This window comes from Panthera onca, chromosome A1, assembly GCF_046562875.1.
Source record: "Panthera onca isolate mPanOnc1 chromosome A1, mPanOnc1 haplotype 2, whole genome shotgun sequence".
Classification (NCBI taxonomy): Eukaryota; Metazoa; Chordata; class Mammalia; order Carnivora; family Felidae; genus Panthera; species Panthera onca.
In genome coordinates this window covers 229,661,811-229,805,989 of record NC_138339.1, presented here as the reverse complement: position 1 = coordinate 229,805,989, position 144,179 = coordinate 229,661,811, and the positions used below count along the sequence as shown (strand labels likewise).

The 144,179-nt window shown below is 40.4% G+C and overlaps 2 protein-coding genes across 5 annotated transcripts in view; both read left to right on the top strand.

Annotated features, from left to right (window-relative positions):
* The first annotated feature begins 39,953 nt into the window (after positions 1-39,953).
* On the top strand, positions 39,954-102,514 carry RXFP2 (relaxin family peptide receptor 2). Of its 3 annotated transcripts, XM_060637424.2 has the most exons (17): positions 39,954-40,132; positions 58,212-58,358; positions 61,079-61,156; positions 63,972-64,077; positions 64,921-64,992; positions 72,992-73,063; positions 73,644-73,715; positions 75,279-75,350; positions 76,391-76,462; positions 82,019-82,090; positions 85,412-85,483; positions 85,595-85,666; positions 87,579-87,650; positions 90,250-90,479; positions 91,108-91,518; positions 94,525-94,743; positions 99,179-102,514. In XM_060637424.2, the coding sequence occupies exons 1-17, from the start codon at positions 40,090-40,092 to the stop codon at positions 99,436-99,438; spliced, it is 2,142 nt and encodes a 713-aa protein (XP_060493407.2). In that variant the 5' UTR covers positions 39,954-40,089; the 3' UTR covers positions 99,439-102,514. The 3 variants fall into 3 exon arrangements, with proteins under 3 accessions (XP_060493407.2, XP_060493405.2, XP_060493404.2); XM_060637422.2 differs by lacking the exon at positions 61,079-61,156 and having other exon boundaries at positions 39,986-40,132; XM_060637421.2 differs by lacking the exon at positions 82,019-82,090 and having other exon boundaries at positions 39,986-40,132.
* A 36,665-nt stretch (positions 102,515-139,179) lies between these two features.
* Positions 139,180-144,179, top strand: part of FRY (FRY microtubule binding protein) — a 443,455-nt gene continuing 438,455 nt past the window's right edge. The window contains exon 1 of one of the 2 annotated variants that reach the window (XM_060637419.3): positions 139,180-139,397. The gene's annotated coding sequence lies outside the window, so the exon portion shown is untranslated. The remainder of the gene's footprint in view (positions 139,398-144,179) is intronic. The other variant, XM_060637417.3, reaches the window with a different exon arrangement.

Below are 144,179 nucleotides of genomic sequence, written 5' to 3'. Positions count from 1 at the left end.
GTTGTTTTCTTGCAAATTGAAGGTTTGTTGCAACCGTGCACTGAGCCAGTCTATCCGCGCCATTTTCTAACACATATGCTCGCTTCTTGTCTGTGTGTTATGTTTTGTTGCTTGTCACAATATTTCAACCTTTTTCATTATTACTGGATTTGTGATGATCTGTGATCAGTGATCTTTGATGTTACTATCGCGATTGTTTTGGGTGCCACAAACCGCACCCGTGTAACATGGTAAACTTGACTGATCAACGTTGTGTGTGTTCAGACTGCTACATCCGCCAGCCATTCCCCGTCCCTCTGCCTCTCCTCGGGCCTCCCTGTTCCCAAAGACACGATAATATTGAAATTAGGCCAATTAGTCAGTGGCCTACAGTGGCCTCTAAGTGTTAAAGCGAAAGGAAGAGTCACATATGTTTCACTCTAAATGAAAAACTAGAAATGAGCAAGCCTAGCGAAGAAAGCATGTCAAAAGTGAAGCTAGGCCGAAAGCTAGGCCTCTCGTGCCAAGGAGCCAAGTTGTGAATGCGAAAGAAAAGTTCTTCAGGGCAATTAAAAGCGCTACTCCGGGGAACACATCAATGATAAGAAAGAGAAACAGCCTTACTGGCAATTCACGGAAAGCTTGAGAGGCCTGGACAGAAGATCAAACCCGCCAGGACATTCCCTTAAGCCAAAGCCTAATCCAGAGCGAAGCCTTAACTCTCCCCAATTCTGTGAAGGCTGGGAGAGGTAAGGAAGCTGCAGAAGAAAAGTTTGAAGCTGGCACAGGTAGGTTCATGAGGTTTAAGGAAAGAAGCCGTCTCCATAACATACAGGTACAAGGTCAAGCAGCAGGTGTTAAGCAGGAGCTGCGGCAAGTTCTCTAGAAGGTCTCACTGACATAACTCATGAACAGATTTTCAGTGTAAATGAAATAGCCTTCTATTGGAAGAAGATGCCCCTGAGGACTTCCATAGCTAGGGAGGAGCGAGTATAGGTAAAACACTTATAACGATGCCTGGCGAATAAGAACCGGTCATTTTTATCATTGTCACTGTTTTTCTCCCTTTTCTCTCACTAGTTTCCTCTTACTCTTTCCCTGTGCCTCCTGCTTGGTACAGTACTTGATACACAGATGATAAATAATGTCTCGTTACATGAAAATGTGGAAGTATTTCAGAAGAGAAAAAGGCCATGAGACTGGGGGAAGGTCCAGGAAGTTTTATGGAGGAGGTGGGGCTTGTTTTGGCTTTATAGTCAGATAAAACCTAAATATGTAATAGAAAACACATTAGTATTTTTATAGGTGAAAAAAGAGAGATTATGTATTATACATATACTCCTGGGTTATACATTATAGATTTATTCTTAGATTTAACAAATCCTACATTACTATAATTTCTTCCATTTCCAGATAATTAGTGGCAAAAATCTGTTCAAAATACATTACAAAATGTAGCTTTATCTCGCACTTGTATCTCTTATGTGTGCCGTAAATTCCAATTTACATAATCCAAAATCAAACTGAATTCGTGTTCGTTACGAGACATGGAGAAAAATCAAACCGAATGGCCTTAGGGATACTGTTCAGCTGTGTTATAAAAAATGACCCACAATAATGTCACAGAGAACTTTTATTTATCTAAATTTTATTTTTGCTAAGTGAGTCCAATTACAACTCTGTTTCTCTTTGTAGCTTGGGACTTTCTTCTTTAGGGGCTCCAGGCAAAACCTCTGTTTGATCTGCCGGGAGTGAAACTCCTTCCCCAGCTGTCAAAGATACACTTGACTTATTAGTATATTTTTCACTTATCTTCACTCCCAGCCCTAGAGTATCTTGATTTCTTTGTTTTCCGAATGACTGCCATTGCCAGTGGGGCTACTTGAAGCATATTGGAGCATAATTAACATTGAATGTTCTTCAGAAAGTAAAGAGAGTATTTGTTTCTTTTTTTAACTCTGCAGTTGTAACCCTTCCCACAGTACGTTACAACATCCAAAGGAAAGCCAAAAAGTACAGGCGCTGGCTGAACATTTGACACCCTTATGATGCTGGTGTCCAGACCCTCCAGCCGTTTCAACACATCACCTGAAATTCACACCATCACACGTGACCCCTTGCTTTTCTTTGTCGTTGTCCTCTGAGGAACCCACCCCACTCCCCCTATTTCAGGAAGGGATGACTTTATCAACTAAGCTTTCTTTACTTCCCCACCACTACTCCTGTCCTCATTCTTAACAACTTCAGCATCCATGTAGACAACTGATTCAGCACCCTGATCTCTCAAATCCTTGGGCTCTCTGCTTCCAAAGGTCTGTTACTTCCTCCAACTCAGCAGCTATTCTGGAATCTTTAAAACACGCTCTCCCTGAGAACTACACCTCTTCCTTCCAGCTCACCTACCCCTAGTGCTACTCCGGAAATCCCGACCTACCGAAGCGTCCACCTGACCATTTCCTACTACCACTCTTCCCGTTGTGCTTGTGTCCCTTCTTGCTCAGCATAAATTCCACAGCCCACGATTCTAAACTTAACCCCCTCATTCCTCCCTTTCTCATTTAATTGGCCTTGGAAAGCTGAAACTCTATGCCAGCCCTGTTGCCCACCTGCAAGCCCCACTAACCACCTGCTCCCTGCCTGCACTCAAGAAGCTCCACGATGCCACAGCAAATACACAATCAAGCCGACGCACTTCTCCTCAAGATCAAAGTGACAATCTCAAATGAGCACATTTTTAATGTGTGCTTGTCCACTCTCCAAAAAGGTAATTTGCTATCTGCTTTCTGTTCAACTCTGCCCAACATACACACACACACACACACACACACACACCAGTCTCTCTTCTGATCTCTCTTCTGAAAGCAAAGCAGTCTTTCACCAGTGATCTGGTTTCATATGTTACTAAAAGAAACAGACACAATCAGATAGGTACAGAATTTGATTCACTTTACCTGGACTAACCTAGGTTAAGAACTTTGCTGTTGGGTATAACGACGGATCAAGACAGATATGTGTTGTTGTTGTTGTTTTTAAGTATAATTACATTTTTGTTCAGTTGAGTTTGTGGATTGAGAACATTTTATCTTCAATAAAAGCAGGTCACTTCACTTGTTGTGATGAGCACTGGGTGTGCTATGTAACTGATCAATCACTAAATTCTACACCTGAAGCTAATATTACACCGTATGTTAACCAACTGGAATTTATTATGGTTTTTCTTCATAGATATTTGTCTTTACTTTTTTGTTATACCTTTTCAAAACAGAGCCATTCAACAGTAGTTAGAATGGCCATCTCCCAACATTTAAAAAAAAAAAACCCTGCACCTCCCAATGGGTGAACAAAGTAGAGTAGTAACCTCGAGTTGAGCTGAGTAAGCCGCTGTGGAGCCTTAAGTGGTGAGGTTTTCCAATTTCAGAGTGATGTGTCTTCAACTTGTATCATCATGTTAGTGGAAAGAACATAATTTAATTTTGGTGAAATGAGATTCATCTTCCCACAGGATTAACGGCATTCACTGAATGCCATATTCTTCTTTTGGGAACCGTGAAGGAAATGAATGGTAGCTAGAAGATCAACGGTATTCCAACTCCAGCTGCAGATGGAATGAAGATATTCCAGGACAAAAACATCTACATTTTGATTTAAAAAGCTAACAGCAGTTTTAAGTCGGCAACTTAATCACAGACCAACCACACCACAAACTTTTCAAACGGCAAACATGCAAAAAACTTAAGTGTTAACAAACATATTTAACTGAAATTTAAATTAAAATTTGGAGGAAAAAAAAGCAGGCCACTTAAGAGAATCTTTTAAATCTTCATCAAAACATATTTTCGAGGGGCATCTGGGTGACTCAGTCATTTAGGCATCCGACTCTTGATTTCGGTCGTCTCAGATCACGATCTCACGGTTCCTGAGTTTGAGCCCCACCCTGGCTCCATGCTGACCATGCAGAACCTGCTTGGGATTCTCTCTCCCTCTCTCTGTCTCTCCCCTGCTTGTGCACACACTCTCTCGTTCTCTCTCTCTCAAAATAAATACACTTTAAAAAATGTATAAAGAAATTTTTAATAAGACATATGTTAATTACAGAAAACGGATAGTAAACAGGAAAACAGTAGCAAAGAGGAAAATAAAAGATGCCCCCCAAAAGTGCTATTGACATTATGGACTGTTTACCTACCACCATGTTTGTGCTGAAATCAATGACACATTTAAATCTTCAATATTTCTCAATAGTATTGAAGACTCTTGGTACCCGTAAATTTCAGTGGCTACACAATATTTCTTTCATGAATGTACTATAATTTGTTTAACTCTTCCCGTGTTGTTGAATGGTTTGTTTCCAATCTTTGTTATTATGAATTATGTCATGCTGAGTATGTGCTAAAGCTTTTCCTGCATTTCTGCATTTTTCCATGTGAAATATTCTTAGAAATTGACTAAGAAAAGATAGGATTTTAAAGACTCCCAATACATAGTACCAAATTGGTTTCTGAAAATATTAGACCAATACTCCCATCTGCAGTTGATTAAAGTTCATTTTTCATAGCACCCTAACCAGAATTGCATATCTTTTATAATCCTTTCTGCTTATTTAATTAATTTTCCGGGTCTTGTTTTTGTATTTTAACTTCTTTATTAGTTCAGTTGAACATTTTTTAAATATGTTTCCTGGCCATTTATAATTCTTCTCTTACGAGCTAAGTTAGAATCCACCAGCATCACAGTGCAGAACTGAATGTTAGTAAAATAATAGGAAGATGCACACAGTTCACTCATTTATCAGTTTGAGCTATTGCAATAACTCTTATATAAGATTATTTGTCAAATTCGGGTTTTAAAAAACAAAACCAAAACCGAAACATATAAGGAAGAGCTATACTTACTCAACATTAATTGATAAGCCTTTATGTGCCATTACTGGGCTATAAATGATATACAAAGATAAATTAAACCTATATTTTGCCCTCAAGATGCTTATAAGTTCAATCACGAGTGGTATGAAACAGAGTGTTATCTGCTAGAGAGCTGGAAACTCAGTTTACTGTGCACTCATAGGAAATGATCTGACTTCTTCCCATGAAGCAGAGAAGTCTAAGAAGGGCAAGAGATTTTTGAGAGGCATCTTAAGGATGGGAAGGAGTCCAGCAGGCAGAAAAGGGACAGGAGTGCCAGATAAAGAGGTCTCGTTCAGCAAGATTCCAGTTATTAAGAGACCCGTCTTACTATGAAAAGGTGAGATTCTTGGTGGGATTGGAGAGATAAGGCGTATCAGGAAATTGTGAGAAGGGCACCTGGGTGGCTCAGGCGGTTAAGCGTCCAGCTTCAGCTCAGGTCATGATCTCACGGTTCCTGAGTTCGAGCCCTGCATCGGGCTCTCTGCTGTCAGCGCAGAGCCTGCTTTGGATCCTCTGACTCCCTCTCTCTCTGCCCCTCACCCATTCGCATGTTCTCTCTCTCCCTCTCTCAAAAATAAATAAATGTTAAAAAAAAAAAATTGTGAGAGCCGGGAGTGGTTAGTCTGAGGCCAAACTATGAAGAAATTTATATGTATTAAAGAAGAATTTGAATGCCTTCTATTTTTGGTGTGAAGTCAGCATTTTTTTAAAGCGGTACTACTAACCTCATTTTCAGATGCAGAATTGGAGGTGGGGAGATGTGTGGTGATTTGCCACATCATGCTGTTAGGAAGTGACAGATTTTTGAACCCATTTCATGTGACTCCTGAAACAGGGCTTTTCCACACAAGGCTGTTCTGCTTCCCAAGACTCTGCTCATCCTCACCATATCCACACAGAGTATGCCCTGCGAACCGTGTTGAGTAATAAAGGGAGGAGCCAGTTCTGCTCTGCCTGCCCCTATCACACACCCGTGCCTAATACACATACACCCCCACCTCACCCCACCCCCATACACCCCTTTCATCCCATGCCCCCCAAGACAAAAAAAGGTACTGGTCTACCTGGCGAAGGAGAGCACTGTGGAGGGTGATGCAGTGGGCACTGGCATCTCAACATACTTTGTTTTAGGCTCAGAACCAAGGGGTATATCCAGTGCCAATAAAAATGTCAACCACACCGCTCTTCACCTTCCCACAGGCTAGTGCGGCCTCAGAAAGCAAGGGTTACCGAAGTATTTTTTTTCTTCACACTCACCTTGGTAAAAGCACATTCCTGATCAGATAATTAGGCTCTGTAAAAGTGAATGCGAGAAAGAAAAATGGTTTTTTTTTCCTTGGTCTTCAGGGGAACAGTTCTGTCCCTCATTAAAGATCCACTGTTAAAAAAAAAAAAAAAAAAAAAAAAAAAGACCCAGGATCTAGAAAGCCAAATCCCGTCTTCTGACACCATCCACGTAAACAAGTTTTCACTTCTGTCTTACTGATCTCTTCTTCCCTTTTAATGTCCCTGGTCTCCAAAATTAAAGAAAACCTAAACATACCAGCTTGTTCTTAAGACCTATTGTTCTCTTCCCTGCACTTCAAAGTTACTGGAGACATTTTGCAGATTCTTTCAGTTTCTATGAATTGTTACCATATGAATCAGTAGAAGCAAAGAGCTGAAAAGCTTGATGTGGAAGAAGTTTGCTGTATTTTGGCAGATGCTCTGCTGGATAGCAGCTAATAAAGTGCAAAGCCAGCTGGTAAGCCCTCCGCCTAGATGCTTCCCGATGGGTGGGAGGTGACCTCTCCAGAATACACTGGAATTCGTTAACCACCATTTGGAGATGGTGTTAAGAATCCTCCCATGATCTGGTGCACATGAAACCTTCTTATTTTTCTGCAGCCTACTTATCCCTCCATGGATGCACATTTAACCCTTTGACAGAAATCCAACGCCGGTCGTAGAGATCAATGGCATAGAATTTCTTCACTTTCACCACGCTCTTGACCTGACAAACCCCTTTATTTTGAATTGATTTATTTTATATTTATAAAATACAATTAAATATTTGTATTTATTTTATTTTTATTTGTTTTGACTCCCCGTTTACTCTTTATAACCTGTCTTTGTATGTCATTCTTGAGTCATGTTTTGCTACAGAGAGGATTTCCCCCTTTCCTCCAACAGTCGCTACTGCATGCATAAGGAGGAGACGTGAGAAATGCTGGCAGATGTCTGGATATTTATTATTAATTTGTATTAGCTACGTGGCTGCTCAGGTTTTTTAAGGAAATACAAAGCATACAACTTTGAATGCATATACTGAAAATCTACCCATTTTCATCTGAAATATATTAACCAGCAAGATAAAGTAACTTCCTCAAAGACACAGGTAAGGATTTGAGTTTGGTCGAATATGTTTCTAGAACCAGATGATTCTCAGATTACTCCGAATAAGAGTCAAAACTAATGAACACCTGTCTAATATTTTAAGCAGATGTTTGTTTTATCTAGAATTCAGAAGTTGACTATCTATGGTATTTTTTATGGGTGAAGATGAGATATTGATTACCAAGATAAACCAGAGATAAATAAACACAATTATGCAAAATTTCTTCTGATATAAATAAAATGAGATTTGAGTTTCTGCTTTGTAGCCCGAAGCCATATATGTAATAACCTTTTGAAAGATTTATTGATCCTTCTGGGAAAAAGTAATTTTCCCCAGAAACTAAGAAATAGTATCTTTTGTTTATTGTGGAGAGAGCATCTGTTAATTACGATTTTTCTCTTAATTCAGAAATCTTTAAATGAACAAAAAGAGGGCATTTACCAATAAGAGAAACATTAAGGCAGTAGATAAATGAGCAAAGAACCTGACCAGAAAACACGTAAAGGAGAAAATATGGCCAGAGAAATGGAAAGGAAAAAATAATGGTTGAAAGTTATTGACATAATTATTCAAGGAGAAAACTGCATTTTTTTTTTTAGCAAAACACTGATGGGCCACTTTGGGTTGTGAAAGACAGTTGTAGGCCAATGCCAAGTGGAATCGAGAGGGGGCTAGAGGCAACAAAGAAACACAGGACTGAGAGCACAGGGCTGGAAGGAGAGAAGGGGGTTTGATGAGGTGTGGTCTGGAAGAGGTTGCCTGAAAGACGCAGGAAGCTGGCATCTGGAAGGAAAGGCATCGGTGAGCTTCCAGAAACAGGAACAGCTGTGTCCTTTTACAAATAGAGATGTCCACTATTCAATTGTCAGGGCTTTGCCATGCTAAGAGGTTTCATTTACTTGCAAACTCGACCCCTCCTTTGCTGTCCCCAGTATGAGGAGCCTTGGAAATGAAGAAGGGACGGTGTGATCATGGAAGGTAAGAAATGGGGGGCAGGGGAGACTGACAATTCTGTCCATTCAGGAAATTGACACAAGAAGTGCCTGGAAGAAAAATAAGACCCTCAGATCTCCAGACCTGTCCCAGCAGACAGTGGGTTTCTACCACCGAAGGGAATTGAAACTATTTTATTTTAAAAATAATGAGAACCAAGGTGAAACTAGCAAACAGGAGAACTTGCTAACACTCCTGCAGCTAATGTGACCCCTTCTTTCTCAAAAGAATAAAAGACACACAAATTAAAATAAGCAGCAGGTACTGTTTTAGCTACCAAATTAGGGAGGAAGAATGGTAATGATGAGCTCGTCTTGCCATTTTGTACCTTCATTTATCATTGATAGCACTGTAAATTGGATTGACCCTTCAGAAAGGCAAGTTAGCAATTATACATCAAGAGACTTCAATATGTCGATATGCGTGGGCCAGTAATCACATTGCGGGACCAGATTTTAAGATTATCCAAATACAAAAATGGCATCATTGTTTTAAACAAGTTAATCATCGGAAATGATATATTTTAAGGTAACTGTTGGATCCACCTGACCTGCCTGCTTCTCTGCCAAGTCCCACTAAAATTGCCAAAGGGGCGTTTTATTTCCTCAAAGAGAAAACCCTGTGTCAGTTCTGAAAACTAGGAACATTATTATAAGGTGGGAAATAATGCTGAATAATTTCCAGACCGTAGAGTGGTAGCCAGAACGGACTGCTCGCATTTGGACATAAGCAAAGGAGGAAACCCACCTAGGAAATGAGTGGACAAGGGTCCCTCACAGAACCTCAAAGGCCAGGGAAGCCCAGGCCATCAGTTACCCGGTGAAGTGCGGAGGTGACAGAAGGATACAGTGAAGACCAGCCCAACTGCACCAGTTTCCTGCCCCCGAGTCCTGGTACCACCTCTGCCCCGTTCTTCACAGATACAGTCAGCAGCAGCATCCTGATGGTGGCATCGCTTAACGAGAGGAAATGAGGGTCCTACCCAACTCACGTGGGGTCTGCTCTACCCCCGTGGGGGCGTGGTGTCAACCCGCCCCCGTGCCCCGCAGGGACATTCTGCCCCAGGGCAGCTTCGATACCCCCTCCCCTCTGCTCCTCTTCCCGCTCCACGCACACCTTCTGCAGGCCAGCAGGTCAAGTCAGACCCCATTCCTGGACCTGACAGCCCCCCAGGCCGGGAGCGGCCCTTTCACAGCTGTGCCTGCCAACGACCTATCCGTCCAGGACAACACTTCAGCCGGTCAATGGTTTCCTGTAGCTCATTTTACAGTAAGGTGTAAAAAAGAGGGGAATGGCGAGGAGGAACCCAAAGTGCAGGTGTAATCAGGAGTGTGGGGTGAATCGGCCAGTAGACAAAAAATGGGCCCATTGCACAGAGGAGCAGGGGAGAGGGGAGCACGTGCACAGGGGAGCACGTGCACAGGGGAGCACGACCCTCTAGGACTTAACTTCTATCTCTCCCGAGTTGTGAAATTGCCGAGCCAATCAAGTGCACAGGTCCCCGCAAAGTTGAACAACCTGTGAGTCTTCTAGACCAGGAATCTGAGAAGGTGTTTTGCAAAATATTTCTGCAGATATTTTGAGGGTCAGAAGGTCTCTCTCTCAACAACTCAGCTCTTCCCAGGCGTGTGACGACCGGGGCAGCTCCCCCAGGGCTCCCTGCTCAGAAGGACCCTGTGCTTGGGATTTGATGCTCTGAGCTCCCAGTCTCGACATTTTTCACGATTTTGTCTTTGAGTTTGTGTTTCATAAATGAAGTCCTAGGGGACATCGGAGCACGTGCTGAGGACGTGGGACTTGCTCGTGTGAAATATCGCCTCTTGCAGGCTCCCAGCCTCCTGTTCCTTTCAGGCCAAATAAGGAAAATGGCATAGGATTCCAAGCTGGAAATCGACCGTGTTTCTAGCCATTTCCTCCCCCTCCACTCCATTTGCTTATACTTATTTTCCTTTCCTGGCAGCAGACTATAATTCTCATCTTAATCCCATCCGACCTATGTTCTATCTGCTGTAATTTTTTTCAAGTTTGGTTTTCAACTTTGATTTGTACATGTGCTGCGTGTATATACACGAGCGTTTGTAACAACATCGACGTAAATTTTTAGAGGATTACTTTCATAGATGTTTTCCTTGTGTCTTATGTCATCACTTTTAACTAAGAAGATCATCCCAGGCTTTCTAGTCTGTTCTACATGCAATCCCCCTCTTCTCTCACCAGCAGCAAATGGGTTTCGAGCCCATGGGACACGGGTGAAGAGAGGCTCCAAGTAATCGGGCCAACCTGGCCTCACAGTGGATTGGCTGTCGGGTCTTCAACGAGTTAGTATTTAACCCCTTGAATTCTGTCACCTTTGTAAAATATGGATGATAATCGTGCCTATTTCATAGCATTATTGTGAAGATGAGATATACAATGTACAGAAACTGGTTGGCATAATGCTGAACACATCCCAAGTGCTCAGCAAGGGTTAGAGCAGCAGCAGCATCCTTAGCCTTCTTTAAAATGGATTTCAAGGGGCGCCTGGGTGGCTCAGTCGGTTAAGCGTCCGGCTTTGGCTCAGGTCATGATCTCATGGTCCGTGAGTTTGAGCCCCGCATCAGGCTCTGTGCTGACAGCTCAGAGCCTGGAGCCTGTTTCAGATTCTGTGTCTCCCTCTCTCTCTGCCCCTCCCCCGCTCATGCTCTGTCTCTCTCTGTCTCAAAAATAAACATTTAAAAAAAAATTTTAAATGGATTTCAAAACTTGGTAGTTCGCTTCATAATTCATCTTTTGCAAGTAACTTTTGCTACTTATTTTTTCAATAATTCACAATCCATTTGTAAAGTTCCAAACATTTATTGGGATTTTTTTTTATCATAAATGTGTTTACCCTCTGAGATAATAGGATCATCATCCTTAAATAAATCAGTATTTCTACCTGAGGACACTACAGGTCTCTCCATTTATTCAATTTCTTCCATCTGTTGGGAAAGTTTTGTCATTTTCTTTATATTGGGTCCTAGACTGTATGCAGGATGGACATTTATCAAGGAGAAGCCCATTGTCCATGTGAGGGGCAAGATTTAGCATCATGCCAGGTTCAGAGGAAAGACGTCACCATGAGGACCCATTTAGAGGGTCCGGGGTATGCGAACTCTGAGAAATGTTCATAACTACAGACTAAATGTTTGTGTGCCTCTGACATGTGACAATACAAGAAGATGGCCATCTGAAAACCAGGTGGCAGGCTCTCATCAGACACCTTGATCTTGAACTTCCCAGCTTCCCGAACTGTGAGGAATAAATGCTGTTGTTTAAGCCACCCAGTTTGTGGTGTTCTGTTATGGCAGCGCAAGCAGGCTAAGACACTTGTCTTGCTTCTTTTAGAAGTTTCCCTGTTCTCCCAGCCTTCTGTGCATTCCTGTCAGACGTTAGCTGGGTCCGCAATTGTGCCTGAGCCCGTGTGGGGGCAGCACAGCCCTGCCCAGCCTGGGGAAGCCTCCTGAGGAGGCTGTGGAAGACTGTTGCTGGGCAGGCCCAGACACAGGCCATCGATTGGGTGCCTTTCAGGATGGATTTCTGGAAATGTAAATACAGAAGCCTTTACCCTCCTACCCTGCCTCTCAATTCAGTTGCGGATGTCATAGACAGGAGTAGAAACCCTGACAGATACCAGAGACATTTTAAGTTAAAGGCAACACTTTTGGCCATGGGTTCTGTCCTTCCCTTTGCTTCTCTCCCTTTATGAATGGCCCGAGGCATGGAAGGTGTCCCACTGGTTTCATTCGGGAGATCTGAGGGTTGGGTAGTACCCCATAAGAGAGAAAAATTGAAACTGGCTATTTGCTTGCTCTGAGCCCAAGGGGGAGCAGAAGGAATGAGACAGAGAATCTGTTTCCATTCTGTATTGTAGAGGCTATCTGGGGAGAAAAATGAGGATCCCCAGTGCAGGCACTCAATTGACTTTTTGACAAATTGAGACGAAGCAATCTTGTCATGGTTTAGAAATGGCTCACTCCTGCGTGCTTCAGGATGAGGAGAACACTGGCGCTGGGGCCTCCTCTCAGGCCAGGACCAAGGTTTAAGTTGGTGAAGCTTCTTCCCCTTCTCTGACTTCCTGACTATCCCTTTGAGATCTGGAGGGCTCAGATTTTATCCAATTCTCAACAGGACTCGTGGAGACACTTTTAAGGCTAAGCCAGGTCTATGCCACTCGTCACCTCGGATTTACAGTCAAGTGGAGGTTGTGGTTCACATATTTGAGTCAAGAGCTCTCCCCCTGGGGATGTTGCCACACACACCCCATTGTGAATTTTGTACACATCCACTCACTGCTCTGCTCTCCTGCCCTCACAGTGGGAACTGCTGCCTTGGCAAGGAGAAGTCCCAGGTAGCTCCCTGTCCAAGGCCAGCTTGCCGTTCCCCACCATGTGTCTCCTCATGGGCAAGCAATGTGCTGAAGGGCAGAATCTACAGCTCACTTGCTGCAGTGGGTACTAGGTGCCCTCCCCAGCCATCCAATAGGCCAGCAAGGGGGGATTCCCAATCTGATATCTGCTGGTTCTTTCCTCTATATCCTCCCAAGTGTGGGCCTGTGCATAAACTTAGGATCTGTAGCTAAACGTAGAAGCATCAAGGAATATCAAGCACCAAAGAGTGGAAGATGTAATCCAGGGTAGGGAGAAGGCGTCCCCTTGTCTAACAAACTGAAGCCCGATTTCTAGGGCTTTCTTATCATGAAATGACTACCTGAATATATCCTTCTAAAACAAATATCCACATTAATACAGAACCTGGGAAAAGGATCTTCTTCCACATTCTTTAGGGCCCCCTGGTACTATTGCAGGCCTTATGGCCCTGTTCTGAATGGCTAACGTGACTTCACACTGCTAATTAATGTAGTCAATGCAGAGCCTGCTGCAATTCTTGGGGAATGTGAACTGCAAGGTCTGACATAGATTGTTGGCCAGGCCAATGCCCTAGAGTCTAGTTGATGTCCAAGGACGTGAAAAGGGCATGTCTCCCTTAACCACTCTTCTGGCCAAGGGAAACCCTTTTTGGGTGTTTGGGTGAACACCTTTTTGGGTGTCTCCCAGACAGCAGAGCTCCCCTTGGCAAAAGTGAAATCACTCTTGTGAAGGGGGACAGAGCAGAGTAAGTGCTCACTGAACCAGGCCCCACACATATACCACAAATGTTGACGCTGCAAAGGGGAAGGGTGGCTGTTTCAAAAAATGGTACCAAGTCAAATGAACATTATACAGACAAATAAATGAATTTTAACCTTTGCCTCCTACCACACTCAAAAATCAATTCCAAATTGATTGCATATCTCAGTGTAAAAGATTTTAAGAAAATACGGGAGTATGTCTTCATGACCTTGGAGTAGGCATAGATTTCATAAATAGTATGCAGAAATTGCTAGCCATAAAAGAAAGAAAAATAAACTACACTGAAGTTAAGAACTCCAATGTGTCTAAGAATATCATTGTGGGAGCAGGGAGGTCGGGCCACAGACTGCTAGAGGATGTATAAAGTGCTTAGTCTAGAAAGGAGACTATTCGGAGAATATTAAAAGTACCTGCAGATAGCGAGAAGTCTATCCGTTTCTTACTATCACTGTGACAAATTGCTATACTTAGCGGCTTAACACAAATGTATATATTATCTTATAATTCTGGAGGTTAGAAGTCCTAAGTCAGTTTTTCTGGGTTAAACTCAAGGTGTTAGCAGGCCTGTGTTCCTTTGGAGGATCTAGAGGAGAATTCATTTCCTTACTTTTTCCAGCTTCCAGAGGCAACCTGCATTCCTTGGCTCGTGGGCCCATTCCTCCATCTGCAAAACCAGCAGGATAGCCTCTAACCTCTGCTTCTACTGTTAGATCTTCTTTTTCTAACTTTGATCCTCCTGCCTCGCCTTATCGGCACTCATGTGATTGTATTGGGCCCAACTGGATAACCCAGGATAATCTCCCCATCTCAAGAACTTTAACTTAATCACATCTGCAAAGTCTCTTTCCCGATGAAAGGTAGCATGCTCACAGCTTCTGGGGATTAAGGCATGGGCATCTCTAGGAGCCATTAGTCAGTTTACCATAAGAGAATATACACCCAGAGGAGAGGTCAACAGGAGAGCTGGGTGGGTTATAGGAGAGGATATCCAAATGGCTATTAAGCAAAGGAAGAAGTTATCAAGGAGGTACAGATTGAAGAGGTCACCAGGCAGCAAGACTGCCCCACAACCAGAACAGCTAAAATCAAACAGAGAGACGACATTAGGTGTTGGTGAGAACGTAGAGCAGCTAGAGCAGTGGCACTGTTGGGAGTCAAAGGATCGGAACCATCAATAAGGAGAACCCTTTGTCACCATCTACTGGATTCGGACGGGCACATAACCTGTGGCTCAGTAATTCCGCTCCTAAGTATATACACAACTAACTGTATACATATGCTCTCTAAAAGACACATCCACAGGTGTTCATGGAACCACTATTTGCAATGGCCACAGAGATGTCCATCTGTGACGGGTGATGGATGGCTTTTGATAGTGTCTTATGGTGAAAAACAATGAAGAATAAAGTTTACTTGCATTCCTCAGCACGGATAAATTTTAGAGATGTGATGTTGAGTGAGGAAAGCTGTTCCCAAGGAAATATGTCCATCATTCCATGTGTATGGAAGAAAAGAAGAGGCAAAACTAATGCATGGTTTCGGAAGCCAGGATGGTGGTTGCCCTAAGTGGCGAACCATGATAGGAGGGAGACGCAGGACAGGGAGGTCTCTGGTGCAGTGTTCTGTTTCATAATCTGTGCACAGATCACATGAGTGTATCCACTATAAGAAAATATATTCAGCTGTGCGATTATAATTTGCATACTTTTTTACATGTTATACTTTAATAATAATATTTACAAAAATAAAATAAAATAAAACCAACTTTGGGAGAGTTTTTCTTTCCTGCTTCTCCACTGCAACATGCATAGTTACAAGCTCTTGCCCTCTGACTACAAAGGTCTGGAGGAGTTGAACAGCTGTCTTCTGTCTTCCCAACTTCCAATCAAAGATTCCCAAGCACTCAGGGCTTCCAAATTATTGTATCTGGCTTTTACTTAATCAATAAATTAGTGGGAGGGGAAGCCAAAGCTCTAAATGGTGCATTAGACCTGAGATAATGACTGGTCCAATCCAGGAAAATCTGCAGCTGCTTCTCTGTTTTCAGACTCCCCCATTTGTAAACAGATTCAATTCTGTCCCTAAGGAGTGATATTGTGACCTATCATATACCTCAGGCAATCCAAATTACATGCCTGGGTTTCATCATTAGCCTGGACTTCCATAGTTCCAAGTCATCCAGATGTTTTCCCATATTTTGGATTAAAAATTGTAATATTGTCTACATACATAATCATAAAGGATTCCATTTCCAGCAAAAAATTATGGACCAGCCCCTGCAAGGTGGTTAGAGCTTTGCTTATCCAGAAAGGCAAATGCCTTAAAGTCATAAAATCCCTCTGGATCAAACAAATCATCTTGGCCCTGTTTTCTGGACTTACTTCTACTTTCCAGAATCCTTTCTTCAAATCTACACCTTTGATCACCTTACCGGACCCTGATGGTCCTTCCAGATAATAAGTTCTAAATATGGAGAAGCCATATGGTTTATTAACAGCATATATTCCCTGTTGTTGTCACTTACACGTTGGCTGCTTTGAGCACCCAAGCCACTAGCAAAGTGCACAAACTCTCCAACTAGAGATGTCATTATCAAATACCAGCATGCCAACTTTTTCTCTTAATATTCTACAGAGTTCTTCATTTGCTCATGACATGACTTAGTCCCTCCACAAGTAATTTCTTGAGAGTCTACTGTACCCCAGCATGTTGTAGGCCCCAGGGACAGGTAATGAGGTAAATAGTCACAGCCTTGGCCTTGTGACAGAGAGAGGAGACAGACAAGAAAAGATAAATACATGATATGATTGCAGGTGGAGGCAAGGCTAGGAAGAGGTAAAGCAGAGTGAGGGGAGGTGGCAGGGTGGAGTTTGATATTTTGGGCAACCTAGTCAGAAGGGCCTCTCTGAGCATGGACCTGAGTGAGGAGCTTCAGTATCCAGTATCTGGGGAAGGAGCATTCAGGTAGAGGAAGAGGTGGAAAGTCTAAGGAAGGAGGAAGTTTGACATACCCAGATTTGCCTCCCGGTATCTGGCCTATCGGTCACCAGTGGGTTCCAAGTTTTACCCTCTAAAATAACATATAGCTACATGCCCTTTATCCTCTTCTTGGCAATTTGCTCTCCAAAGTGGGTTTTTTCTTTTAACCTGAAGTTACCATTTCCAGAACCAGGTCATCTGAGGAGTATGGCCGGAAATGCCAGCAAAGATCCCTTCATCGGTGCCTACCGAGCCTTCTTTTGATGGCAGGATTTAACCCTCAGCACATGGGGTTGTATAAATCCATTCTTTGGAGAGCCACTAATAATAACAAGCTCTTTCTGGATTGCGGCTTTGGGCGCCTAATGCCCATGCCTCAAAAGCCAGGAACATGTAACAGGATGGAACAGAGACCCCAGCCTGAAATTGGATTCTGGTCTACCTATGTCAAACGACTTGACCTCTTTTTGCCTTCGTTTCTTTATTTAGAAAAAGGGAATAGTGATAGAAACCCCCTCTTAGGATTGTTTTAATTAATGCAAATGCTTAAAATTATGCCTGGCACAAAAGAAGAGCTTCATAAGTGTTAGTTTTTGTTGTAACTATCACTCCCTGTCCTAACCATATTCTGCAATGCTTCTAGACACATCTTTTCAAAATAAGCTGTATGATTATCAAGCTCATTATAAAAAGTGGGAAAATACAGAAACGTGTAATAGAAGAAAATTAAAATAGTCGATAATTTCATCACCCTTTGGTATTATAATTTCAGTTCTTTCCAGTTTTTTTCTTCCTTGTACATATCCATGCTGTCATTTTATTTTAAAAAATTTAGATCATACTGCCTAAATGTATTTACCTTTCTTGTTCCACTTACCATGAACCATGAGTATTTTCTAGACCCTTAAGTATTCTTTTTTGACATAATTTTTAATAGTTGCGTAACATCCCTTCCTACATATTCATAATAGTATTTACTTCATGGGGTTGTTGTGAGGATTAATGATACATACAAACAAGAGTAGTAAAATGTGGTTAGAACAGCACCATTTTCTCAGAAAAAGAGCTAAAATAAATATTAGCTAAAAATAATAATGGTAATGATGCTGAAACCACATTTGGGGGTGAATTAACGTATTTCTGGTTATAACCAGACATTTTCTGCTTGAGCAGGACAGACAACACCCCTCGTCACTTGCTGTCTATTTGCACACAGCATTTTGGTTGTGTGAGTGGACAGCAGGGAGACGCTTAGTTTGAGCAGGAATTTGAGGGGAGGAAGGTGTAAGGGGAGGAAGGGTGGCAAGGTGTCTATTGCTATAGAGCCTCATGAACTGAGTTTGAGCCTCTGAAATCAGAAGAAAGAGCTGCATAACCATTTCCATGAGAGATGGCATGGGGGTCCCAGCAGTGTGAAGCCACCAGCTGATTGTATGTTTTCCACTGTAAGAGGCTCTGAGGACAGACACAGTTACTTGGAAAATAGGTGTCCACGTGTGGCACATGGTTCTGGGGAGTTGTCTTCTCCTGACCTCCCTGTGGAGCTCAGCTCTGCTCAGATTCCCTAATGTTCATGACATCTGGAGCCTCCTCAGAGGGCAGCCTCCCTAGCAAACCATTGGTGTCCTCACATTGGCTTCTTAGCTGCGGCTACCTTGAGAATTCCAAATGACTTCTCAGGTAATTGAAGTTAAAAGCAGGGGAGCCAGAGGAAAAGGAAGCAAGGATATATTACTTCTGGAACAAATGTAGGGCACTCAGGAGAAGAAGACCATCTAGAACCATTTTAAATATTGCCTAAGAGGACAGCCAGGAAGAATGAGCCATCCAATTCTCAGCAGCCAGTGGAGAAACCCCAAGTGGTCAGTCAGAGGAGACTGCACAGTTATTATGGCCAAGTGTTGCTGATGGGGACCTCTGAAAGTCACCAAGGAGTCACCTTTGCTCACTTGCCACCCACCACACCCAGAGAATCAGTTTTAAAATCTACCAAAGAGAGAGACAAATCTTAATTGAATGAATACAAATCAAGTAAGAGCTTTCCTACTTCTCACCTTTCTTCCATGGGCTCCACTTAGACCCTGGATGGAGTAGAGAGAACACCAAGGACCAGGCAACTGTGCAAAGAGAGACATTCTAGATAATGGAAAAGAGGTTAATGATGTCCGTGATGTTGAATACAAAAGTGTCATGGCATTCTCTCTTTGCAATTGTTATGGGCTGAATTGTTTCCCCTGTTCCAAAAACATTCACATATTGAAGTCCTAGCCCCCTAGTGCCTCATAATGAGGCAGTTCTTGGAGACAGGGTCTACAAAGAGATAATTAAGATTAAATGAAATCATTAGAATGGGCCCTAATCCAATATGACCGGTGTTCTTTTAAGAAGAGGAAATCTGGGGGCGCCTGGGTGGCGCAGTCGGTTGGGCGTCCGACTTCAGCCAGGTCACGATCTCGCGGTCCGTGAGTTCGAGCCCCGCGTCGGGCTCTGGGCTGATGGCTCGGAGCCTGGAGCCCGTTTCCGATTCTGTGTCTCCCTCTCTCACTGCCCCTCCCCTGTTCACGCTCTGTCTCTCTCTGTCCCAAAAATAAATGAAAAACGTTGAAAAAAAAAAATTTAAAAAAAAAAAAATAAAAATAAAAAAAAAATTAAAAAAAAATAAAAAAAAAAAAAAGAAGAGGAAATCTGGACATAGATATGTACAGAGGGAAGATCATGTGAGGCCACAGGGAAAAGATGGCCATCGATAAGCCAAGAAAGAAGTCTCAGAAGAAACCAACCCTGTTGACACCTTGATCTCAGACTTCCACGTTCCAGAATTGTGAGAAAATAAATTTCTGGTTCTTAAGCCACCCAGTCTGTGGTGTTTTTTATGGCAGCCTTAGCAAACTGATTCAGCTGCCCAGGATCACTTAGATTTGGGAAAATGATTTATGCCTTTGAAGAAATACTTTGTAAACCTATCTTAATATCCTACAATGTTCTGGAACTTAATTTTTAAATAAGTCTTCTAATGGTGGCTGCATCCCCCCCCCCCCCCGCCACGACATCAATCGAAAAATCTTCAATCAAAGGGTTTTAACAAATGAAGTGCCAAAAATACCAGCTTTTGGAGATTCTAGTGAATTGCATTTATTGAAAACAAACTTTCTGGATTTTCCTTTATCAAAGCCAACTAAAAGTGAACATATTAAAGAAGAGCCTCGATCATGCACAAGATTTAATTTTGAAAGTTTATAACCCAGTTTTGGAACCTCTTGACTTATGGGCAGAATCTTTTAATGGAGCTCTTTTATATTTTAATTGGATAATATTTATGTACTATATCAGGATTAAATGAAATTGAGGAGGAGTATAATTTTTCTGCCCTAAAAACAATTAGCAAAACAATAAGAATCCTAGAGACAATTTGCTTAATAAGCTTTGTCTTGTAAAAATATATGATAAAGAAATATAGCTCAATGGACACCAAAGAATAATACCTATGAGAACATTTGGGCTGAACTATACATTGCAACATTAAAAATAATAAGTCTGAATCGAATATACCCTTCATTTGGCAAAATTTTCTCTGAGCTTGCCGCTTAGCGTGTTTCCTTTGTCCTCCCTTCCCCTACTCCTACCCTTAGGTTGTTACCAACAAATTCACCAATTTTAAAGCCTGAAACCAAGTTTGGGATCCTGCTTCTAAATGAGCTATTTGGTTTCCCAGAAAGGTGTATAAGGGTAACTGTGAAAAACACACAGCGTTTTCCTTCACTCTCAAACTCACAATACTCCTGATACCAGATGTGTTTTTCTCCCCATATCTACCAATTCTCCCACACCAACTGGGTATTATACAATTCAATTTAAAAAAATCATTTCTGACTCTAACTGGAGTTAACCTAGATCCCACAAGTGAAGGGCTTAATCCCACCAGACTGATCCCTACCTCAGATGCCAATCACCAGTACTAGGTCCCTAGGTTACTCACAATTTCTGTTCAACTTGGCTACAGATGAGAGCATCCCATGACCCTCTCCTCAGGTTCAATAATTTGCTAAAGCAGCTCATAGAACGCAGGAAAACAGTTCACTTGTTATTGCCAACTTACTACAAAGGCTATTTTAGCAGATAAAATTGAACAGTCAGATGGAAGGGATACGTAGGGTGAGGTCTGGAACTGTTCCAAACACAGGAGCTTCTGTTCTGGTAGAATTGGAGTATGCCACGCTCCCAGCACGTGAATGTTTTCACCAACAGGGAAGTCTCTCTGAACCCTACACTTTAGGGACTTTTACAAAACCGTCATCATGTAGGAATGATCAATTATTAACTCAATTTCCAGCCCCTCTTCCTTCCCCAGAGAACAGAAGGACAGACCAAAAAGTCCAAGCTTCTAATCATAGCTTGGTCTGTTTAGTGACCAACCCCCTCCAGGACCCACTGAAAACCACTTTATTAGAACAAAAGACACTCCTACCAACTGGGGAAATTACAAGTTTGGGGAGCTCTGTGTCAAGAACCAGAGGCAGAGACCAACATATATTTATTTCTTGTTATTTCACAAAAGGTTTGTCCCAATCTCATTTTCACTAGTGCCTGCCTGTTATAAGCTGCATATGTCTCCAAAATTCATATGGTAAAGTCCTAACCCTCAGTACCCCAGGATAGTATAGTATTTGAAGGTAGGGTCTTGAAAGAGGTAGTGAAGTTAAAATGAGGACATTCTAGTAGGCCTTAATACAATATGATTGGTGTCCTTAAAAAGAGGCTATGAGAACATAGACACACAGAGGGAAGACCAGGTGAAGACACAGGGAGAAGACATCCATGTACAAGCTAAGGAGAGAAGACTCAGAAGTAACCAACGCTGCCCACACCTTGATGTCATATTTCTAAACTCCAGAACTGTGAGAAAATAAATGTCTGTGGTTTAAGTCGCCCTGTCTGTGGCACTTTGTTATGGCCGCCCTGACGAACTAACACACTACCATTGTGTCTCAAATAGTTTTGTTACCTGCCGCTGGCTTTAAACCCAAAGTCTGTGACTCTATAGGCATTTAGTTAGTAGGATATTTTATTATATTGTGCTTGGGACCAAGTCGAGCAGGTACAAAGAACTTCCCTGAAAGCTACATGTGGTGTCCTTCCTCTAACAAGAGATGTCTGCCTTCTGCTCACACCCAGATCAGCTGATTGCTCTCGAGCTGATGTCCTTACTAAGAACATTGCACCAAGCTCCTAGGTGTTGTTGGTGTTTTTATATAGCTTGTTTAGTTACCTGGAAGATGAAACCAAAGACCCTCTCTCTTTCCTCACAAGCACATAACACTCCGCTTGGAAGTGTCTTCATTGTTGCCTCTTTAAATTTTTCTTGCTCCCTGTATGTGTCCTGTGGGGGTAAAAATCCTGTTTGTTTATTTGTTTGTTTATTTTTATGGTGAGCTATGATTTAAAGAAGGATCCTCTACCTCTGCTTCCCCTGTCTGTCTGGAAACTCCCAAAGGTTTTCTCCTGGCTATTCTCCTAGCTGCCCAGTCCTCAAATGTCACACTGGGCCAGACTGGGCCCCATTCCTCCTTTCAGGACCAGCACATCCCCTTGGCCCTCACACTGGTCTGGGCCTGGTTCTGCCCCTTGTCCTGGGCTCTGGATTTCGCCTGTGTCCCACAGTGTTTCCTCTGTTCCCCACACTGGAGCTGTTGCTTCTGCAAGGTTTCCTGAGAAGCCCATTGCTCTGTGCCCCACCAGTGAATCTCAGACAAGGGGATCACTGGCAAGTGAGGGAGAGAGTCTTCTCTTGACTTTGCTTCTCTAGTTATTTGGAGGTCTACTGGCACCCCCGGCTTGCTAATGCTTCTCTGCTCTTCATTTGGGCACTGCTGATCTCCACATGTTCACTGAGTATGTGAGCAGGTGGTTTTTTGCCTCTCTGCCCATCAGATGTTGAGAACAGGAAGGCTCCCTGACCTCCACACACCTCTGCCTCTTAAACCAGTCTCCAGGCCATTTTTTCCTTATCACAGACCCCAGGGATTTGTTCCAATTGCTTCTTTCCAGACATCCTGATTTTCACTCTTTATCCCTCCTCAGGACCAACCTATAAGGTAGAATTCATATTTCGTGATTCCTCCTTCTCACGTTGTTCCTTTATATGCTTTTCCCATTCATCCTCCCATTTCAAAGAACTCTTGTTTCACACTTATTTTACAACTAATCACACAGGAAAATGAAGACTTTGGGAAAGAATGCAATTAATTACAAGAAATGCCACAATATACATAAGATTTCTTGCCCTTGTGTGTCCCTCCCCAAGAACCCCATGTTGAGTGGTATTAGGGAAGATCTATATGGCCTCTGTCCCAGTGAGCCTATCAGGAATCTTCGGTACATTCCTGCTGTAGAATGAAGATGGGGGTAATCACATCTGTTCCACATGACACTGAGGGATGCTAGATGAATCAAAGGAGAATATGTATTTGAAATTGATTTGTAAACTATAACCATAAAAAGTTCTATTCGGATATTTTGGATATTTGGTCTCCAAAACAGGGCTTACCCAAGGGGAGAAAAATGTGTTGACATTCCTTGTCCACATGATTTTGGCAGTCATTTTCCTCATTAAGAATGATGAAGTTGGCTTTCTGCCTCAACTTGAATTGCAGTGGGTTTGGGAAGCGTTGTTCTGTTTCCCAGGGCATGTGTGGTCTAGGTCGTTTCAACCACAGAAGTGTTAGGTTTCATTTTGGCCAAGCTGGCAGACCAAACAGAAGTCATTAGTCCTTTCCCACTGCAACAGGGAAATAATCATAAAATGTGTATCTTTAAAATGGGTCAAGTGCATTGGACAAGGAACTGAGAATGGGCAGTGGTGAAATGACCTTGAACAAGCCATCTGAACTCTATCAGCCCTAATTTCTCGCCCATAAAAAACTCAGTGAATCATACCAACCCTGCCTATTTCAGAGTTGTAATAAAGATTAAACGAAGGCTGCAAAAACACTTTGCAAACTATGAAGTGACCTGTGGAAGTGAAGTGTTATCAGTTATTAAATTTATGATGATAAAACTGAATTACTGATTAGGATATAATCAAATTCAAACCTAGTTGAAAAGGCAGGTTTAAAGGCACTCTCTCATTTACTACTCATAATAACAAGTTCCCAAGATCAGGGAAAGGTCTCCAACTTTTATTTGTCAAACTTGAAATCAGCTATGATCTTTAATATTACAATGAGCACATAATTACAGAGGAATAACTAGTCAAGTCACTAAATTCACTGTAAACATTGAAGTCTCTGCCATTGGTAGCTTAGAATTTAGGAGAAGAATGCGAACATATAGGCAAAGGAACAGATAACATCAGAAAATTATATAGACAGCAATGAGTTATATATTACAGACAAAAATTACCATAAGAGGAGGGAGAAATCTATGTGAGCTGGGAAATCTGGAAAAGGTTCAATGAGAAGGTAGCAGGATGTTTACTAGATCTTCCAGGACACATCACATGTACGTGGACAAACATAGATTCTTGGGCAGCCACTGCAGGCAAGGAGAAGGGTATGTGAGCAACAGCCTGTAGGTGAAAGATCATGGGTATATTTGAAATACATTAGGGTAGACTGATTGGCAGGAGTGAAGGAAGCATGAAGTGGCCAGTGGTAAATAGGGTTGGAAAGAAAGATTTTAAAAGCCAAAATAAAGGTATCAGATTTAATTATGACAGCAATGGGGAATGATGGAAAGTTTTGACTCAGTGTGTCAAATGCTATTTCAGGGTGGATAATGTAAGAGTGAGAGAGGCTGCATTAGAGAGGAGTGATGCAGCTTAGTTAGGAACCCTTTCTAGTATGTAGATGTGACAGTATATGAGCTTGAATGAAAGGAAGATATTGGAAAAGGAAACAAGTAAATGATGGCAAGATCATCAGTCAAAGACAAAGCTGGCACTCAAACTGAGTCAAGGCTGGAAATCCAGATTTGGAAGGGATGATGGCTGAATCTATGAAAATAAGTAAGATTTACTAGACAAAAGCCTAGAGATGGGAAGACTGAGGGTAAAGGTAAACCTACAGGAGCTGGAAAAAGAACAGCAAATAAAGCCCCAAACCAGCAGAAGAAGGGAAATAATAAAGATTAGAGCAGAAATCAATGATATTTAAATTAAAAAAATAAAAAATAAAAAATAAACAGAACAGATCAACGAAGCCAAGAGCTGGTTCTTTGAAAGAATTAACAAATTGATAAACCCCTAGCCAGTTTGATCAAAAAAAAAGGAAAGAACCCAAATAAATAATGTCACAAATGAAAGAGGAGAGATCACAACCAACACCGCAGGAAAAAAAAAAACAATAATAAGAATATTATGAGCAATTATATGTCAACAAATTGGCCAATCTGGAAGAAATGGACAAATTCCTAGAAACATATAAATTACAAAAACGGAAACAAAAAAAATACAAAACTTGAAAAGACTCATAACCAATAAAGAAACTGAATCAGTAATCAAAAATCTCCCAACAAACAGGAGTTCAGGGCTGATGACTTCCCAGGGGAATTCTACCAAATATTTAAAGAAGAGTTAATACCGATTCTTTTGAAGCTGTTCCAAAAAATAGAAATGGAAGGAGAATTCCCAAACCCATTCTATGAGGACAGCATTACCATCAATTCCTAGATGAATTGTTTCCAAAACCAGATAAAGACCCCACTAAAAAGGAGAACTATAGACCAATTTCCCTGATGAACATGGATGCAAAAATTCTCAACAAGTTACTAGCAAACCGAATCCAATAATACATTAAAAGAATTATTGACCACGATGAAGTGGGATTTATTCCTGAGCTGTAGGGGTGATTCGATATCTGAAAATCAATCAGTGTGATACGTCACATTAATAAAAGAAAGGATAAGAACCACATGATCCTCTCAATAGATGCAGAAAAGGCATTTGACAAAATACAGCATCCTTTCTTGATAAAAACCCTCAAGAAAGTAGGGATAAAGGATCATACTTCAAGATCATAAAGGTCAAATACAAAAAACCCACAGCTAGTATCATCCTCAATGGGGAAAAACTGAGAGCTTTCCCCCTAAGGCCAGGAACAGAACAGGGATGCCCACTCTTACAACTGTTGTTCAACATAGTGTTGGAAGTCTTAGCCTCAGCAATCAGATAACACAAAGAAATAAAAGGCATCCAAATCAACAAGGAAGAAGTAAAATTTTCACTTGTTACAGATGACATGATACTCTATGTGGAAAACCCAAAAGACTCTACCAAAAAACTGCTAGAACTGATACATGAATTCAGCAAAATTGCAGGATATAAAATCAACGTTCAGAAATTGGTGGCATTTCTATACACCAGTAATGAAGCAGCAGAGAGAGAAACCAAGGAATCAATACCATTTACAATTGCACTGAAAACCATAAAATACCTAGGAATAAACCTAACTAAAGAGGTAAAAGATGTGTATACTGAAAACTATAGAAAGCCTATGAAAGAAATTGAAGAAGTCACAAAGAAATGGAAAAACATCCCATGCTCGTGAATTGAAGAACAGATATTGTTCAAATGTCGATACTACCCAAAGTAATCTACACATTCAATGCAATTCCTATCAAAACAACACCAGCATTCTTCACAGAGCTAGAATAAACAATTCTAAAATTTGTACAGCACCAGAAAAAAAAACCCTGAATAGACAAAGCCATGTTGAAAAAGAAAACCAAAGTGGGAGGCATCATAATTCTGGACTTCAAGTTGTATTACAAAGCTGTAATCATCAAGACAGTATGGTACCGGCACAAAAACAGATGCATAGATCAATGGAACAGAATAGAGAACCCAGAAATGGACCCACAAATATATGGCCAATTAATCTTCGACCATGCAGGAAAGAATATCCAATGGTAAAAAGTCTCTTTAGCAAATGGTGTTGGGAAAACTGGACAGCAACATGCAGAAGAATGAATCTGGACTATGCTCTTACCCCATACACAGAAATAAACTCAAAATAAATGAAAGACTTAAATGTAAGACAGGAAACCATTAAAATACTAGAGAAGAAAATAGGCAACAACCTCTTTGACCTCGATCATGGCAACTTCTTATTAGACATGTCGCTGGAGGCAAGGGAAACAAAAGCAAAAATGAACTTCTGGGACCTCATCAAGATAAAAAGCTCATTCTCAGTAAAGGAAATAATCAACAAAACTGAAAGGCAACTGACTGAATGGGAGAAGGTATTTGTAAATGACATATTGGATAAAATGTTAATATCCAAAATTATAAAGAACCTACCAAACTCAATAAACAAAAAAACCCAAATAATTCAGTGAAGAAATGAGCAAAAGACATGAATAGACACTTTTCCAAAAAGACATCAAAATGACTAACAGACACAAAAAATATGCTCAACATAACTCATCATCAGGGAAGTACAAATCAAAACCACAATGAGATCCTACCTCACACCCGTCAGAATGGCTGAAATTAACAGCTCAGGAAACAACAGATGTTGGCGAGGGGGCAGAGAAAAGGGAACACTTTTGCACTGTTTGTGGGAATGCAAACTGGTGCAGCCACTCTGGAAAACAGTACGGAGGTTCCTCAAAAAGTTAAAAATAGGGGCACCTGGGTGGCTCAGTGGGTTAAGCATCCAACTTGGGCTCGGGTCACGATCTCGCAGTTCATGGGTTCAAGCCCCACGTCAGGCTCTGTGCTGACAGCTCAGAGCCTGAAGTCTGCTTTGGATTCTGTGTCTCCCTCTCTTTCTGTTCCTCCCCTGCTTGCACTCTGTGTCTCAAAAGTAAATAAAAGATTAAAAAATTTAAGGAAAAAACTTAAAAATAGAGCCACCCTATGACCTAGCAATTACACTATAGGTATATATGCAAAGGATTCAAAAATGCTGAATCAAAGGGGCATATGCACCCCAATATTTATAGTAGCACTATCAACAATAGCCAAATTACAGAAAGAGCCCTAATGTCCATCAACTGATGATTGGATAAAGAAGATATGGTATATGGGGTGCCTGGGTGGCTCTGTCGGTTAAGCATCTGACTCTTGACTTTGGCTCAGGTCATGATCTCATGGTTTGTGTGTTTGAGCCCCGCATTGGGTTCTACGCTGACAGCGTGGAATCCGCTTGGGATTCTCTCTCTCTCCACCCCCCCTCTCTCTGCGCCTCCCCCACTGGCTTGCTCGCTCTCTCTCTCCCTCTCTCTCAAAATGGATAAATAAATAAATAAATAAAAATTTTTAAAAGAATTGGTATATACATACAATGGAATATTACTCAGTGATCAAAAAGAATGAAATCTTTTCATTTGCAACAATGTGGATGGAACTAGAGAGTATTATCCTAAGTAAAATAAGTCAGTCAGAGAAAGTCAAATATCATATGATTTCACTCATATATGGAATTTAAGAAACAAAACAGATGGACACAGGGGAAGGGAAGGAAAAATTAGATAAAAACAGGGAGGGAGGCACACCATAAGAGACTCTTACATATAGAGAACAAAGTGAGGGTTCCTGGAGGGGAGGTGGGTGGGGGATGGGCTAAATGGGTGATGGGCATTAAGAAGGGCACTTGTTGGGATGAGCACTGAGTGTTACATGTAAGTGATGAATCACTAAATTCTCCTCCTGAACCCATTATTACACTAGATGTTAACTAACTTGGATTTAAATAAAATTTTTAAAAAGAGAAAACTGTTCATTAATTATGTAATATTAGGTGTTCAGCAGTGTACCGAACAGTGTGGGGTACAAGATGATCAGATATGAATGGTCCTTTAGGAGGTTTCCTGTCTGGATGCTGAAGCGATCTAATTCCCCACAACAAACCAAGGTTGTCACCACACAAAACAGTTTCTGAGTGAGGGCAAGGTTACCTGTGATGATCTTCATTGCCAGCAGAATTCATGGATTAAGTCTGTCAATTTCAGCCACCTGAAATTCAGCTCCTAGTCTTTCCTCTGCTAGTGAAACACATCCCTTTAAGACAAAACTATATTCAGATCCTGTTAGTAAGCCTTTGCCGCATCTTCCACCATTCCCCACATCCTTCAGTGTAGTTGTGAACTTGTTGTCACAGATACTCAACCCTGACACCATCCTCCCCTGTTATATTAACATTATTCATAGGGACAAACGGAAGCTGTGTGCCTCTACACGTGATACCCCAAGAACACATCCCCTTTGCCGTATTCCAGTCTATAAAGCATAACCCAAATCTAAACATAAGTAAACATTAGACAAACCCATAATGAGAACCGTTGTATTTTTTTAAAACTGAAGTGCAGGGAATGTATACTTCAAAAATATCAGTGTCATAAAAGATTACAAAAGGCTGTAGAAATATTCCAGATTGAAAGAGAATAAAGAAACACAACAACCAAATGCAATACCTAACCCTAACCTAGACCTTGTACTCGAGGGATAAAATGCCAAAAAGAACATCATCTGATCAATTAACATAATTGGAATATGGATGATAGGTTAAGGTGTTGCATCAATGTTAAATTTACTCATGTTGAAAGTATATTACAGTTACCTAAGAGAATATTCCTCTTCTTAGGAAATATACATTGAAGTATTTAAAGGGCCATCAAGTATGCAACTGGACTTCTAATGATCCAGAAAAAAATTCATATGAGATTAGATAAATGGATAGATAGATAGAACAAGTGACAAAGGAAATAGGGTAAAACATTAACAAAAGTTGAATTTGGTTAGAGAGTATACAGATATTATTTGTGCTAATAGTATGTTTGCTACTTTTATATAGGTTTGAAATTACTACCAAAAGTTAAAGATTTTTTAACCTGAAAGCATTCTCTAAATAGGGCATTAGAAACACAACAAAAGAACTAATTGAAAATGACTTAGTTACACTATAGAATTCACTCTGCCGCAGTGACTGAGTTATGGATAAGCAAACCACCAATGCATTGCCTATCCTTATGTTAACATCTAATCCTTCCTTGCTCAGAAATTGACTGAAGAAAATGCCTCTATGCTGTTCTCACCAGATTCTTTTCTTCTTCTATATCCTGGTTTTTACAACATTATTCTGTATTCTATTGAAACTGAGCTAGAAACTGAGCTATTTCTCCCTTTCCATGTCTGTAAAGAATCAGTGATCTGATTTTAAGTATATTTACCTTATTTGTCTGCCATATTTCTCTAGCTCTAGTGCTTTCTTTCTTTTTTTTTTTTTAAGTTTATTTATTTTGAGAGAAAGCAAGCCAGCAGGGAGAGGAAGAGAGAGAGAGGGAGAGAGAGAATCCCAAGCAGTCTCCGCGCTGTCAGCACAGGGCCTGATGTGGGGCTCAATCCCACAAACTGTGAGATCATGACCTGAGCTGAAATCAGAGTCAGACGCTTAACTGGCTGAGTTACCCAGACACTCCCAGCTCAAGTTGTTTCTATTCCAAATTTGCTCCTGCACAACCCCACGTAACTATTGAAAAGCAACACTCTCCTCCAATTCAGGTTTTGCCCAGTGCAGGCTTCCATTTCTTCAGGAACATCTTTCCTGTGTTTATAGCCAATTTCTCCAAGAGGAAGTGGAATCCAGGATTGTTGCAGCTACTCTGACATTTGGTAAGAGAACAGTTTCCAAGGGCCTGGAAAGTTCTTCTCAACTCTTCAGAAGTCCTGGGTTCTTGGATTCCTTGTGTGATCTGATTCAGACATCACCACACAAGCTCTGGATGTTTCGCTTCCAGATTTTGATGTTTAACTATTTTATGGTCACGTCTTTGTGGGCCGCACAGGGATTTGATGACTCAGAAATGGACTCTGCAGGCCTTTCCAGATCTGCTTTTTCCTCTATCAATAATTAGCTTCAGGGATCCCTCCATCCCCCACTTCAAACCTGGCTGAATCACCAGTCTTACCTCATTTGCAATGACACCCCAAGGGAACACCAATGCATGCACCACCTCAAGTTAGGAAAGAACCTCAAAGGAGGAAAATTCTAAGAGAATACTTTCATTAGAGCACTTTTCCTCATCATAATTAAGTATCCTTTAGTTAGGCCATATCTGGTCTTGATCTATATAATATGGTTATGCTTAGAATCAGGATGCTATTTTTCTTAAAGTATTGTTCTCTTTGAAAGTTAAAAAACATGACTAACTACCCTGGGTATTTAAAATAAACCTCTAATGGGGTGCTTGGGTGACTCAGTTGGTCACGATCTCACAGTTGTGGGTTCAATCTCCCAGTCGGGCTCTGTGCTGACAGTGCAGGGCCTGCTTGGGATTCTCTCTCCCCCCCCCTCTGCCTCTCTCGGACTTGTTCTCTTTCTCTCTCTAAGTAAGTGAGTAAATAAATAAATAAATAAATAAATAAATGTAAAACAAATTTTGAATTAAAACAAAACCTTAAGTCACGTAATATTGTGTAACACAACACTTAGCAAGAGTTTTGCCTACTTCAATGCTGGTACCTTAAAAATCATTTCAGTATTTTTATAATAATGGTATTTGGTTCATCAAGTAATCATGAAGAATAAAACAAAAATTTTTCCATCAGGAACTTGTAATATTAAGCAGAGAAATCAATCAAAGTTTAAAAACAATCTTCTCTTTTTTCTTTTCTGTGAGCTATAACACAGTAAACTTACTAATTCCACTCATGGATTACATGAATCCTAAAATTCTTTTCAGTAGAGAAGTTTTAATTCTTTTATTGAACTAAAATCATTTCTTTTCTTTTTTTTTAATTTTTTAAAAAAATTTACATCCAAATTAGTTAGCATATAGTGCAACAATGATTTCAGGAGTAGATTCCTTAATGCACCTTACTCATTTAGTCCATTCCCCCTCCCACAACCCTTCCAGTAACCCTCTGTTCGTTCTCCATATTTAAGAGTCTCTTATGTTTTGTCCCCCCACCCTGTTTTTGTATTATTTTTGCTTCCCTTCCCTTATGTTCATCTATTCTGTGTCTTAAAGTCCTCATATGAGTGAAGTTATATGATATTTGTTTTTCTCTGACTGACCAATTTCGCTTAGCATAATACCCTCTAGTTCCATCCACATAATTGCAAATGGCAAGATTTCATTCTTTTTGATTGCTGAGTAATATTCCATTGTATATATGTACCACATCTTATTTATCCATTCATCCATCGATGGACATTTGGGCTCTTTCCATACTTTGGCTCTTGTTGATAGTGCTTCTATAAACGTGGGGGTGCATGTGTCCCTTCGAAACAGCCTACCTATATCCCTTGGATAAATACCTAGTAGTGCAGTCACTGGGTCATAGGGTATGAACTAAAATCATTTTAATTGAAATATATTTGAGTACCACATTGAGTTCATTAAAATGAGGGAAATGGCAAGAGAGAAAGAAAATGAAATAGAAAGGTAACAGGAGATTGAGAGAAACACAAAGCAATGAGAAAGATTGGTGAAGGAAACATCACCCTTTTACCCCATTTGCAGATATTTCCTGAGGGTCTCCTGTGTGCCTGGAACAGTGCTAAAAGGTGGAAGGGGAGGAAGAAGGGAGGAGTAAAAGCAAGGGAGAAGCCCTCTTGTTTCCAAACAAGAGGAAGTCCAGAGTTAACTGCTGTCTCCCACACTGTGCCATTGGAGGGACAGTCACCTGAGGCCCATCCTGCTGCCCGTTGACATTTTGAAGTGCAGTTCACGTAGGGAATATTTGCCAAGATTCAGATGAGTTAGAGTCGGGGGCCAAATTTGGCCCGTGGGCAGGAGGTTTGCCAAATACAAAGAAATCCAATATGTTTTTGCAACAACTATTCTGCAGTAGGTGGTCCTGTCCTGAGTTCAGAGTTTCATGTAGTGAAAAATTGTCATTAACGGTTGCTTTTTAATTGAATGCCAATCTATTTATACTCCTAAAAGAGACATTAAATGAGAAGCATTCAAGTGTAGATAAAATATGTCATTTGTATCTGTTATAAATTTCAAGAAAGACAGTTTTCAAACCATAAAACTAGTTCACCATATGCCAACTAAAGACATACTAGGCCCTGTGTTTGGCCCCAGCTATTTGGGCTCATTGACTTGATCATGAAGTTATCCGCTAAATCATATCTCATGAAAAGAAAATTCCATGCATTAAGGAGTTTAGTGGCTACTCCTATTCATTTGCTAGCCTTGTGTGCCTTCACTCTCCATTCTGAAATCCAATAGCATTATGTTGAATAGGATCTAGATAACTGTCTACATATGTGCTTGGATATGCACAGGTGCACATAATCACTTACATAACCTCATCACCTATGCTATTATAATAATTTTTCTTTTCTTAGCTCTTTTCCTTTGGTTTACCAAAATGGAGCTCATATATGCTAGTCCTAGAATGAATGCTCAGTAGATAGTAATCTGATATTAGCTACATGTAGCACCGGTTCCTTGAGTGCCTTGGAATCTTAATGACTTTTAAATAAAGCTTCTAATGACTATCTTCTTATATATAGCAACTGAATGAGTTAAAAGTTTTGATTCTAGCATTTTAATCCCTTTATTGTAAAGTATTTTCGGTAACTATTTTCACAAGTAAGACTCCTTGCTTCCCACACCATACCTCTTTCCTGAATCCTAACTTCTATTTCCACCTGTTAACTAGGCATTGCTATCTAGATGTCCCTCGGTCCCCTCAAATTCAGCACATGGAAATAGTCACTCAGTGTTGTGTCTGACCAGACACTCCTCCTAGCTCTAATACCAAATGGCTTAGTCTGAAGATTAGAGAGTCACCTGAGGCTTCCCTCTATTCTTTGTCTCATTGGTCATCATATCCCCTCAATTCTACTTCTTAAATGTATCTTGCATTTGTTCCCTCTTCTCCATTTCCTCCACCACAGCCTTGGCTCATGCCTCCCTGTGGGCTATTGTGGTAGAGCTGATGGGTCCTCCAGCCTTCAGGAACCATCCTCCCCACTTCACCTTCCACAGTAGCCACGCCAACTTCTCTCCCCTTCTATTTGATTAAAGCTTCTCAACACTTTCTCCCTTCTAGCCACAAGAAGTCTACCTTTCTTCCCACAGTTTAAAAAACACTTCAGAGGCTCATTCCAATTCCACACAAGCTCTTGGCTTCCCCCCAGAGCCCCCTTCACTCTGGGCCTCCATACAGGACATACTCCCTCACTCTTCAGCTTAAACCACATTTAAATTCAGTAACTGTTTGTTGAATGAACATGTCAACAAATGAAATAAAAACACACGTCATGAGTTGTCACAGGGTTGCCCAAAGACGAGCAGTTAACTCTGCTGTCCAAGATGATCCAATCTATTGGTTGTGTGGGGCCTTGCTTTTGCTCATTCTCCCATCTGAAGCCAACAGATTGGGTGCCTTTCTGAATATTTCATCAAGCTGTCAAAATGTGAAGTAATACTCTGAAGAAACACTGATCAGTGTTCTTACTCAAGCAAAGGGAAAAGCGTGAGAAGAAGATGAGAGCAATGGCCGTTGTGAGCATTCCAGCTGCTTTGAGGGCTTAAGGGAGCTCTGCCAGGCTTCTGGTTGTGTAATTCTATAAAATGAAGGGCTGACTAAATGACTTCAAAAAGAATCTAGATAAAAATGATTTGTTACTTTTCACTTTAAATCAAAGATAATTACCCAGCAATATACATGATTGTACTTTATAAATAAAAGTACCTTCATTCAGGGTAAACTCAATACACAGACTTGAAAATGAAAGCAGTCATCAAATAGTGTTCTAATTTATTCTATGTTACCTCAAGCTTTAAAAGGTAGGCACTTAGAGCTCATAATATGTAGGCACTAGAAAATAGCATCTATTTCCTAAGTACATACTGAAATTCAATCATATTACAGAGAATTTCAGAAAAATCAAAGAATATAGTTCATGTTTAGGAATCATTTTGTGTATAATGCAGGAATGTCTTCTCTGGAAGTAATCCTTGCATAATTTACTCTAAGAAACTTCGGAATACTATATAATAAAGAGGGTATTCCAAAAGAAGAAAATTTCTGCAAAGAAAAATGGGATTCGTGCATAAACTTACTCATCCTACATAGCACGTAACTCTAGGCCAATGCCTTCAGTTTTTGTCCTGAATAACGAACCGCAGGACTCATGACTTCCATATCTATCCGTTTAAGTTTTGCTGTGGCAATCAAAACAGCAACAATAAAGTCAAATTTTTAGTGGCTTGTAACCATAAACATCTATGCGTTGCTCATAGGTCTGCGGTCATCTGTGGCTCTTCTGGGCTTAGCTCGGCTCAGGTTCAAGCATGCGGCGTGCCACTCTCACTCGGGTTAAGAAGTCACACCATACAAGGTCAAGCCACACCACAACAAGGACTTCTAAGCCTCTGCTGGAACCTGGCACATGATACATCTGGCCACATTGAACTGGTCAAAACCAGTCTCATGGCCAAAGGAAAATAGACCAGAGCCACCTATAAGAAGTATTGCCAATCACATGGCAAAAAAAAACCAAAAAAAGTGGGTGTGTATAGTCCTTTCCCAGGGAGGGGAAGAATTAGGAGCAATGCTGTATCATAATACCTCTGATACACTCTGAATATCTTTCCTGTTGTTGTCCTGGCCATGTATGTGTGGGCAGGATTCTCTCGGTTTTACACAAATACAAGAATCTGCTTCGCTTTCTTCTCCCTTCAGCCTTACTTGAGCGCATCTTATTATCACTGTGAGAAGAGTTGATGTTACTTCCTAATATCGCAATCCATTATCCAAGATGGGCAGGGTTCAAGTTTCACCTAATTGTCTCTGCAACTCAAGCAGAATGTTCCCTTCCCTGAAATGCCATTGAACTCCTTATCTGCATTTTCATTTTGGTTCCTATTTAACTCTCTAGCATATCTTGTGCTTGACTTTATTTTATACTCCCTTTAAAAGATAGCTTTCCTTGGTGCACAATTTTTAGTTGCCAGCTCTTTTCTTTCAGAACTTTGAGTGCTGTGTTATTTATTCTGGCCTCCATCTCTGTTGTTAAGAAGTCTAGGAGCACCTGGGTGGCTCAGTCGGTTAAGAGTCCGACCTCGGCTCAGGTCACGATATCACGGTTCGTGGGTTCCAGCCCCGAGTCCGGCTCTGTGCTGACAGCTCAGAGCCTGGAGCCTGCTTCAGATTCTGTGTCTCCCTCTCTCTCTGCCCCTCCCCTCTCATGCCCTCTCTCTCTCTTTCTCAAAAAATAAATAAACATTAAAAAATTTTTAAAAAAAAGTCTAGCATTCAAGTATTCCCTTTGTTGGTGATCTGTCTTTCCCCTCTGGTTTCTTTTAAGGCCTTCTCTGTACATCTGATATTATGCAATTTCAATGCTGAAAGTCTAGAAGTGGATTTGTTACTTGTACTGCCTGATAGATATTGTTATTCCCATATTTGTAAATTTTATACGTTATCATTTCTAGAAAATTCTCAGTCATGATCTCCTCAGGTATTACGTCTTCTTCATTCTCACCATTCTCTTGTTCTGGGACTCTAATTATCTGTATGTGGAAACTTTTCACGCTTTCCTTCAAATCTCTTAATTTCCTTAATTTTTTTCATTTCCTATACTACCTTCTGGATAATTTCCTCACCTCCTTATTCCAATGTACAACTTTTTTCTTCAACTTACGTCTTAACAACTATTTTACCCACCCATTGAGTTCTTAAGTTCTACAAGACTTGTTCTTTTCTAAAAGTTCTCTTTGGTTTTTTTGAATGGTTTCTTATTTCTTAGTCATGTTTGTGATTTCATATATCTCTTTCTTTAAACATTTTATATTCCATAACTGATCATTTTAATATTTGAAAAGGCTAGGGTTTTAAATCTGCTTTTATTTCTGCCGACTCTCACCCAAGTGTGCTCGCTTGATCTTGGATAATGAGCCAATGTGTGGTTGATGTTAGTCTGGGTAAACCCTAAGAATCTAAATTGAGGATGTTTCCTACAAGGTTCATATTTGTTTTGAATGGTGCTAAGAGGCACTGCCTTTAACAGTGCTCAGCCGAATCCTCTAAGGAGGCTAACATCAAGCCTCAGAACTTGCCACGACCCAAGGCTTGGTCTAAAAGTTGCAGTGCTGTGGGGCACCTGGGTGACTCAGTCAGTTAAGCTTCCGACTTCACCTCAGGTGTCGATCTTGCGGCTCATGAGTTTGAGCCCCACTGTGGACCCTGCACTGACAGTGTGGAGTCTGCTTGAGATTCTCTCTCCCTCTCTCTCTGCCCCTGCCCCACTTGTGCACACACTCTCTCTCTCCCCCTCAAAATAAATAAACTTAAATAAAAGGTGCAGCACTGATACCCACATTCGTTTGCGGGAGCACCTTGCCTTTTCTATTTGGTTACCGCTATTCATCGCCATTTCAGCATTTTGGTTTGGTTTATCTTGTGTTTTCCTCTTACACTTAATTCCCCTCATTTCAGAGACTTCAGAAATGCAGTAAAACTTGTTTTATGCAGGAGCTATTATTTTCAAGCAAGAAGGCCTTTCAGAGCTTCTACTCTACCACACTGCCAGGAGTGGCTGCCTTGGTGATATTTTTTACTCTGGGTTTATAGCTATGCTCCTAAAAGCGGAGCTTGCCAAGAGTTGAGATTCCCAGATAAATGGAGCATGGCTTAAATTATTTTAAACGTTGAACATCAGAGTTAGAAAGCTTAACTTAGACTTTCTTGCTCAAAATGGGCCCTATTTCAGGACTGGTTTGCGTAACTGACTGACAGCTTATGCTAATGACATCACATGATTCAGTTCTGTTTGCTCACTGCCAACAGGGTGCATATAAACCTGTTACCCCTACTGAAAAGGTTACTCAAAATATCACTCATTGAAGGATGAATTAGTGACATAATCTCGTGAAGAAAGGTTAACAATAACTATCACCACAAATACTTAGCTAACATAGCGGAATTACTAAGGTTTTACTATAACTTTATTTATGGTATAGTGACGACTCAAGCGAATGTTGCCATTGTTGGGCCGCCATCATGAGCTTGGAATTCTGATATTTTTTTATTGTATAACTTATCTTTTTGAGGAAAATATTATCTATTAACATAACTCATTCATTGAATATCACTATATCCTTTTCCCTCCAAACAGAAAATGATAGCAAACAGCTAATGGATCAGGTTTGGGGAATAAAAACCAAGGTAATGTGTAGAAGGGAGCGGTGTTTTCAAGCCTATATTGGCATTAAGTACAGTGAATGGTTAGCAAATATCCTGATTGAAAACATTAGTTTGGCAAGATAATGAATTATAGCCTACATAAAAAATGATCACATCATTCTAAATATGTGTCAAAATCAGGGTTTTCTGGCTATATTTAAATAAATTATGTTCCGGATTTCAGAGCTTTACGTGTAACAATCATGTCTAAGACATGAGTAAGAGTTACAGTGGAAACTAAGAAAATGCCCCTACCCACCCACCCCCACAGAACTAGGTAATCAGTACTTACAGTAAATAAACTCCTTCGAATTATCCAGAATTATGTTGAATCATGCTCTACAGTGAATGCTATATTTACGTGAGCTTTTACTACTATTGCTGAGAGCATGGGTAGTAACACAGGAGACTGGAATGGAGGAATAAGTTGATTTAGGTAAGGATCAATAAAGCACAATTGTGCAAATTTGACGTTAGTATCCGGGGATGAATTGGCTTGCCTAGTGTCTTCCCAGCTCTGCGTGAAGCGCTCTCTGGAACTTCCTCCCCAGCGGTGTCTCCAAGGAAAGAGGAAATTCATCCACCCTCATTTAAACACATACATCATACCTTGTGCACGTATCAGCCATTTCAGTTTCTGTTCAAAATCAAAGTTAAAACATACTAACTGAAACATGTTTTAATCCTTACACTTTCTGCCTTTAGAAATCAATAATGAATCAAAGATATTCTTAACTATTATTTATAGTTACTGGGTTCTGAACTGTGTGTGTTGAACGCTAATATTTCAAAGATTAACTCTGAAAAGCCTAACACAAAGGGATGATGATTCAACTCTTTAGCAATTAAACTCTATTTCTTTCATGAGTAAGTCTGGTAATTTCTTTGAAATCTTGACAATTCTTGCTCTAAAAATTGTATTTTCATGGACTATATATTTAAATTTCCAATAGATTTGTGACGGGCAATTCATGGCATTTACTTGCACTTACAAATTCATGCCCAAAGTTTCAATACCAGAAACTATCAACCATCCTCTTGATGGCAGAACACAAATTAGAAGAAAAAGTGATCCCCCTGATTTTTTTAAGTGAAGTAAGGCAATTTTTATTTAAAAAGTCCTCGAGGTTAGTGAAGAAAAAAAGGTGCCTGAAATGTAAGGAAAGATTTTGAAATTTTTCTTCTCATCTAGTACTTGATTCTCTTTGTTGCTTTCTTGGTTTGAAAAATAAGAGGAGAACAAACACATCTAAACGTATCTGGAGAATTGAGCTGACTTCTTAAAAGAGAAAGAACTAACACGTCATGTGATTGATAAAATATTTTCCCTTTCAAATCCCTTTTGAATCCTTATTCTATCAAAGCCTGGAAAGAAAGAAGGAAAGAAAGAAGGAAAGAAAGAAAGAAGAAAGAAAGAAAGAAAGAAAGAAAGAAAGAAAGAAAGAAAGAAAGAACAATGACAACTCTGTCTCTTATGATGAGTGACCACAATGGCCAGCCATCACTGGACAGTTTTTCAAACAGCGTTGTTAATGACACGATTAATAACGACATGTAAGAGAATCCCTATCATTCACTTACAAAATCCTCCATTCAAATTAGGACTGCAAGCTGTTTTATATATGTCTACATAGGCATTTCCTAGTCAGTGAAACTCTGACAACAGAATTCTACACTGAAGTTTTGTAGAAATCTTTCTGATTATGCGAGGATCAACCAAAAGTCCCTTCCTATACTTGAATTTGCACTAACTGTGCTGTCTTAGAAGCCACTTTCAGGATGTAAGAACTAAACTGTAATTAATGTTTTCTGATAGGCATGCAACACAGCATTGAAAGCAAAATTATCCACTTTAAAATTATCCACTAAAATTATCCACTTTAAAAAAGGAATATGGTTACAGAGTAAGTAAATGCTTAAAACATTGTGTAAATGTTTTACAGTAACTATTAAACCCAAGGCCATATATTTTCATTATTACTATCTTTCTGTATGTTATTTGAAAACATTGAAAAGCGTTTGAATACGTGTTCTTCATGTATTTGTCAGTAAGTAGCTTTTTGTCACTTGCTTCTTGCATTAAAAATATGCTTGTAAAGAGTTTCATCACCTTTTCACTGTAAATCTATATCCCTTCATATGCAAGAACTGTGTATGTTTAGATTTTAAGTAAGAGCAAATTGCACTACATGCTTTGAGGGGAAACAAATTTTAAGTGATTTAAAACAATGTTTCTTATCTAATAATGCCCAAGTCTTATTTATGTCTCTCTGTCCATACTATAAGGAAATAACGACCAAGAATACAACCGCAGATTTAAACTAATATGAAACAAAAAAGAAAGAGCAAAAAAGATAGGCTGCAGAGTGACAAGACCTTCTCCCCTCAATGCCAGTAAGGTTCTAGCTCTGAGCATGCTCAGACACATGGGAGGCACCGAAGTTACTATGTCAGAACTCCTTCAGAGGTATAAGGAGGATACATCTAACACTTCAATTGCTGAAAACCTATTGTTATTTTTCTGGTATTAAACATCTCTTCAGCCTCAGACTGATTGCAATGTTCCTTCTACTTCATTTCATCATCCTGATAGATGTCAAAGGTAAGTCTGCTACTTTCTCGCTTAAATGAGTGCAATTCCAAAAGAATAGAAAATAGACTATTTCTATTTAGTTCTAGCATATTTATAATAGACTCATTGCAGCGTTTGAGAAACAGACACCCAGTTTACATTGTCATTGTCATCACCACTAATTGCTTGTAGTCCCATCCTAGCAATTTCTAGCAGCAACAAATTTTTCATGGGAACTTGCTTTTATACGTTATTAAAATTGTAAGTAAAACATTTTTTTAAAACCAGTGTGTAATATATCAATTATAATGGCGAAAATAGTTCTTAGTATTTGTAAAACAAAAAAAAAAACAAGCATGACAAATTAAAAAATTAAAATTTTGCCTTATGAAATTTCAACCTGTTGAAATATCTTCATAAAATGTATGTAATTGTTAGTTGCTATGTTTCGTTGTTAACATAGCTGAACTGGGAACTGCCCCCCCCCACCAAAAAAAAAAAAAAAAAAAAAAAAAAACAAAGAAAGAAAGAAGGAAAAGAAAAAGCCACAAATCTAAAAATCAGAATCTCTCCCTTAGAGCAAACCTATGTAAAATAAAATCATTACAAATGTACAAAAGGACTCTCCTTACTGGTTTTGATTTTTAAACATTTTTATTTCATCCATATTTATAACTTGGCATTTTTCTTAGGAAAAAAATTAATATTCACCTGGTTTTAAAGAAAAATATACCCTTGTTTTATTGTGAGCTTGTACACTTGTATCTATTTATTATATCCAAAGCATGTTGGGTTTATTATTATTCAAAATGTGTCTAAGTTCTTAGTCTTTCTTAAAGAATTTTGATAAACTTCTGAGAATAAGAGTTAGAATTTGAAATTATTTTTGTTTTCTGAGAAATTGGTTTTAGGTTTCTAAAATACTCAGTTTTCATTAAATGAACTCAATTGAGTATTTTTAATCCTGAAATAAAATGCAGTTATTTATGAACAATTATTTACAAACTTCTAACAAATAGAAGATTTTTAAAGTATTTCAATTTCAGTTTGAATTTGAAATACTAAAATTTTCTTCAGATTATTTTAAAGTATTATCCTAATACAGTTAGCATGATTTTTATTTTGCATTTTAATCTCCTTTACATAAAAATTTAAGTTATCATCTAAGTGTTGCTTTATGTGTTTCTTAAAGACAAGGAATATATGAACTCACTTGACATGAAATACGTTTGTGGAGAGCAGTCTATTTCTTTGATTTAGGGTCTTCCTTCAATTTATATCCTATGCATATCTGTAATATTAAATTTTATATGATTTTTAAGAATAAAAGTTAAAAAGAAGGTTCTTGGATCCAATACACTTTGTAGAGGTAATCTGTACCCTTAATTCTTTACTGTACAGGAATTGCAATATAGTTAACCAGTTTTAGTAAAATATATGGCATAAAATATATATGGTATAAAGGATATGTATAAAACATAAAGGATAGTATTGCTTGTGGTAATACATTTAATTAACTTTGTGAACAAAATTTTTATGAGATGAAAAACATCTATTACTGAAATAATGTTTTAAGATTTACCATAATGTAATGGTGTTCTTTAAACTAAGAAAGAAAGGAAAGAAATTTTAAACAGATGATTTGGGTTTATTTCTAAGCAAAGGCCATGTTTCAGATCCACAGTCCAACCTGATAAATATTTTCATTGTAATTCCTTGGAAATTTTTATTTTCCAATTTACCTTTCATTTCAATTGCTAATTTAACCCTTTCTTTTTAACATTATTTTCAAAGCTAGACATGTTAATCCTTTGATATCTTATTCCTATTTATAAAGATAATAATTATTTGCTATATAATGAGTGGAAGTTTTTCACAATAAAATTATAGACAGTTAAAGTAGTTTGGCTATAATAAAGAAAAGTCATCCGGAATTATGTAAGAGCACAGATTGCTTCTTAAATTTACATAAATATTTGTCATAATTTTTTAGGTCAGACCTAAACAAAAGGAAAAGGCAGACATTATGTTTTACCTTTTCTCTTCTGGCCATCATCACCCTTGAGTGTCTAAGGGATTAGTGATATTGGCTAACAAGCTACAGACATTAACAGACGAGTAAAGATAACATATCTTATGATAACTTCGTACATGTATTTTATCATCAATTTATTCACTGGGTATCCTTGTTAATCAGACTGAAGCCACCTTCTCCCCAACAAGTTTTTTGTGGATTAATTACGGATAATATTACAAACTGAAAACATGGGCTTATATGGGAAATTAAAAGCATAAAGTGCCCACAATGCTACTGGGTAACTCTAGGTTGCTAGCTACTCCAAAAATTTGCTAACCTTCAAAAAATGAAGTCATTGAAAACAGGGGCCTAACATTTTGAAGTGAGCAGTATTTGACTGCCCCCTAATGGACAAGTTCAAAGCTCGCGTTGGATGCTCCTTTTTCTAAGAAATGTCGCTTCTAATTGGTTGCTGTCACTTGAGAAAAGGTTTTCCAACTAAATTTTAATTTCACACAATTACATCATGCTGCTGGTAGCTGTGAAAATCTATTACATTGCAGGCCAGCCATACAGAGAGGCTACACGGGCACCACTAATGAAAAAGAAACTTACCTGAATGGAGCCCTCTGTGAGGAAGACAGAAAATATCAGAAAACCAGAAGCGAAAGCTATTTGAGATGTGTTCTCTCTAAAGGCACTAACCAAATACATCTTGCAACAGATGTTTATTCATTTGTTTATCTTATGGTAAATAAATATGACCAGGTATATCAAGAGTTTTAAGGACTCTTACTTGAACTAACAAAATTGGCTGTCTCCTGAATTTTAGAGACAAAATTGGTTTGCCTTCAAATCAGTTAGTTTTGAAAAATGGCACACTTTTGTCCTAGAAAACTGTAGCCTGAATAAAATTCAACTAATTAGAATAGTTTTTGTGTCCATAATTATATAATGATAAACACACAGCATTTTTAGGAACGTATGTATATCTTAAATATATACGTTTAAGAACCTATTACTTGTTTGGTAAACATATAACTTAACATTTATCAGAAAAAATTAATGTGCTTGTTTTACATGAGAAATAGTAGGGAATTATCTGGAAACAAAAAATACACCTGTCTTCTCTGCTTTATTCACACACATCAATTTCTCACCCCACACTTCCAATCATTGAGTACATCTGGATGAAAACTATGTCTGCTGGGTGCCTGGGTTGCTCAGTCACTTAAGCATCTGACTTGGGCTTAGGTCATGATCTCATGGTTCGTGAGTTCAGGCCCCAAGCTGACAGCTGAACTTGCTTCGGATCCTCTGTTCCCCTCTCTCTCTGCCCCTCCCTGTCTTGTGCGCTCTCTCTCTCTCCCTCTCTCAAAAATAAATAAACATGTAAAAATCCTTTTAAAATTAAGCTCAACTGTGTTAAATACCTCGGAACGTGCTCCCAAATCAAAATGTAATGGTTGCTTTAATGCTCGCGTGGTTCGATAAACTTTTGAATGTTGTAAGATTAAAAAGGAATTGCAGTAGAAGAATTAACTTTATTACCAAGTAAAAAGCCTTTAAATAAATTCAGTGAGGTTGATACAATGATAGACCACTTGTCTTAGGTTACTCTTCCTTTGCACTCTTCTGGCTTCCATCCTTACCTCTTTTCCTCTTTAGGCCTCTCTCTTCCCCCTGAGTCCCCCACCCACCCACCCCCACCGGTGCTCCTTTCTTAGATTCATCTCCTGACACACTTAACTCCTTCTTCTCCTCCCCTTTGCACACATCTGTCTCAGACGCCCTCCCGGCCTCTCTGGCTGCTGTTTCTCCCTCTTACCTCCTCCCTGTGGTCTTTTCCAGGTTTCCTGGCCTCTGAGACCTGTCTTGTCTTCTGTCTTGTCTTCCTGCCTCCACTTTTCAACTCTCTTACTCTTTGAGTGCTTACCTTCTCCAGCTCAAGCTTCATGCTTTTCCCATTTCATGCTCCCTAATTCCCATTTCTGCTCCACTTTGACCGTCAGCATCCGCCTCGTCATTTCCCCTTGGAATCCAACTGCCCCTCGGTTTCCTCCTTTCCCAGGTATTCCTCACCTTTGATGGCCTCTTGTCATTCTTGAGCTTCCTCTCCAGGTCTTCTTGTATCTGTCTTGTTCCTCTTGAGACCCTGGTCCCCTTTCTGTTATTTGTGTCTAGCCCCAGCGTCTCCCGGCCTGGCCAGCAGTCATCATTTCTGTTGCTCAGATTGCTAGAACATGTGTTCAAACACAAGCAAACATGTACTATATCTTGTTATAACTTCAACCCCACCTTGCACTCGTTTTGGAGGTCCATGGTGATTTCTCCACAATTCTGAAATGCAGAGAGCTCCAAAAACTGAGAGTTTGAACTCTTTTGCCAAAAAAAATGTGGTTAGAATTTACCAGAAACTATTTAAGGTCTTCACTTATAAATTTACTGCAAAATGTCATACGCTGTGATATATACATAGATATTAATGTGTTCGCTCATGTGATTTTGCCCTAGACCCAGCAGAGAATGTTATGTCATTTATAGCCTAAGTATCATTTAACTTTCTAAACCAAAACGAATGATAAATTCTGGAATACATTTCTCCAAACGGTTTCTGTTAAGGCGTTATAGATCTATACTAGCCATCACCCTATTCAGATTACCAGCTGTCTGTCCAACATTTTTCTCACCAGTGGTATATGACTATTTTCTTTGCTCAGGGAAGTTCTGTATTACCAAAATAAGTGTTCGATGAGAGAGAAAGAGAGAGATTATTTTAACGAATTCTCCCTTTCTGTGGTTCTGGTTCATTTTTTATTCAATTCGTTCAGATATTTTTAAAATGTCGGTGACTATATTTTCCATTCCAATAATTCCAACTGTATTTAAATCTGTCTGTTCTGGTTTTATAAACTTCCCTTCTTACTTCACGAAATTATTCTTCCCATTATTTCTTTGGAAAATAAATACAGATTTAAACCGCTTTTTAAAGCACTATCATCTAATTCCCCAGGTATGAATTCTCCCTTTTTTTTGGAGCCCTGCACCCTTTCATAAAGTCAGAGGGATTTTTTCCCCTGCACACCTCTGCCTTTGAGGGATCTCAGAATTGCTGCAATGTAGCCCATGGAAGTGTTCAGGTCTGAGCTGGAGTTTATGTTCAGGTTTCAGCGATTTTTACCTCGTGGGTGACCCAGTTCCAAATCTCATGTCTGGTTTGCAAGGCACCGCTGCCGCTTCCACTGCTGACATGGGCAGGGTGATATCCAGTCCACAACCTTGGGGGGTCAGACGGAGCCATTTACATTCATCGCCTGGGGCTCAGTCCCAGCACACGCGTCTGCAGGTTCACACAGCTGCTGGCTGGGCTTTCACAGATGGGCTTGGTGCCCAATCCTCGTGCTCAACCAGTCCCAGCTCCCTGCCCACCTTGGGGGGCTAGCTCCTCTCACTCCAGTGACTTTTTCTCTCTTCACGTACTGTGGAGAGTTCTCTCTGCTATGAGCTTGACGTTTTCATGAAGAAACACGATACCCATCTTTTTTGTGTCTATGGAAAAGAGTGTGTTGTGGGGAGCGTATTCGGAACTTGCTCACAACGGATCACCTTGATGCAGAAGCTCAGAAAAGAAGGTAGTTTCATTCTTTAGATTTCGCTTTATCAGACATCGGACCCTAGTGGCCACACACCGGAGATTTGGAGTCGCGAAGGGAAGTGCCATACAGGTGTAAGGGATTCGGGGAGGGGAGGCAGCAGAGTGTGGCAAGGATGCTAGATTTAGGATCAGCGGAACTGTGTTCAAGTCACTGCCTTATCCTCACTGGCCTTTGGCCCTCAACATACCAAATAACCCCTTAGCCTCAGCCGTATTGGTGTGATTGTTGGTTTCGAAGAACCATTTGTGATGACGTTAAAGAAATAGATTCTAGGATGCCACCCCCAGTAGATTCAACAGACCTAGGCTGGGCCACAGGGCTCTGCGCAGTATAGAAGCAACCCAGGTGTTCTGATAAACCTGCCCTATGGATCGCATCTCTGGAAACACTGATATTACATTAGCACATCAAAATATAAGTAGGCTTGTTTCCTATAAGATATGCTCATTCCTTGCTAATTTTTTGTTCATATCAGGATGTTCATTGGGCTTACCTGCATTATTTTACATATTAATTCAACGTGAATTTTTTTTTCATTTTGAGGATAAGAACCAATTAAATATTTGGCAAGGGAATAGCTGAACATATGTTGTCTATCAATACAGAGCCTCTTAATGGATAGTATGATTCAAGAAAGTATAATTAATATGCAAGTATAGCTGTAAAGTAGTCAATGTTACCACTCCTTTTTTTTTTTTTTTTTTTTTTGAAAGAAATCCTAAACCTATGATACAAGTGGCTAGGGAGACATCTCTTCTGATTTAGAGTAAGATCCTCTTTTTCATTCGTCACCTGGCTTTCATTATCCACGACCACGTGGATACCCACGTCCACGTTTCATTATCCACGTCCAGCCAGTGGACACTGGGCTAGTCATTTGCCTGTAGGAGGACAAGAGTGCTATTTTAGGGACCTCTCCTCACTCCCTTCCTCCCCTCGTTTCACCCACCTCTCCGGGGTTTTTTTTTTAAAATGTTTATTTATTTTTGAAAGAGAGAGCGCGCACAAGCAGGGGCGGGGCAGAGAAAGGGAGACAGAAGATCTGAAGCGGGTTCCACACTGACAGCAGCGAGCCTGATGTGGGGCTCGAACTCCTGAACTGTAAGATCATGACCTGAGCTGAAGATGCACGCTCAACTGACTGAGCCACCGAGGCGGCCTTCTGTCTCTTAGTCACACGTTTGCCTGAGATTTTCTTTCTCAACCAGATAGGCTAAAAATAGTATATCTATTATTGTAGATATTTGTACTCTTAATTTTCTTTCATGTAAATTCATGAAATATAAGAAATTCAAAAGATATGGATTCACTTCCATTCTTGAGGGCCACTGCAAAGATATTCCCTCAAAAGTCTTAACTTCTGTGTGGGAGTGAGATGAGCGAGTCTTTAGGTAAACTTACTTATAGTTAAGAAAAGGATAATCCAGGCTGAGTGTTAGTGAAAAACTCTGTTTCCTCATTCAGAAACCATTCCTTTATGGCTGTTTCCCATTCCCCACTTACAAATGCCGCTCTTACTCTAATGCTAAAATTATCTGCTTGGAAAAGTAAGTTGCCTTCACTAAGAGCACAGGGTTTTGCAAATGCAGCGTGATTTTTGTCCATTGTCTGAGTGAATTGCAAGAGTTTTGTAAAGAACAAAGCATGAGGAAATTACTTGTACTATAACCTGATTCCCAGACGTAGAGCATATACTGTAATAAGCCAAAGTGGACCACCTTACCCCAACATACACAGAATCTACCTGGAAATTAGGAGACACCGGACCATGTCTCCTCTTCCATGGTAGGTAACTTTAAGCAAAAATGCCAACATGAAAAACCCCCTGAAGTATTGATATTAGATAAATGAGAAAAGAGAAATGAACATAAAGCTTCTACATGCGCCTAACCCACATGGGTGGCATATGTACATGTACACTCAAGTTTGGCCTACACTTCTGACGTGAAGTAGCTATGTGCCCCCCACCCCACATACAGGAATTTAGGGATATGTAGTCCAGTTATGGAAACAACATGGCCGCCCCTGAAAATGATAATTCAGTTTGCATAGCAATTTTGAGGCATATAGTATGTGCTAAAAACTGAAAACTTTGTTAGGCAGTGAGAGACTCAAAACTGGTAAAGTAAGTTCCTCTCCATAAGAGGGGCACGATATACTACGGGATAAAGGAAGATATCTATAATAAAGTGTATATATATATATACATATATATATATATACACTTTATTAGAGATATATAATATATATCTATATATGATATAGATATAAAAATATGTGTTATATTTTATAATCATAAAATCTCATAAATACTACAATAGGGATACGCGTAAGATGCTTTGGGAAAGTTCATACTTCGGAACAACTTTGGAGGGGATCCTGAAAGTTCTCACGGAAATGACTTTTGTAACGGGTGTGAAGAGTGAGGAAGTGAACCAGGAGAGAAATGGCATTTCAGAGGCAGAGAACAGCACAGGCTGAAGGAAGAGGCCTCAGTGTCTTATTACCTCAGAAGTCAGGGCTGCCGGGCGCCATGTTCCTGACAGAGTACGCAGCAATTCTAAAAAGTAAAGGAGAAGCGTCCTCTGCCTGTGCTTGATCTGAAACCGCGTTGAATGATTTAGTTTGCTCATTTGCAGCACTGTATTGTATGCCGCCGATAAATACGCCACACTTTTTATCTATCTTATGTTTCAAGGATGTTTGGGTGGTTTCCAGTTTGGGGCTGTTACGAAGAATGCTTCCGTGAATATTCTTGTCTGAGTCTCTTGGTGCACATGTGCGTGCATTTCCGTGGGCACAAGCCTACAAGTCAAACTGCAGACTGGTCAGGTTTTTAAGGCTTCGACTTTACCAGACAATGCCAAAGGGCTTCCCAAAGCAGTCGCTCCAAGGAACACCCTACTAGTATGTGAGACTTTGCACAGCCTCACATCCTCACCACATAGTTTATGATGGTGTTGTGTTTTTTTAGGTTTATTTATTTATTTGGAGGAGGGAGGGTCAGAGAGAGAGAGAGAAGGAGAGAATCCCAAGCAGGCTCCATGTGTAGTGCAGAGCCCCATACGGGGCTTGATCTTACAACCTCAAGATCATGAACCGAGCCAAAAACAAGAGTCCCATGCTTATCCAACTGAGCCACCCAGGTGCCCCAGTAGTTTTTTTTTTTTTTTAATTATAGCCATACTGGTAACCTGTAGTAATATTTCTTGTAGTTTTAATTTGCATTTCCCTGCTAACTAATTAGATTGAATATCTTTTCAAATGTGTTTTTGGCCATTGGTGTATCTGCTTTTGTTATGTGTCTGTTCAGTCTCTTGTTCATTTTCTATTTATTGTTCCTATTGTCCTCATTATTTTGTAGGACCTCTCTCCCCCCGCTCCCCTCCACACACACACACACACACACACACACACACTCACGCACACATGCACACACTCACACACATATTCTAATTATAAACTTTCTGAAACATCTTCTACTCTGGAGCTTGCCTTTAAACTTTCTTTTTTTTTAATTAAAAAATGTCTTTTAAGGTTTATTTAAATCCAAGCTAGTTAACATATAGTGCAGTAATTGTTTCAGGAGTGGAATTTAGTGATTAATCACTTATATATAACACTCAGTGCTCACCCCAGCAAGTGTACTCCTTAATCTCCATCACCCATTTAGCCCATACCCACCCAACACCCTGCCAGCAACCCCTCAGTTTGCTCTCTACATTTAAAAGTCTCTTATGGTTTGTCTGTCTCCCTGTTTTTATCTTATTTTTCCTTCCCTTTCCCTATGTTCATTTGTTTTGCTTCTTAAATTCCACATAGGAGTGAAATCATATGAAATTTGTCTTTCTCTGATGACTTATTTCCCTTAGAATAATACGTTGTTTCCAATGGCAAGATTTCATTCTATTTGATTGCTGAGTAACATTCCATTGTATGTGTGTATATACACCACATCCTTCTTTATCCATGGACATTTGGGCTCTTTCCATAATTTGACTATCGTTGATGGTGCTGCTATAAACATTGGCGTGCATGTGCCTCTTTGAATCAGCATTTTTGTATCCTTTGGATAAATACCTAGTAGTGTAATTGCTGGGTCATAGGGTGGCTGCACCAGTTTGCGTTCCCACCAGCAGTGCAAAAGTGTTCCCTTGTCTCCACATCTTTGCCAACTTCTGTTGTTTCTGAGACATCTTCTACTCTGTAGTTTGCCTTTACACTTTCTTAATGGTTTCTTTTTTCTTTTTTTTTTCAATAGAACTTATTAATTTTAATATAACCTAATTTAGCTCTTTCCTATATGATTAATGTTTTTTTCTCTATTTTTTGTATTCTCCTTAAAATCTCTACCCCAAAGTCATAAAGACTTTTTTCTATATTATCATCCAGAAACTCTATCGTTTTACCTTGGGTATTTAAATATAATTCACCCAGAAGTACCCATCCCCAACCACTGCTCTGTAGTGCTACTTGTTCGTAAATTAATGTTCACATCTGTCTGTCTTTTTCTGAAGTTTCTATTCCATTTGGCTGGTCTATTGTTCACCCTTTGCCCCAATATTCACTCTCTGCCCAAATTATTGTACCATCATAATAGGTCTTAGTTTACAAATAAGTTCTCTTGCCTTGTTCTCCTTCTTCCAAACTGACCTGACTCTTCTTGTCCTTCTAGAAATATATTACTCATCTTAGAAACAACTTATTCATTTCTACACACTGTACATGCACATTCTTGGATTTCTATCGTAATTGCTTTGAAACTGTAGATCAATTGGGCGAAAGAATTAACATCTTTAAAATATTGTCTCCATTTATTTAAGTTTTTAATGTCACTCAGTAATTTTATATACTTTGCATAAATGTCTTGCAGATTGTTGTTAAATTTATTCCCAAATATGTGACACTGTTGATGCTATAGTAAAAGGCATTTTTTTAAATTTTATTGTCTAATTATTTGTTGCTGACATACAGAAATGACTTTGATTTTCAGAAAGCTTGCTAGATTTACTAGTCCTAATAATTAATTATCTTGGATTTTTCTGTTCACATTCATATTATTCATAAATGATGACAGTTTTATTTCTTCTCCTTCAATATTTAAACCATTGATTTACTTGCCTTGTCTCACTACATTTGCTAAGTCTCCCAGTACAATGTTGAATAGATGTAGTATAGTGGACATTGCTATCCTGTTCCCAATCTCAAAGGGAAAGCCTTCAAAAATCCACCATCAAGCATATTCTATACTGTTGGCTTTTATAGATATCCTTTATTAAATCAAGCAAGTTACCTTCTATTTTTAGTTTGCATAGTTATTTTAAAGTCAGAACCTGATAGCTCCATCTCTGGAGTCCCTGTCATAAGCGAAGTTAATGACGAATGGCAGACCAGGAGAAAATATTTGTGAGTTATAGACCAGAGGGCTAAGCTCTCTAAAGAATTCCGGTAACATTGCCAGATTTGATTTTCTCACACACAGTTCCAGACACTGTGTTCCGGGCCACTGCCGTCAGGAATGAAAGTTTCACCAGTCCAGGAGCATAAATAAGTATTTTTCATAAAGCTAAATATATTCCTTTTAAACGACTTTCTTTTTTCCTGTGGATATGTTTTCTGTAATTTTTAATGGTAAAATAGTATTTTTCTAATAAATCATTATTATAATACATAGTAATTTAGGGTTTTTAAATTTTTTCTTATTTGACAAACTAAAATATCAGTAACTTGTTGGAGGTCCGTCTACATTCTTTAATTGATTTGATGGTCTAAGGAATCTCTGACCAAATGTTTATCAGTAATCTTTAGGGTGTTGACAAAAAACAAAAAGGAGCCAGTGCATTGAGAGGGGGGTGGGGGAGGACCTTTAGAGAATATGGAAGAGGAAGTAAACCAGGGCAGTGAGACATCACAAAGCCATGGGAAAAATGGTTTCAACTTGGTGGCTGTGGTTAAGCTGTGTCAAATGCTACAAAAAAATTAAGTAAGATGAAGACTATAAAATACCTACTGCATTTAGTAACAAAGAAGACATTAATGGTGCTTATGGGAGACTTTCAGCAGAGCAGCAAGGCCAAAACCGAATGCTGTGGATTGAAGGAAGGCTGGTGAGGAAGTGGAGACATTGCCTTATTTGATTTTTCTTGGGAATTTAATTTTGAAGAGAGAAGTGGATTTCAGTTCCACTGTAGATATAGGATTTGGGTTGATGGGTTTGTTGGTTGCTTGCTTGCTTGATTGGTTTGTTTCTTTGTTTGTTTTGAACATGAGAGATGACTGAATAAAATTAACATCAATTTAAAAACCAGTGGAGGGGCATCTGGGTGACTCAGTTGATTAAGCATTGGACTCTTGATTTTGGCTCAGGTCATGAACCCCAGGTCATGAGAGCGAGCCCCACATCAGGCTCTGTGCTGAGCATGGAACCTGCTTAAGATTTTCTCTCTCTATAGCACCTTCTGCCTTTCCCCCCTGCTTATACACACTCTCTCTCCAAAATAAAACAAATGGACAAATGAACATTCGAAATATTGTTAAAAAAATAAAATAAAAACCAGTGGAGAGACAGTATATTAAAATATAGGATACAGAGATAATAATTAACGGAGAGAGATTCTGAGAAGATGAGATTAAATGGAATATAGAACACACATGGACAGTTTCACTATGGGCAGGAAAAGAGACCTTTATCCTTTGTGCATCATGAAAAAGCACCCAGGGCCTCAGTCTAGGATGGTGTGGTTTTTATGTGGCTCAACACCAACAGTCTGCTGAATGGTGTCCCATGGTCGTGTGAAACGCATCCCAGCTACACACATGCAGCAGTCTTGTCTGTAGGTAAATCTATAAGTTGATGGAACTAGAATTTGGGAGAATTGCCACCAAGAGGAAGAACAGCCGGTGAAAGTCCCTTGACACAGAGTAGTCAGCAAATTGGGGATGAATTAGAAGAGAGAGGGGAGAAGGGAAAATGGAGCGTTTTCTCTCCTCTCTACGTTTCCTATGCCAAGTTCCCAACAGGTGTCACCTTCACAAGCACCTTTTCCATGTTCCTCTTCCCTTTACCCACCACAGTGGTCATTCTGTGAGTTCACTGTGCCTAGGCAGCTTTCTTTAGGAAGAAGATAGCCTCTCAAACTCATACAGAACAAGGTGGCTGTTTAAATAGTAAAAGACAATATTTTAACCTAAAGGAATTCCTCTCTAAAGGTGAAATTTAGGCAGTTTATTGGTGGGTAGCACAGTTGTTTTGGGGGTAGAAGTGTTCCTTGTGCCCTTATATCCCTTATAACCCATGAAGGGCCACAGCATTCAGTTTTTGATCCACCTAAATGGACCCAGCAAAGGGAAACGTGGGGCTGAAATCCATTCCTGTTGATGATGATATTGACAATTTGAAGTTCTTGTTTTCTAATTTAAATCAACATGTATTGAGTCTATACTTGTTCCAGCTAGTTTGGCATTGTTTCCTCAAATCTGTTTATTCAAACATTGGACAATCATCTGAAGAGGGAGATAGGGTGATAGTTTCTGCAGAAAATTTGTGAGAGGGATCCTGAGGGACATTCATCTCAGGCCTGAGGGCCTTAGATGGTCGGTTTGTCCCAGAAGAACATGAGAGAGAATAGGGCCCTAGAGAAATTCAGCTGAGGCAGCAATCTTTGAAATGACAAGGAGGTGGGTAAATGTATGAATGAAATTGGATCTGAATCCTATACATACTGATTGATATGCCCACACAATACTGTTGGGGCAGGGGGAGACCAAACAGAAGCACAACAGCATAAGATTTCTAAGTTTAAAAAACACCACACAAGAGGCCAATTCCTCTCCGCTCACCTTAACATAAAAGTTTTTTAGAAAGACTTTACTAGTTACTTGCAAACAAACAATAAATCATCCATCCCACAAAGGTGAGCTGTTAGTGATGCTCATACTCTTCCTAGAAATAGGAGAGCTTCTAAAAGGTGGATTCAGTGAATGAGCTGGATTCACCTTTGCTCTGCCTTGTAAATGTAGCTGCTGCTCCTCTTAGACATCCTGGCACCCGAGCTCCAGGTAGCAGTGGGCATTGTCTAACCTGTTGCCCTAGCATATAGCAGGCAATCAGTTAACATTTTTTGCACATTAAATAAATGTTTCTTCTGGTGCCGCTCTTTACACTAAAGACTAGTTGGCTCTTTAGTCAATGGCAGAGGCTTCATCTGCATCTGAACTGAGATCCACTAGGAGTGGTGCATTCGGGGAAATGGTCCCATTGGCCAGGATCCTCTGTGTCCCCCCCAACCCCCCCGGGGATTGTAGAGCTGTCATCTCTGGCATTAGTGTGGAGAGAATCTCAGCCAGAACACTAGGCTGAGGGGATAAGGGCTTTCTTTAGCTTCATGCAGGAGTACTATTGGCAAAAAATCAGAAAAAGCAAAGAGGGGCTTGCACACCTCCATGGGTTCTTAAACTGAGGACCTACAAAAGCATTTTCACCTGTTGTTTCCCAATAACACAATGATGGTGTTGGCAGGCAGCAAAAAAATGTCCTTGGACAGCAGTCCAGTTGGCTTCGAAAGGCTATCAAGGAGTCATTTAAAAAGCTCTTTGCACAGACATGTCCAGAATATTGACCAGAAGAGAGAAGAAGAAGCACTCACTGAGCAATTTTCTCTCACATGTTCGAACCTCCCCTCAGCTGTGTGTTTGGCAGGAGTCCCACAGAAATTGCTGCAGAAGCTATCAACATAGCTTTTATGTAGGCATCCTCCATTTTAGTAATCCCTAAGTTTCAATAAAAACGATCTCTTTCCACTTCCACAGATGGCAGGAAGACTAGACGGCAGGATACACTTTCTCCAGACGGCTATTGATTCTTTTTCAGTATGTGCCAAATATAGCGGGGATTCTTAATTATTTTTTAAATTATATATGACAGAAAAAGTAATAGATGGAGTGCTTGGAAGATTGAACGCTATTTTTGTTATTAAAATAAAAACATAAGCTTGCAATTTTGAGAAGTTTAAATCTTGAAAGGGCTCTTCTTACAATTCTTTTTATTCCCAAATGACCTATTAATTCATTTCTTCATTAAAAAAATTTGAGCATTAAGTAAGTGCCACGCACTTGGATAACAGGGATTTAGGATACCGAGGGCAAGGGGTAGGGGGTAGATTTCATTTATTTCTTTTCCTTCCACATAAAATTTATACCCCGAGGATATCTTCAGGAAGCTGCCATTCTTGAATGCAAACTGGGGAATTATGAGAAATGCAACTGATAAGTTCTCTTTACACATGGTCAGTCTTTCCATTCCCCTTCCCTCATTCTAACTTGCTAGATGTATTCCATTTTTCTTCCAGATGCAAGGAAATAATCTTGGTCTGTCTTGTCTGTGACAATTGATTACTTGTCTTGCTTTGAATCTGCTTCTCTGAGATGGGCATTTAGTTGGGTCCAGCCCTCAAGGAACTCAAGGTTATCTTCATGGTAAACTTCACAAAGGAACACAATGTATTGCCTTCAAAATATCTTATGCAGGCTCAGCTTTCTATTTCAAAATTGTCTTTAACCAAATGTTTAATCACCTCTTCTAAATCATTAATAAAATATTATTATTAGTGGTGAGGACGTTTTCATTGCTTATTTATCATTTACAACATCCCCCCCCCCCTTAGCTTTCAAAGCGATTTGAGGCTGCTTAAAATAGAAACCCTAAATGTCATATGGTGTTTCAAATAGAAAAACATGAATAGGTAGGGGAATTTTTATTATAGTCTCTGTTATTCCTTTCTTAGAAGTCACATAAAAAATTCTGCACTGCTGGGGCGCCTGGGTGGCGCAGTCGGTTAAGCGTCCGACTTCAGCCAGGTCACGATCTCGCGGTCCGTGAGTTCGAGCCCCGCGTCAGGCTATGGGCTGATGGCTCGGAGCCTGGAGCCTGTTTCCGATTCTGTGTCTCCCTCTCTCTCTGCCCCTCCCCCGTTCATGCTCTGTCTCTCTCTGTCCCAAAAATAAATAAAAAACGTTGAAAAAAAAAATAAAAAAAAAAAAAAATTCTGCACTGCTAAGGCACAGCAAGCTTTCATTCTACATTCGAGTTTCCTTCTTAAAGTCCTATTTTCTTACCTTGTGTTGAAATTACCTGCACACCAACATTAACTGAGGGCTTAACGTGGGCCAGGAACTCCCCGGTATTTCATAACATTAGCTTGTGAAGCTCCTGAGACACATCCATATTACATGAACTTTATTTTAAATGTGAGAAAACTAAATTTGTAGACTAAGTAGCTTTCTTGAAATCTAGTGAGTGGCAGAAAGAATGTCAACCCAGGCAGGTCTGATGGCATCCAGAGTACTTCATCACTAGTGAATACTTATGAATAATGAATGGGTCATATGCCGTTAGTGGATCGTGAGATCAATTTAGTGGATTGTGATCCCGTTCCGAGGGAATAAGATAGAATAGCAATGATCAGAGTACATCCCACATAGTAAAAGGCAAGTTATAATTCAAGAAATTTTGTTTTCAGTGTGTGCCTGTTTGTATGCTGAATTGTGATACAAGATATATGTCTGTGAGTTACTATCATAAAAAATTTCAAGGCTGCTACACTAGGATATACTAACTCTCACTCATTCATATTCCAAACACAGGGGGACAACTAGTTTTTTATAAACCTGCCCTCCACAGAAATCTTTACAAGAAAGAAGAGATTTAAAAATCTATGACTCAGTATGCCTCTCCCTGTGTGAATAGGCTTAACAAGCCAACTCCCAGAGCCATGCAGCAGAGTTTTCCTAAAATCGCCAGCCTTCCTTCACTGGTCTTACGCCAAGTTGCTAATAGTAAATCATTCATCTACCACTGCAACAATAGCAAAGAAAAATATTTTTTGCTTTGCTAAGAGCAAACATCCAACGGATAGAAAAGCATCCAAAGGCCGCCCTCCCCATCTACAGAAGGTGTAGCAGACGAAACAGCAGCAGCTTCTGGGGTCAAGTGTGTGTTGGCAGGTCCAGTCGTCTCCAAGACAGGGCCAGGCTCTTAACCTTTTTTTTTTTTTTTTTTTTAGTAGTGTTGTATTTATTAAAGGGAAGGGAAAATTAGACAAAGTGAATACAGACAATACAAAATATAATGTGTTTTCGAAGGTGTTAAACTATTTTTCCATGAATTTCCTACCTATAAAAAATGTCTTATTGTTCATATCCTCCCTCCCCTATACATGTATTTGAATCATCCCCTGACCCCAGAGGACCACTGTTAACTACTGTGTTATGAAGATACCAGTTGAATCGGGAACCTGAATTTCAAGGGGGGCATAAATCCTCTGTGAGGACAGATGCAAAACATAAGAGAAGGAAACATAAGAGAAGACAACAGCTGAATAGTGGCTACGTTGAATGAGAAAATGAAGAAAGGAATATAACTAACTTTGACAAAATTACTCTGTGGGTAAAATGATCAAAAACGTTCTAGAAATTTAGATGTAAGAGACATCTGTCAATTTTGAAAGAGTACTTTCCAGAAAACAAGAGATGTTCTTCATAAATACTCTAGTACAATTGTTGAAGTCATGTATTGTTTTAAAGGAGTGCCAGTCAAAACTTCACAGAAATTGACTGAGGGCGACTATACATTCAGGCATGACCACAGTTCATTATCACTAATTGAAGGGAGTGAGCGGTGTTGGAAAGGTGCTCCTAACCATGTTGCCACTGATGTTTGGCATCATGGCCAGGACTTTCCTTGGGTTGGAGGTATGATGTATTTTAATATAGCAGAGGGATAGAGAACAAACCTTCTGTGACTTTCCAGATGGATGTCTGCATTTAACTTCCTTATCTCTGAAACATAAAGGAAAATATCACCCATACATACATTGGTTGAATGAATACCTGAGATAAACCACTTGTGCAAATGGCCTGGGACACAGTAAGCTCAATGAGGGTTAGATATTATTACTTACTATTTATCCCTCCTAATTCAAATGTGGTTCCCAATTTCTAATTCACACTTAAAACTGTCCTTTTGCATATATATATTATGTCACTTCAAATCCTTCTCAGAAAGGATTAATAAGTAAATAAATTCATCTGTTTAATTCTGTTAGCTCGTGGCTTTACATTTCTGTTTCCAAGAGCGGACAACTCTTTGATTCCATACAAAAGTAGGATGATTGCTTTGGTTTTTCTTACTATTGCCTTCCTGAAATTAGTTAAAAAATGAACCTTGATTCTTGGTATAGCTGATGTTCGATATGACAATGATTGTTTAGAATGTTATAATTAAGAATACTATTCAAAGATATTGTACACTATGGATAGAATTAGACAAACTCAATTCAAAGGGTCCTTTTGAAAATTAAAGGGAATGCCATGAAAAGAATTTGGCCATATTAACACTTTCATTCTATTACCTGAGACTACTTTCCCCTCTTTCACATAGATTTTGCACTGACCAAGGGCAGTACAATCACTTCTCTGTGCCCAAAAGGATACTTTCCCTGTGGAAATCTTACCAAGTGCTTACCCCGTGCTTTTCACTGTGATGGTGTGGACGACTGCGGGAACCAGGCTGACGAGGATAGCTGTGGTGAGTCCTCCGCTCAGCTCCAGACATCCACCTCCCCTTGTGAATGCCCCCAAACTGTGCGTGGACCAAATAATAACTGTCACGAAAGGGAAGAGATGATTTGATATTCTATAGGGAATCCTACTGTAACACAAATAATTGTTCCCCGATTTGTTTGCGATGATGACCAGAATTTTTTACAGGTAGAGGTTGCTTAAATCAGAAATACAAGTGTGATAAAAACTGAAATCATATTTTGAAAGCTACTTGATGCTCATATTCTAATTTTAAGTGTCTTCCTATAGACTACCTCTTTTTTTGGCTTGGTAATTTGGTGCAGTTACACGAATACCCATAAAGCGTGAATGGTTCCTGCCTAGAGAATTAATTCACTGAGTTAAACCTACAGTGAGTACCCACTATGTGCCAGGTGCTGTCTCACTCACCCAGACACAGCAGGCTCAAGAGAGACAAGGTCTTGCCCTCATGGAGTTCACGTGGACCTTGTGAACAAGGAGGACAATAACCCTGTACGGAACGAAGTTAAATATTAAATGCATTCAAATATTAATATTTATTCAAACGTTAAATATTTTAGAGCATGATAAGTGCCATAAAATATTGAAAAAAAAAAAGGGGCGCCTGGGTGGCGCAGTCGGTTAAGTGTCCGACTTCAGCCAGGTCACGATCTTGCGGTCCGTGAGTTCGAGCCCCGCGTCAGGCTCTGGGCTGATGGCTCGGAGCCTGGAGCCTGTTTCCGATTCTGTGTCTCCCTCTCTCTCTGCCCCTCCCCCGTTCATGCTCTGTCTCTCTCTGTCCCAAAAATAAATAAAAAACGTTGAAAAAAAAAATTTAAAAAAAAAAAAATATTGAAAAAAAAAAAAAAAGATGATGGGGTAGAAAGTGACCTGAAGTGAAGCCTATTTTAAAAAGGCAACCAGAGAAAACCTCCCTGAGATTATAATGTTTGAACTGAAAACTAAACCAAGAAAAATTGTGGACGAACCGAGTTGCAGGCAAAGGAAACAGCAACTGGAAAAGACCCTGAGGCTCAACGAAGTAAGACAATGTGTTTGTGAGGCCAAAAGGCCAGTGTGGTTTGAGCAGAGTGAACAAAGATACAGAGGGTGAGGAGGTAAGCAGATACCAGATCACCAAAAGTCTTACAGGCTGTTTGAGGTCTGTATGCAGGGACCGTGTATATTGTCTAATATAACCTGTTTGTTTTTACTTGAATAAACTGATGCCAAATTGACATGTCTAGTTAGTGAGAGAGTAGACAACTAGAACCCAGATCTCTTGAATCTGAAAGAACCTTGTGAGTTTCCTATCGCACAGAACAGCCATTCTTTGATAGCACCTAACTAGCAATCCAAGGGAGACCACAAAGTCCAGGAATGCCAGGCATCTGTCTCTAGAATCTGCTTTCCTGCCCTTGAGGATTCACGTATGCTCCCCTCTCATGGAAACTTACGCCCTCACCTCCGGTGGATCATTCATACTTACCATTTAGGATGAGTTCAGGGACCCTTCTCACCTCAGAAGCTTGGCTTCCCTGGCCTCACTCCCCACCCTGAAGCTCTACCAGCAGTCTAGAATAAGCACTTTTTCTCCCTGTTACCATAGCATCCTGGCTGTACCTATACGGTTGTACTAAGGGCTGCCTCGTCTTTTCACTGTTCTTCTCATTATAGACATGAACTTCTTGAGAAGAGTTCTTATTTGTGCCTTATTTCTTTTGTTGTCATCAGAGCCTATAAGAGTGGGGTACATAGTAGGTGCCCAATCACTTCTCAGTGACGGGGGCAGCTGTCTGGATGCCAATGGGCAAGTCAACCAAATCCTCAGTGTTCCCTCTTCACTGCTTGGGAATCAGAGACCTGGCATATTTATCTACCTCGTGAGGATGTTCTGAACACAAGTTAAATAATTCATGTAAAGGCATCAAATAGAATCATTTAAAAAACCATTGTGGGTATTAATAAGAAATAGAAATCAGTTATAGGTTGTAGGCATCAGAAGGGAACTGTGGGCAACTATTTAAATTTACTTTTCCATTTGTATGAGCTTCAGTGTACTACGTTATAATACGTATCTTACCATTTTAATGGCATGTGCTAAAGTGATGATACTTCAAAATCAGGTTTCCTTTTTAAAAAGAAGATAATTTTCTTGCAGAAAAGGAGAAGGAAACTTGGCAAATAAGCAGAAACTTGGCAATTTCTGACAAATTGAGAAAATATTTTTCCACTCAATAGGACTAGGTATCCTTGATGAAAAGGAACTTTGTTTTTGCTTTATTAAAAAGGTCAGGTGACACATCTTTTATTATTAGTCATTACATCTATCAAGCATGTATCTACATATACATATGCAGCAATATGCATATGCCAAAACAATTCAGATTGTATTTTCTTCCGAGGACCTTAAAATTAAGATCAAACATTTCAACTGTCAGCACTAGAAACAAGTAGTATTTTTCAAGATGGATATAGGTAGGTAAAATAATCCTCTATTTCCATGATATATTTTATGAAGCATACATTTGAAATATTTGTAATTTTCCAAAAGGGAAAGGCTCCAGATGTTTGCCTAGCTTTTTGTCCCTTACCATTGATGTTACCATTCAACTACTGAAACAAATTTTTAATTGATTTCATTATCAAATTTTTATACTTTTGTTTTGTAATTTTATATTTGATTTATAGAATAACTGACACATATTCATCACCATTTCACAGGAGACACTAGTGGATGGGCGACCATATTTGGCACAGTCCATGGAAATGCTAATTATGTGGCATTAACACAGGAGTGCTGTAAGTGGTATTGATTCGAAGACTCAGTCTCAGCTTTGCGAGCAACATGATTTGTGGTGCATGGATTTATATGGGTAGTGTGGTCAATTCCCTTTAGAATTTCAGTTTCAGGTCAATGTCTTTCAGTGGTCAACTGCTCCGTTGTCTGCCATGGGATTGAAGACATGGAAAGAAACAACATATTCCATTCATGCTCATTTTATGTAGTAGCCTACGATTGTGAGAATATATAGATATTAAATAATTATGATAAATAATAAAGATATTTTTCCCTTTAACTACTTTCTTCAGTAGAGATATTGAACACCAACTACTTCTCAGCCCCTATGTAAAGGACTGAGAGTACAAGGATAAGTAAGATGTGGTCCAAGTCACAAATACTTCACATTGTAGCAGGAAAGGCAAAACCTCATGGAGACAGAGATGATACAATATAGTGAAGTATATTGTATATACAATATACAATATATACAATAAACTAGAAGGATGATGTTTGCACAAAGGAATGTGGAAGCCCACTGGAAGAAATGATGGTTGTCTCTGTGGAAAAAGATCCACAGAGACAATGACACTGACATGGACCTAGAAGGATGGCACCAGCCCATAGAGGATTCTGGGTGCACACTTTGGACTTTGGCCTCTACCCTGTAGATAGAATCATGTCTTTATATACACCTATATTACATACATGTGTATAATGTATACCTAGACATAATTATGCAGGTACATATACAATTATATACATATATTAGTATGTATATACAAATAGTAATATACATATATATTAAACACTATATTAACCTTATATTATGCACTTTATAATATCAGTTTATAATTGCCACTTATTACATACTTTATTGTGCACAGGTACATCATATATAAAAATTAGAACTTAAAAAGATTAAAAATAAACACAACTGTAAGTTCTCATATTTTCTTCCTGAGTCATAATGGGTCATCTTGTACACATCCCATTGTGGAGATCACTGCTGTACATGGTCGGCAACTACTGACACTGTGGGCTTATTTTCTTTTAATGAGGAGGAAGAAGCACATGAAAGGAAGGGTTTGTAAGAATGATTCTTCCATCAGAATCATAGAGAATGGATCAGAACAGTGGTTCCCAACCCCGGACAACTTTTGTCCCCAGAGAACACTTGTCAATGTCAAAAGACATTTGGGTTGTCACAACTGGGGGATGGCTCCTGGCATCTAGTATGCAGAGGACAAGGATGCTGTTTAGCATCCTACAATGCACAGGACAGCCCCCCCCCACAACAGAGAATGAGCCAACCCAAGTGTCAACCTTCCCAAGGTTGAGAACAAAGAACAGTGAGATACTGATCATTATGTTTCCTGCAATACTCCAGAGTAATACTAAGAATCTGATCCCAGAAAATGCCAGTGGGAAGAGTGAGAGAGACAGAGATGCAGAAGCATTTCTGAAGAAGAATCCAGAGCCTGTGGGTATGACTGATGTGCAGGTGAGGGAGCTATGCTCACGTCGCTGGTTTAGGCAGTAGGCCCAGCTTGGACTACATGGAATTCTTTTATTGGTAAATATGAGTTTCCATCCCCAGGCTTTCAATCTAATAACGCAAACACCATTTTTGCTGTCAATAAACGTTGAAGTGAACATTCTGAGCTTTAAGGAGTTGAGCTAATTAGCATAAACCTATAACATAGAATATTTTCAAAAACTCTATAAAAAAACTTTATAAACAACATAGAATATTTGCAAAAATTTTATACACTAGATACTTCCAAAACTTTATGCATCTTTTGAATTAAGCAGGTACTCAATAAAAGTTTGCTGAATTTACTAAAATTCCGTAAAATTGATTTTAGAAAGTTTGGTTAAGGGAATTTAAAAGAAACAGAGCAATTAGAAAGGATGTGTAAAGATCTAACTAAATAATAATACAAAAATTGGAAAAGAATCCTTTTTCTTAGCTCCATCAAAACAAATACCCACAGGATCAGAGGCAAAATCAAGTGCTCCATAAATATCACACCCCTTACTCTCATACACACACACACACACACACACACACACACAGAGTGATTGTCTCATGGGACAAGTTGGCCTGTTTTCTCCATAGATTTCTCACCCCTTTATATGCCATTATCTTAATAATTATGTAAGTTTCTTCACAGTAAATCCTGAATTTTTTTTTATCTGAATGTCTCAGATAGATGGATCTTTGGTTTTCTCAGCTTTATAGCTTCTCTACCATTTTTGTCTTCCACTATAACTTTATAGTAACGAAAAACAAAGAACCCAAATAAGACTGTATCCAACTTGGCTTATTTCAATAAGGCACAGTGGAGGCTACTGCATCTGTCTCTTCTCACAGCCCTAGGAGAAGTTTGAAGGGGGAAAAAATTGAATTGAATTTTAACCAACAAGGATTTACTGAGCAACCTCTTTGTGCCATTCAATTAAATTAAATCGACTCAATTATACCCATTGCAGATTTACTCTGTTGTATTAATGTTTTTCGTTGAGGAGAACTTAATCTTGCTTCACTACACACTTTTGTGCTACTTAAATCTTTCTGTGGTTTCTTTCTAATCACTTATTAAGTGCCTCTGAAATGACCACTGGAAGCTAGAACCGAAATGAAATGCCACATTAGTCTATGATGGACTAGGAGACAATTCTTTGCTTTTAGTATGGACCCAAATTAGGCTACTAAAGAGGTAAATGTTATACATTCAATGAAGAGAGAACACTGTCAGTTATTAGAGATGAGGTCATAATTAAAGAAAAGTATTTTTTTTCCCAGTGAAATACTACTCTTTTGCCCCCTAGCTCTAAACCAGTATCCACAACCCTGTGACTGCAAAGGAACCGAATTGGAATGTGTAAATATGGGCTTAAAGTCTGTGCCAGTGATTTCCAGCAATGCGACATTACTGTGAGTAGAATTCATGTCTTGATGATATTTGCCCCTGAAACCATATGAAAACCATGTAGTCCAATCTAAACTCCCCTTGTTGTGTTTTGTGTTACTTATATATTAGCAAAATCATAGAAGTTCCCCTTAAAACTACCAGAAATCAGAGAATCCCACATGTTTCTTCTCCAGGGAAGGCAAGTTTTTAAATGCTGTGTGTTAGATTAGCCTGGTTATCGTGGAGCTCACAAATGTCTCTGGTCTGCAGTGCTGATTTTCAGTTACTTTCCGATTCATTGTTTTTACTAAAATGCGAGTACCATACAACTAAAAATGAAAATAAAAAAGGAGAGCACTAGCTTATTCTACCTCATTGTAAATGGTGGCAATTGTCCAAGACTGCAAAGATATAACAAAGATATAAAAAATCCATGAAGCTGGCTATGTCGTCACTGTAAGTTTGCCTGTACTTTGTAAAAATGTTTTGAGAGCCTCCAGAATTTGCAGTCATATTATGATTTGAGCATGTGTGAGTTGGTTAGGAATTTTTGGTTTTCTTTTGTTTGTTTGTTTGTTGTATTTTATTAAATTACCCAGAGAGTAAAGATGTTAAATCTTCATAGACATTCTAATCTATGATACTAAATGGCCAAACTTGTCAGATACTTGCAAACTGCTTTAATTTTGCCTTATGCACTTCTCTTTCTCACACGAGAAAGTTTTCAGTTACTAGGGTCATTTTCAAATGTGCGGGAAGTAGCAAGGAGTATCCATAAATATCCTGTTTTCAGTCATGCACTTTCTAGGGAAAAGTTTTCTTGGTCATAAAACCCATAATGAAGTCTGCTTTACCTGTTATTTTAGGTCTCTTAAAGAAAACAAAATTCACAGTCTTCCAGATAAAGTTTTCATCAAATACGCAGCACTTAAACAGATGTAAGTAGCTATTCATAGTGTTTTTATGAAGAAATCCTTGTGATGTTTTAAGATGCCTTTTATCTTTAAGTAAAATGGAACATAAACTTAATAATCTTTATCATTAAACTTATTTTTCAAATGTAATTAAGATTAGGAAATAAAGCTTTGAAAACTAGTATATTATCTTTCCATTTCATAATTGAAAGTAGCTGAATTAATTTTATTTAAATTATTTTTAGAGAATTAAATTGAAGTTGAGATCAGGCATCTCAATAAGAAAACACATAGTTCCATTCCATGCTGTTTTCCAAGATCATTTGGAAAATGACACGGTAGATTCAGAGGCACTAGATATACTTCTTAACTTTAAAGGGGAATGTTAGGGGCGCCTGGGTGGCTCAGTAGGTTAAGCATCCGACTTCAGCTCAGGTAAGGATCTCGCGGTCCGTGAGTTGGAGCCCCGCGTCGGGCTCTGGGCTGATGGTTCAGAGCCTGGAGCCTGCTTCCGATTCTGTGTCTCCCTCTCTCTCTGCCCCTCCCCCGTTCATGCTGTGTCTCTCTCTGTCTCAAAAATAAATAAATGTTAAAGGGGAATGTTAGTACAGATAAGAAAGATCAGATCTTTTTTTTAAATTTTTTTCAATGTTTTTATTTACTTTTGAAGGAGAGAGAGACAGAGCATGAGCGGGGGAGGAGCAGAGAGAGAGGGAGACATAGAATTTGAAGCAGACTCCAGGCTCTAAGCCATCAGCACAGAGCCTGATGTGGGGTTTGAACCCACGAACTGTGAGATCATGACCTGAGCCGAAGTCGGACGCTCCACCGACCAAGCCACCCAGGTGCCCCAAGAAAGATCAGATCATTTAAAACACATAATGGTAGGATACAGACTGTCTCCCGGGATAATAGAAACAAAAGCTGCAATCTTAGTGAAATCAGCGATAGTAGCATATCTGAGGAAAGAAAATGTTAATAAATAGGGCACAGTCCACAGTAAAGAAATGGTAGTCAGAGAGAAACAAAGTATCAAGATGCTTCCAGCACCTTCCAAGAAAGAAAACCAGGATCTGGGCGATGTAATCCCTAGACGAGTCTCATTACTTGCATGAACTATCTTTTGATAGAAATTCCCTTTATTTTGATTCCCTGCTCACCAAACAACCTTATGATGACTGCATTAACTTTCCAAATTACTCATATCAAAGTATTTGGACAGTTACCTCGGATAGGGTATTAGAATGTTCCTTTTGGTGGAATTGGATACCTCCCATTTAAATAAAGACATTGAGAATATTCAACCTCTTGTCAGTTGTTACTCTATGGCAGCCCCTCCGAGCCCAGTCATTCTGGGATAACGAAGAGATCAAGTTTCTACAATTGCCAAGATGGTCATTAGACCAGATTTAAAAATTAACAAGGTAATGTTGTAAGGCTCCTTAGCAGCACAATTATACCGTTTTATCCTTCACAGTCAGCATAGAAAGTTTCTAGAAATGCGAAGTATGTTAATATCTAGAAATGTAAAATATGTTAAAAAGAATAAAAATAATCTGATCCTCTGCTGATACCGGACAAACAGATTTGGCATAAAATGCCATCAAAATTCAATGCTGTGCATGAACTTAGGTACAGATTTTCTCGCACAAGAAAAGAAGTCGCTGAAGGAAGTCGATTAGTGAGGTAGAATCTTATGTGAACAGAGATAATCATGCCTGGGTTTGATCACAGCCTCTGTCAATGCCATCCGCAGTCACGACCTTCTGCTCCATTGTGGGGTGTGTTGTCATGTTCACATTGCCGCAGGGGAGTAGCTATGCAGTGACTCTGGGTTTCCAGATGAATCTAGAGAGGAAACCCTAACTATACTGCTGTTACTCTTACTGGAAATTCTTGGAATCACCACATGTTCATCCTGTGAGTCAATACAGTTCTTGCACGGCCTGAATAATGCTCAACGGAGGGGGGGAAAATGGCACTAACAGAAAGGAAGGAAAAAGATTCATGTTGTAGAGTACCTGTTTCAGTTCTGTTATCTAGAGTCATAGAAGTTTTATGAATTTCTAATTAAGTGCTCTTATTGTTCACAAGGTAACTAAAGTCTGCAATGGTTAAATGATTTAACTAAGATCTATGACTAGTAAGCAGAAGAGCCAGAGTGAAAGCCCATATATTCTGATGCTCAGTGCAGTGTTTATTTTACAATAGCCAGGAACCAGAGATGGATGTTGTTCTAGCATCAGACTGAATGTTCTACCAACACATACTGTCCTGCCCCACGCAGAACTCCCTTTTCTACATGTGCCCTCTAATTTGGGACAAACTGACTTCTGGGAAGGCAGAGAGATCACCAGAGGATCAAGCAAAGGAGGGGTACATTTCAACTTCTCCTACCAAGTCCTTTTGTAGACCACTGATTTATGTCCATACTTATCTCTGATAGTATCGGCTAGCCCACGTAGGGGAAGGATATGGAATCACTAATTTTGATAATCCAGGCCCCAATTTCTCCTAGTGAAATAAAATAGGGATTGACCTTAATTGCCAGGTCAGCTGGAAAGTTCTCCAAGTAAATGTTTACTTCTACTTTGAGAAAACTTAGATGCCACATCATCACCCAGCTGAAGCTCTCCTGATGCAAGGTGCTATTTGATGCTATTTGAATCAACGAGGTAAGCTGATTCTCCCAGAGGCTCAGAAAAAAAGATTAGGGGACCCTCATCAGGAAACACTCACTAAGTGTTTATCCTAGGCAGAGTACAGCACAGTTCCTTATATTTATATATCACCTTTTAAAGTTCACAAAGAATCCCAACATTTGGAATTCTCACTCGGACTTTGAGCCCCATAATCTGCGAAGTGGGGGTGGGCATTACAAGGTTCTTTCAGGAATGAGGATACTTATTCTAGAGAAGAGGGATTATTTGTTCAAAGGCAGTCAGCTGACAAGTATTAGATCTTGGCCTCAAAGCCAAACCTCTGACTGTGATCTTTTGGAAGCTTAACTGCTTGGTCCAGTCTCAGAATATTGTTCCTGTTGATGAAAACGTCCATTAACCAAGCTTTGATTTGAACATAACACAGGGTCTTTACAACCATTACTTAAGTATCATAAAGCAGCTCATGAGCTCAGCCATCCATCCTTAAACCTCCTACCCCCACCCCCTTTTCTCCACTCCTCAGTCGCCCCTGCCACTCCTTCTCCAACCCCCAGCCTCAGTCATGCCCTTCTCTCTCCTGTCCTTCCACTCTTACCTTCTCCTTCCCTATTCTGCATTACAACATCCCAAATAGCCGATGTGGCAAAACCAAAACCATCCCCAGGAAAAGGTGTCTGGGGAAGGAAGAAATGAACAACTCCCAGGATCCTTGGAAACATCCCGCAGGAGGGTAAAAGCTGACAAAACCACATAGTCATTCATTCTTTCAACAAACATTTGTCGATACCTGCCAGGCTCCAAGTACTGAGGATACAGCAGTGAACAACACATGTGAAAAGCCCTCTCTTCATGGAGTTAAAGGTGCAGTGGAGGAGGATAGGCAATAAAATAGAAAACACATAGTTTGTTAGATACTGATGAGAGCCATGGAGTAAAATAAGCCAGGAAGGTCATGAGGGTGCGCTGAGCAGAAGAAACTTCAAAGAATACACCAATAAATTTTGTCCTGTCATGTAAATCTACTGCTGCCAAGGGTGTCTTTAAAGCTCCCCATCTTTCTTAGACTTACGCCATGAAACTGTTCAAAACACACCCAATCAGTCCTCTACTTAACTGTAATAGTTAAAGCTGGCTCTTATCACCCTGCATATTCCACGAGTCTCTTCCAGCAGACTTCTCCCCCAAAGGATGTGGTTTCAGATCTGATCATCATCCTGGTCACATTAATCTGTATATGTTCACCTACACTTGCCTTCCACGTAGTATCTAGAATAAATGTAATATTGTCACTGTGACATGGGCGGGGACGGACAGACGAAAGCTAGCAAGACTTCTTTTCTAAACTCTATATGCTCCAAGCTTATATTTGATATCTTGGTGGCTATTTCATACCCATAACTCTTAGCGGTCATGCTTCTAAAATTCCCCATCCCGTGCCATAGGTGTTTCTGCAAAGTGATGGCGTCTCCATCCTGCATCTGTGCACTTGACATTTGAGACCTAGTTGTAGGTCCATAAATGTAACCCTGTTCAGTTTCAACCTGTTAGATTCAGCTTTTCTTGTCAGACTGTAATGAACTTTTTGGAAAATTCAACATATTCACTATGACTGTGCTGAATATTCATATAAATATGAATATGACTGCTGAGAGGTCCGCATTCTGTCACCTGAAAATTGGATGAACCATCTTTACTCAAATCGTGGAGTAAAATATTGAAGAGGACAGTGCCAAATACTCTTTCCAGAGCCCTTCATCACTGTCCTTCAAACAATGTGTATTATTCTTTATTTTGGCCACAAACGCATCAGAAAGCCACTTGATCAATGCATGCTAGACATATAAGCAGTGTCAGCCACCGTTGGTGTTGGACTGATCGGTTTTTCAAAAAAGAAAATAAAGTTAGTCTGACGTGACTGGTTTCTCATGAAGTGCCCTGTTCATTTTCTTCTTGAGGTATTCACAGGCGGTTTCCTAAATAGCTTGTTTTGTGATTTTGCCCAGAACCCACATCAAGCACATCTTACTATACAAATTGGAATATATCCTAAGAGATCATTGACTCTAATGTTGAGTGAGTCTGTGGTCTAGAATGTTCTAAATAGTCAGTGGGTTGAGGTCATTTAGGCAACCAGAAGAGTAAGTTCATAAATCAAAATGAAATTTTAATTGCCAAATAAATGTTGTTGAACTTACCTGAATGTTTTTACTATTGGTCAGATTATTCATTTTAATAATCTTTTCAAAATATCAAGCCTTTCTAATGTGGGGGGTGGGGGGGAGGGAAGAGATTTAAGATGACCTTTCAAAGAAATAAAATAGACTTTAACAGTGACTATATTACTCTATCACCACTACCATGGAAACCAGCAGCAGCCTTCCTCCTCATTGTGACATAAACCTTACATAAATTAGGAATTTCTTCTTAAACATGGTTCTAGTTCAAAACAATCATTGGCAACAAAATATAATTCAAGGAGTCTGCCTGGCTCATGAATACAAAATGTTGCATTAAAAAATAGCCTATAAACATGCATGTCATTAAAGCATTTATTTGCTTTAGTTTCAGGTACATAAATTCCTGGCGTTTCTGCTTGAAAAGTCCTGACAGCTGAAACAGCAGGAATTCATGAACCAGTAAGTTATTCTTAGAAAAGCCATTCAGTGGAAAGTATATTAAATGGGCTCACATCTCGCCTCTGAATAAAAAGAGGACACCACTTGCCAAACTGTTACGGTTCCCAATTTCCCCTCGTAATCACCAAGCTACTATTCTACAAAGAAGCAAGGGGATACTACAGGATCAAGTTAAAATTCAGTAGCCTAAGTCTGAGACAGGGGACTTGGAGCTCCAGTTCTCTGGGAGGTGCCAGCAAGCTGAAGCCCAGCAGATGACTAGAGGCTCTTCCTTATTTAAAGTGTTGGGGTCTTGGGGCACCCGCGTGGCTCCGTCGGTTGAGCGTCGGACTTCGGCTCAGGTCGTGATCTCGCGGTCCGTGAGTTCGAGCCCCGCGTTGGGCTCTGTGCTGACTGCTCAGAGCCTGGAGCCTGTTTCAGATTCTGTGTCTCCCTCTCTCTGCCCCTCCCCCGTTCACGCTCTGTCTCTGTCTCAAAAATAAATAAACGGGGGCGCCTGGGTGGTGCAGTCGGTTAAGCGTCCGACTTCAGCCAGGTCACGATCTCGCGGTCCGTGAGTTCGAGCCCCGCGTCAGGCTCTGGGCTGATGGCTCGGAGCCTGGAGCCTGTTTCCGATTCTGTGTCTCCCTCTCTCTCTGCCCCTCCCCCGTTCATGCTCTGTCTCTCTCTGTCCCAAAAATAAATAAAAAACGTTGAAAAAAAAAATTTAAAAAAAAAAAAAATAAATAAATAAATAAATAAATAAATAAACGTTAAAAAAATAAGTAAATAAAGTGTTGGGGTCTCAATTCATGTCAGGGAAGGCAGATAGGCTGCACACGTCCAGTGAGTCATGCAAGTGGAAAGCACGGAGCCAAATGCACAATTTATGACTACGCCCATCTCTTCAAGATTGACAACATGTAGGTAAAATGTGCATGGCAATTTTGAATTCATTATATTTTTTAAAGTTTATGTATTTATTTTGGGAGAGAGAGAGAAAGAGAGAGAGAGAAAGCACATGCACGTGCGCAGGCGCACACGAGTGGGGGAGGGGCAGAAAGCGAGGGAGAGAGAATCCCAAGCGGCCCCGCCCTGTCAGCCCAGAGCCCCACACAAGGCTCCATCTCCCGGATGGTGAGATCATGACCTGAAGTCATGAGCTGAAGTCAAGAGTCAGACACTCAACCTACTGAGCCACCCAGGTGCCCCTTGCATTCATTATCTGGAATAAAATATAACTAACACTAGTTAGGTAGTAAATTTTATGTTTAAGAGGAACTTCAACGTACGTATATTATAGCATTGTATTATTTTTCTATTTCACTTACTATTGTAACATAATTCATTACATTCATTTTCATTACATCACTCCAAGGGCTTTGAAATGCCAAAACAGATATTGATCCGTACGGATTCATTCTATTCATAGCGGAACTTTAAAACCAAATGACAATGTATGCTGTAATGGGAAGCGTCTCCTCATAGACGTGGGGCGGGGCGGGGGGAGAGAAGGGATGGAATGACACGAGGTCTCAATGGGTTTCAAGTTTACTTGGTGAGATTGAAATTGGCGCTCTTTGTATCTTATGGATGTAATGCGTGTGCTGTAGTACCAACCTCTGCCACTTGGTGGAACACAGAGAAAATGACAATATCCGTTCAACACTTGGGTTTGAACTTGGGATGGATGGGTTTGCTGATAACTGGGAGCTGATATCGGCTTTACCTAGCTACCTTGAGGGCTGAGGGCTTCAATATCCTGGCACTCCTATAATGGCTTCATAATTCAAAGGCTGGGAAGCTTTGCTAGAGAATAGTTACAGTATAACAAAATTCAAAGTACAGCCAGCTGCCAAAGGAGCACGTGTTCTACTAATGGTTTTGCAGTGAAGTCTCCTAACAATTAAGGAAGTGTTGTGTGCGATTTTAGGAACTGAACCAGATCAAAATAAGAGCTAGGGAAGCCATTCAAAACACTATGTAGTCATTAGTCACTATTATTAGTGTGGATATTTCCTGCTCCTAAATACCTTGAGAAAATACGAATTCAAGGCTAAACTCCCACTGTATCATAAGCACAGGGAATGGAAATTATTTTACTTAGATACTCCCAACAGTGCTATTATTGAATCAATACTATATTGGTAAATTGCTTCAGGGGGTAAGTAAATCGTGACCCTGTGAGCTGAAGTTGAGATACTAGCCTCAGTTCCACTGTGGATGCCAGCTGTGACCTTGAGTACCTCACTAACTCCCTTTGTGCTTCCCGCTCAGCATCTCGCAATAGAAACAAATGAGACTTGCCCTCTCCTTTTTTCATGGGAATAGAATGAAGAGAAATGGGGAATTAAAGGTGGAACTCTGTGCTGAAAGAATAAAAAGCTCAGCAGTGAGACACGGGCCCGGGCCCATCTCACATGGCGAGCATCATCTGCAAGTCAGAATAAGAAAACTGCAACACAAGCCCACGTCCCTCCTCAAACTTGTCACCCGGGAGCTCAGCGGGGCAGACCAGAGACGCCCAAATCTCACTGCATGGTTGCCAGTGGGAGACAAGCGTTGGTTAGTTTCACAGCCATCTCATGGGCGACACCACCAGCACCCAACATAAGAATAGGACTTGGGACTTCATAAACCAGTTTCGCAAATTGTCTTTAGATGAACCAAGTGGAGACCATGTGCCACAACTCGTTAAAGTACCTACACCCTAATCACATGGCTCTTCTGTCTCATTCCCACCAGATTTCTTCAGCATAATTGTATTACGCACATATCACGGAGAGCATTTTTTGGATTACATAATCTGCAAATATTGTGAGTAACTTCTTTACAACTATGAGTACAATTTTAAGTAAAGATTAAAAGAGTAGAAATGGCACTTTTTAAAGGCTTGACTTGGCTATAGCAAAATGGGAGAAATAGGTTACCAGAAAGTACTTAGATGACTTATTAACCTATCGGAATTATTAAAAGATTCCTAGTTTTACCAGAAGACAGAAACAAAGGCTCTCCTTAACCTTGTCTTCTGAAGTTTGGGTCATTTCCACAATAGTTTAGCATTTTTTTTCTAACCCTTGCTAACTTACCTCTCTCTTTTCTTAAAATACTAATCTACTAAGGATGTGACCAAAAGTGACAGAAGCAAAAATCACCTACTCTTATACTCTTAACAGAATATAATATCCCAACACGTTATTTGTGGCCAGTTTGCTGGTCCTGTCCCCAGTGTCATACACACCAGGTTCGTGGTTATCTGTATCTTCTTATCCAGCTGAGTGCTTTCAGAAACAGATGTCCCTACTCCATAATCATCATCAGCGGCTCATATTCTGATTATATGTGACTAAAATGAAGTATTGAGTTTGCCTAATTGACTCGCTCATGCTATTTATAGGTATCTCAGCCACAACTGTATTACAACTCTCAGACCCGGAGTATTCAAAGACTTACATCAGCTAACTTGGCTGTAAGTATCCTAGCTTTTCCTTCAGAAGATCGGATAGATCAGATAGACTATATATGCTTATAGTCTCCATCTATTTATGTATCTTGTTTATTACACTCATTTTTCTGATTGTCACATCATCTGGAGCACATTACCCAAGCAATTCAGATAATGGCATGCCAAATGGTAGTTGTGTGCAAAGGAACCTGTGCCGTGCTTTTTCCAGGTGGCTTTCTGAGCCATGTGTCCATCCAGTGTTGATCTATTCCAGCATTTCTCAACCTCAGCTCTATTGGCATTTCATCTAGAGAATTCTTTGATGAAGGGGGTGTTCTCTCGTATTTGGGGATGTTTAGCATTATCTGCGGTCTCTATCTCACTAGATGCCAGTGGTACTGGTTCCCAGAGGTGTGACAACCAAAGATGTCTCCAGACATTCATTTCAACGGACCTCTGTTGAAACCCACTGACCTAGAAAGTAAGCAAGTTAGGGACCTTTTAGAGTTCCAGAGCATTCATAGAAAAGTCTGAAGATATGGTAGCTGGTAGTGTTTCATCACTTTCCTGGCTGAGCCACCAGCTCGCTTCTGAGGAGTCTCACATCAGATATTTGTATTTTCACCAGGAAAATGAACATTGGCCCATTAGAAGGCTCGATGTTTCAGTCTGACATTTCTGTAGGTCAGATTGGTCTGGTGGAAAAAGCCAGAACTTCAACTTTATCCAGATCCTGTGTATGCTGTGGGCCTCTGTTAATATTCCAGGCAACTTTCTTAATCTTCCCGGGCTGCTTTATTTCTCATCTGTAAACTAGAAGCACAGCTCCTTTTTAAGAGTGATGGCGTGAGGATTAAATCACAAGGCAGATATAAACTGCCACATGCAGAGCACTTGGCATATCGCAGGTGTCTAATGTCACTTCCTTCTCCAAATCCTACTCTCAGGAACCGCTGAGAGTAAGAGGAAATGGTACCTGGCTTCAAAGGCAACAGGAGAAAAGAAGGCATATTTCCCCCTTAGTCTATTTCTTTCTAGGAAAATACCGTATATGGTTAGAAATGGTTATTTGAATATATGAGTATTTTCACACTCTCATCCTCAAAGCTCCTAATGAGCTGGTTGGTACAGACCTTATAAATGCATCATTTAAACACCACGAGACCAAAGAACCATTTGTGATTTCCTATGAATTTTTTTTCATCCACTCTTCATTCAGTCAATCAGTAGGTCAAAGCATTTGTGGAGCCTGTATTCAGCCAATTAATAATTCAGCTTATGCTGGATTCAAGTATCCAGAGGTGAAGGGTCTGTCTCTGGTCTTTAAGTCCAATGGGAGGCGGATGCAGTCAGAGAAAACAATCAGGATGAACCCCTCATAAGGGCTGGGACAGGGGGTGGTGGAAATTTGGAGGAAAGAGCTAGGAAGGACTCTTAGGGAAGAGGACGGGGAGCCAAGTGTGGACGGGCAGGAAAGAGGAGAGCAAGTGTTGGGAGGCAGGATTGTCACGGGCTTTATACTGTTTCCTGGTTTCATTTCACAGATGTCTCTAATGGTGGAAATATTTTTGATATTTTTTTTTTCAGAATTCTAGATGACAATCCAATAACCAGAATTTCCCAGCGGTTGTTTACTGGACTAAAGTCCTTGTTTTTCCTGTAAGTGTTCATCTACCCTTCAATACATCTGTCTATAAATTGCAGTGACATCTAACACTAGCTTGCAAAATGAGCTTTAAAAACCTCAAGCCCGTTAACATTTTTATTAGTCAAAACCTTTCCTGTACCTCCAGCCACAGTTACTGTTGTGACTTCCTAGCCTTGGCTCGTGGTATATTTGAAACCTACTGGTTGATTAATTTTTGATCTCCTTTACTTTCCTTTAATCTTAAGGCATGTTTTACTTGCAGTGGTGGACCAAAGCTATATTCATTTTTATCTCCTAACTACATTTAAATCTACCAGAATCTCCTGGGAGTTCAGCTCCGACTACATTTTTAACAGAGGGAAATGTGCCTTTGCCCAGCAAGAGTCTCTAAACATTCCAAAACCTTTGTCCCACTGACAGAGCTGTTCTCATAATTACATTCTCACTGTTTATTAATACACTGAAATGATTTATCAGCAGGGGATTATTATGTTCCTTTATAGTTCATTGCATGGCATCATTATTTTTCCATTTGTCAAAAGGGACCACAATATCGTAAATTAATCGTGCAACTTAACATGCTGATGGGTTGTTTTCTTTCCCCCAGTGCCCCCTGCGATCGCTTCTTAGATTTAATGCAGTTTCCAGTGTGGCCCCTTAACACTGTAAATGATTTGTGTTTCCCTTAAGAAAAAACTTTGGATGTAGGATGTGGAAATGATTACAAGTTTGAAGTTTACAAGGAAAATTACCATGAACTTCAGAATTATTACTCAATACATACTTTTGTTTGATCTCGTAAAATTAAAGCGCATAATATTTATTCCCAGGTTATATATCATACTTTTGCGCTCAGCCTCTTTGACATGTGCTTTCTTATCTGTGCTCTACATATATCTAGAGACCGTTTTGAAGAAGTAGTTATGTTTTTATTTTTTATCCTGCTATACTGATTTTAGCATGCAAGTTTCCAAATTGTGGAAACAGTGAAAGTGTTGTTCTTAAAGGGGCATACCCTTTTGTTTCTAACTGACATCTTCTTTGTGCAAAGGTCTATGGTTAATAACTACTTAGAGGCCCTTCCCAAACAGATGTGTGCCCAAATGCCTCAACTCAACTGGATGTGAGTATGCATTTAGGAGCTAATTTGTTCTTAAGGAAACCAGCCCTGAAGTTAATTCATGATTACATAAAAAGCCCATAAAAAAGCCCATCTTTCCCAAACTGAAATCTGATTATGTTATTTCCTGGTTTAAAAATCTTTTGAGGGGTGCCTGGGTGGCTCAGGTGATTAAGCATCTGGCGTTGGCTCAGGTCATGATCTCATGGTTTGTGGGTTCGAGCCTCATGTCGGGCTCTGGGCTGACGGCTCAGAGCCTGGAGCCTGCTTCAGATTCTGTGTCTCCCTCTCTCTCTGCCCTTCCCCCGTTCATGTTTGTTCTCTCTCTCTCTCTCTCTCTCTCTCTCTCGCTCTCAAGAATAAATAAACGTTAAAAAAATAAATTAATTTAAAAAGAAAAATCTTTTGAGAATTCCCATGGGTGTGCAAGTTAACTTCAGACTTGCCCCTTGAGCACCCGAGACCCCCCATTGGTACCCCTTCCTCCATCTAGACTACTACCCGGCTCCTCCTATGTGCCTTCCTTCCGGATGCACCAAACTGCTATAATCAGTTCCCCGAGCACATATTGTTCCTTCAATTAGAAAAGTCTTTCTCCTTTATTCTTTCGGTTAACTCCAAAATTTCGGTTAACTCCAAAAGTCAGCTTAAACATCCACTCTAGGAAGCTCTCACACCAGCCAATTACAGTGACTGCCTCTGTGACTCCTTTGTACCATGGACAGGCTTCCACCACGGCACCCATTCCCTACACACCTATCTCGGTTCTACTGTCACCATCTTGCCTGTCCCCCCCCCCCCCCATTGTGTAAATTCTGTGAGGGCAGAGACCCACCTTGTGATTTGTACCCCAGCGTTTGTACACCAACCAGCACATAATAACTGCTCAACAAACCTTTGTTAAGCCAAAGTGCTAAACCGTGTCCACTCCTTGTTAGCTTTCAACCAATACTTGTTTAAAACGTCTACTTAAGTTAATTCATGGCTTCTCCACCACTACTCGCCCCTCCCTGTCACCTTCATCTTCAAGGTCTCCTGAGACAGGCAGTTTTGGCACCCACAGTGATTTCTTGCCCTGTAAAATGCTGGTTGTACTGTCCCGCAGAACTCTTCTCACTGTCAAACCAGGAGACTCGATACTCCTAGGATGATAAAATTGTAGCACCTCAGCCTCTGGTCCTTTCTGAGCTAGCCTCACAATTACTTTCTACAACTCTTAGGGGTCCTTATGTTTATACGGACTTTTATTTATTTACATACCTGTTATCGAAGACTTCTAAGGCCATAGAGGTCTCATGTAAGTGTGCCACTCCTGAAGTGGAAATAATGATCTGAAAAACATGAGAATCATACTTGTTAAGAATAGGTGGGGGATGGGGCGCCTGGGTGGCGCAGTCGGTTAAGTGTCCGACTTCAGCCAGGTCACGATCTCGCGGCCTGTGAGTCCGAGCCCCGCGTCAGGCTCTGGAGCCTGTTTCCGATTCTGTGTCTCCCTCTCTCTCTGCCCCTCCCCCGTTCATGCTCTGTCTCTCTCTGTCCCAAAAATAAAAAAATAAATAAATAAATAAAAGAATAGGTGGGGGAAAAAAAAACTTAGAAAAGACAAGAGCATAGCTGCACCATGGAAGCAAACAGGAAAGAGTGAAGGTAGCAGGAAAAGATCAGGGCCCGAGCCTGCCTCTCCTCCAATGGGCATCAGCAACCAGGAGGAGAGCAGGAACCAGCATCAGAGCCCCAGGTTCTGGTACAGTCGTGATTTGAGGCTCCCTCAAACACGAGGGGAAAAATAGACACCCAGTGAAAATACTCCATGGAAGCAAACAGGAAAGAGTGAAGGTAGCAGGAAAAGATCAGGGCCTGAGCCTGCCTCTCCTCCAATGGGCATCAGCAACCAGGAGGAGAGCAGGAACCAGCATCAGAGCCCCAGGTTCTGGTACAGTCGTGATTTGAGGCTCCCTCAAACACGAGGGGAAAAATAGACACCCAGTGAAAATATCATTAGTAAGATTGTCCCATCACACATGAGAAAGGGCCTTGAAACCAAGAGGACAGCACTGAGAGGTCAGACCCCAAAAAACCCTTACAGGAAGGAAAACCCACACCCTGGCCAGGCTCCCGCTCCCTCACTTGCCATCAGCAGGGCGATCGCTCGCAAGTCCTTGCTGCTATACTTGTGAAGTGTGAAAAACCCTTGTTCCCATTCCACCGAGCAATATTTGGGCTTTTAAGAGAGTACAGTGTTTACTATTTTAGCCACAGTATTTTCAGAGGGAAAAAAAATACCAAGTTCCTACCAGGCCATCTGGATGGGTATAAAACAGGATTTAAAAGGAAATGACACACGACTGGCGATTTTAGTGTTAACGTGAGAAATGTTCACAGGCGGCAAAACAGCTATTGTCCTATATGGGGAAGATTGTAAGAAGCGGACTATAAAAAGAGGTTAGGAGACTTGGCAGGAAAGTCTCCTCTCCCTCATTCCTCCGCACCGCTGGAAGCCGTAATGTCAGAGCGCTCCTGGGAGGGTCCCTGATCACGTAGGATGCCGCTGTCACAAAGGATCCCCGGCAGAATGTCACAGCTCCCACGCTCCTCAAACAACACGAGGCCTTGTTAGGACCTCAGTCCTTTTTTTTTTTTTTTCCTTTTTTTGCCACGACGTGGATGGAGCTAGAGGGTATGATGCTGAGTGAAGTAAGTCAGTTAGAGAAAGACACATACCATATGATCTCACTCGTATGTGGGATTTAAGACACAAAACAAATGAGCAAAGAAAAAAAAAAAACAAGAGAGAGGGACAAGAAACAGACTCTTACCTACAGGGACCAAACTGATGGTTACCAGAAAGGCGGGTTGGGGGAGGGGTTAAATAGGCCAAGAGGACCAAGGGGGGGGGGGGGGGGGCTTTGTGATGAGCACCAGGTGTTGTATGGGAGCCCTGAAGCACCTGAAATGTTGCACACCTGAAACTAATATAACACTGTATGTTAACCATACTCAGATGAAAAGGCCTCAACCCTAGAGTAGCAACGGGACGGAGTCCAAGAGTCTGCATTTCTCAGCATTTCCCAGGTGACGCTGAGGGCTGTCCCAGCCACCTTGGAGCAGCGCTAACACTCAGCATCGGGGTCTCAGAGGCAGAGCAGAAAGAGCGGTTGCTGTCATCAGGCAGAGGGATACCTATGCCTGACTCTGGGATTTAGTATCTGGAAGATAATCGTGCCTGAGTTTCTCCTTAATCCAAAATAGAGACAAAAGTATCTACCTGCGGCCAGGGGAAAGTGAGAGTGGAAGGATCTATGACGCATGGTTTAGTGTCCAGACTTTAGATAGAGAGACATCTGAGTGAGAAGGTCAATTCTACTGCTTACCAGCTGCGTGGCCAGAAATTAAGTGAATTCCCAACAGCCTCACTTTCCTTATATGTTGGGGGGAGGGATAATACCAATTTAGCAAGAGCGCGACTATGCACTCAGAACAATATCTGACACCATAAAAGTCTAGTAAATGTAGTTGCCGCTATTATGGTGGCAATATTATAATTAATAGCATGGTATCTTGCACAGAGAGAAACACTCACTAAATGTTGAGCTGCCCTTTCCCTCAATTTTATTAAGCTCTAACATTAATTGGAAGGGGAAAAGAAGCATAATATTATATTAACCTTGTAATAATTGGGAAGAAAGCATAAACACTGAAATGAAGTAAAGAATAAAGTTCAGGGACGCCTGAGTGGCTCAGTCAGTTAAGTGTCTGACGTCAGCACAGGTCACGATCTCATAGTTCACGGGTTCGGGCCCCACGTCAGGCTCCGTGCTGATAGCTCAAAGCCTGGAGCCTGCTTCGGATGTTGTGTCTTCCTCTCTCTCTCTGCCCCTCCTCCACTCACGCTCTGTCGCTCTCCGTCTCTCAAAAATGAATAACCGTTAAAAAAATTTTCTGTAAATGAAGTTCAGAACTGTTATGGCCACGAGAAGCGCCTCTAGACATGTGATTCGTGCAAAAACATTAAAAATATCTTTCCCCCGTGCATTTTAGGGATTTGGAAGGCAATGGAATAAAATGTCTTACGAATTCCACCTTTCTGTCATGCAATTCACTCACAGTGCTGTAAGTATACAATGGAAATTAGCGAACAAGGGGAAACCCGATAGATCTGGAAGTCAAAAGAAAACACTGACAAGGAATTTTAAAATAGTCTTTTATTTACAGCCTCGGTCTGGAACTACAGTCCTAGAAAACGCACCCATGGGTTGATGGATTTTGACGGTGGGCCTAGCCTTCAGTTGAGCTGCCCAGAAGCTAGGTCTCCAGCTGTTCCCCTTCTTGCTGAGGGCAATTGTTATTTCACTGCATCCTCTCAGCTGAGCCGAGCTGGTGTCTAACCCCGTGATAACCAAGGAAATGAGATCATGTGTGAGAAAAAGCTTAGCTCTACAATAATGAGTGCTTACTGCCAGGGGCACTTATCCCTTGATGTCTGTCGCTCTCTCTAAAGAAAAAAAAAATGATAATTTTACTCTTTAGGGAAGAATATCTAGTGTATTCTGATCTGCCAAAGATTCTGATTGGTGATTTGGATTGCTGATTGTGTTTTTTTTTATTGGGCGGGGCGGTGCACATGGGTTGGTTACGCCACGTTTGCACTGGTGAAAAAAACACAAGAATTTTGCTTTCGTTTTAACCAATAGTTTTCCACGTGTAGTAAGCAGTTAGTAATGTCTGGTGGTTGCACAGGTGGTTGGAAAAGAAAAATTGGAGTATATTCATTTGTAGTAGTCTCACCACTGTTTTTTTTTTTTTTTTTCACCAAACTAAGAGACGAGGTTATTGCCAGGCTACATATTTATCAGTCAGATTACAGACCAGCATATTGAATGAGAAAAAAGGGGCTATCCCACTCAGAAGATGCAAATAGTTGACTCTTTTTCTCGTGGATAATGAGAGAAAACACTGGTAAACTCAACAAATTACCTTGACACTTTCTATTTTACAGCCCCGTGTAGGTTTTGAATCACTGTCATACTCACGAGCTCTCCTCTGTAGGGCAGGTAGCTGCCAACCCCCTCTTTTTACCGTAGGTCTTGAAGAATTCCATTTCTAGACAAAGGAAATGTAAAACCAGTGCCCTCACCACCACCGCATTTAAAATCCATCTGTGGCCCCATGGGTTCAAACTCTGTTCTCTCTGGCCTTCTCCTAAGGAATATGCCTTACACAAGGCAAACCCCGCTCTAAGTATTAACGGGGTCGAAATCTGACATTACGTGTGTGTTGGGAAGTAAACACTTTCTGAAGCCATCAGAATGGAAACCAAATGCAGCCTTAGAGACCACACTCAGCCCCTCACCTTACCTATGGCTAGCGTTTCCTGGAGAGAACACGTAGATATCCTCGGTGAGAAACTCCTGCCTTGTGCTCCACACCAGATCACGCCTCACTTTGACACTTCACAGGAGGCCTTGAGAAATCACACGCGGATCACTGGCATCTCCCAATGAGGACTGATTCTTACCGCAGACACAAACCAACAGTGCTGACTCTCACCATGTCTTACAGGTTTCTGCCTAGAAATCAAATTGATTTTGTTCCAGAGAAGACATTTTCTTCATTAAAAAATTTAGGAGAACTGTAAGTAGCATTGTCTACTAGGAAAATAGGATTGCTTCTTCCAAGATTATAAATTTAAATGACTAGTGAGGCTTCTTTTTCACTAGTGGCAATCAAATCCTGCAGACTCCCGGATATTCCAAATCAATTAAGAAAACCAACATTATCCTAAAGCCAAAAGCAAATTAAAATTAAACAGTGGGCTTAATACGGATTTAGCCTACGCTAATTTCTCTGCCTATTTTCTTTGGGTGATTTCATGTGTGTGTGTGTGTGTGTGTGTGTGTGTGTGTGTGTGTGTGTTGGAGCAAATGGGCTTTCTGTAACTCCTTAAACTGAAGGATCGTTATCTCTAATGACTGGCGTATAGTTAACTCTCAGTAAATGCTTGCTGAATGAATGACTGCAATGATATTAATCGTGACTGAACAAAGGAACAAAGATGCTTATTATCCCTTGAGAAATTATGACTTCTAGAGCAGATGAAACAAATACTAATGTCTAGAATGATCAGGCTTATTGAAAAATGTGCAGAGAGATCATGGAGCTTTTTCTGTTCAAATATATGTTTTGTAGAGCTAAAACTTTTAAAAGCATCTGCCTTGCGATTAATTCACTGCTACCCACATAATTGTGTGTCATTGGAAGTTAAAACTCAGTCTGCTACATTATAATTAGTGGCGATTAGGATACAGAACTCCTCCTCCTGATCTGAAGCCTAAAAAATGGAAATGAATTTCTTAATCAATCTCTCCCCCCTTCTTTATACCTTGCTTTGAAATACAGAAAGGACTGGGGAAAATAACTCCGTAAGAGTCACTTGAAAACGAATGCATGAATAATTAAGATAATTCAGTCTCATGTATAAGTATCACAAACCAAATGCGCATATATTTACTAAGTGCCTAGTATGTGAAAGACACGGATTAGAACTACAAATATTGTCATTCTATGGCACAAAGTGAAAGGCAGCTCCCTTAGAATTGCTCAGTCATTCTTCCTCATGAGGCTTTAGGGGTTTGCTAGGGATTTGGGTTACAGGGTGGGGCAGGTGAACAGCCCAGGACAAACAGGAGGGACGTTTTAGGTACAAACTTTAAGGAGATGGTGGTACGGAGTTCGTATTTTGAAAACTATTCAAACCCTCCTTTTATCCTACACTTTGGCAGAGTTCCACACACCCCGGCCCCCCAAAAGAGCCATTAGCTTGCTTTGTGAAAGACCACCAGTAATTCATTCCAATCCACTAGTCCCCAGTAAGTGGAAAGAAATTCAGAAGTTTATAGAATTAACTTGAACGAGGTATTTTTAACTCCTCAGTTTACAATAGCGTTAGATAATTTTCCTGAGCCATTATGACCACAAACGCTGCCTGGAGAGGAATCAAACAGACTTAGGGGAGGCCACTAAAGCCCTTTCCCCTACGAGACTGTACTTTGTTTTTCAACGTGACCCTTAGCAGGATGTTTTCTAGCTGTACAAGACATCATCGTCTCGCTGTGTGGTCACGCTCTCGCTGACCCATGCATGCCTGTGGCTGTCCTTCTGCGCTACAACCCTGGGGCTCTCTGCTCGCTTACAGCTCCTCAGATCAGAAGTTTCCAGCTGGCGGGATGTCTATACTTGGGTATCATGACAACTCCTCAAAAGCATCTGTTACAATTAATGTATAGATGACTCTTACCCCCCTGTCAGCTTCTTCCCCTGAACTTGCCATCTTGGTGGTATCAGCATCCTTCCCGGCAGCCAGGCTCAAAGCCTCTTCCTTTCTTTCCGACCCTCGTGACACTTCATGTCCCATCGGACAGTGAGCCCTGGCTGTGCCCCCTTAAGCCCTCGTCTTCTTTCACCCGGTCCAGGGTCAAAGCCTCCTGCCTGGTCTCCATCCTTTTGCTCCTTGACTTTCCATGCTTCTGACAGAACTGTCTTCCCATAATGCAGAGCACAGTTTGCCCCTGTCCTTCTCCATATTCTCACTCCTTGTTGCTAGCTCTCAATGTTAATGTTCAGAAGAATCACAAGGGATACTGGCTTTAAATGCATGTCACCAAGCTGCCCCCACTCAGAGATTATGAAGTGATAGTCGTGCTGGAGTGGGCACCAAGATAGTTCTTTGAGTGGGCTCCCAGGATTTATAAGCATCTTCCTTGGTTCTGATGCCTGGGCTATGCTCTGGGAAGTACCACCTTGGAATCTGTTCAGGGCCCTTCCATTTTGACTCCGTGCTTATTTCCAGGCTCACTTCTTCCACATCTCCCCATACTTTCCATCCTCCACCCACGCTGGGCTATTTACCAACTAGAGAAGATGTCATCGAATTCCAAGTTTCTGTTTCTCTGAGCCTGGTTAACCCTCACCTGAAAAGCTGTTCTTCTATTCCGCCTATGAAAATCATAAAGCTTTGTTTACACAGTTCCTAATTTCCAACTCGTTCCTCTGTTTTCTTTTGTCAGTAGGTCTGTAATAGCACCTGCTTCATTCCGTCCTTGTTTTATAATCTAGTTGCTTATTCTAATTGTAAGCTTCTTTAGAAAGATATCTAAGTCTTAGTTATTTGTAGCTCCCACCTATCCATCCATCAACAGCTCCAAAGCATCAAAAATAGATAAAATCTTTTGTTTGACTCTTAAGCAATTGAATGTCTGTTTCACTTCTCAATACCTTCCCTGGTTCAGAAGCATATTTTGGACTCTTAAAGATTCCTGATTCCTTCTGATCCTAGACAATCCTTTTCTACATTCTCTAGAAACACTTTGCCATGATTCTTCATGGATTGGACGGTACTGTGATACTTTGTTCTAAAATTTTAATTTCCTTAAAAAATAGTACTATAACAAAATAGATTTAAAATGCATGAACTTATCCATTCAAGACTATCTGGGGAGATAATATGTGGCCAATACCGTCTTAGTTGGAATGCAAAGTAAGTAAAGGCAAAGGTCTTGGCCTCAGAAAGCTTCTGATAGAGTTGGATAAATAAGATATCACATACTTGAACCCAGGAGGAATCACAAAAACGAATGATCGAAGTGTACAAAGTGTACCTGAAACAGAGGAAATTAATCAAAGTAGATATTGAAGCCAGGTTGGGAATGTGTTGGAGAGGGACTGAGAGGAAATTCCAGACAGGAACTGGATGAGCAAAATGTCACACGTCTGAAATGATGGAAAACATATCCATTTGGCTGACTCACACAGCCCTGTTTTGTAACAAGTTATCAGGATGGTTAAATTGGATCCTATTTTCTGTTACGTCAAATGGGATGGTGATAATTGTGAAGAGTAATACCCATGTCATTTATTTCCAATGTAATTGCTTTGGGTTTTCGCTGTCATCAACAGGGACCTGTCTAGCAATATGATAATGGAACTACCAGCCCACCTTTTTAAAGACCTGAAGCTTCTACAGAAACTGTAAGTTCTTCTTCCCACCCACCATCATCAGATTTAAATGGCAACATCTTGAGCTTCCAAAATAATAACATCCTGATGCTTCTTTCCTTCCTCTTTCTAATGGTACAAAAGGAATCTGTCGTCCAATCCTCTTTTGTATCTCCACAAGAACCAGTTTGAAAGTCTTAAACAACTTCAGTCTCTGTAAGTGAAATATAACGGTATATTGATTATCATTTGAGTGGATATATTTTACTTAGAACCACGTTTATTTTTAAATGGGTACTTTATGCAGAGAGCTCTTAATCTGAGCCCATGCCATCAGACAATTGTGAATATCATTGTTACCATCAAGTATGTGCTGAAATGACAACAAAGCCACCTCTTTTACCGTTTAATCTGTTGCAAAGACCATTTCTGTGTCTGAAGCTACATGTACTGGGTTCGTATGGAAAAATCTCATCCTACAATTTTCCCGAAGAATTACATTTTCAGTAGGTTGGTTACTGAACTGTTGCTAAAAAGCAAATTATATAAGACTTGCCTGCTTTTCCCTTTCCCATTTGCTACGACAGTCTATTTGACATTGGTCTACAGTGCATGCTTTTTCTACTTCTATCAGTAAAGAAAAAAAATATCCTAGCAACACGAACATTCAGACACTTAATGTTGCTTCGTATTTTAAAATTTCAAACATATTAGTGTCAAGAACTCTGCCAGTTCTCCTTTGAACTTCCTCATCCCTTTTCTATGAATAGCCATTGTTGGTTCAAATTTGTTTTTACACAGAGAACATATGCATTACCTGATTTCAGCCTAAAGCCTTTGCACATTTAATTCTAAAGCCTTATTCTTAATATCACTTTTTCTTCTTGCTAAATAATTTTCTTTTGGCAATTAATGCCAGATTTAGGTTCTCTTTCAACATGCTCTCTCTCATTAGTAAGCATCCACCGATGAAAAAAAGACTTTCCTCATTTTGTTTGAAGATTCATTGACATATTGATTCCACAAACATTTGCCAGCCATCAACTTACCTGTAGCGCTGTCTTAGGCATCCAAGATGTAATGACCTCTGCCCTTTTGGAAACTATCGGCTATGAACCAAATGATCAAATAATCCATGTAGAGTTAAAACTGCGGTAAGTCCAGGAGAAAGCCAGAGAGAAAAGAAAGAAGAGGGAAACAAACCCTGTAAGAAGGACTCGAGTTTCCTGCAGCACGGGCCCTGTGATGATTCTGGAGTATAAATGTTCCGCTAGGTTTCATTTCTGACTGCCAAAGAAAAGGCAGTGCTATGAAGGAGTCAACGGCCAAGGAAACCTCAGAACCATGTCGAGAAATCCCTCCTCAGATCAAGCAAAAAGAAACTGAGTGAGAATCAGACAGCTTTCAAAAATAACCATGAAAAGTAAGAGGCTTCTGTCTTTTTAGATTTTCCTCTCTCCATCTGTTTCCTGAGAACATGGCAGTTTCCCTTAATTCATGCCACCCTAAAGAGTCTTCAAAGAATCCGTATTTGAAGAAGCTTCTGGATAAGTGAGGAGTATAGGAGTTCCCACTGCAGCCCTCTGAGGACATCTCATGGGGTCTGGGAAGGAAAGGCATTATACTTCCCGCTACTATCTTAGGAACGCTTGTTCAGAGTTGGAGCCCTGCTTACCGCTTCCCTGGTTTTCCGCCCTAAAGACCCATAGGCCTGGAAGAAACAACTGCATTTGAATCCAGGCCCCCACAAAAGTCACTTCAGTGATGTTCTCAGATTGGAACTACCAGCTCCTGTCAAACCCTCCACAACTCACATGTCGTGGTCCATGAAACCAAACTGTGCAGCCAATTTCACGATCACACTAATCACCACTGCCATTTTTAAATCAAAGAAATGCATGAAAATGTCTTATTAGAATTAAGTCTGCACTTCAAGTGACAAAATCAGCTCCAACTTACCGAAGGCATAAATAGAAATAGCAATCTTCTAAGAGAGTTTACTCTAACATTTCCATCCTGGTTTGAACTGGTAACAAGACTTTGAAGCATGGCATTTAGGATAGGACAAAATGCGATGATTAAAAAGTTAAGCCCTAAACACATGAAACCTATTGTGCATGTTTTCCAGAGACCTGGAAAGGATAGAGATTCCAAATATAAATACGCGGATGTTTCAACCCATGACGAATCTTTCTCACATGTATGTATGTATGAAAGAGTGGAGAAGTAAGCATGGTGAAATCTTGCCAATGTTCTAGTGTAAACTGTCTAATGTATCACTGCAATGTGTTTGTATGCACGAAAAGTCTTTTTATTGAGAACTTTTTAATTTTGTCACCTTTGGTCCCTGTCAAATAGAGTTCAATATTATGATGTGCCGACATGAGACACTTCTCCCTGGAAACACGCTGTTTATCCAATTGAGGTCCAATAAGAGATCAGGGTACCAGAATGCCACACATTACACAAGATGAAGCCACTGGCTAAATGGTACTCAGGAGACCTGGAAACATTAATTCACCTCACATGAATGAGCAGTCGGCTGCTCTAAGATTTGAGCCCTTAGGAAGAAAGGTGCTATATAAATTCCAGGTGTTGTTACTGTTACTAAGTGCACTACAAAATGGAGGTAATTAATCTTTATAGTAGTTTTTGATAAGTCACTTTAATATATTTGGCTAAAGTGCACTGTGTAAGTTGTGTTAATATATGTGTTTATGACATGATCATTTCTTTCCCAGCTGTATAATCTCTGTGTTCATGATTTCAAAAATTAACCCTTGTTATCCACAACAGTAGGGAGGATTCGATGTAAGATTACAAGTTGGGTGCAGCAAATGGATGGAATGGTTGGTGTGAAAGTGCTCTTTGGGGAGAACAACACGTTTATGTCTCTGCAGTAGGTGTGACTACTAAAAGACAGATATTTGACGCGTATCCACATGGCTTTCCTAATTTCCCTTTCTGTGGCACCAGTTAGTGAGGCGATCATTTCCTTGTTGCAGGCAGAATGTGAGGTCCTTTTGGGACAGAGAAATTCACCCTTAATAGAACATGATGGAGAAGGTGCTGCTTAAGCTATGAACTTCGGGTTGAGGTCAAGAAGGTCCCGACAATGAACAGAAAATGTATTAAGTTAGTTGCTTCTCTACTGAGTGATCTATTCTTCTTTCACCTTCCTCGTCCACCATTTATTGAAACACATCCACCTCATAGCCCCCAACACTTTCTGCCAGCCAGTGCCTTGGTCACAGCAGGAGGAGAGATTGAATGACCAAGACCCTAGCTGGCTCTGTCTGAAGGCAGCAGACATGATGGAATCTCCTTTAAGAATCTCCTTTAAGACTAAGAGGTCAAGTCAGGTGTGTGCCAGGGACTCCAGGCAGGGAGAAGATAAAAAGAGAATTTATACATCAAGCCCCTTGAATCGGATAGATGATGTCAGGAAGCTAGGCTCTGAGCTACTTGGGGGCAGTGATGGCCCCCTATTTCTCTACCTGACAAGCCCAGCGCTGAATTATCCATCATTCACTTGCTCATCTAGGAAGTGGCTAGATGAGGGCTTCCCATGTGTCAGGCCCTGTGCTAGATCTGAGAACACAGGGATGAACAGGAGAGAGAAGTGTCTGCCTCACGGAGCTTCCGTTTAGCTTTGGGACCCAGAAAGCAAACAAATAGTTAACACATACGGTGAAGAAAAGCAGAACAAGATGAAGGGTCAGAGGGAGGATGTAGATGGTTCACATAGAAGTCAGAGAGCTGGGACATCTGAGCAGAACAGAACGAAGGGAGGGAGCAGGCCTGGCGATATCTGGGGGAAGAATCTTCCAAGCAGGGGGAACAGCAAAAGCACTGCAGTGATAAGGGGGTGAGCCTGGCTTGTTTGAGTTTGGGAAGAAAGACAGGGTGCCCGGGTGGAACTAGCAATGAAGGGAAGGAGGTGAGTGGATCCGGGCATCCAGTCTTGAGGGGCCTTGAGGCCGCGGCTAAGGAAAGCTTCCTTTAACTCTGTAGTCTCAAAACTGAATGGAGAGATGGTTAAAAAAAAAAAAAAAGGATTAGACAAAGAGAAATGAACTAAAAGAAGTTGTATGGGGGGGGGGGAAAGTCTACATACACAGGTTTAGGGAGCAGCAGTAAGCCAAGTGACCTCCCAATTCAATCACATGAAGCTTCCACACACCTAGGTCACAAATACCTTGATCACAAACAAGCCTGTATTTTTCTCTAGAAACTGTGTAAGCCCTTTTAGGCTCTGGTGAGAAATCTGCTTCCTCTCCTAGCTCCCGTGAGTCTGAGGTTTCCGAGTCTCAGAGACTCTCCCTTCCTGCCAGTGTCAGGGGAAAGGAGGCTGGGTAAGTGAGTGTACTTAAACTGAGTACCAGGCAGGAATGCTTTCGGCGAGGTCCTTTACATCCCCGACCCAAGCCCCCGAATGTGTGCTACAGATCAATGTAACAATGACAATTTGCTTTTTACCATACCCTAGAGAATAATCCAGGAAATTAGGAAGAAATAGAGTCCTGGAGACTTCACATTCTCATGTCCTCACCCGACACATCTCGGTCAAGCCACAGAATTTCTATGCCCTTTAGGTTCTTTGTCTTTCCAAGAAGAACACTGCCCAGAGTAACGTAATATGTAATGAGGAAACACTCTAATTGCATAATCATTATTAAACAAAGATAAACACACCTAGTGAAGTTGCCTCCCTGAGAGAGCAGCAGCTCTGCCAGGATGGCAACTGTAGTTTCTCTGTCATTGCTGTAAAGTGACTCTTTTTTTCCCTTTGAATTTAGTTATTTCAAAAACTTTCGATACTGCTCCTATGCTCCCCATGTCCGCATATGTATGCCCTTGACTGACGGCATTTCTTCATTTGAGGACCTCTTGGCTAACAATATCCTCAGAATATTTGTCTGGGTTATAGCTTTCATAACCTGCTTTGGAAATCTTTTTGTCATTGGCATGAGATCTTTCATTAAAGCTGAAAATACGACCCACGCTACGTCCATCAAAATCCTTTGTTGTAAGTATGTTTCCTACCTAAATGGATTTAGGATGTCTTCTGTGACCTGAGCACTAGATACATATTGGCCTTCAACAAAGGCACTTAGTACGGATTAGATGAGCTAGGCATTTTTTTCTCTGAGTATGAACTACTGTTCTCTTTGGCTTTCTGTTTTAGATTGCATGAGTTTGCAGTGATCCAGCATTCACCGCTGGGGGTTATATCTTGGAAATGGGGTAACAGGGAGCTAATGAATCAACAGAAAGATTATGGAGGACAGGTTGTGGGTTACAAACTAAGCTCAGTTTGCCTTCAATTACAACAGCACCCATGCTCCTCGAGCCCAGAAAATTATTCTCTTTGTTAACTAGGCCAGTAATACTTACCTACTGTTTAAAAACTAGCTTCCCCCACAAAACTTACCCCCTCACACACACCACGATTTTTAAAAATTATAAAACAAAGACCCAGTACAGTGTTTTAGAATTGGACATTTTTTGTGAAGTCCATTGGCTTTTAGAGACTGCTGTAGTGTAGGTGTTTATATTAGTTCATTTAATACAGGATGAAGGAAGTAGACCCAGTTAGGAAACCGAAACTGAAATGTTGGGAACTATCAACATACAATGTATTGATTCCTTAACAGGTGCAGATTGCCTGATGGGTGTTTATTTGTTCTTCATTGGCTTTTTTGATATAAAATACCGTGGGCAGTATCAGAAGTATGCGTTACTGTGGATGGAGAGTTTACAGTGCCGCCTCATGGGGTTCCTGGCCATGCTGTCCACCGAAGTCTCCGTCCTGCTGCTGACGTACTTGACTTTGGAGAAGTTTCTGGTCATTGTCTTTCCCTTCAGTAATATTCGTCCTGGAAAATGGCAGACCTCGGTCATCCTCATTTGCATCTGGATTATGGGATTTTTAATAGCTGTGATTCCGTTTTGGAATGAGGATTATTTTGGAAACTTTTATGGAAAAAATGGCGTGTGTTTCCCACTTTATTATGACCAAACAGAAGATATCGGAAGCAAAGGTTATTCTCTTGGAATTTTCCTAGGTAAATTATATTTTTCACTTTCTGGGCCAACATAATTTTGGTAGAAATATCATATATTTCATCAACGGTGTTTTTGTCCTTTTCAGATAGTAAATGAATATACTCAAGACTGTGTCCTTTTTTAAAGAAAAATTCTTACTGAGTATAGTTTTTATTAAACTTTTTATATAGAGATTTAGTATGGGAAACAAAAACATACTGTCAGGATCTCTGGATGATTTTTTATTACCTGTAAGACCCTTTGATTTTCACATTGTGACTATGAGCTGGAGGAAGTCTAGGTTAGTACCTTGACCTGTGACCCCGTCAAGTTATCTGAACTCATTTTTTTTTTTTTACAATCTAGATATGAGTTAAGTAAATAATAATAATAAAATTCTGGAAACTCACTGACAGGAGATTATTGGAATGGAAATACCAAGAAGGTTTATTGCCTTTGGTAAATGCAGCTCTAAAATCAAAACTGGAAGAGTGCTTAATAAAACTGCTTTCAGTTTTTCTTAATTCCCTCTAATTTTTAAGAAAAGAAGATCCTACCTTCTCCGGAACAAAAGTGAATGAGAAGTGGAGCTCTTTAAGGTTAAAAAAAAAAACACACGCACATTTGTTTTTGTCCAATAGGTATCCCTGCTGTTTAAAATTAAGACGATTTCCATATCATTTCTTTAGAGCAGTATTCTCATCTTAATTTCCCCTTCTCATCTTTTCCCCTCTCTAAGTGGTCGATAAGCTCTATCATCCTTTCTTTCTCATCAAATATTTTTTTCATCAAAATATACCACTGCCTTCTATTTCTTCCAGTCTCTACCTAGCATCACCTTCATGTGAAACCTCACTACCTCAACCCTGAAGGGCTTATTACATTAGCCCTTACTAGTCTTTTGGCCTCAGGGGCTTTCTCTCTTCTATTAACCTGTTCACTCCCTGAGTATCAAAAAGGCCTCAGCTCTGAGACCTTCAATGACTCCCTGCTACTGCCAAGGTCAAGTGTACATTAGTCACTTAAGATACTTCACAAAATCGCTCTAACCACCGGTCCAGCTCTTCTTCATGGATTCCTTTTCTTCTTCTGAGAAATATACCTTCTTAGCACCATTTTAATAATACTCTTCACATACGACCCCGTTCTATAGCTATTTTTTCATGGACGTTATAAGCTGTTCCTAGCATAGATGCACTTCATAGAGACCCCTCCTAACACACACACGCATTCCGCTCCATTCCATTCGCTGATTCATCAATGATTTATTAAGCACCTGCTATAGGCCAGGCACTCTTTTGGACACTGGAGACACAACAGATCAGCCCTCACAGACCTACCACCAGAAAGGAGGATGAAGACAAGTAAACACATTCTTATGTCACAAACTGACAAATGCCACAAAGGAGGAGAACTGGATGTTCTAGGAGGCCCCAAATCTGAGCACCGGGGAAAGCTTTCCAGTAGGAATGAATCCAAATCCTTAGGCCCAAAGGATAAGGAAGGATTAACCAAGTGAAGTCTGTTCCAGGAAAAAACATAGTGGAGGTAGAAGTCCAAAGCCAGGGAACAGGCCCAGATGAAAGGCCAAGAAGTTAGGTGTAGCTGGATCTTATAGTTAAGGAGAGTGGGGTAAGATAGCACCTGTGATGTATTCCAGGTAGATCAAGAGACGTGCACACACACGCACACACACACACACCCACACACACTCATCATCATCATCACCTATATACACTTGGCTTACCTGTGAGAAGAGTCCTAGAGCCTTTTTTTCTCTTTAAAGAATATACAAATACACAGTTTGGAAATCAATTCTTTATTTTAGAATGGAATAAGATTTAGAGAGACGCTGCAAGGAGAGTAGCTTCCATTTACCCCTCACCTAGTCTCCCCTATTGCCAACATCTCACATCCCTATGGTGCTTTCAGAACACACGATTTTAATCCTTCCTGTAAGTCTGTTTTCACAATTTGTATTATAGGATCATCGTTAAAAGTCATTACCTGTTATTCTTAACTAAAGTTTCTGACAAGAGGCCTAAGATAAACCAATTTTATAAAATTCTATTGAATGGCTTTGTTATGAGATTCTATGGAATGTGAAATGTTTTGGATAAAAGCAACAGAACACTGGGAATTTATACAATTCTCCCCTAGACTTCACCCATCTTACACATAGTCTAGATTCAGATGAACATTTTTTTAAACAACTTCGAAATCGTATGCATGTTTTATGCTCACAGTGAGGAATGTGATAATTACTCTTAGTATTTTTATTCCAGCAAGAATATAACAAAGTGACTAAGAAGTCAGCATTATAAGATAGTGATGTTAAGTGAGAAGTTGACCCTATAGTGAGAATATATTTGACCCTAAAAAATCATTCATACAGTTGATTTTTTTTATTTTTTCTTCTCTTTTTTCTTCTAAAACAAGCCTAAAGGGTTCTGAATTTTAGTTTAAATTACTGTAAGCTCTCTGAAAAAAAAAACAAAACAAAAAATGCATTCTTGTTCTATGTAATATTTTTACTTAAGACCAAAAACCATGGGAGATAATGTTTTTGAGGCTATTATCTTCTTGATATTCCAAGTCATTTTGTTCCTATTTATAAGATAAAGAAATGGGGTCATGTTTATTTTTTGAGATAATCAGATGATTACAATAATCCCTTAAGATCTGAATTTGCGGGGACTGAAAAATGAAAATAGCTTTATTCTGGCTTTCAAAAAGCTAAAATTCACCTCATGCTACACCTAGATCTGAATTTCAGAGGCCTGAAACTCTTTATAAAGGGTTTGTGTGTTTCCAGTATCTTTTTGATCTGACAAACCCAATTCTTTTAGCTTGTTGCAGCTGATAGCCTTGGATTCAGGGTTTTTAGCTGATCGCCACTGGACCTATACAAAAATATCCTTGGAAGTACAGCCTAAGAAGGCGCCATAATGAGCATCTATGTAACACAACACTTTTACTGTTGATTTATACACCTGAGATGTTAAGAGCTGTGCTTTTCCCAACAGGTGTGAACTTGCTGGCTTTTCTCATCATTGTGTTTTCCTATATTATTATGTTCTGTTCCATTAAAAAAACTGCCTTGCAGACTTCGGAAGTGAGGAATCATGTTGGAAGAGAGGTGGCTGTTGCAAATCGTTTCTTTTTTATAGTGTTCTCTGATGCCATCTGCTGGATTCCTGTATTTGTAATTAAAATTCTCTCCCTCTTCCGGGTGGAAATACCAGGTCAGTCCCTTCTATTATTCCCAAGTACATTGTGCTTTCTTTAGCCCCTTGGCAAGACCAGAATACAGTGCCTTACATATAGTAAATGCTCTGTAAACACCTACAAACAACTATTATTTTCCTTAATACTTTATAGTCTGTATTCTAAGACAGTAACTGGGCAGTGGTGCAATCCAGACAAGGACGATAAGGAAACAGGACTGAGAAAAAAAACGAACACTTAGTGTCTCGTTTCTATCTGAGCTAGACAGTGGCTCCTAACCAAGAGTACGCATACAAAATCAAAATATACACAAAAAGCCCAGGTTTCATCTACAGGGACAAAGAGCTACACGCAGGTATTTTGGAAAAGTTCTCCATGTGCCCACGTGATTCTGAGGCACACACCCCTCCTTAAGAACCACCAGTTTATTTCACGGTCCTTGCCGTATGGTTGTCACTCTAGGCTCCGCTCTAGGGTGTTAGATGTTTGGTGGAATGGGGTCTCCCACCCACACCCCTAGTTCAACCAGAGGAAAAAAAAACCCTTTCATTAGTTAGGTTTTTATGCGAACCCCTTTCCGGGACTTAGAAATCACAGTCATCGAGGGGCCACCTGAGCTTTGGCCTGACTCCCAGGGACACGGGGTTTCTACTTGGCGGGGGGGTGCTCATCCGGGGCAGAATTGTATCCGTTCATCTTGGCACCCCAGGGTCAAGCATGGGGTGGACGCTTCGGAAGCGCTTATAAAAGAGTGATCAATGTCCAGGAAACAAGCAGCTGTAATGATTTCTGTCCCTCTGGCGTGTGCATGGCAGTCACGGGAGGTCTGGTCAAGTGCCTCGCTGCGAAACGGCACACAACACCCACAGCTTCCACTTAACCTGTCAGTTTAGACTGATCACAAGGCAGATGCAAGGTGTGAAAGTGCAGATCAAGAGAGACATCACGGCTGACTACTTGGGAACTTTCACTGAGTGGCGAGGGCAGATGCCTTAAGAATGCATGTGCCATTGCTTGGGGAGACTCAGCTGCATGTGAGTGAGGAGCAGAATTACTTAAATATTAATGGTCACCGCTGAAGAGCTTGACGAACCATCCAGTATGCGACAGCGTCCTGGACAGTTCTATTTTTACATCCTTGCATTCCGAATTCAACAGGACTAAAAGGTCCGTGGGCCTCCGTTGCTCATGGAATAAAATCCAAGTGCTGGGATCGGCATTAAAAATCACCTCCTACCCCGCCCTCGTGTATTCTGTCATCCAGGCTCCACTCTAGAGTGTTAGATGTCTGTTGGAACGGGGTCTCCCACCCACACCCCTAGTTCAACCAGAGAAAAAACACTTTCATTAGTTAGGATTCTATGTGAACTCCTTCCTGGGACTTAATCCATTCGAATGATTAGGATTTTTTTCCCTTCTGTACCTTTTTGATGTCTTGACATTGCGGAAGATGTTTCCTCCACCTGGATTATATTCTCAACCTGTAGGACTCTAGCTTCCTAAATACCCCTGCTCATCCTTCAAGATTCAATCCAAATACTCCCTCTCCCATGGTACCAGTCTAGGTATCTCTCCAACCCACACCCATCTAACCCAACTGCTTAAATGTCTGTGACATTTTGTTTGCACTTCACTTATTAACCTCATCCGAGCTGCCTCCCAGCGGTGTTATTTTTTTTTTTATGTGTTCATTGCTCCCTTCAGATTATAAGCTTCAGGACGATAGGGACCATATGTTGTTTATCTTTCCACAAGTGGTTTTTTTTTTTTTTTTTTGCATAATGTTATTTGATAAATGCTTCTTTAATTAAAGATGCTGAGCTGGTCCGAGAGTGGTGGAACAGGGTGGGAGGGGACTGTCTCATCAACCTCCCAAACTTCTCTTTCCATGCCTTTTGATGCCCTCCCCCACCCCAGGCACTTGCTTGTTTTTGATGTGGGAGGAGGCAGCCTTGTGTGGTGATAGAAGGACCAAGTGAGGCAGGAGTCCTGGGTTTCTGTCCTAATCCCGCCGCTGACCAGTTGAGGAAATGGAGGCAGATCACCTCACCTCACCGAGACTGTGTTCATACGGCCTCTCGAATTCCTTCCAGTTTTCATATTCTGTGAGCCTGTCAACTCCTTGAGGCTTTTCCTCTGTATTACTCTGCTTGGACTGCCATAACAGAGTAACACGAACTGGGTGGCTTAAGCGATAGAAATTTATTTTTTCACAGTTCTGGAGAGCTGGAAGTCCAGAATAAAGTGTCAGCAGATTTCTGCTGCAGCCTCCCTCCTTGGCCCTCCTGCCTTCTCAGCCTATCCTCACGTGGTCTTTCCTCTGTGCATATGCACCCACAGTATCTCTATGTGTATGAAAGTTTCCCTCTTCTAAGAACACCTGTTAGATTGGAATGAGGACCAATCTAAATTATTTTAACTTAATGGCAGCTTTAGAAGGCCGTCTCCAAACGCAGTCACATTCTGAGGTCCAATACATGAATTTTGGAGCACACAATTCAGCCCATAGCACTGTCCGATTTAGAGTCAGGGGAGGTCTGGTGATCAAGATGTTTTGGTATCTGAGAGCCACAGGAGTAGTCATCATCCTTGGAGAGCTTACAACATTCCAGATCATGATAGGAAACTAGAAAGGGAAAAAAAAAATGTTTTGTGACAACCTTATTTGGCCCACACATCAGTCTTTCTCTACATCTATAGCTTAATCCTTTGAGGTCTGTCTTGAACACTGGGTGGACCTAACAGAGTAGCCTTGACGACATTTGACTAAGCCCCTTCTTGCTTGTCTGACTCCCCAAGTGTTGTAGGAAATGCTGGACTCATTGACTTAAACCCATCCTGTCCTCATCCTCCAAGAACTCTGGGGTGTGCCCCACCATGGCATGTCACTGACAGCACATGCGGTCAGCCCAAAAGATAAGCCAGCTTTAGCCCTCCTTTCTCAGAAGTCACCTGCTGACCTTACATTAGTGAGTCACCCTGAGACTGAATGGGAAGTCTCATTCCTGGTCACAATTTCCTCTGGGAACACAACAGACAAAAAGCCACTTGTTTTGTTTGGTTTTGTTTTGATTTCAGTCATGCACTGTCCATACTATCTAATTTTAAAAAATTCAAGACCCGTAATGTAGTATTATGAAAGCTTAATAAATCTGAGTTATGCTAAATATAGCTATTTTTCTTCCATATTCTTTCCAGTTCAAAAAAATAAATAAGGACAAGAAAGAGAAGATGGGATAGGAAGAGGAAGGCAAATACAGAAAAAAAGAGAAGGGAGGGGATAACAGGAAAGCAGGAAAAAGAGGAGGGGAGGTCAGATAAGCAGTCAGAAGAAATGGAAAAGAAAGAAGAACAGAAAGGATGGAAGGAACAAAGCAGGGCAAAGAAGAACAAAGAACAATGTCTAAAGGATAAGAAAATTGTGAGATGGGGAGGGAAGAGAAGGAGACAAGGGAGAGTAACAGGGAATGTATCCTTGGCCTTACCCTCCGGCTCTTCACCTGAGCTGGGAGTTCTTTACACTTTTGAAGGTGTAAGAGGAGGCAGCCTAGTGTGGGGGGGGTCGCAGAATTGCAGGTGTTAGTGCTGAAGAGGGACGTCAGCAGAGCTGCCGACTGTGGCCCACCCAGCCCCCCGACTTCGATCAAGTAAGTTATCATCAGCCCCTTTCACAGGTAGGGTAGTTGAGGTCCAGGGAGCTTAGGTGATTTGCCCACGGTCCCGTAGCTCAATGAACCTAAGAGCAGGCTGCGTGAAAGGACAAAAACACACTTCGTCCTCACCAAGTGCGTGATGTATTCGGAAAGGGCACAATCATCACAAACGTCTACTCACAAGGAAGTTTTGTGGCGTCTTTCCCTCCGTATTCTAATGAGCGTCTGTAAGGCTTCACACAGAAGGATTGATTCAGTTGGAAGATGTATTCTCCTTTGCTCGTCACATCCTCAGCCTCCGCTCTGAAAAGGATGGTTGGAATACGAGGGCGGGACAGTTAGGCCTTGAGGAGTGAAGTTAAGACCGAGGTCCCATCTGAGCCCGGACCAGATATTTCCTGAACACTGATCTATTGATTAAGAAGTATTTTGTCATTTTCTTACGTATCTATAAAGAAAAGCAATAACGACAAGAAAAATACATCATATATATATATATACATACACACACATATATACACTTACATCTATGAAGTGTTTTTTTTTTAATACATTTCCTCTCAGTTGGCCTCCCAACAACCTACCAACTAGTTACTGAAATTCAAAAATTTCTGAATGGTAGGACCTTGAATTCATAGGTCCTCTGCTCCTCCAACAGAGAAGGTCTCAATATGGTGAAAGAAAACTGTCATAGGAAGCCCTCCCCAAAGGAACATTGACTACAAACCGTTATGTGCTATTTGTGTCTGTTTAAAATTTCCGCTTCATGACATTTCCCACATTTCCTTTCCCTCTCCAGGCACAATCACCTCCTGGATAGTCATTTTCTTCCTTCCAGTAAACAGTGCCTTGAACCCCATCCTCTACACTCTCACAACCAGCTTTTTCAAAGACAAGCTGAAACAGCTGCTGCACAAACATCGGAGGAAATCCGTTTTCAAAACGAAGAAAGAAAGTCTCTCGACATCCATTGTGTGGACGGATGACTCCTCCGCACTTAAACTTGGGGTTTTGAACAAGATAACCCTCGGGGACGGTATAGTGAAGCCATTTTCCTAGCAATGGTTTTGGAACCCCGGACTTCCAGGGGACTACCTGTAAGAAAAGGACAGCGTTTGGAACATGCTACCTGCAGTGCTTTTCATCTCTCCCAACAGCAAACCTTTCTGCACAGAGAGCACAGCAGAGTGACTTCTGGCACTGCGTTCCGATGGCAGCTGTACTACTTATCAGCCGTGCGAAGAACTGTACCTATGGGTTCTGCTCGCTCTTGGCATTTCGGAAATGCACTAGCGAAACCACACATAGTAGGCCGATGGGCCGTTGATCCGCAGCTGGTCGACACTACCCCCCTGCAAGTGAAGGCCCCGCACGTTGGCACTGCATGTCCACTTCTGAGTTGAATTGCACCGTCCGTAAAATAAAAACATTCATGACACCTCATTCCACGGTGGCCATCGTCACGTAAACCTCACATCTCTCTCTTTGCTTTTTCCACGTCAAAGGAAATCATCGGCATCCTACTGAACTGAGGGCAAAGGATTTCTGAGATGTTCGCCCGCCTCCAGCCTCACCCTCTATGCCGGTGGCGTAGAAACTTTGAAAGCACATCTTTACAGGAGGCCGTTGCATCCAACAAAACGGCAGAGAGACAGAGACTAAGCCTAGTACCATTCACCCTCTTGGCTGTTATTTAGTGTCAGCAGAGTTGAGATCGCAAACAAGATTATTTTTCTCGAGATTGCCCAGGCCACGAAGAAAAATTGGACACCCCAACGGCCAAAACTACATTTTAATCTCTTTCAAGGGTAATTTCTTTAAAGTAGCATCCCTACGGCTAGGAAGTTCTGTCTTCATAAAACACACGGATGAGACGTGTTAAAGGGGTTTAAGAATAGTGGTTTGATTGGGTCCGTTTGCTTACTCAGAGAAATTTCATTCAAAAAGGCCAGTAAGTTTGGACTTGAGTTTTGAAAATGTACACTTACTTGTGAAGGCCTGGATGTGTCGTTACCATGAAAGCTCATATGTGAAAAACAATCAGGTAAATAAAATTATATTTTGCATTTGTCCATATCTTATTTTATGTTTGAGAAAGACTACAGAGGCTGTTTATTGACTATTACCATGTTTCTCCTGAGAGAGAGTATAGCTGGGAAACACAGCATCTCAGTCAACAAGCACATCTTATATTTTTCTCTTACCCCTTTTTCCAAAGCATGAGGCAAAACCTGAATGTCTTTACTGCTGTCTTCATTCTGAGTTCCTTTAATGAGTAGAATCTAAGCAGCTGACCAAGAACTCCAGATTACCTCCTATCATCTAATAGCATCCAGGAAAGAATCCCAGAGTTCATGTGTCACGGCAGTTCTGGTAATTTACTTGTTATTGCTTAATAGTGACTAAAACCATCGTTTCAACCAAGTGAAACATCTTTTGCATCAGTGAAATCTTTCTGAGGATTCTGCAGATAACGTTCCTCCCCATTAAGTAGGCTGCCCTTTTCCCTTATGGTTTCAAACTTTTCTCCATTTTGTCTCCTCACTATGGTGAGTTACTTCCTGACATGTTTCCTGAATTTGCTGACATTTTATTAAATGCCCTCTGCCAGTCCTTGATCATCAGATGATTTATTTCCTAATACATTTCCCAACATCAGGAACATAAATAAGGACTAGACCCTGAGCCCAGGATATTGCAATCTTAGCACAAATGTGTGTCTCCCTTTCTTGAAAAGCATGAAGGGTGGGCCATGAACCAAGCATCTGGGAACTGTGTTTGTGAATGTCTGTGCTCTTACTGTTAAGTAAGACACATGAGAAACACAAGGTCAGGTGCATCAGGGAAGTTTTCACGCAAAAAATGGAAGCTATATATTGGTTAGCAGCATGCTAATGGATAGTATAGAATTGAATTCTAATAGCTTAGTGATTTACGGCCTTATTCTGCACTGCTACATAAATAGAAACCTGTAAGAAATGTTTAATTTTAGCAAATAACAGCCTTTTATCTGGATTGAGTGAGGTCTTTTGCGTTGTTAGACTTGTTTTCTAAACCCGATGTTTCTGTGTGGATATGAAAATACTACTTCTGGTCTTTAACCACTTCCCATGACAACATAAACAGCAAATAAACATGACTTGAGAACATAAGAGGCCATAGATTGTGCCATCTTTGAGTAAGAGAGAATGGGGGCAAATTACCCAATCCGCATCTCCATCATGTGCCTGTGTATTACTGACATCTAGTATTGAAATGTAAAAAAAAATATATTCTAAGAAATGAATATGGAACCTCAGATGAGTGTACCAAAAGGGGGTACGTGGTTTATCTGTGTTAGACATAGCTAAGCTTACTTATATCACTTTGTTTTATTCTTAAGGCTTATTTGTAATCAAAATTAAAATAGTTTATGCCCACTGCGGTTGCTGAAATAGACCCTGGTGACCAGGAGCTCTAAGTGGGGTTACACATAGCTGAGCTTTAGCTCACAGGTAGTAGTTTTACACCTGACCATGTGCCTCAAATCCGCAGCTCCATCCGGCCTAGTCTCTATAGCATCAGAGAGCCACAAAAGCAGAGCCATCACCCCAATGTTTTTCTCTTAAGGGTGACCTCGGTGCCAGATCAAATGAGTATTTGGTAACTTGCTATGCAGATACTCATGCTACATTTTCAAGAATTTATCTCACCCAATATGATTCTTCACTCTGCTTTACCATTCTCAAGTTGGTAAGCAATGCAAAGATCCAGAGAAAGTACATGATAGAAATGAAAACTGGTGAAGTGTCACCAATCATATGCTCCCTATAATTTTACATATGCCCCCAAGGGAGGTCTGAAGTAAATGGATCTTCCAAAAGTAACAAGGGATACATGTAAGACATATTTCTTTTTAGTTTTTTCAATGTAGCGTAAATGGGCGTATGGTTCTATTTAATAAATAGCCTTAGATAACTTTACTCAAGAAACAAAGCATGGAAGATAAATATTTGTATTTTCTTATTTCCTGAAAAAGAAAAAGAAAGAGTGATTATAAATATTTCTCCTTATATTAATCTGTTCATATGTCAGTTGTCTGATATCCTGTCTATGAAAGACAGAAGATGCATTTCTAATAAAGATAATGTTTACTTCTGAACCAGAAACACAAAATGTAATCAGAATATTCTTTGTTGTTGTTGTTGTTGTTGTTTTGAGTATTCCTTTTTTTTTTTTTTTTAATTTAACGTTTATTTATTTTTGAGACAGGGAGAGACAGTATGAACGGGGGAGGGTCAGAGAGAGAGGGAGACACAGAATCCGAAACAGGCTCCAGGCTCTGAGCTGTCAGCACAGAGCCCGATGCAGGGCTCGAACTCACCGACCGGACCGTGAGATCATGACCTGAGCCGAAGTCAGACGCCTAACCGACTGAGCAACCCAGGCGCCCCTTGAGTATTCTTTTAGATGGTTTTTCAGTAAGAGACCTTAAAGTCCTTGAGGTACACTTCCTAAAGCCCTATAAGCTGACTGAAACCTATATGAAATGTATTTCATTTAGAATAGTCTTCAGGATACTCCCCACATGACACATATGGAAGAAATCAATTAAAAATAAAGAAATAAAATACAATAAGGCCACCTGACAAAATTGCAGATCCAGGGATGGGTATCTTATGCCATCTCAATGGTCTGGCCCCAGTCCATGGTGACACTTCTTATCTCTAGGACCTGAAAAAGCATAACTATTTCGAGTCATAAACTCACAACTAGTTTGGATACAAAAAGAAATTATTTCTGGACTGCCTGGGACCCCATAAAACTTTCACCTGTTTCCTGATTTTCTGAATTCACGATGTTAGAGTATTTGATTCAGTAATGATTTTGCAATGGAAGCTATTATATACTTTCCTGCTACAGACAGTATATATTTAGGACAAAGAAATACAGAGTCAAAACCAGAAAGCTGGTGCCATAGTTCCAACTCAGTCATCAACTACTTGTAAGTTCTCAGACAAATGCCTTTAAATCTCTTCCATTCTCTATAACTGGGCTTCCTTAGGACCATCACACAAACTGATGGCCTATCCCATTTTGGGCAAGATCTATAATGTGGATTAAACCACTTCCTGAAGGTCCGTGTGGATTAAAAATCCAAAAGTTTACATAAAATTCAAGGATTATCCAATTCTCAGTTTCCCTGGGATATTACAAGGTCTCAGAAAGAATCAATGCATGGGTCAGTGCGATGTTCAGAAATCCTCTTCTGGCGAAAGCTTACAGGGCCCCCATTCTCTTATGGAAAGAACACTGAGGCAAAGCCTCAGACAGTGACTCTTTCCTAAGACGTGGAAGATTACAACAGTGTAGCAATGAGTTCAACTTAAAAATTAGGTGACCTCGATCTCGCGGTCCGTGAGTTCGAGCCCCGCGTCAGGCTCTGGGCTGATGGCTCGGAGCCTGGAGCCTGTTTCCGATTCTGTGTCTCCCTCTCTCTCTCTGCCCCTCCCCCGTTCATGCTCTGTCTCTCTCTGTCCCAAAAATAAATAAAAAATGTTGAAAAAAAAAAAAATTAAAAAAAAAAAAAATTAGGTGACCTAATGCTAGAAAAATCTAGGAATGCGGACAGTGATGTAATTAACAAGTAACCATTTTATTTGACTACAAGTCATAAACTGGTCTCTTCATGTAAGTGTATAAATAGGTCTACTATCACCTACATTATTCTGGAAAACACATATATGCACAGGTATGTCAAGCACTTATGACTGGGATTATACCCCATATACTGGGGGTAAAGTGTTGTTAGGGTAAAGACATAACAACCTACCCAATTTCCCCACAGAACCAAAATACAACACGTGGTTCTTGACCCAGGATTGATCTCTGCCTCAAACCTTGCACCATCAGCCTTGAACTCCCTCCCTTTATCATCAACCTCTCTTCTCCACTGGCCCTTTCTGTTCAGCTCACAATGCTTCAATTTCTCATATCTAAGACCGTCCTGCCATCCGACACTAGCATCTGTCTATTTTTGCCTTCTCTTTATGACTAAACATTTAGAAAGGATGGTAAACTCTGTCACTGGTGCTTTGACTTCTCAACAACGGAATGCCTCTACCCTCACCACACCATGGAGGCACTGCTCCTTGAGGTCTTAATGATAACAGCCCAATGGACAGTTTCCTTTCTTTAACTACTTCATCTCTCTGAAGAATTTGTCACTGACAACCACTTGCTCCTCCAAATTCCTTTCTTAGAAGGAAGGACATCATTCTTTCCTATTCTACACTACTCCACTGGCTCTCCCTTCTCACGTCCTTATGAGTTTCCTCTTCCTCCACCTGCCCCCATAAACTTATAAATAAGTTTCTGGGGTTTTATTCTTGGCTTCCTGTTCTTTGTCCTCCTTAAATCCCTCCCAGGCTTCAATCTCTCCATGGCTGTCATAGATAAGTAAATTAATTTTTAAAGCTCATGTAAAAATAAACATAAAGAGGGGTGCCTGGGTGGTTCAGTCGGTTGACCATCCAAGTTTGGCTCAGGTCATGATCTCACGGTTCATGAGTTTGAGCCCCGCATCGGGCTCTGTGCTGTCAGAGCCCACTTCAGATCCTCTGCCCCCACCCCTTACACTTCCCCTGCTCACGCTGTCTCTAAAAAATAAAATATAAAAACAAATCTAAATACATAAATAACTAAATATAGAAGGGGCTTATTTTGGTAGTTCTTATCATATCTTGACACTTTTTAATCTTCTCCACCATACAACTTTTGTTGAAATTTCTAACTTCCCTGATGAGAATCAGCTATTCTCTCAAGCTCATCCAAAAGTGATGCATTTTTACATGTTTAGCAAATGGGTTTGAAACCCACCAAAATCATTTGTTTGGAAGATTTTTAAGAGAAAATCCCGTAAACTTAAACTCCATAAGTGGCCCAGGCTGGAGAGGGGAGAGGACGATTCTAGTGGCTCCCTATATAAATTTCTGCTCAATTCCTCTATTTTCAGTCCAGGACCTATGCTTACATAAACTTTTTTCTTTTTATTTATTTTTATTGGACAGGATCAGAATGTGCAGACATGTCCACTGAAAGTATGGAATCGAGAAAGGGATCTTAAGGAAAAGTTTTATGCATATCACTGAAGAGGCATTGGATGGAGTAGGGTGGAAACCTCAGATCACACGATAACCATCATAGAGACTGAACCAGTGATATTAATTGATTTACCTTTCCTGTTTTTATGTAGCTGGCAGTAGCCTTAGAGATCAAGGGTTGTATCCTTTTGCTGCTTTGTAAACAACAAATCCTTTTTGTCTTAGTTTCCACTCTTCAGTGGCTTATATTTTCCTTCAAAAATGCTTGGTTCCTGGGGCACCTGGCTGGCTCAGTTGGTACAGTGTGTAACTCTTGATCTTGGGGTTGTAGGTTTGAGCCCCACATTGGGTGTAGAGATTACTTAAAAATGAAATTTAAAAAAAAATGCTTCATTCCTCCCTTGATTTGAATTTTTCATTTCCACCTCTTTTATATTATTGTTTAAAATAAAGAAAAGCCTCAAACTTTTGTCCTGCATAGGGACTAAGTCTAAACCCACCATGCACGGAGTTTGATTTAGATTCACAACCATGTCTCTCCAGCCATTAGCCCTGCCCTTTGCTCGTTCACTGTGGATCATGGCCATCTTTGGAGTCCTGCCATGCTCTTTGTCAGCTAATAAGAAAACAGTTGGACATAATGTATGCTTCTAAAATAATAGTTTTTTTAAGGAAGTGAATCACTTTAGGAAATACACATCTAAATTTCTATTGTCATTCATTTATTCAGTCAGCAAATAGGCCTTGTGCAGCTACCTGAAGCTGCCACAATGCTGTCTGACAAGGTCATCTTCAAGAACAGGTAATTCACATTCCAATAAAATATGCTTGGCCAGACAACCGGGGGACTGCTTTAGAGTTGCTGTCAGAGATTAAGTCCCATGGATGCATCGGTCTTATCACTTTTATCCACAGGACACTCCTTTTTACCACAATATCTTTTTCTTTCTACTTCTCTTCCTTTTTTCCTCTGTCAAACTTTTTGCTGACATTCATCGTTCTTTTTCTCTTGCTCTCTCACTCACTACACCTACACACACACATCCCTCCTTACCTCTCTCAAAATCTGCTTCTTTGCCTCCTCATTTCCATCCTTACTCTTAATATTCCTGGCTTTATGTCTGTCTGTCTTTCTCTCTCTCTCTCCTGGGGTAGGCAGTATTTGGAGAGGGGATATAAGGCCAGAGTGAGGCCCAAAGTGAGATGGGCTCTTCTGTTGAGCACATCAGGAAGCAGACTGACTAAGTTCACTTTTATGCTCTCAGCCGGCTGTAAGTACCCTAAGTCAATGGTAGGAGGTCTAATCATCTGGCCATGATCCTATAGCAACAAATCATACCAGAAACATAACTGAACAGTTCTTTGCAGACTGCCAAATGCTTTCAGATAGGCTTTGTTAGAGGTCAAGCATTATTTATTCACAAGTGCATGCTTTTGCAGACATGTACATACACATAAACACCTTGTTATGTTGGAATTAATTCATTTGACAACCTCACCTCCTTGGAACATAACTAAGTTAAAAGAATAAACCCATTAATTTTTAAAGGCCTTTAAGAAACTCAAGATAAAACAGTTGCTACAGATTCGTAAATTAAAGCACAGAAGTAGAATGGGGCATAGGCAAAAGCACCCAGCATCTCATTTGAGTTGTTCATTCATTCACAAATATAAATTGGGTGCCATTATGCCAGGCAATTCTAGGTAACAGAAGTCAGCAGTGAACACATGGACCAGAAAGTTGTGCCCGTCTTAATGGAACTTACGTTCTTGGGGGTTGGCAGGAGAAACGCTAATAGAGGAAAATGAGCAGAATCTATAGTGTGCTAGAGGGTGAGAAATTCTGCAGGAAAAATGAATAAATAAGGGAAGTGGATAACTTATTGCCAGAGGAGAGAAAATGGCAATGAAAGTCCTCATAAAATGTGACATTTGAGTAAAATAGCCTGCCACTATTTCTCCTCAGTTTACTTATCTTTAAAATAGGAAAAATAATGACTATCTCACAAAATTACTGAAAGCTTTAAATGAACAGATACATATTCTAGCACATAGCCTGAAATGTGTTAATTATTCAACAAGCAGTAGATTCATCTTACTCTCAAAATTTCACTCATCTCGGAGAGCTTTATATGTTCAGAATACATTTTCCTATAATTCACATACAATTTTAGCAGGATATATTTTCTTATTTCTAAACTCAGAGAAGACTGTATGTATGTATATATGTGTATGTATATATGGGTGTGTATGAGTGTGTGCATGTGTGTGTCTTGGATATTCATGTGGATTTCCATTACAAATTTAGACTTCCTAAGGTCTATGAACCCCAAAGCCAATAAATTTAGCCAAAAATTAATTCTAAGAGGATAATAAATAACCCTGAGATAACAGGAAGTGCCAAATATAAACTTCTCTAAAACATCTATCCTAACTCAGTCCTCACAAACATCTCCAAAATGGTAGATTCTCATACAAGCCTTTATAGAAGTTCTACAGGTAACGTCTCACAAATGATGAGCTCATAATCCCAAATTAATAAACCACAAGGAAACAATACACCAGAAATGGGGAACCAACGAAGCCACAAAACTAAACAACAACAAAATTTCAGGTAATAGAATTATATGACAAAATCTATAAAGCACATTTTTAAAAATTATTCAAGAAGTAAAGAAATTGACACTATAAAATGTATAAGACCCTGTGAAAAGTATCTTTTTTAATTTTAAATTTTTTTAGAGAGAGAAAGAGTGCTAGCAGGGGAGATAGACAGAGGGAGAGAAAGAAGGGGAGAGAGACAGAGAGAGAGAGAGAGAGAGAGAGAGAGAGAACCTTAAGCAGGCTCCATGCTCAAGGTGGAGCCCGATGCAGGGCTTCATCCCACAACCCTTGGATCATGACCTGAGTAGAAATCAAGAGCTGGATACTCAGTTGACTGAGTCACCCAGGCACCCCTGAAAAGTACCTTTAAAAACAGAACTTTTTGAATTAAAATGTATTCATTAAAATTAGAAACTCCATGGAGAGTTTATTTTTTTTCTTTTATCTATCTGCTTTATTTATTTATTTATTTATTTATTTTTAAAATATGAAATTTATTGTCAAATTGGTTTCCAGACAACCCCCAGTGCTCATCCCAACAGGTGCCCTCCTCAATACCCATCACCCACCCTCCCCTCCCTCCCACCCCCCATCAACCCTCAGTTTGTTCTCAGTTTTTAAGAGTCTCTTATGTTTTGGCTCCCTCCCTCTCTAACCTCTTTTTTTTTCTTCCCCTCCCCCATGGTCTTCTGTTAAGTTTCTCAGGATCCACATAAGAGTGAAAACATATGGTATCTGTCTTTCTCCATATGACTTATTTCACTTACATCACACTCTCTAGTTCCATCCACGTTGCCTCAAAAGGCCATATTTCATTCTTTCTCATTGCCACGTAGTATTCCATTGTGTATATAAACCACAATTTCTTTATCCATTCATCAGGTGATGGAAAACAGTGTGGAGGTTCCTCAAAAAACTAAAAATAGATCTACCCTATGACCCAGCAATAGCACTGCTAGGAATTTACCCAAGGGATACAGGAGTGCTGATGCATAGGGGCACTTGTACCCCAATGTTTATAGCAGCACTTTCAACAATAGCCAAATTATGGAAAGAGCCTAAATGTCCATGGATAGTTTCAAGATCAGATTCTGTACAGCTGAAGAGAAAACTATGGAACTAGAAGTTAGGACTGAGGAAAGCGCAGAAAATGGAGAGAGATTTTAAAAATGTGTAAATTACGATCAAGATTTAGGAGTTACAAAGGATAGTATAAGAAGGTCAAATGCACATTTAAAAGGAGTCCCAGAGGGGTGCCTGGGTGGCTCAGTTGGCTAAGCATCCAACTTTTGATTTCAGCTCAGGTCATGATCGCAGGGTGATGGGATCAAGCCTTGCATCAGGCTCCATGCTGAGCATAGGGTCTGCTTAAGATTGTCTCTCTCTCTCTCCCTCTGCCCCTCTCTCCAGTTCATGTGCTCTCATTCTCTCTCAAAAAAAAAAAAAAAAAAAAAATTAAAAAGGAGTCCCAGGTTCTGGGGATCTAATGTACAGCATGGTCATTCTACTTAATACTGCACTCTCTAACACGAAATTTGTTAAGAGACTAGATCTTAAGTGTTTTCACCACCCAAATAACTGTAAAAAAGTAACTAAGTGAGGTGATGGATGTGTTAATTAATTTGATTGCAGCGATGATTTTACAATGTAAGCAATATAAAATCACCACATCATATATTTTTTAAAACATACTATTTTATTTGTGAATTATGCCTCAATAAACCTGGAGGAAAAATTTTTAAATAAAATAAAGGAGTCCCAGCTAGAAAGAACAGGAAGGATGGAAAAGAAGCACTGTTCCAACAAATGATGGCTCAGATAGCCAACAACATATGAAAAGATGCTCCGCATCATGTATCATCAGGGAGATGAAATGAAAGCAACAATGAAATATCAATACACACCTGTTAGGATGGCCCAAATCTGGACTACTGACAACATCAAATACAGGCAACGATGTGAGCAACAGGAACCCCCATTCATTACTGATGGGAATGCAGAATGGTACAGCCACTTTGGAAGATGGTTCGGTGATTTCTTACAAAACCAAACATACTCTTTCCACATGATCCAGCCATTGTGCTCCTTGGTATTTACCCAAAGAAACTGAAAACATACACCCACACATCCACATGGATGTCTACAGCAGATTTATTCATAATTGCCAGAGCTTGGGAGCAACTAAAATGCCCTTTTGTAGGTGAAAGGATAAATAAGCTGTAGTACATCCAGACAATGGAATATTGTTCAGCACTAAAGAGAAATGAGCTATAGAGCCGTGAAAAGACATGGAGGAAACTTAAATGCATATCACTAGGTGAAAGAAGCCAATGTGAAAAAGTTACACACAGTAGGATTTCAACTATTTGACATTCTGGAAAAGACAAAACCATGAAGGTAGTGAAAAGATCAGGGGTACAGGGGCAGGGAGCAAGAGAGATGAATAGGTGGAGTCCAGAGGATTTTTACAGCAGTAAAAATACTCTGTATAATATTGCATCGATAAATATATGTCATTATTCATTTGTCTAAACTCATAGAATATACAGCACCAAGAGTGAGCCATAATGTATACTGTGAACATTGGGTGATCATGATATGTCACTGTAGGTTCATCAACTATAATAAATGTAGTACTCTGGGGGGATGTTACTGGGGAGACCATTCATATGTGGGATCAGGAAGTATATGAGAAATCTGTGTAATTTCCATTCAACTTTCCTGTGGACCTTAAACTGTTCTAAAAATAAATAAATAAAGACTTAATCTAAAAAGATAATAATTTTTTAATGTTTATTTATTTTTGACAGAGAGAGAGAGAGAGAGAGAGAGACAGAGCATGAGCGGGGAAGGGGCAGAGAGAGAAGGAGACACAGAATCCGAAGCAGGCTCCAGGCTCTGAGCTGTCAGCACAGAGCCCAACCCGGGGCTCGAACTCACAGACCGCGAGATCATGAAACCGACCTGAAGTCGGACGCTCAACCGACTGAGCCACCCAGGCACCCCTAAAAAGATAATAATAAAAAAATGAGTTTATAGACCTGGAAAACGTCTTTGTAAATCATGTAAATTATAAATATATATTACTTGGAAATTAATAGGAATAAGACAAACAGACCAAAAAAAATTTTTAATGGACCAAGGATTTGAATCAACAATTCACAGAAGAAAACCAAGTGGTCAATAAATGTGAAAAACAAACAAACAAATATAAACTTACATTATTAATCAGCTAAATGCAATTTAACACAAAAGGGAAATACTGGTTTACGCGGTGAAATTAATAAAAGTAAACTGAGTTTTCAAAGATGTAGTGAAAACAAAATCTTTTGCATTGCTGGCTGGGAGTGTAAATTATCACAATCATTTTTGAAAATGATTTGACATGACACTTTAGTATAGTTAAATGTGCGCATAATAGTAAAAGGCATACCCTGTTGGATATACATCTCATATGCCTCCCCAAATTCTCCTGCATCATCTGCGCCAACTCAGTTACCATCACCGCAACCAGCTCGAGAAAGGTCTATGAAGCTCTCCTACCTGGCGCTGGCCAGCCAGACATCAAAGTCCCTGGCTCTTCCCATCACTTACTACTCACGAAGAAGCATTGGGCTACAGAGGGGTGAGAAGTGGGGAGGGGGAATTGGAATCCAACTTGTCTGGCAGCTATTAAAGACGCCATGTAATATAATCTGAAAGTGCAGTGTGCTTTACTTCCCTTGAAATGAACTTCGTTCAGAGGAGAGAGAAGGGAAATCGGAGCCAACAAATCAGTCTCCTCTTTTCCTCCTCCCGTAGGCTGTTCCTAGCAATAGTATTCCCTATAGCCTATCTAGAGCAGTCCACGTGGCCAAGTGGGCCCAGCTGCCCACCCACCAGCTGTATCTTTTCTTGACTTGCATTTGCTTCTCGTCCTTCCCTGTCTTGCTTCCTGCTTCCCTCAGCCTCTCTGCTCTAGGCCTGGCTTCCTAATAAGGCATTAGCACCTAAGCGCTGCCTCAGGCCCTGATTATTTAAGGATTCCAGGCTAAGATATCCTATAACCCAACAATTCAACCACTAGAAAAATGTTCACCCCAGAGAAACCCTTGCATATGTGCACAGAGAGATAAATACAAATATGTTCAATGCCTTACTGTTTGCAACAGGGCAAAGGGGAAACATCCTAAGTTTCATACAATAGAAGAATGGATAAATAAACTATGTTTTATTCAGTCAATTATCAAACAACAGTGAAAATGATCTCATGCATCGAAATAGAGAAATGTCAAAAACATAACGTTGGCTAAAAAAGACAAGTTTGAAAGGTTGTGTCTACTGTATCATTTATGCAAAATTTTGAAATGCACAAAATAATATATCCTGTATATATCCTGAAGCCAATATAACTGATGTGATTATCAGTTTAATTTTGCCAGTATGTCCATGTTATCTATTATAAGAATTCATGAACATTTCTGTGGTGCAAATACCTTTTCGAATTAAAATGTACATGGCTCAAGCCCTCATTCTACCTATCATAGCACAGAGTGTGTAGAAGTCTCTTCCAGGTTTCTTCAAATTTTCATGGAATTTATAATTGGCTAAGTCAGTTCCTGCTCTGTATTTTTCCCTTCTCCCCTGATCCCCAGCTCTGAGCCTCCTCTGACTTTGAACACCTGGACCACAGGCTTCATTCTCCCCTCAATGTAGTTCTGCCACCAACATACCAGCACATTAGAGGGATGATGTAGAGGGGCTGCATTATCCTACCACTTTCTCTATCATTTCCAACTCAATATAAACACATGACTACGGTGCATAGACTTGTACTGATAGTGAAGAATAAATGAATATGGATCACAGTTCAGCAAAATACTTAAAATATGTTCTAAAAGCTCTTTCAAACATTTTTACCTCTGCATTTTGGCATACTTGGTTTCCATCCTCTGGGCTTTTCTGTTACACACACACACACACACACACACACACACACACACACGTACGCGTACATTATCCCTACTGTATCAGTCTCCTACATCCAAAATCCTGTTAATACCTTCTGCATAATAGTTTTGTTCTTCATGTCTGCCCCCAAAATAAGGTTTTCAAGCCTACCTTTGCTTATCCAGAATATTAAACTACATTGTTAAAAAAAAGAACGCTCTATTCAGGGTCTTGGTCCTTTAGCTGAACCAAACAAAAGGAAAACCTTTGAAATGATAGGTTTCCCTTCAACATGACCAAATTTTATGAAAGATAGCTTTACCTTCCAAGACTTTCTGAAAACAGAAGGAAAACAGTATGAAAACTCACTTTCCTTTTGTCCAGAATAAATCTGCAGGAGTGGTGAACCTCCCCCGGGCTCCCTATCCACAGTTTACCCTGCCTCCTTCACATACATACAAACACTAGAAGCCCTGAGATCTGAGGCCATTTAGTAAAGGGGCACGTTATTCCATATGCCTTAGTTGATCCCAAAGAAATGTTTGTATTAGAATGAACTTCCATAATAATGATGTTCCTTTTCAAGGAACTTTTACACACACAAAAAAACAATTTGTTAACAAATACTTGAAATGACGCAAATTATTTTCAGCAGAGCTGAAACTAAAATCTCGTTCCCTTGACTCCTAACACGATGCTTTTTCATGCTGTATCAAACCCAGATGCCAAGAAAGGATTAGGTTAATATCAGGGTCCTATAGAAAGGATAAAGTGCAAAGAGATATAAAAAGTTTCAGAAAGAGTTCGTTTTGAAGTGTGGCTTTGATGGATAAATGGTTGTCCAGAACAATGCCTGATACATAGTAAGTGCCTGATAATTGTAGAATAAATAAATGAAAAATGTATATCCATAGCTTCCTGAAATCACACTCTAGTTGAACCACCCAAATGTTTTACATGGCCAAAATGGTGTTATGTAGGACAGAAGGAGACGTGATACACACACACAAACACACACACACGTGTGTGTGTGTGTCTACAGGAATTCCCCATCTCCATCATTCTCTCCCTTGCCTTGTAATTGTACACATAAAAAAGTGAAGATTTTTTTTGAGAGAAAGGTAGAGGGGGTAGAAAGAGAGAGAGAGAGAGAGAGAGAGAGAGAATCTCAAGTAGGGTCTACACTCAGCATGGAACATGACACAGGGCTCAATCCCACAACCCTGGGATCATGACCTGAGCCAAAATCAAGAGTTGGACTCTCAACCCACTGAGCCACCCAGGTGCCCCAAGAAAGTGTAGATTATTAATAGATAAGAAAACATACCCATGAATATAAAAACCATACCTAGAGGAAGATACTGAGATCCATATAAGGTCTTTTCACAACTTTATTATCTCCTCAATAGGGCATCATATACATACATATATATATATATATATATATATATATATATATATATATATATATATATATATTCTTAAGTGTAACCAGACCTTCTTAAAAGAGAGAGTATGTCTGACATCCTTCTTCCTGGTGCTGAGAGTGAATGAGGCAAGGTGAAACACACAGATAATAGGAGGTAAAGTAAAACCTTTGGCTTTGATTCATGAGATAGAATTTGCTCAGAGAACAGGACACATCAGAGAACAGACCTTGGTTCCAGGCTCAGGAGAGACTTATCGGTGGCTGAGCAAACAGCAGAGTCTTGTTTGGCAGAATTTGCTTCAGAGAGTAAGAGGAAAGAGGGGATTCCAAGAGACAGAGTTGGGTGTATCAAGCTCTAAGCTCCTAATACAACTGCTGTAGTTAGACGGAAGTCCACTGGATAATTTAGAACACTAACAAAAATATAAGGAATCCTTACATCAAGAAAGGCCAGAATTTTATTAAGTCACCTGCAAAGCACATGTAGGAGAGAAAAGGGACCTCTGAATAGGTTCTTGGTCTATTCTCATGAGAAGCTTATAGAATGCTGCCAGAGAGTGAATTCATACGATCTCAGTTTAAAACTTGCTAAAGGATTCAAACATCTTATGATAAGATAACATGAATACGAAAAGAAACAAAACTCCATTAACTCAATGAGATTTCGAGTCAGTGGATTTTGAAGATCAATTTAAGAATTAACAATTTTAGAAGAGCCTCTAGCAGAGGAGATAACATCTTTATTGGGGATGGATGAAGGAAGTAACGTACAGCTTTCCTGGACTTCTAGAATGGCTAACTGCTTTCACCTGCCAGCCCTACTCTCCAGTTCTGGAAATCCCAATTCATCGCAGAGGGCAAAGAGGCTGGCTCTCTGGCCAACTGCGGTGCTAGGAAAGCCACAAACTAGTGGTTTGTTTTCTTTTATTTTTAACAATGTAGTTAGTATTACACAAATTAAATGATGGCAATATTGAAATAAAATTCAATATTAAATTAAATTAAAAAAATTAAAGTCACCCATAATCTCACCATTTTAATATAATGACTCTCTTCAATTTCTTTACTGTATTATTTCTTTACTGTAACTTATTATATAAATAAATATGTTTCTGTTATTGTAAACCCAGCCCACAATACATACAATTGTATTATGCTCTTTTCTTTGTGCTGTATTGCAAAATTTTTTGTGACACAATTTTCATAATTGTTATTTTTCTATACAGAGAAGCATGATTTTTCACTGATGTATTAATCCTAATTGACTTAACTACTTCCCTGCTGTGCACATTTGGGCCTTTCCAACTCTGTTCATTCATTCATAAAGCATGAAGCACTTTTTATCTGCCAAGCATTATACTAATTTTAGGGACAAGAAAGAAAGAAAGAAAGAAAGAAAGAAAGAAAGTTGTGAAGGAAGGAAGGAAGGAAGGAAGAAAGAAAGAAACAATCCCTGCTCTTGAGAAGGGCAGGGTGAAAGAGATATGCTCACTAAAAAGGGACCCAAACCCAATGCAATGAATGCAATAAAAAGGTCAGAAGACAAAAGAAGTTTGTAGGAGTCTTGATGAGTATTTCTGAAATGTTTAGGAAGGGACATAAATACATATTATGGAAAAAATGGGTTGCAAAGTCAAGTAGGCTTCAAGAGAGGTAGAATGAAACAAAGCTAAACATAGGGTTTAAAAAGTGTGTGCCCCTAAAGAACCAGCAGACATCATGAACTTCCAGGAAGGGATGTGGCCTACTACAGCATTTCCCATGTATATCCATCTCAAGATCCTTTACAAAACAACCTTAGATAGAGGATGTACCAGGTGGAAACTAGAAAAGCTGCTCTGGTACATACCATAAACAGGTGTCCAAACAGACTGAACTAATAAACACATCACCCCAGACTCGGAGTTTGCCAGTTTCATCCACAGCAATATCCTTGACAATTTTACAAGATAAATAGGTGTCAGATGTACCTCAGTACTGAATTGGTATGCTGCTAATGTTTCTTAAATGTTTTATTTACTTGCTGGATCCCTCCCAGCCACAAATACATATTGTGATGGATATTTTACGTGTCACCTTGACTGGTCATGGGATACTCAGATTAAATATTATTTCTGGATCTTTCTGTGAGGGTGTTTCCAGATGAGATTAACATTTGAATCGGTAGGCTCAGTAAAGTAGATTGCTCTCCTTATTGTGTGTGGGCATCATCCAATCCATTGAGGGTCTCAATAAAACAAAAAGTGGAGGAAAGAGGAATTCACCCCATTTTTCCCTGCCTCTCTGCTTGAGATGAGACATCTCATTTTATCTTCCATCCCGAAACTGAGAATTACCCCGACTCTTCTGCTTCTCTGTCCTTTGGACTCAGACTGAATTACGCCAATGGCTCTCCTGAGTCTCCAGCTTTCAGTCAGCATCAGGAGACATCTCAGCCTCCATAATCTCATGAGCTGATATAGATATAGATATAGATATAGATATAGATATAGATATAGATACATAGATATATAGATACATCCTATTGGTTCTGTTTCTTTGAAGAATCCTAATACAGATACTATTATGAGTTGAATTGTGTCCTTCCAAAAGATATGTTGAAGTCCTAACTCCCAGAGCCTATGAACATTTTATTTGAAAATAGTGTTTGCAGATGTAATCAAGTTAAATCTAGGTCATTAGGGTGAATCCTTAATCCAATGATTGATGTGCATATAAAGAGAGAAAAACTTGGACACAGACACAGAAGGATAACAACTATGAGAAGGAGAGGCTGAGATTGGAATAATCCTACCAAAGCTAAAGAATACCTGAGATAAAGAAATTGTGGTTTATATACACAATGGAGTACTACATGGCAACGAGAAAGAATGAAATATGGCCCTTTGTAGCAATGTGGATGGAACTGGAGAGTGTGATGCTAAGTGAAATAAGCCATACAGAGAAAGACAGATACCATATGTTTTCACGCTTATGTGGATCCTGAGAAACTTAACAGAAACCCATGGGGGAGGGGAAGGAAAAAAAAAAAAAAAAGAGGTTAGAGTGGGAGAGAGCCAAAGCATAAGAGACTCTTAAAAACTGAGAACAAACTGAGGGCTGATGGGGGGTGGGAGGGAGGGAAGGGTGGGTGATGGGTATTGAGGAGGGCACCTTTTGGGATGAGCACTGAGTGTTGTATGGAAACCAATTTGACAGTAAATTTCATATATTGAAAAAAAAAAATAGAAAACATAAAAAAAAAAAAAAAAAGAATACCTGAGACTACCGGAAGTTAGAAGAGATAAGGATCCTGCCCAGGGGCTTTTAGAGGGAATGGCCCAGCGACATCCTGGTTTAAGACTTTCTGGTCTCTACAACAGAAAATAAATTTCTACTGTTTTAAACCCACCCAGTTTGTGGTAATTTGATAAAGCAGCCATGGGAAACTAATACAGTCACCACACCACCAATGCTGGGAAATACTGGACAAAAGGGAGGCTACCTTTGGTTCTGTTAGCCTCTTTAGCCTTTTTACACCATCCCTCGTAACGCTGCAGCTGCCTCCTCTCAAAGCCCCACAGGAGCCCACTGTCTCTTCCCCTTCTGCCCTACGAAGACCATCTGTCTGGAAACTATCTGGAATATATTCCTGCTGGATTATAAATTATGCCTCCCACAGCTGAAATCATCACTATGGCAAAGACCATTAGTACCCCAACCAGGTTCTGCAGGCGACACCACTGTGTTAATCTTAAAAAAAAATAACAATGCTAGTTATTTTACCAGCCAAAAAAAAAAAGTAGGGAGAGGGGCTTATTCGGGAGTAACAGAGAAATGCGATTTGACACAAACAAGCTACAGCAAACCACAGGCAAGTCTGGAGAACAAAGGAGAGGAACCCTCAACCTGAGAAAGGTGGGAGTTGGGAGGGGCTGTTATAAATAAAAAACTGTGTGGAGTAAACTGGGAGGTTGAAGTATAGTGGATTTTCACTGGCTGGGTTGTAACAGTTTCTCATTGGGTGGACTATTGCGGGGGAAGGAGCAAAGCCTTGTTTTCTCCAGCTGGGGTGGTAAAGGAGTGTCCACCTGCAAGGTCTCTCTTTTCCTCTTGGGTCTGCAATTGACAAGGAGTGGTAGCGCATGAGAGCCCACGCGCTGGCCTCCCAACTCCAATTCTAAATGAAGTCTCCTTTTATTAATGTTTGCAGTTGCAGACTGAAAATTAGAAAGGCCTAGAACCAAACTGCCTGGATTGAAATCCTGGCTTCACCAAGTTTAGAGCTCTTTGAGCTCTGCCAATCCCTTGAACCTTATTGTGCCTGTTTCCTCTGCCCTTCAGGCTTAATGACTTGAAGTTAAAGGAATTAATATATTTCCACACAAAGAATAGTAGCTGGGCTGTAGAAAGTGCTCAAAAACTAGTTGTTATTTTATTCACAAATAAAGGCTGCCTAGGGTTCATTTACTAGACGTAGTGTTTTGGTCTGGTTTCGTTTGGTTTAAGTGGTATGGCCACGACGAGAAAATGGCAGTACAAGAAGAATGAATACCTGATTTTCTCTCTGACTCTGACACAAATATGCTATTAAAAAAATCAACTTTTCCATCTTCCAATGGGGATGGCAAATATCCGCCACAAGAATTCTGCAGGAATATGATAGAGGTATAACATTGCGAAAGGAAGGCTGTTTGTGAGCCAGGAGACCAAGGTTTTAGTTCTTGCTTTCCTTTTAAATAACGATGTGGACATTGCACCTATTCTGAAAATCAGGATGTTGGATGGTATGATATCCCAGGTTCCCCACAGTACAGTTCTCCCTGTCTATGTTGTAAGATCGTTACGATAACAGAGGTGTATTGAACACTAGAAAAGAAAGATATTATGTTAACTTATTGCCAAATACACATCTTGGAAAGGACCCAAATCTTTGGGTAGGGTAGAACTTACACCTTAAGAATATTAAAGAGTAACAACACAGAAGTCAGTGGTCAGTGGTCTTTGGAGACAGTTATTCTCTTTGAAAGATTCACCTTATTATAAACCTAAAATAAAGAAAGCAAGCCTCCATAATTTTGAAAACGGTGTCTAAGTCACACCAAATAAATAGCAGTACAGGTTCTTTGTCATAACCCCATTTGGTCTCACCACACATGAATCATTCCAAAAGGAAAAATCCCTGACAGATAGTAATTAGCAAACATGGCAGATGCTAATTGGTGCCATGCAATCAAATCATTCTCCATCAGCTTATATGAAATAGACTTTCCTTTGCCCTTGAGGACAGGCTTGAAATTTCCATGTGGGACTTTGCCATTTAGTGTGGTTAGAGGACCAACAGCATTAGCAGCAGCTGAGACTCTAATCAAAATGCAGGATCAAGACCCCACCTCAGACCTACTGAAGCATGGCCTTCATTTCCCAAGTTCCTCGGGGGGCTGACAAGTGCCCTAGGTCTAAGAAGCATTGGTCAGGGTACACTAACGATGGGATCAGGGCTTGTGCTCTTAACGATGGACTCATGTTGAGCATAAAGCCTTCTCTTCCGACTCTTCAGTAATACCTATGTAAGGCTTAGCCCTTTTCTTTTGGAGTGTAGACAAGCAAAGTTGAGACTAAGGTGGTGAGATTTGCTGAATGTGGACTAGAGCTTTTTGTTAACATACAGCCATTAGTAGCAAACATTCTTCTAAGGTTTATATATTATTGACTTATTTATTTATTTCAGAGAGAGCACGAGTAGGAGAGAGGTGGCAGAGGGAGAAAGAATAAGACAGAGCTAGAGAAAGAGAATCTTAAGCAGGCTCCTCACTCAGCGCCGAGCCCAATGCTGGGCTCGATCCACGACCCTGGGATCATGACCTGAGCCAAAATCAAGAGCCAGGTTCTCAATCGACTGAGCCACCCAGGTGCCCCTTTTTATTATTTATTATTTTTATTGGTTTTGTTAGAGCTTTGAAGCTTCTAATTAAAGTTAAGTTCACTACAGATTTTTTGTTTTTTGAAGCTAAGCCGAGTGAGTCAAAACCACACTTCCCATTTGTTGTCTGTGGTGTCTGCAGGCAGATGTTCCACTCGTCCACCCACATGGCCCTTTAAGGAAGGACTTACTGCAGATGCAGTATAGATATACAATAGAGTATTACTCGGCAATCAAAAAGAATGAAATCTTGCCATTTGCAACTACGTGGATGGAACTAGACGGTATTATGCTAAGCAAAATTAGTCAGTCAGAGAAAGACAAATATCATTTCATTCATTTGAGGACTTTAAGACACAGAACAGATGAACATAAGGGAAGGGAAGCAAAAATACTATAAAAACAGGGAGGGAGACAAAACAGAAGAGACACTTAAATATGAAGAACAAACACAAGGTTGCTGGGGGGTTGTGGGAGGGGGGATGGGCTAAATGGGTAAGGGGCATTAAGGAATCTACTCCTGAAATCATTGTTGCACTATATACTAATTTGGGTGTAGATTTAAAAAATAAATACAATTTTTTTAAAACAAAAGGAAGGACATGTTGCCCCAGCTGGTATGAGTGCAGTCAGCAGGCTTCAGCTGCCTTCAACGACCATGTCATCTGCAGAGCCACCAGCCCAAAGGCATGCTCTCCCATGGGTGGCGAGCATTCAATGACCAATTCAGGTTGGGGGCCTGGCCATTTCAGCCCAGTAGTTTCCATGCATGACAGCTCTGTGAGCCACCTCAGATCCAGGACTCCCTGTGCATCAGCCAAAGCTGCTGGTCCTGCAACCAGCTCACTTCTCCCTCCGCCTAATCTGCCTCCTCGTTATCTCCTCCATAGGTATTGATCTCAAGGGCAATCCCTAATAAAGAACCCTGAACACTCAACTGTTTCAGAGTGTACTTTTTGGAAATCCTAACCTGTGACCTACCATGAAGGAAATACAAGTTTGCCAGAGTGTTGGATGGAAATATGACATAAATCTCACACGGGGCATCAAAACATCTGGCTCAATTTCTACATGGGCCACAGAGAATCAGTGTCATCTTGAGTAAGACTCTTACTGCCTTTGAACCTCAAATGTTTACAAGATAAGAATAATTCCTCCCCATCTATCTCACAGAGTTTTTTCATGAAAACTTAATGAGAAAATAATGTATGTCTAGGGAAAGCACTCTACAGAGTGCAAGACATTAAATAATTGATTATTATTCAATAGTTTCTGGAATTGTTTTTTTTTTTCTTTGCCTGTTCCGTAAGTCCATGCCTGTCAACATTAAACCATTCAGATAGCTCTAGAGTAATACTCTGCTGGACTATTTTTACATCTGGCTGGAACTAACTCTTTAAGGCTCATAAGATATGTCAAAAATAAAAAACCCTGAGTGAGTGTCAAAGTACTCCACAACACTTATAATAAACATTTCTAGCAACATAAATTAATCACTATACACGGAGGCCCCAGGCTACATGAATGCCTGTAATCTTGTATAAAGTAAGGATATAAGAAAGTTGAAGATAGACACTTCGGGTTGGATATAAAGGAGAAACGTGAGCCCCAAGTCCTGTTAATGTATAGGAAGTTATAGTAGAATGGTTTTTTGGGGTGGGGGATATATTGCTAATGTTTCAGCCTATCTTGGCCAGAGAACTTTGTAAGTAATCCTTGGTTCATTTTTTTCTTCTTTTTGTGAAGTTCCTTCATGATAATTAAGAAGCTCACTTGAAAGATAGCAAATCACTCAAATGGAAATCAAAAGAGTGATAGACATTTCAATTGGTGATGGAAGGAGAGACTGATAAGGCAGAGTCTGGACATAGTGGGGATGACAGCGCCCCAGTGAAAAGTGTCCGTGGGAGCCTGTCCCACTGAGAAGTTATACCTACTGCTTCCGGTATAATTTCTGATAGTTATACCACTCTCCTTGGTTGGTATGACAAAGGCATCCAGTGAACAACATCCAACACTGCAGATTGTCTCACTGCAAACATTTCATTTCTCTCTCTACCTCTCTCTCTTTTTCTGAGAAATATATAGCCTCAGATTAATGTAACAATTCACTTACCGGTAAGTTGCTACAAAAGAAAAATTAGGGAATATGATGAAGGTCTTTGTCTCTCTACACATTCAGCAACCTTCAGAGATCTTTGAGTTCCTTATTTTGATTCACTGAAAAACACATTATTAATTAAAATTTAAAACAGTTTCCCTTGGCTAAGGCAGAAATCTTTCTTTTAGCCCTTTTCCAGCACGGGTAAGAGCAAAGTGTATCCTCTTCAAAACCCAACTGTTGGTAATGGAGCTGCTCCATCAAAGCCAGTGAACAAAACTCAGAAAATTATTTTGATTTTTTCCCAGAAATATTAATAAATGACTACTAGAGATGGTGAGGGTCAGTTTGATAATAAATAGAATAAGGCTTGGCTAAACTGAAAGCAAAGTGAAAAAAGCAAAGTTGGTCTGAGTAGCCCTTCTCTTCTCTCTGTTTATTTCTGTTTTCTCCCTCCCTTAGGATCTACCAAGCTCTGGGAAGGTTTCCGCCCCCTACAGTCCCTTAGCCTCCCAAACGCCTCATCTTAACTTGGTCATCCTTGACTCACCATCTTTTTGTTGTCTCCATCCCCAACCCAAGACATGTACCCTTTCCCCACTCATAACTCCAATAGTTGGTGGGTTTTCATGGCCTCAGATTTTAAGGGCTAACTAGTGAAACCAGTGGCTACTTGAGTGTTACAGAAGGAGTACGCGTGGGGAGAGTGTGCTTCCAAGAACATGTGACATATGCATGTTAATAACCCCCAAGAGACAATCGGTCCGTGGGAACGATTTTGTTACCACGATTCTAATGGTGGATATCTCTCACTTGACAGCTAAGGAGAGACAGACTCCGGCTGGCTGGGGGAGCAGAGATAACTGACGTCAGAATGACCACCTTCACCCCAATCCCAGGAGCTCCTCCCAGCCCTAATCTTTTGATGTAGAGGCCCTCTACCTGCTAGCTCCTTCCTTTAAAGTTCTGGGAATGTCGATAATATCTTGCCAAAAGCCTTTTGGACTCCTTTCATTCCCATTAGTCTGGCAATATATTTGGCTTTAGAACAGAGAGGATTTCAGTGTCTGTCTGTGATGAGGTCCTCTGATCTGGCAGTTCTGAAGCATTAAACGTGCCAAAATGAGAAAATTAAAGGAGCAGTGCCCTACACATGAGAACAATTATGTGTTAAAGTACTGAGTACCACCCAGAAGATAAGTGGCAAGTGCCAGTACACAGATGCACTCACAATATTTTAACTCTTACATTTAAAAAAAAAAAAATCATGAAGATTTTAAACACCCTCCCTTTATGCAGCAGAATCATTGTGCATTTCCTGAAGTAGAAGCCATGTGCAAAGAGTACGTTGCCAAGGGTATTTGGGAAGCTGCTCAGCAGTGACATTGAGCAGCAGTGTCCTGTGAGAAGCACAACGCATACTTGGAAGAGGTGGGGAAGAGCCAAAGCTGAGTAAAGGGAACTCAGGAGGTGACAGTCTGGCAAGTGAAGAGGGACATATGGGGAAACCATAACCATAAGCGGGAAAGCACCAATGAGGAGTTCAACAAGTACCACTACAAACAACACACACCCACCACTCACTTCTCATGTCATGTAGCATATGCAAAGCGAGATCTCTGGATCTCAGGACACCGAAAGCAGAAAGGCCAGAGGGGGCAAGCCCTTCGTTTCCGTCTTATGAAATGGCAAATATAAGGCCCATATCACTGATGTTCCCAAAAAGTCCTAACTATCCACAATGATTAAAAGGAACAGTCATTCATTCAGCGAAATGAGTGAAGTGGAATATGGGAGGATAGGGACGGGGAAGACAGGTTTCACCAACTTCCACCTATTCCAGAATGGTCTTTAGGTCTGCTGCCTACTTGGATGTAACACATAAACACGGTTGAAAGAGAGATATTTTTCTCTTGCCAACACATGCATGTAGCTGTGCTTCTTACTATTACCATCCAGGTATATGTTTCAAATCTGGCCAATTTTTGTTTGGGTTTTTTGTTGTTGTTGTTGCTGTTATTTTTCTTTAACTTTGTATTCTTTCTTCTTTTTCTTCTTTTTTTTTTTAACGTTTATTCATTTTTGAGAGACAGAGACAGAGCTCAAGCAAGGGTAGGGCAGAGAAAGAGGGAGATCCAGACTCCAAAGCAGGCTCCACGCTCTGAGCTGTCAGCACAGAGCCTGACGTGGGGCTTGAACTCATGAACCATCAGATTATGACCTGAGCTGAAGTCAGATGCTTAACCGACTGAGCCCACCAGGCACCCCATTGAACTTTGTATTCTTTTATTGACTTCTCCCTATTTTTCGCCACCTCTCATCCCCTGGCAACCACTTTTCTACTCTCTGTTTCTCTGAGTTTGATGTCTCCTCCTCCTCCTTCTTCTTCTTCAGCTTCTCTATATAAGTGATATTATACAACATTTGTCTTTCTCTGGCTTCTTTCACTTAGCATTATGCCTTCAAGTTCTATCCATGTTGTTGCAAATGCGGGATTTCCTTCTTCTTCATGACTGAATAATATTCCATTGTATACATACACTTATGTCTTGACTGTTATGGATAATGCTGTAATGAACATAAAAGTGAAGATACCTCTTTGATATGCTGCCTTCCTTTCCTTTGGATACATACCTAGAAGTGGAATTGCTGGATCATATGGTAGTTCTATTTTTAATTTTTTGAGGAACCTACAAAGTGTTTTCCATAGAGACTGCACTAATTTACATTCCCACCAACAGCATCCAAGAGTTCTCTTTTCTCCAAATCCTTGCCAACGCTTACCGTCTCTTGTTTTCTTATGACAGTCATTCTAACAGATGTGAGAAGTAATATCTCCTTCTGGTTCTGATTTGCATTTCCCTGATAATTAGTGACGTTGAGCCCCTTTTCATGTATCTATTGGCCAATCATATGTTTTCTTTGGGAAAACATCTTTTCAGTTCTTCTGCCCAATTTTTAATTGGATTGTTTGTGGGGTGCCTGGGTGGCTCAGTCGGTTAAGCATCCGACTTCAGCTCAGGTCATGATCTCACAGTCCATGAGTTCGAGCCCACGTCAGGCTCTGTGCTGACAGCTCAGAGCCTGGAGCCTGCTTCGGATTCTGTGTCTCCCTCTCTCTCTGCCCCTCCCCTGCTCATGCTCTGTCTCTCTCTGTCTCAAAAATAAATAAAAACATTAAAAAAAAACCTATTTAATTGGATGGTTTGGGTTTTTTTTTTTTTTTTTACTATTGATTTGTATGAGTTCTTTATATATTGTAACTATTAGTCCCTTATCAGATATATGATTTTCAAATATTTTCTTCCATTCCATATGTTGCCCTTTTATTTGCTGATGATTTCTTTTGCTATATAGAGCTTCTTTGTTTGATGTAGTCCCACTTGTTTGTTTTAACTTTTGTTCCTTTTGGTTTTGGTTTCAAATTAAAAAAGATTCATTGCCAAAACCAATATCAAGGAGCTTACTCCCCACATTTTCTTCTAGGTTAATTTTGCCAAATTTGGTCAATTTTATTATAGTGGACTTCATTGTTGAAGGACTTGTTCATTGAACTGTCACTCCATAAAGAAAACGACATTAAGAAATAAGTCAGAGAAAGACAAATACCATATGATCTCAAATTTAAAACAAAACAAACTAGAAAGGGAAAAAGAAAGAGAGAGAGAGAGAGGCAAACCAAAAACCAGACTCTTAAGAGAACAAATGGATGGTTACCAGAGAGGAGGCTGGAGTGGGGGTGGGATGTGAGAAATAGGGGGTGGGGATTAAGGAGTGCACTTGTGATGAGCACCAGGTGTTTTATGGAACTGTTGAATCACTATATTGTACACCTGAAACTAATATAACACTGTATGTTAGCTAACTGGAATTAAAAAGAAAAAAAAAAAGGAGAAAAACCAAAACAACCTTAAAATACAAGACATAAAAATAAAAGCAGTAACAAATTTTTGCAAGATCAGAGTGCTCTTCACTTTTGCTTAATAGTAGATTCTAAAAATTAATAATTATTTTTTAATTTTTTTAAATGTTTTTATTTATTTTTGAGACAGAGAGAGACAGAGCATGAGCAGGGGAGGGGCAGAGAGAGAGGGAGACACAGAATCTGAAACAGGCTCCGGGCTCTGAGCTGTCAGCACAGAGCCTGACACAGGGCTCGAACTCATGGACTGTGAGATCATGACCTGAGCCGAAGTCAGATGCTTAGCCAACTGAGCTACCCAGGCGCCCCTAAAAATTAATAATTATTGACTACAAGAAATAATTCAATTTTTCAGTCTTGACTGAAGATTCAATTTATATAAATGATATAATTTTTAATAATCTTTTCCCTTAGGATCTGAGTATTTATTTTCCAATCAAGAAACAGCATTTTCAAGAAACATTCAATCGTGTCAAGACACCCAATGGGTATTATAAAATAAAGCCAAATTACTGATTTGTTCTCTCTTTCCTAATAACTGACACAGAAAAGCAAAGTTTTATTTCTTAGATTATAAAGTAGGAATATTTCCACATATTTGTCTATTAATCAAATAATTTAAATCTAAGGGTATAATGTGATACATATCTGACATTAAATTGTTTTTAAAACGAAGTGCATTATTTCTCTGATCCACAAGCTATTACTGAATACTACAGATATCTCTGTTATCGTGTTTGTAAGCACAACTACAGTGTGTCTGAAATATAATTTAAAAATCAATACCTAAAAGTACTTCAAATGCATACTTGAGCATTAGTCATCCTAGAGGCATGAACATCTCATTTTCTAGAAAAATCAAAGACATGCTCTGTCAGAATAAAAACTATATTTTCAATTCTGTCTGTATGATTGGATTGTGCAGGAATAATACTTAGATTTAATCGATTTAGAGGATTAACGAAATGCTGAAAGAATATTGACCGCGAGTAGTTTAGTCACAGATTTTCTACATTTACACCTCTGTCTTAGTAACATGTAACTACCAGAAATATTGACTAACAAAGAGATGAATAAAGTAAAAATCCATGGTAAGTTTCTTTTATCTTAATATTTCTTAAAAAAATAGAAAAATTGTTATATGATTCATGAGTTCAATATTTTTATTCCCTAATTATATAACACTTAGTTCATTTTCCTAAGGTTTATTTGGAGAAACAAGATGAACAATCTTGGATGATTAAATCAATGAAAAATCATCACTAAATAATAAAGCAACAAAATGTATAACAAATGTGATTTTTTTGTTTGTTTTCAAGGTTTTAGGAATTTTCAGATATTGAAAGAGCAAACAGATATAAATATGTTTTGCCTTAGTGAGGTTTGCAATTTTGCTTTCCATGCCTGTTTTTAGGGAAATTAAGGCCTTTTGGGGTGGGGGGTGCTCTATAATTATACATTACTCCAAGATTTAAAAATTCATGCTCTGATACATTAGTATATTATAATAAAACAATTAATACATTAATCTAGTTCATATAAATCAGGCTCATTCATTACATTCATTACAAGTTCATTTTTAGTAAAATTTGAAATTTTTTTTTTCCTGAGCAAAGAGGTATTGAGGATTTCATTTTCATTTATAATAACTAATTAGTTAACATGTCCAAATTCATGAAAGCTATATTCTTCGGCACTTCAAAATCTATAATTTGTGTGTATTCACAACACATGCCTAAAAATTACACGTTAGTAATTTTAGTGGGTATTTAACCGCAACCTCAAATTGGAAACTTTAACTATGAAATAGTCAGACCCTTCTTACTACAGAACTTGGTAGGTATTGCTTTAAAATGACAATTACAGATATACACCTTCTAGAAATACATAGTCTAGAGAAAATAGTTAATGAAACACACACACACACACACACACACACACACACACACACCACATACACATCTCACAAGAAATGCATAGAGTTTCCTATCTTTTGTGTGCAAGAAGGAAGCTGGGAACAATGCTACCAGATGGTGCTAAAAACAACCCTGGACTCACATACCTATAGACTTTCAGCACCTAAATCCCAACCCACATGGGAACTCTCCCTCCCCTTGTTCATTCACATCCGTCAAGCTGCACTTTACCCATCTGTCTTTAAGGTGTCTGTTGCGTTGAGTTTAACCTGATTCACTTCAATGGATAGTGAAGGGAAAAGCATGCTGCTGTTAGATTTTGCACACTATGTACACATATAGAGACGACACTGCCCTGATTTTCCCCTCTCCAGGCCCTTGCTGGTTGGTCAATCTCACATGAGTGCCCTAGGCTGCCCAGTCAACAAGTATATATCTTATTTTATCAGCAGAGCTCCAGGGCTGGGTCTACCTATTTTTAACATTCCTGAGGATTAATTTCTGTCAGCTCTTGTAATTCAGCGAGTCCTAGTTCTGAATCATGCTGAGGGCTGTGGGTGCAGAGCACAAGGCCTCAGGAGCCTACCTACAGCTGAAAACACTGCAATTGCTTTTTTACAGTATAGCATCTGCATGGTTCTTCCAGCAGTCAGATGTCTTTTAACCTGATAAAAGCAGAACAGTGTTAGCTGGAAATGAGAACTGAATCTGTAAAACTAGTGAAGACGATTACAATCTGCCAGAAAATGCCTCACCCTGACTCCAAACCTGTCCTGGGACAACACAGCATTTATTGCATTTACCAGTAATGTTGGCGTTCCTCTGGTTTTATTTTATCACTAGAAATGGCATCTTTTGAAATTAAAAAAAAAAAAAATTGTTATCATATTAAGTGTCCAAGATAACCTGGCAACAGTAGTTCTTTAAAGGCAAAAATAGTCAGGGATTATAGTCTTTAGCTTGCCTACAAGATTTTCTAGTCCCTCATCCCCATCAGTTCCCATATTCTCTGTGGCTGACCCTGTATTTGCAAGCAAATACACTCATAGTTGTTCCGTAAACTTAGATTCCCATAAAAATAAAACAAATCAGTAATAGAGAAAGGAGGCCAAGTTTACGTGTTTCAAATCACCCTTCTTGTCCATGTATCTTATAAAAAGAAGAAACATTTATTCATTCATATATTCACTTACTGAAAGAAGGAATACGATGTGCTCTTTTCAAAGATCTCATAATTTATGAAAATGGTTCTAAAGAATGGGGTCAGTGATCCCTTTAGACTTCAATGAGAACCCGACTTCCTAGAAACATGAACACATCTATATAAAATTTTGAATATAAATTTTTATGATGTTGACCACCACCTATAACCCCTCTATAGAACACATGTGATGGGGTGAGTGTTTGTTTCCCTCGTCCCCAGATTCATATATTCCATCTTTACCTCCCAAAGTGAGGGCATTTGGAGATGAGGAGTTTGGGAAGTAATAGAGTTACATTAGATCATGAGGGTGGGGCCCTCATAATGGGATTTAGTGGCTTTATACGAAAAAGAAGAACACTCTCTCTTTCCCCCTCCACCCTCCACATGCACACATGTAGAAAGACTATATGAGGACAGAGCAAGAAGGTTGTTATTGGCGAGCTAGGAAGAGAGCCCTTACCAGGAAACAAATTGGCCAGCACCTTGACCTTGGACTCCCCAACCTCCAAAACTGTGAGCAATAAGTTTCTGTAGTTCAAGCCACACAATGTATTGCATTTTGTTATGGAAGCCCGAGTAAGCTGATCTAGCCCAGGTTAAGGATATCCACTAGGTTATTGCTTTTCCTTATCAATGCTATAGATTCAACCACAGAAGAACCTTAAGATTATAGGTAGATGATGGTCGCATCATCATCCTATATTTTGAAACTTGCTGAAATTTCTTATGAAAACAGACGGAGTAAATGGTTAGCAAAACGGAAAACCCATGGATAATATTTATTACAAAACATCTGTGCAGCAAGAGGCAGAAGGGAGTAATGGGATATCTGACAGAATCAAGAAAAGAAAATCCCAGTATTGTACTCATCAGAAAGTGTGGCGGACCAATCTGAGACGATACACTGAAACCGGGAGGGGTTCTGCCCACTCCAACAGCTAGTAAGTGTAAGGGGTATATGGTAAAGAAGAGTAAAGGGACTGAACAGGCTCAAAACTGACCACTGACAGGCCAGAGCTCCTGAGGAGACACAGCTGAGAGGAGAATCAGATAAGCAGAGCGACAATAGATATAAAAAGAGAGTCAGTCCAGAGAAGTGGGAGAGAGAAACAGTGCCAGAAAATATTATAAATAAAGTTGTTAATTTATGACACTTCAAGGAAAGAACGAAAGAGAGAATTTTATAAAGTTAGAAAGGCTTTCTGAACTCTATTTCCTTCTAACAATTCTAGAAAACTAATTTCACATAAAAATGAGCATCACAGAAGTATGGGGGTCAAGTTCAATGCAAGGTTGTTGTAAGAAAACAAACAAAAAAGAATAAGAAGCAAATAATATCTGTACAGACAATGAAAGCATGCCAGAAAGACATGCCTCCAGAACAAACCCAAATTGTAACCTAATATTTCAAGACAAGCTAAAATAGTAGGATAATAATGCAAGAACAATAAAAATAAAAATTATAAAAATTCAGAAATAGAATGACAGAACTGAAGAAGGAATTAGAAATTTTAAAAAGGCAATTTCAGAAATAAAAACTAAACTAAAAGAAACTCAAGAACAAATAAACATAAAAGGTAATGTCTAAAATTTAAGTAACTTGAGGGTCACCAGGATGGCTCAGTCAGATGAGCATCTGACTTCAGCTCGGGTCATGATCTCATGGTTTGTGGGTCCTGAGCCTTGCATGGGGCTCACTGCTGTCAGCACAGAGCCCGCTTCAGATCCCCTGTTCCCCTCTTTCTCTGCCCCTACTCCACTTGCTTGCTTTCTCTCTCTCTCTCTAACAGAAACATTAAAAACAATAATAATAAAATAAAGTTTAAAGTAACTTGAACTCCAGAACAAAATGAAAGAGATATAAAGGAAAGTTGAGAGATCATGACAAACTTTGAAGATAGGCAAAGAAGACACAACATAGATAATAGGAGTCTCTGGGCATAGATAGGATGGGAGGAAGTATAGTGACGAGGACAAGCGAACAGAACAAACTCTAAAGACTATAATTCATGCAAACTTTCCAGAAATTAATTTTTAAAAACATTTGAAACTATATATTGAAAGAGCACACTTGGTACCTGAAAGTATAGACCAAGAATGGCCAACACTAAGAGTCTTCTAGTGAAATTACTAGACTGAAAAGAGACAGAAAAAAAATGTCTTTGGGCATCTAGACAAAAAAGAACAGATGACTTATAAGAGAATAAAAATTAGATTGCCATTAAATTTCTCCACCGCTCTGTTTTATGCCAGAAAAAAAATGGAGCAATGTATTTAAAATACTCAAGGAAAAAGATGTAGCCAAGAATTTTATATCCAGCAAAACTGATTTTCAGGTGGAAACAACATAGAAAAAAATGTTACCAACATGTAAGAGAGCAGAGAACATTGTTCTGTGAGCTCTTCCTAAAGAATCTGAGAAAGAATGAGGTTAAGATAACCAAAATGACTAGAGAGATATTGTCATATGATTGATTGTGAAAGTTAAATGTATAGTTTCTTATAGAACTAAGACTAAATGAGCACATGGGTGGTTCAGTTGGTTGAGCATTCAATTCTTGATTTCGGCTCAGGTCATAATCCCAGGGTCGTGGGATGGAGTCCACATCAGACTCCATGCTGAGTGTGGAGCCTGCTTAAGATTCTTTCTCTCTTTCTCTCTGCCCCTCTTCCCCACTCCCACATACGTTTCATCTCTAAAACAATGTATATATAGGAGTACCTGTAAACAATATGGGGGAACACTGGGAAAAGCATATGGAAACACATTCTAACTGCTTTCATCCTGGGGTAATTCTACTGGTAGTACTATTCCTAGTATCAGTAGTTTATAAATAAAACAAATGAATAATTATCCTCTCTGTTGATCCTTGAGAACCAGAATTCTCGGTGTGTAAGAAAGATATATTTTTAATGTGGAAGAACTTGAGTAAAAGTCGTGTAGTACTTTTTTTTCAATTGTAAAGTTCAATGTGATACTCATAAGAAATTGATCTTCATTTTGCGTATATTATTTCATATACATAGAGAGAGAATACACATCATTCTAACTCTGTCCACTAAAAATCCCTAGAAACAATAACTAACTCAGTAACAGTGAAAATACCTAGCATACAGACTATGGTCTTCAAATATTTGTTCCCAAAGAAACTAGATGTGCCTGGAGCACGTTGTGATAAAAAAATAATTTAAGGGGCGCCTGGGTGGCTCAGTCGGTTAAGCGGCGGACTTCCGCTCAGGTCACGATCTCGCGGTCCGTGAGTTCGAGCCCCGCGTCGGGCTCTGGGCTGATGGCTCGGAGCCTGGAGCCTGCTTCCGATTCTGTGTCTCCGTCTCTCTCTGCCCCTCCCCCATTCATGCTCTGTCTCTCTCTGTCTCAAAAATAAATAAAACGTTAAAAAAAAATAATTTAAAATAATTTAAAAATCAAGGAACCTATTCAAGATCAATAAATCTTCTCATAAGGACCCAGGAAGCAACTTAAGAAGCTCACTTTGGTCAAAGATGACACAGTTCAGGCTTAAATAACAAAACTTGCTGGGGCGCCTGGGTGGCTCAGTCGGTTGGGCGTCCGACTTCGGCTCAGGTCATGATCTTGCAGTCTGTGAGTTCGAGCCCCGCGTCGGCTCTGTGCTGACAGCTCAGAGCCTGGAGCCTGTTTCAGATTCTGTGTCTCCCTCTCTCTCTGACCTCCCCCGTTCATGCTCTGTCTCTCTCTGTCTCAAAAATAAACGTTAAAAAAAAATTAAAAAAAAATAACAAAACTTGCAATGGATTGAAATCTATTGTGTAATAAAAAGATTAACCTTACCCAAAAAGAGATCTGGTCTTTGTTCTCAGCTCCTTGAAGGTGATGTATAATTCTCTTGAAATGCCTTGCCTGATAAATGTGTCTTTATTTATCTAGACGCCTTGAGCCACACAAGAGAGTTTAATAATGTGATTTATGGCTGGGGGCGAGAGTCTAATAATGTGATTTATGGCTGGGGGCTTTGGGTCATGTAGTATCAGGTCTACTTCCGGAGGGTCTGGATGCTAAGGTCAGCTTTGCAGGTCTATGTGAACAAGCCCCAGGAATAAATCCAGAGACACCAAAGCTCTGTGGAGTCATGCTCAATGCATGTTATCACATACTGACTTGTTGGGAGAAGTTAGTGCTGTCCAGGACTCTAATGAGACAGGACATACAGCAGATCTATTCATGGAACTCTTCTGAACTCTGACTCATCTGCATTCTCCCTTAGCTGATTTTGATCTGGATCTTTTCACAGTAATATCCCGTAACTGTGGGTATAACACAGTGAGTTCAATCTGAGTCAGATTATTCTTCCAGCTACAAATTCAAGTATTTGTCTTATACACATTTCCTCTCTTTGTATAGAAGTACATCGTAAGAGACTAAGCAAATGTCTTATTGAAGCTCACATATTTTTTACTTAGGCTACAACCTAAGCTGCTGTAACATGGAGACTCCAAACTTCAATGGCTGAAACAAAATGAATTTATTTCTAATCTATAATATGCAGAAGGATAGGTGGCTTTTCTTTATGAAGTCATTGAGGGACTCAGAGACCCTCCATATTGTTGTTGCCCCATTCCCCGAGTGTTGTTCTTGCTACCTGGGTGAAATTTTGTCACCACTGCTTGTTTGCAGGAAAGGGAAGGAGGAAGTGAAGGAAGCCACTGGGACGTGGGACACATCAGTCCTCCTCACATCCCACTGACCAGAAAAAAGCTAGTCACCTGGCCATGTCCAGCCACAGTGGAGTCCTAAGTTGCCATGCTTCCATCTGTAACTCAGAGGGTACTTCTAATGAAAATAAGATGAGGGGAAATAGATATTAAGGGACAACTGCCATTAGTCTAATACATTTCTGACCTATCAGGGTAACCTGGGGAAATCCAGAGGGTTAATCTGACATGATTTGTTCTTCAATAATCTCTGCTGGATTCTGGTGGTCCTTACTTTCCATTAGGTGCTTATATCTAGACTTTTAATAACGTGATCTAGACCCTCACTAGAATCCTAATCAAGCTAATCAGTCTTACTTTGCAGAAACTACATACCTCCTTCTATTGAGGAAAATTAAATTTAAATTTGATCTTTTCCCATCTTCCTGCCACACTTTCACTCCTTGGGATTCTTCAAAGATTAACATCTTGGTAATTTTCTTCTAAGTCATTCCCACTGTCATGAACTATGATTCTAAAAGCCAAAGACAGAAAAACAATAATACAGGAAAGAAATGGAACCATTTCAACTAGTCTAGTAACTGGGCAAAAATAGGTAAGAAATAAAAAGGGATTCTAAAAATTCATTTCTAAAGGAAGTTGAGCTACATTAAGAAAATGTATCAGGGCACCTGGGTGGCTCATTTTGGTTAAGCGGCGGACTTTGGCTCAGGTCATGATCTTGCCTAAGTTGGAGCCCTGCATGAGCTCTCTGTCGTCAGCACAGAGCCCGCTTCAGATCCTCTGTCTCCTCTCCCTCTCTGCCCCTCCCTCTGCCTCTCTCCCTCTCTCTCAAAAATAAATAAGCATTTAATAAAAAGAAAATGTATCAAGTCATTTATTAAAAAGATAGAAATTATTTCAGTGTCAGTCTCCTATATACATGCATCCACTGGTTTTGTTTGATTTGTTTGATTTTATTATCATTTGAAGGTAACTAGAATTACAAACATCAGCTTCTCTGAATTATCACATGAAGTCTTCCAAAAGAAAAGCAAGGGCTATACTCCTAGTCTCAATTTTTGGATCTCTTCCCAGTTAAATGTCAAAACAGTAGCTTCCTTTGGGACAACGATTCTTCTTTATTCTACTGAAGAGCCTTTTGAGTGGTTTATTCTGAATAATTATCACGCTTGACTTTCCTTTCACATAATGTGAAATTTTTTATTTTCTTGTTCTCTATGGTAACAGCTAAGTTACTTCAAGCCAGTGTCTTTTTCTCTTAAATATGTATCTATTTTCCTGGAGGTGGAAGTAGAGAATCCGCAAATACACAAAGGCAGAGAAGCTGTGAGCAGTTTGGATAAACAGAAATTTGCACACCTCATCCACAGGTCACCTTCCACGCTTCATCCACAGGTCACCTTTCGGTGACTTTTCTGAAGCCACATACCTATGCACACACTGGGACTTTCCAGGTGCTGCTCACTCCAAACTCCCCTCATTCTGACTAGTGGTCCTCGCACATCCTTCATTGTCAACTCAAAATCCACCCTCAACATAAGCTTTCCCTAATCAGACAGAGCTAGGCAATAGTTTCCCACCATTAATTGTTTAGAGGATGCAATTGTAGCATTATGTTTGACTTTAAAAAAAAGTTCCTAATTTTCACATTTACACTACCTACAAAATTGTTCTTTTTCATCAGGTTAAATACCTTTGTAATCGTTATCTGCTGGTATCCTTCCTTTCCTCAAATTTTGCCACAGATTGATTTTCCTAGAATGGCAAGGAGGCCCAGGGCTAACTGATTGGAAACCCCAGGATCTGGCAGACAGCTAAGCAGGGAAGGATTCTGGCTCTTCCCCTTGTCCTATCTTTGGTTGGCTTTTCACCCATAAAACAGATCCCATAAATATCCTAAGGGGCAGTAGATTGCCATGTGACCTGGAAAGGAAGAAGGCTGTTTAAGAAGGCAGCAAAGGCTCTAGGGCAGGGTTGACTGCGGATGGCCAGGGAGGCTGAACCAACAACAGTTTCCACCTTCCCAAGGAGTGGCTCATGTGTAGCCCAGTTAGGTTGGCTATTTTGCTCAAATTGTTTCTTTTTCTGAATATATTTAGAAAACTGTCATGTTCATCTGCTTTTGCTTTTATTGGTAAAGAATACTTATTTAGGGATCTATCTGGCTGGTGCTGATGATGTTTGATAACATTCACAATATTGCTTGTTTATTTTTATTATCTCATTTCTTCCAACCCATAATAACTCCTCCGGGAGGGACAACATCTGTTCCTGCAAAAGGAATAGTTACAGGCTTCTTGGTTTTCTCCAGGCCTTAGACTCCAGGGAGATCAGCACCCATTCTCCCCCTGACCCCATTTTTTAGGATTCCCTAGATTTTTAACACAGAAATTTATGGAAAATAGTATTGTAACGCTGAGGTGTTAATTAGATAACAGAATACTGTGAAAGATTAAAATGAGACTAAAAGGAGGAATTGAAAAAGGAAAAGAAAAAAAAGGAAGATTTAGAAAAGATTTTGAGGGCCTTTGAAACTACTAGTAAATTATCTCCTCAGCGATAAAAAAAATTCTATAATAAATATTAAAATTATTCTGCTCTCAAGTACTTAGCTTATTTACTGTTAAAATATTAATATTGTGTTCTATTAGATTGAAACTAACTTAAATTTCAGGCTTCAGATTTAGAGTTCAATTCACAGCTTGTTAAAATGTGGAATGTATGAATTCTCTCATGTTCTTGCAACCGTGTCCCAAAGCTGTAGAATGTACATGCTATATAGGCCAATTAATACCCCAAATTCATAATGTATATCAGCACTATAAACAATTAGTGTGGGGAAAAACGATTCCCTTTTTGCCAGTAAAACAACATTGAATATTGAGCAAACATTCATTGAGGGGCTACTGGGTCCCAAGCTCTGAGGCTGGGAGGGCGGGGAAGAGGGGAGGGTTAAGAGGGAGGAGGTTGTAAGTGTGGGGAGGGGAAGTAAGGAAATTAACAAAGCCCAGTCTCTGCTTTCAAAAGGTATTCACAAACCCGGGAGGGATAGAAGGAAAGGTGGAGAAGGAAAGTGCTGTTGACGCTGACAATCGTATGCTGACAATACAGATAGGTAGCCTCCGGTTTTCCAACTACAAGGCCACTCTTACAAATCCAGAATCCGGGATTTTCCTGAGGAGCTAAGGGGATCAGCTGGCTATGTGGTTTGTTTGTTTTCTCCCCTTAGGGCCTATAATATCCCTACTTCCCAATCCAAAAGTAGATCAACTCCAAGTGTAAACACAGGTTTCATTTGCTGCTGCTCAAACAGCTTTTTTAGCTCAAGAGTTCTTTGTGCTTCTAAGGAAGCTTCACAACTCGCAAGGCTGACAATGTCAAGAATGTGGGACTCAGCCTGGAAATGGAGTCATCCTAGATCCATCACTTAGAATAGAAGCCGTAAAGCCTTGAGTGCATCCCCTCAACTTCTCCAGCTTCAGAGGAAAGAAAGGTACTACACTACTCTACTATAAATGTAGAAACAAAGGTCAGTTGATGCAACTGTTGCTCTCTATGAGGTAACCAAACTGGGTTTATATCAAGACCATTCACCAAAATCACACACTGTGGCAGGAATAGGAAACACAAAGAGGAATTCAGTTTTCACTTTTTCATTAGGGTGTCCGTCTTGAACTGAGCTCTAATACACGGTGAGACTTTGTCCTGTAACAGTCTGGCTGCATTTTCTGCCACACCTCTCACACCCAGCCCATCAGCCATTGGCAAACTCTGTCATGTACTCCAGCGCCTCCATGATGGTGCAAAGGTCCCTCCCTTGGTTTTAAGTACCCTAAATCTGGCACTTTGATTACCTCCCTGGAATAACATTTACCATATTGTACTATAATGACCGCCCCCTCAGTAGACTGGGAACTCCTTGAAGGCAGAAATCACGCATTTTTAATCTTTGTACCCCTGTCAGAGTACCTGGTAAAGATGGGCATGGATTATCGGATGAATGAATGAATGAATGCATATAAACCACAGTTTTTGCCCACTAACAGAATTGTGACATACCCCAACCATGTGTTTGTGTGGGTTAACTCACAGCACTCTTACTCTTGACATATTTTGTAACAGCCTTATCCACACACAATTCACACACGTATCACAAAGTTGACTTGGTCAAATGGTACAAGTCAGTGGTATTTTAGTGTACTCAGAGTTTGTGTCATCACTATCAAACTGCAGAACATTTTCCCTACACTAAAGACGATCCTACCCACTAACAGTCACTCCCCATCCCATCCCCCCCCCCCACCTCCTAGCAACCACCAGTCTATTTTCTGTCTCCACGGATTTTTCACTAATTTCTTGTGACACAATATCCATAGCATCAAATATTAGGACGCATCGCTTCACATGACTGAAAAGGAAGAAAACCCAGAGCAGCTTTGATTTAGTATACAGGTATAGAATCAATCTCCTTGCTCCGTGACCTTGGGCAAGTTGTCGAACTGGATCTCGTTTCCTCGTCCGATGAAGTTTAGACGGTGTGAGAGATCACCCTCAGGTTAAACAGGAAACCAGCAAAACCAAAAAACAAATGAGCCCTCTGACTATAATCCAGTACGCTACCCTAGGTAGCCTTTCCTGGGCTTCCTTCACCAACGTCTTTCCATCATTAAGATTTCCCACCAGACCCGCTGCAGCAGTGCGAAGGGCCCTACAGAAGACGTTTCCTCTTTTCCTTCCTGGCCGTCCAGTTTTTTTCCGGGCTGGGCGAGGACCGAGAAACTGCAGAGCCCGGAGCCCCGGAGCCGAGGCTCCGCGCGCGCCGTGCCCGCAGGAAGCCTCGCCCAGCCCGGGACCCCACCCTCCCGCGGCGCCCCTGGAGGGAGCCGGCCGCCGCGCGCGCCACCAGCGCGGGAGGGGCGCGGCGCGCGGGGGCGGAGCCAGCGACTTGCTCAGCCAATCCCGGCGGCGGCGCGTCCCGGGGGTCCGCGGCTCGCCGAGCGCGCAGGGGGCGGGGCTCCGCTTGACAGTGGCGGTCGCCGGGCAGCGGAGTCGGGAGCTGCGCGCGGAGCGCAGCGCGGGGAGCGCGAGCGGCTCGGGCGGCGGTGACGGCGGTGGCCGGTCCCCGCCGGATCCGGCTGTGGGCGCCGCGAAGTAGCCCTCCGCAGCGGCGGCGGCGGCGTGCGGGCGATGCTGCTGGTCTCTCCGGGCGCCGGTGTCCTGGCCTCTTCCTAAAGGTACCCCGCCCCGCTCGCCCCCTCGCCCAGGGCACCGCAGCGCCCGGCAAGTGGCTTTGTGAAGCTCGAAGCTCCCCGGACCGAGGGGTGGGCTGGGAGCGGGGTGGGTGGGGCAGGGCGGGGCTGCGCGGTCCGGGCCGCTTTCCCCGTGAGGAAGAGGGTGGGGGCAGAGGGAAGCGGGGTTGGCGGGTGGGGTGGGGTGGGGTGGGGTGGGGAGGAGGGCTGTCTCCCGGCAGCAGCTGGCTGCATCCCCATCGTCCATCCTCCTCCCGTCTCCATGCGCTTCGGAAGAGGTTTTTGTGCCAGGAGAAAGTTGGAGGCTGAGACTTGAGGAGCCAGACTCTGCGGCCCCTGAGGCCCGCACCCTTAAAGAGCGTGGGAGCACCCTGTTGGGAAGGTCTGGGTTCTGAACAGGGCCGTGCAGGAACCCATGCCCCTTTCGGACCCTAGCAGCATTCCTGACGCAGGCCCTTGCTTGAGGAAATTCCTCTGTGGGAATCCCCCGTGGGGAGGGGCTTTCGGGCACAGAGCATCCACAACTCACACATTATTATCGCTTGAAAGCAGTACTCTCTCCCCTAGAACGTTCTCTCCCCTAGAACGGGCGCCACCAGCATCTATGCTGTAAGAGCATCCAAAATTGAAGTCGGACCTCGAATTAAAGACCCCTAAACACCCATGTGTCCAAGGTGCCAATGATTACCTCTGTCAAATCTTGACAATAGTTTCTTATTGCCATATGCTTCCAATCAGCTTTCCCTGAGAGCTGGGCGGGTGCTGTGGAGCACAGGAAAGGGAGGAGAAGTTACAGCCCGGCTGTTAGGGTGGGAGGTGGCAGCAAAGAATACCGAACACGTGTACCCACTTGAAGATAGGAGAAAGTTTCAACCTTCAAAATAAAGTGGGTTAGGTGGGGATTATTTGCTTTACAAAACTTCCTCTCATGCAGAGAAACGATTAGAGTTAGGACTGAGTTTTACACAAGATTGTGGCAACAGGCCTATCATCAAGTGGCTCAGAGTCGATAGAGGGGGTAATCAGGCCGTTACCACGTTGACTTGAAATTAGCAGATCTCAGCAAATATATGTAGATTCTGTTTAATTCTGATTAACCTTTCTGATCATATTGGTGGATTACCAGGTTTACTTTATTCATTTCTAACCAAGACATATTCACACCAAAAGACAACTTCATAATACCATTTTGTGCCCTAAAGACACCCTTAGCTAAGGATATGGACATCCTCTTCTGGTTCATATGATTTATCCCCTACACAGGTAACATAACTTCTCTAAGTACATTTACATCATAAAGAGAAGGAAACTCCCTTAGTGGTGACACAATAGTATCCAAATAAATACTGAGCACACATACTAAGTGTTTTTACCTATACAGTTACTTTAAATCTTACAGGCACCCTGATGAGATATTATTACCCTGTTTCAGAGACTAAGGAGATTATGTAAAGTTGCCCAAGATTATGTGGGAAGTAAGTGATAGAGGATCTCTTTGATTCCTTACCCGTGCTCTTTACCACTACCCTATGCTATCTCCCAGCCCCCTTGAAAGAGAATTGCCATTTTATAATATACTAGGAAATCAAAATATGGCAAATGCTATCTCCACTGGCTTCCTGGATCAAACCCCTTCATAGATTGTTTTGTCCCTCTGGGAACCCAACACTGCGCCCAACAAGTATTCCTTTCACCAAAGGGCAACATCAGGAACTCCCCGGACACCCTCTAAGCACCAGTCCCCAGCATGTAAATCAGATGGAAATCTCCAGACATCTAAACCCCTTGTCCCTTCAGAGAAGTTGGCTCTGGAAGACAGGTAATCAAGTGTTTCTCTCACTGCCACTTAAGGAGCAGTCTCTACTCTCTCAGTCATCCAAGTCTGGTTTAGCTCTGCACATATAAGTACACACCACCAGTTGGCAGGAATACATCCCCTGCAGTGTTCACACTGGCACACTCATCTTCCTGTACCAACTGTCAGAGAATTCCTGACACAGGCCAGGCTACTTAAAAGGAGAAACTGAAACAGAGCCGTTGGGGATGGTGGTGTTAGTCTAGGGAATCCCTGAATTCTCTGAGGTTTACCAGAAAGGAAATTAACATAGGGCCGCAGGGGCAGGAAGCAGGCCTTCCCCGTAGTGTGAAATGCAGAGTATATGGTATAGCCCATTGTCAACACTACTGAAGATACCTGTTCACCATATAGAAACTCGTTTACCTGTTATCATGGTGATGGGTGCAGCTACACACCTATTTCTGTTTCAGTTTCTCGCTGTACTAACACAGTTGTCACTTGGCTGAATGGTAGCAAACACTGATGTCGCAGGTGCGACAGAGTTTTGAAGCTGTGCTTAAAACTTGTGTCTGTTATGATAATCGACATTCTTTTATCATTTTATTTCTCCTCCCTAGGTGAATGTGTGTGTGTGTGTGTGTGTGTATGTGTGTGTTCTCTCCCGTGGTATAGTTTTCAATTCTCTTCTCTCTGATTCCAAAATGATTTGAAGTTCCAAGCCTAAAGAGAAATAGATGCATTTTTGAGCTGAGGCCATATGCTGCCTGGAAACATATCCCTGTAGTTGGCATTTTACTCATGTTACTCTAGTGCTAAGAACCTCAAAGTCCCGAATGCATGCTTTGGGATTTCAAATGGACTCTCCTGTCTAATTATTTCACTCCATCCCCTGAAGCAGTTGGAAGGTTTGAGTTTAGAACACAGCCCCAGCACCTCCCCTCTAAATTCTCTAAACTGCCAAAAACTGGTGCAGCACTAATTAAAGTTGGGAAACTAGAACATGAGGTTTGCTCATTGTCACGCTTTTGCACCAGAATGGGAAATATACCAAAAACTTTGTTGGGCATACGGAGTGACGTAGACTTCTTTAACATGACCAGTGATCTGCAAAACTATCTGACATCGCGCAGTTTGCCTAAAGTTGGGTTCGTGCAAATACCTCATTAGGTTAAGACCGTCCAGTATCAACAAACTTCTACTCTGCATTCTATCATGTGTATAAAACTTCTCATTCGCTGGCCATCCATTTTTATTTCCATATTTCATCAAATCTAAAATGTCAGCAGTTATATAGCATCATTTTTATGTTGTACGAGAAGAAAAAGAAAATACTGCCGATTATATTATGACATGCAGGCCATCTTAATAGCCGTCTTCCATGACATCGTGTGGATTGGTTACACCACCCTCTTACTGCTTTCGAGTCTCCATTTCTATCAAGGGTTTTGGTACATTTTTCTGCTCATACCGTCATTAATTAGCACTGCTTCCCTAAGCAATGTGTGATAGACAGTGGGTTTGCATATATCTCAGTAACAGACCGTAACAGACTCCTCTTCTGTGTCTTTCTTTTTTTCAATCTGGTGAAGCATTTGGATCTTGCTTTGCAAGGTAGTACGGAAATGTCAAACAAAGACAAATGTTTCCCTGAGTGATATAACATTTAAGCCCCACTGCTCTGTTTCGGTGCCGTAGTGCATACATAGTAACATCTTTTTTCGGTGCCAAATCATAGTGGGATCTTTTCAGAAAAACCGTTTAAATGGCAATTAAACAGAACACCTGCAGTGCCAACAATGCCCATAATTTAGGAGAAGTGCTACCAAAATGAATAGCTGTGACCATGTTTATGCATGTGCAGAGCAGTGACAGCGTTGTGACAACTACTGCCAAGTTGTCACCGTCAGTATTGAGACACATCCCAATTTTGGAGATGTTAAAATGTGAAAAAAAAAAAATGAACCTTATCAATGAACTATACTAATCTGTGCGTATTTCATGAACCCTGTTGATCCGTTCATTCACATGGTCCCTCGTTTTGTGAGACCAAGCTCCAGGAGGGCAAGGACTTTTTCTGTCTTATTCTCAACTCTATGTGCCAGACATGTAGGAGAGTCCGTGGCACAGAGTTGATGTGCTCAGTAAATGTCCATGGAATAAGTGAGTGGCTATCCTCCCGTGGAAGGCATGGAGACACATCAGCCGGCTCACTACTCTCCTGCTGGTTGGAAGACATAGTCTTAAAATTATGACATTGACAGAAATGCTAGACATAGGAAAAGGGTACAGGCCAGAATTAAGTCCTCAATTTTGTTTACAGACCCCTGTACAAAGCACTTCATGCCATTACAAAAACGACCCCAGGATAGAAGAAATTCCACTGTGGCTTCATTCATCTTTGACCAATGAAAGAATGTATGACGTCGTAACACCTTGATTCTCTCGCACGATCCCAAATCATAAGTTGCTTGAATTTTATGCTTGGTGCAATGTCATGCATTTGTCCTCTTGGACATTGGACAGAAACTAGAATTAATAGGTACATGCTTTTCCTTCAGTAAGCTCCTCTGAGACAGAAATCCGGTGCTGGTGACCTTGTCTGGATGTGCATCTCTGAGAGAAAAAATTATTTAAATTTATTTATATTTGTGTTTGTATACACACACACACTTTCAAGGCCTTTCCTTGCAGTCCACTTTTTAATTACCACCCCCCACCCCACCCCACCCCCCGCCAAAAAAAGGCCATCCTGACACTTTGACAAAGAAACAGACAAAAAGGAAAAAAGGAAACCTTGATAGGAATATAGACCTCTGTCTGTCATGCTCCTGCCTCCTCACTGCTCCCTAGGCGAGCAGAATGTACTTCTAGGCCAAACAGGAAGCTATGTGAGGATGCAACGAAGGAAAGGCTGGGAAGCTTAGCTTAGCAGCAAGCTCCAAAGCGATCCCGAGGACCCAAAGTTGACA

Excerpts from the sequence above, each read along its gene's own strand:
- RXFP2 (XM_060637424.2), top strand. The coding sequence starts at position 40,090 with ATGTTCCTTCTACTTCATTTCATCATCCTGATAGATGTCAAAG. Across the intron at positions 73,716-75,278 it reads TTACATCAGCTAACTTGGCT|AATTCTAGATGACAATCCAA; the intron begins GTAAGTATCCTA and ends TTTTTTTTTCAG. Across the intron at positions 85,667-87,578 it reads CTTAAACAACTTCAGTCTCT|AGACCTGGAAAGGATAGAGA; the intron begins GTAAGTGAAATA and ends CATGTTTTCCAG.